General features: G+C 42.8%; 2 protein-coding genes across 3 annotated transcripts; both read left to right on the top strand.

Moving 5' to 3' along the window:
• The first annotated feature begins 48184 nt into the window (after window positions 1-48184).
• On the top strand, window positions 48185-143264 carry LOC140902194 (probable tRNA methyltransferase 9B). Of its 2 annotated transcripts, XM_073322058.1 has the most exons (5): window positions 48187-48397; window positions 94844-94981; window positions 104593-104789; window positions 108066-108239; window positions 141989-143264. In XM_073322058.1, exons 3-5 carry the CDS (start codon window positions 104636-104638, stop codon window positions 143008-143010), a joined length of 1350 nt encoding a protein of 449 aa, XP_073178159.1. In that variant the 5' UTR covers window positions 48187-48397; window positions 94844-94981; window positions 104593-104635; the 3' UTR covers window positions 143011-143264. The 2 variants fall into 2 exon arrangements, with proteins under 2 accessions (XP_073178244.1, XP_073178159.1); XM_073322143.1 differs by lacking the exon at window positions 94844-94981 and having other exon boundaries at window positions 48185-48397.
• On the top strand, window positions 112868-114937 carry LOC140910560 (uncharacterized). Its single transcript, XM_073341783.1, has 3 exons — window positions 112868-113174; window positions 113271-113655; window positions 114320-114937. Exons 1-3 carry the CDS (start codon window positions 113124-113126, stop codon window positions 114826-114828), a joined length of 945 nt encoding a protein of 314 aa, XP_073197884.1. The 5' UTR covers window positions 112868-113123; the 3' UTR covers window positions 114829-114937.
• Window positions 143265-144179: the final 915 nt, after the last annotated feature.

Below are 144179 nucleotides of genomic sequence, written 5' to 3'. Positions count from 1 at the left end.
ATTTGTGTTTCAAGAAGAGTTAAAAGCTTATGAGCAGAGCTGTTTATTTTAAAGTATACAAAGAATGATGGTATTGGTCAAGGAAGTGATTCATAATCTCTGGGCTGGGGCACATGTCATTGCTTGAAACATGAATCTCAATTATTGCTCCAGTCTCCTCCTCCTCCTCTTGCTGCTCCTGCTGCTGCTTTTTATGCCAGTTGAGTGATATGTCAGTATATTAACCTCACTAGTAAAATCTAGCCCTTGAGTGTAATGAAAATCTCTCCTTTATCTGCATATAAAGAAGATTATATTGCTACATTAGCTAACAGAGACTTCCACTGTAAGCTCTGGTTTAGGTCCTCCTGATCCTACACTGGGATACACACGGGCACACATCTCAGTGCAGGTTTGGTGCCTTACCGGGACCCTATCCACCTATATGCTGGTGCAGCACCTAACACAATAGGGCTCCTGATCCTGACTGGCACCTCTTGGCATTACCAAAACAGAAGTCAATAAAGCAATAGTAAATCATATCGAGGAGATATGCATGCTTAATCAATAACTCTTCTTAATAAGTTCCAATTGTTTAACTTATTGTCAGCATCTCAGTTTGAGGTTGGTGTTAGAATGGGGTTGCTTGGGTGGTAGGGGAGGATGTCACTGAGCTCATTGGCAAAATATATGAAAAGCAGGCTCTGGTAACATGCATAGATAAAGGCCTAAAATTTCAATCTTGTCCACTCATTTTTGGAGGTCTCCAATTTTTGGAATATACCATGGGACACCTAGGGGTTGAAGTTCCATGCATGAAGGGCAGGGAGAGAGAAGCAGAAGAAAGCGGGGGCTGGGAGAGCAATATATCACAGCAATGTGGAGTAGGGAAGAGTATTATGCAGCTGCTCTGAAGGAATTAAAGGAGGAGAGGCTGGAAATGGTAGGAATCAGATAGATGCCATGAGGCCACCACAGTCTCAACTGGGGCAGGGGGTGACTAAGAGATGGAGAAGAAGACTTCCACGGGCTAAATTCACAAGGGGGACTTAGGTGCCTAAAGGAGAAGTTAGGCACCATAGGAGTTCATAAACCCACCTAACCCTGCCACCTAACCCTAGTAGGCACCCAATTTGCCAGTGGTGAAGTCACCTAAATTTCATCCAGTGGGCATGTACAAAGCCATCTAAATGCTGATGGCACAGAGCAGCTTGGCAGCTAAATCGTGCCTAAACCCTAGCAGGATTCTCAAACTAGATGTTCCCCTGCTATGTCCCCTATGGAGCCCAATCCGGCAGGCGTGCACTGAGCTCACCTAACCCATACTACCAGAGAAGAAGATGATGATAGTGATCCCTTCATACCAAATAGCCCATAGTTAAAGCACTCACATGGGATGTGAGAAACCCATGTTCAAATCCCCACTCTGCCTGAGTAGTAGCAGGGACTTGGGTGTAAGGGTGTGGGGGGGCAGGTCTATATCCTCCTTAGCATTTCATGTGACAGGACTGACCTAGCTTAGGTGCCTAACTCCAGGTGAGGGATCATAGATATTAATCCCAACCAGAGACAAGGTTCTCCCTTCAGCCTGGAGTTAGGTGTCTAACTGCCTTTGAGGAGCAGAGCTTTGGCCACACCCCTCTACTCAGCATTTCCTACTAGGTAAATTAGGAGGTTCTCTGCTCAGTGTGCTGGCTTCAATGAATCTCTTGTTTAGGTGTCAGAGTAACAGCCGTGTTAGTCTGTATTAGCAAAAAGAAAAGGAGTACTTGTGGCACCTTAGAGACTAACCAATTTATTTGAGCATGAGCTTTCGTGAGCTACAGCTCACTTCATCGGATGCATACTGTGGAAACTGCAGAAGACATTATATATACACAGAGACCGTGAAACAATACCTCCTCCCACCCCACTCTCCTGCTGGTAATAGCTTATCTAAAGTGATCATCAAGTTGGGCCATTTCCAGCACAAATCCAGGTTTTCTCACCCTCCGCCCCCCCCCCAAACTCACTCTCCTGCTGGTAATAACCCATCCAAAGTGACCACTCTCTTCACAATGTGTATGATAATCAAGGTGGGCCATTTCCTGCATAAATCCAGGTTCTCTCACTCCCTCACCCGCCTCCAAAAACCACACACACAAACTCACTCTCCTGCTGGTAATAGCTTATCCAAAGTGACCACTCTCCCTACAATGTGCATGATAATCAAGGTGGGCCATTTCCAGCACAAATCCAGGTTTTCTCACACCCCCCCACCCCCATACACACACAAACTCACTCTCCTGCTGGTAATAGCTTATCTAAAGTGATCATCAAGTTGGGCCATTTCCAGCACAAATCCAGGTTTTCTCACCCTCCGCCCCCCCCCCCCCAAACTCACTCTCCTGCTGGTAATAACCCATCCAAAGTGACCACTCTCTTCACAATGTGTATGATAATCAAGGTGGGCCATTTCCTGCACAAATCCAGGTTCTCTCACCACCTCACCCCCCTCCAAAAACCACACACACAAACTCACTCTCCTGCTGGTAATAGCTTATCCAAAGTGACCACTCTCCCTGCAATGTGCATGATAATCAAGGTGGGCCATTTCCAGTACAAATCCAGGTTTTCTCACCCCCCACCTCCATACACACACAAACTCACTCTCCTGCTGGTAATAGCTAGGGAGAGTGGTCACTTTGGATGAGCTATTACCAGCAGGAGAGTGAGTTTGTGTGTGTATGGTGGTGGGGGGATGAGAAAACCTGGATTTGTGCTGGAAATGGCCCAACTTGATGATCACTTTAGATAAGCTATTACCAGCAGGAGAGTGGGGTGGGAGGAGGTATTGTTTCATGGTCTCTGTGTGTATATAATGTCTTCTGCAGTTTCCACGGTATGCATCCGATGAAGTGAGCTGTAGCTCATGAAAGCTCATGCTCAAATAAATTGGTTAGTCTCTAAGGTGCCACAAGTACTCCTTTTCTTTTTGTTTAGGTGCCTAACTCTCCCCATGCCTGCTATACGGTGCCTGGTGCCTACCTTGGGGCTGTGAATTCCATTAGGAAGCAGGGCCCATAAAAGTAAGGGGTTGCAATGCTCGGCGTTGTGACACCAAACTCCCCCTTGTGAATATCACCCCATGTGAGAGGGCAGGAGCAGAGGTGGAGTCTGGAGAAGAGTTGTATTAGTGGAAATAGGTGAAAGGAGTGGGAAATGTTGAGAAGGCAAGAGGAACTGGAGGTGAGGAAGGTAGGCTGGAGAGGAATCATGGCTTCTCCTGACCACTAATGAACATTGCTTCAATAATTAATTAATTAATTCAATTGAAGCCTTGAAGAAATGGGTGTTTTCCATAGAAACTGATGTATTTTCAGTGCATCAGACTGCAACGATTAATCTGGCTTCTGGTCAGACTAGTCTGTGGTTTTGCAGCCTGCTGTGGCACAATTCTTTCTGTGCTCCTGCCTTGCTCCAGGGGTGGTTGTAATCTGCTACTTGTCTGTACTCATGGCCACTACATTGGTGAGGGTGGAGCCCACACTTCACCCACCCACTTACTTGGGTGGGGAGGAGGGCAACCCTAGCAGTGACATTGTACATCCACTTATTCCTCTACTCAGAATATGGGAAGGCCACATGGAAGGTACAGTCTTACTTATACCCGTGCATAATCATGTAGCCTGGCCTATATTCTAGCCCTTAAGGATTTAGGATGAAATTTGGTCATGGTCACTGTGGGAGGAATGCTATGTTTATTCACTCACTCGCACAGGCATCTGAAGATTACTCACTGCCTTGACCAAAGAGCCTCCCTCCCCCAAAACAACACTGCAAGAGCTAACTCACATTTATAAATGACTGTATATACTTTACCGCATTCTCTACTGAACAAATCTTTCATTTTGTCGGCTAATTTCTTTTTAATGTACTGGCTGCTATTATTGCTTGATAGTGATAAAAGACCTGAAGCAATTCAGAGAATTCAAGAGGAAAAAAAATCTTTGTTGGATGGGGGAGCATATTTAATGCATGCAGAAGGTGTTAATTAAAAATCTCTTCATCTGACATTATAGCCCTCAAATCACGAGTACTTTGAGTCCTGAATGTCTCAGTTATCATCGTAGAATATATCTGCCATGGCACCCAATTTCTTTCCCCTCAGGCATAAGTATAAAATTAAAAATAGGCATTTGGAACAAGAATGCTTTGATCTAATTGAATTAGTTGCCGGATCAAATCCTAATGTACCCACAATTTGCTGATCTCATCCCTCCCTTCTGGCAAATGATACTAATGGACACTTTAACCTACTAAGAGATTAGCTATAAAGTAAGCTGCTTGATCAGTGCATGACATATCATCATACTAGTCCCAGCAAAAAGTCAAATCTGCATGTTTTGTAAATGACACAGAAAGAATCAACACCATTAAAATTTGGAAGGTATTTTTGCCTCATGTTTTTCTTTTGCTGGTTGGTGCACACTGCACTGTCTAAAGTTGCAAATCAATTAATTTGGAAATGATTTCTTTTTAATCCCTCTCCTTTGTGGCTCCAATTTCTCTTCTGTTCAGAGAATGAGAACAGTTTGCAGTGGAGAAATGCTGAACATTAAGTCTGAAATCTAATAGAGAGCAATACATATCCGGGTTACATTGAAAACAAAAATATATATGTTTTTCAAAGCAGGAAAATTGTAAAGCAAAAATTGTATATGTGTTTTTTCACCCCAAAGATTTTTACTATGAAACAGTGAATTCTGCAAATGAAAATAGGCACCAGTCATCAGTGGAAGACACATATGGAATCTGAAATAGCAAAGTAAGGGAACATTAAAAGTTTGGCATAGAAAAGATGGGTGAGTAATTTAAGACCACTCAGGAAGAAGTGTGATTTGTTCATAAAACTGTTATGAAAAAAATTGCTACAATTGTTCCTCTGGTAAATAAAAATTACCATAGCAATTCCATCTTCAAAAAGACATGCATATATTTTAGCTGAGAAAAGTTTCTCTACAATGTTTTTCTCTTACAATGCACTTCTCTATAATACTATTCTCTTTTTCAAATAAATTTTATATGCAATCCTATGAGTTTCCTGGTATTCATTTCTACACATTGCTCTTTGGACTGTCCCTTAGCCTTGACCTGAAAAGACTGCCTGGAGCAGGGGTTCTCAAACTGGGGGTCAGGACCCCTCAGGGGGTTGCGAGGTTATTACATGCGGGGTTGCGAGCTGTCAACCTCCACCCCAAGCCCCACTTTGCCTCGAGCATTTATAATGGTGTTAAATATATAAAAAAGTGTTTTTAATGTACAGGTAGGGGTTGCACTCAGACACTTGCTATGTGGAAGGGGTCACCAGTAAAAAAGTTTGAGAGCCACTGGCCTAGAGGATGAGAATATAGCTCAGCCTTCATACTTAATAATCCCTAGTCCTCTTCACTGACACAGTTAAACTGGGCCAGTTCTGACTGTGATTTGTGTGATGTGGACAATTAGTAAACAGTTATTCAACAGTCATAAAGCCATCCGATACTCATTTGTGGGCTGGATTCTAAATAGTGTCTTAGAAGCGAATGGTTTTATAGCCAATTATAAATACCCTGAATATATGTGCTTGTACATTCCATATTTTTAAGAGATAGAAGGTGGATATTCCAGATATTTACATAGAGAAGGGGAGCTGCTCAATGTTTGTGTTTAAACACAAAGTGCTAGACTGTTGAATTTAACCACAAGCCCTGAGTAAGTGATGGTGTGGACTCAGACTGTCCAAGGAGGCAACAGGAGATTGAACCTCAGTGGTTTTCAATATTTATTGACTGGGAACACACCTTAAATTTCTTTAAAATTCTAAGTCAGACCTTTCCAAATGAAAAAGTCTCTAATCTCCATCAGACTCACTTGATATGAGGTTGATGGAAAAGGAACTGAACATCATTGTTGAAAAGTGCATCTCAGACAAGCACATAGTGGCAAAGAACAATACTAACATGGTTTGTGATCAGTTCTGGGGAAGCTTTTTCTATAAGCAACAAGAACTTATCCATTAAACTTGTTCATTCAGCTTTGGACCTAGTTCTACATATACCTATGTAAATCCACTGAACCCAACGGAATTTCACCAGCATAAAACTGCTGGATGTAAGAAAGTGGAGAATTAAAGACAGTGTATCTTTAGTATATGGTCTATATTTATCTTGACTAGCTTCTTCTTGCATCTTTATCACCCATGCATATGTCAATGCGTTTCTCACCCCCTCAAACCCTATTACCTGGAATGAGGGAAAAGAGCATCCAAATGGCTCTTCAGGAGTATAGAGGTGACCAGTAATTACTGCTACTGACAGGTCTGAAATTTGGCTCTACTTCAGCAGCTACTGGGAACATATTTAGTGTACCTGCATCCATATGTTGCCTCCACAAGGTTATTTCAATCTGAAACCTTCTATCCATTCTACGCTTAGTTGATTCAGATGGCCAAAAATATCAGCAAGGTTAACCTACTTAGCACAGCAAAAATCTGTGAGAAAAAATCAACAAACATTGATTCCTTCAACTTGAAGATTATCTCAAGTTCATCTCTTACTCCATAACCTCTACAAGGATCTTTTCTCAATAAAGACATCCTGCTTCTGTTAGATAAGAGTAAGCTCTGATACCCTGCCCCATTTCTCCACATAGAAAGACAAAAGTAGGGTAAAGTATGCGTGCTGATGCAGTTTACCAATTTCCCATTTTGATCAATCTTTTTTTCCCAGTTCTTTGCACATTGTTTTGACGATAAGAGAGTCTCTGTATCAATGCCCTGAGTTACCAAAATGAGCACTGAAACAAACACAAATTTGATTGCAAATGCTCCATCTGTGCAAACAGCAATATATCACTGGTCTAAAGAAGAATTTGTTGCTTTTACACACTGGCATTTGTCTCACGGAACTGGTTTGCTCTGGTTATTCACTTCAGCAGCTCTTTCAATAAAAGAAGGAAATTCTCATCCACAAATCTTACAATCAGCTGAGTGTGGTCACTTATATCCAGTGACTCAATCAACTGAATTGCAAACCTTCTCTCTGATATTGCTTCCCTGCTACCCAGAATTCTACATCATAAACTCAGAGAAATGTAGGGCTGGAAGGGATCTAGAGAAGTCATCAAGTCAAGTCCCCTGAACAGAGGCAGGACCAAGTAAACCTAGACCACCCCTGACAGGTGTTTTTTCAAGTGTTTTTAAAAACTTCACATGATGGGGATTCCACAGCTTCCCATGAAAGCCTATTCCAGAGCTTAACTACCCATATAGTTAGAAAGTTTTTCCTAATATCTAACGTAAATCTCCCTTTCTGTGGATTAAGCCCATCACTTCTTGTCCTACATTCAGTAGACATGGAGAACAGCTGATCGTCATCCTGTCTTTAACAGCCCTTAACACATTTGGAGATTGCTACCAGGTCCCCCCTCAATCTTCTTTTCTCAAGACTAAAATGCCCAGTTTTTTTAACTGTTCCTCATAGGTCGGGTTTTCAAAACATTATAAATTTTGTTGCACTCCTCGCACAGCTGTTAATATGCCCCAGAATGATATCAGCCTTTTTTGCGCTGTATTGTTCACTCATATTCAATTTGTGATCCACTAAACCCTCAGATCCTTTTCAGTAATACTACCATCTAAGCAGTTATTCCCCATTTTGTAATTGTGCATTTGACTTTTCCTTCCTAACTGTAGTACTTTGCACTTGGCTTTATTGAATTTCATCTTGTTGATCCCAGACCAATTCTCTAATTTGTCAAGGTCATTTTGAATTCTAGTACTATCTTCCAAAGTGCATGCAACCCCTCCCAGCTTGGTGTCCCTGATGCTGGTCGACCAGGTGCCAGCTCATTCCAAAGTCCAGGTCCTCACTGAACAGTGACAAATGCATAGCTGGAAACCAGTTTGGACCTGTGGGTTAGTATAAGAATGTGTTTAGTCTTTATGGAATGTTTGTAGGATGCTGCATGTATTAATCCTACTTATAATATCTGCATCCCATTGTCATGCTGTCTAGAGTGGCTAATGACCACGAGTGCCAACTTCAGGGCAGACTGTCAAGAACCAGGGCAGAGACCCCAAACTTGTGATATGTTCTATAATTGGATTTCACCAACACAGCAACAAATGTGAACTCCTAAAGCACTATAACTGTCTTACCATGGAGTCACAGACAGTCCCGATGGGCATTCCAGTCTATCTTTCCACCCAAGCAAGGTGGGCTTAGTGGTAGAGGGTTGCTATGCACCAAAGATCATAAAATATTCAGGTTGCTTCCATCCCAAGAGACCAGGGACTTACCCCAGCTCAATTTGTACCTTAGTGCTCTCACCAAAGACAACGCTTGTAGCCCGTCCTGTAGTAAACTACCAAAAGTTTTATTAACTAGGGAAAAGAAATGAGATTATTTTTACAAGGTTAAAGCAGACAAACATATACATACAAATGAGTTACAGTATATGGTTTTAAAAAGTGATCGTTGTAGTAATCTGGCAGCTCTGAATGTCTTTTAGAGCTAACCCAGGTTGACCCTGGGGATCTCTGCTTCTGTTTCATAGCTCCAGTCCTATGAGAGTCCAAAAAGCAAAAGAGATGAAAAATTTTCTTGTGAGCCATTTTTATTTCCTTCTCCCAGAATTCAAGCTGATGGGATGTGCCCTTTTGCACATCGCCTCTTCATAGGTGTGAGGGGGCAATTAACAAAGTCTTCGTATTGTGATGTCCACAATGGCACATTTAGTTTTGATAGGGCTTCTTGTTTTGATACTAGAATAAAATGGCACTGTGTAATTTTATTTTTTTCATTTGTAATTGCCCTATTGCCTTTGAGAATAATGGCACTCTATTATTGCATGTGAGCTGCATTCATTTTGTTACATTCCCTAAATTTGTGCAGATAGTATAAGGCCTCATGCAACTTACAAAGGGACAGATTGTTCCTATTTCTTTCAATTGCATGAGTTTGAATATACTGTTCACAAATGAAGACACTTGCATTTTTCTTTTTCCTAATTAGAAAAATTACAATTAATTATGTGGTTTAAAGTATGATGTATTTTGTTAACGTACTTCTTTGATTTAATTATCAGTACCATAGGTTACTTTTTTTTCTATTCTAACGTATTCAAAAGACAAGTACATAACACACATGCACACACCCATCCTGTAACGTCTGTTTTTTATTGCGGTTGCTAATTTAGATCCAGATTGTCACAGAAATACAAGTCTACTTGAACCCTCTAAAGCACCCCCACTTTTGATAGCACCCCTACTGGGGGGCCTGATCCAAAGCCCACACACGTTTTTTCCCTTGATTTCAATGAGCATTGGATCAGGCTTCAAGTTCAGAACCTCCCTCATGTGCCTGTGCAATTCAGTACTGCACAGCTACATATGCTTGCAACCTTGACTTGCATGTGTGCATCAATTTCTATGCTTACACTGGGCACGTGCAGGAGTGCTGCAACAGTATGCTCTTTCATGGCATGATGATTAGTCATGAACTTCTTGACAGGGCCGCCTGGGAGTGGGGGGGCAAGTGAAGCAATTTGCCCCAGGCCCCACACACAGGGCAGGGGCAATTTCAGCTGCAATTCGGTGGCGGGTTTTTCAGCCCCTCTCTTCCTCATCGGCGGCACTTCGGCGGCAGTTCAATCACTCCGCTTCAGTCTTCTGCGGCAATTCAGCGGCGGGTCCTCCTGTCCTCTTCTTTCTTCGGCAGCACAACTTGGGTTTTTCTTTTTTTGTTTCTTCACCGCTTGGGATGGCAAAACTAACTTTTTCTATGGAAGGGGTCCCCAAAATTGCATTGTCTCAGGCCCCCTGAATCCTCTGGGCAGCACTGCTTCTTGAGCATGATAGATTGCAGGGCCACTCCTAGCAGGTCAGACTCTGGTACCAGATATGGGCTGGCTACAGAGCTTCTTTAGAAAGAGATATACCTGATGTGTCCTACATAAGATCCTTTAATGTACTAGTGGCTATAGCTATTACAGTGGAGTCACATCTTATACAAGGGTTAGGATCTAAAGTCAGCGCGTAAGTCAGCGCATTTGTGTATACAACCCTGTACAGTAATGAATAAATGCATAATGTATACAGTAATAATAAAGAGTAGATATGCAAAATATAATTTTACAGTACTGTATTTTTAATTACAGGGGGTTGTCGGGGCTTGATGTTGATCCAGGAGATGGAGGTGACAGAGTGCTTGGGTGACGGAGAACGAGTCATAGATGAAATGGTTGGCTCTGGTTCAGCTCGAGAAGTTGATAGCGTAGGCTCATCTGCTGCTGGTTCTTTTTCCTTGAAAAACATGGTGATCGGCAACTGTCGCTGTTGTCTCTTGAGCTGCTCAAACATTTCTTGATCCAGTCTCAAATCATCTGAAATACTATCTGTGATTTTGAGGCTTCGTTCCATAGAGGGATCTATTCAGAAATTAAATCATTCTTCATTGCCAGATGCAGCTTCACCAGTAGTCTGCACGTTTTTGAGGTTGAAGCGGTTCCTAAAACTGTTAAGCCAACCTTGGCTGGCTTTGAACTCCTTCTCATCAGAAGGCTGTCCCTCTTCGGTGGGAGGTTTAAACAGCGTGTAGAGGCTAAGAGCCTTTTCTCACAATGTGTTGCCATTGATAGGCACACATTTACAGTTCATGTCTTCCAGCCATAAGTTTAACGCCTTTTCAGTCTTCACTAAAGTCTTATCACGCACCTGGCTCGTCACCTTAGCAGTTATTGGAGCACTTGATGACATGGCTTGACGAATTTCTCTCTCTCGAATCTTATGGCATGGATGCCAGATTCGTTGCGGCCATATTTACGCCCCACGTTGGAGACTGACATACCTTCTCTCAATCAGTCCAACACAGCCAGTTTTTCCTCCAGCATTGGAATAGATCGCTGTTTTTTCAGCTGAGCACCAGATGAAGTAGTTGGCTTGCATTTAGGGGCCATGTTGTACGAAAAATATATATCTTTAAACTCTAGAATCACACTCAGCATGGCGAGATGCTCACTATGATAGGCACGCGGGAACTGAGACCAACTGAGGGAACAGCTGATTCACGTCTCCCATCTCACGCTCACGCCGGGGCATACGCTCATTGAGTGGAATGGTGGGCAGAATCTCCCACACTATTTACAGGTATCTTGTTATTTTTCTTTTCTTTTTTTTTTTTTTGCCGAGAGCATATCGTTGAATTTGAGTAAGTTAAATGCACATATGATGCGACTCACCGGTACAACCTCGGGACAGGTATGTTGCACACAGTGTCACCTAGAGGCTGAACATTATAGTACAGTTTAAGCATTCCATCACATCTCACCCTTTAAGTTTTAAATTCCTCCCATTTACAAAATGTACGTTATCATGCTATCTTTAAAGTTCAGTACAGCTCAGTCTTTTAAGTGTCTGTGAATCATATTGGTTTTCTAATTACACAACCCAAATATGTAACAACTTGGTCATCTGACTCTCCAATAGTTACAATGACTGTCTTTGGTTGGTTTGGTATCTTTGAGTCCTCTTCTTGTACTCCATCCACCATCTACAGAGTTTGGTCTGTTGATTGTTCTTTCTGAGAAACAAACTGTAGATGCCGATGTTTTCTCTCTGCTGTCGGTCTCGATCACATGTGAGCTGGAACATAAATACTTTTTCTGTATGAGAGCTGGAGTTGTCTATCCTTTTTCTCCATCCAGTTTGACACAAACAGAGTCACCAGGTTCTAAACCTGGCAGTTCTCCAACTGAATGACGTCTGTTATAAAAGTGTTTGTAAGCTCCTTTTGCCCTTTTATCCAGTTTGGCTACTGTCTTCATGTCTGGCCATTTTTGAGATAGGTTCTTTTCCAAAGTGAGAACAATAGTTCTGAGTTATCTTCTCATTTTTGGTGATGCCTGGCCACCACACTGACTGATTGGTCTGTTCACAGCATTTAGTTAGTCCTTGATCTCCATCATGGATGAGGCTTAGGATTTCTCCTCTCATTGCATTTGGAATTACTTTAATAATGAGTCCATTTGACTCACTTAATTGTCCACATACCACAAAGTAGTCTCTTATCATTTCCTTATTGTCCTTTAGATATTTGGATCAGCCAGCACTAATGTAACTTAGAACTTCTTGAAGAAGTGTCTGCCAAGGTTGCTTTTTGTAGCTGGTGTAGTCTCTTTTCTGATACTGGTCTGTAGGCATCCACACATCTCCTAACATCATCTTTGCACTCACAGTTAGTTGAGTGTGATGCTGGGCTTCACAAGAGAGTTTCCACTATTACCAGATTTTTCCCAGGAAAGTATTTAGCCATTGGATTAAATCTCATTAACATTATCAATAGATGTTGGCATCTCTGTATGAAATTTGATTCAGGTCTTTTCTGTTGATGAGCGTTTATGGTCTATCAGTGTAAAAAAATCCAGTTCACATAGATATTTGTAAAAGCTCTCCATGAGCTTGCCAGGCACTCCTTTTCAACCTGTACGTGTGTGAGAACCAAATACAACTGGCTTCCTCTCAGAGCCATACTGTTGCAATAGCACATCCCTTAGGCCATAACTGCTTGCATGCACACTGACCTTTGTGGTTTTGTTCACATCATAGTACTTGAGAATTGGAGCTGTTGAGATCATTTCTTTTATTTTTTTGAAGACAATTTCTTGATTTGGCCCCCATAGCCATGACTTGTAGGGCTTTAATGGTTCATTCAGGGTTTTTGTCACTGTAGAAAGATCTTGAAAGTATTGACCAAGGTTATTCAACATCCCCAGTATGTGTCTTCGTTCTGTTACAGTTGTTGGTACATTCAGTTCTCAAATTGCTTTTACTTTCTCAGGGCTAGGACTGATTCCATCTTTGTTTATTGTCTGTCTCATAAACTCAATTTGGTGTAGATGGAAAATGCACTTTTCCTTGTTTAGCTTCCATCTGGACTGACAGATTAAGCTTACAACTTGTTGAGGGCTTGTTATGTTCTGTCAAGGTTCCTCCCCCACTCTGAACTCTAGGGTACAGATGTGGGGACCTGCATGAAAACCTCCTAAGCTTACTTTTACCAGCTTAGGTTAAAACTTCCCCAAGGTACAAATTAATTTTATCCTTTGTCCTTGGAATATCCACTGCCACCACCAAACTCTAACTGGGTTTACTGGAAAACGTAGTTTGGACACGTCTTTCCCCCCAAAATCCTCCCAACCCTTGCACCCCACTTCCTGGGAAAGGTTTGGTAAAAATCTTCACCAATTTGCATAGGTGACCACAGACCCAAACCCTTGGATCTGAGAACAATGAAAAAGCATTCAGTTTTCTTACAAGAAGACTTTTAATAGAAATAGAAGTAAATAGAAGTAAAGGAATCACCTCTGTAAAATCAGGATGGTAGATACCTTACAGGGTAATTAGATTCAAAACATAGAGAATCCCTCTAGGCAAAACCTTAAGTTACAAAAAAGACATACAGACAGAAATAGTCATTCTATTCAGCACAGTTCTTTCCTCAGCCATTTAAAGAAATCATAATCTAACACATACCTAGCTAGATTACTTACTAAAAGTTCTAAGACTCCATTTCTGTTCTATCCCCGGCAAAAGCAGAGTACCGACAGACACAGACCCTTTGTTTCTCTCCCTCCGCCCAGCTTTTGAAAGTATCTTGTCTCCTCATTGGTCATTTTGGTCAGGTGCCAGTGAGGTTACCTTTAGCTTCTTAACCCTTTACAGGTGAGAGGATTTTTCCTCTGGCAAGGAGGGATTTTAAAGGGGTTTACCCTTCCCTTTATATTTATGACATGTTCTTTCATGGAAAACCCATAACACAAAATATTGTCCATGAACACTGGAATTCGATTTGTTTTCATTAACAGTTCTGCCATCTTTCTTTCGAAAATTTCAGGTGCACTAGTAATACCAAAAAGTAATCTTTGAAATCAAAATCTCCCAAAAGGTGTGATAAATGTCATCAGTTTAGCACTCTCTTTGGCTAAAAGAATTTGCCTGAATTTACTTGAGGCATCCAGCTCAGAGACCACTATAGCTCCTTTCACTTTGGGAAGGAAGTCATCCAGTGCTAGGATGGTTCATCATTGTCTCTTAAGGTCATTTGTACTGGATCTCCTTTCAAAAGTCCAGTATCACCATCAAGTTCTTTCACCTTTTTCACTATGACAATCATGGCTGCCACACTGAGGCTGAAAAGGTTGTTGGTCTTTGATCATTTGATCACATGCACTCTTAATGCATAGCTTTGTCTTCTATGGTGAACTGGCCCATTAAGTTCAGAACACCTCTAGGGCTAGTCAAGGCTGTGTCAGATTATTTCAGCTCTGAGAGGGGTTGAAGGTGATTGTAAGTCCCTTCTGATATAACTGTCATGTCTGCTCCTGAGTCAATTTTAAAGTCAACATTCTTTCCATGAATATTCAGTTTCACCCTCCAGGCAGGCTCTGTGCCATCCCACATGATACATCCCAGAAATGATGGCTCCCTAACTGCCTTAATGCAGCAAACAGCTGCAAAATGTCTGTATTTTGTGCATTTATTACATCTCACACTTTCGGCTGGACATACCTCTCTTGGGCTATGAATTGTTCCATATCTTGTGCATTTAGTCTGAAAGGCTTTGTAATCATCCTTGACTTTGTCTCTCCTTGTCTCAGGGGCTTTATAATATTGACATTTAGCACTCGTGCTGTGTTTGGTTTCTGTTTTTCCAGGTTTGTCACGTTTGTCTTCCTGCTTCACAAGTTCAGACTGCTTTGCTATTTGAGTAGCTGTGTCTAGATTTAAATCTGTCTTTAATTGTAGCTGTTGTCACAGATTCTTGTCTGTAAAACCAACAACTAATCTCTAATATTTTCATGTTTTACAATCCAACAATCACAGTTTTCTGCCAATGCATGTAAAGCACTGATAAAAGATTCAACAGATTGCCCTGGTTCCTGAATTCTCTGGTGAAAGTACCCCTTTCATAAACCACTTTTCTTGAGGTATAAAGTATGCATCAGACATAGTCAGAACTCTGTCGTAGTAATCTGTGTGACTGTCTTCAGCAAAAGAAAAGGATTTAAAGATATGCTCTGCCTGATTTCCCATAGAATAAATTAAAGACAATTAACTGAATGTCTCCAGTTTCCTTTATAGAGTTTAGTAGCAATGTGAAACCTTGCAAAATGCTGCTTTCCGTCTGTCCATTCTGAAGCTGAAGTTCTCTGGGACACTGCATGTTGCTGAGATCCTGCAACCTTTGTTGCTTTTTTTTCCTCTTCTGTTTGCATCCTTTGTTGCTGCTTTCCTTCTGTTTTTGTTCTCCTCTGGCCCCCATTAGGCTGCTCCTAGCAGGTCAGGCTCCTGTACCTGGACTGGCTACAGAGCTTCCTTTATAGAGAAATATGTCCTTCATAATATCCTTTAATGCACTGCTGGCTATAGCTATTACCATTTTAGGTAAGATATCTTATACAGGGCACCACCTAATGGTTGAATATAAATAAAGTTTAAGCATTCCATCACAATGACATATGGCAATAAGGAACATAGCTCATAGAATATGTGGGTCTTTACTTCCTCAGTATTCTACAAAGGTACAGTGATAAACTAAACCAAGAAACACAGGTCTGATTCTCCACTGCCCTTCACTTTGCACAGTCATTTGTACCTGTATAAAATGACCTTGTTTCTAGCCCCACAGCATCTGCTTTGCACTTGAAGACTGCTGCAAAGCAACCAGAAACCCAGCTAGCTGAGGATTCCCCGAGCATGGGTCAGCATAGTGGCTCCTATAGTGCCTAGCACAAAGGAGTCTCATGCTTGATTGAAGCATGTAGGTGCTATTGTAATACAAATAATAAATACCACCACAATACATGGTAAGAGACCAGTAAATGTTTAATCTTGGAATTAAATTTTAAACCTACTTTTTGACCCCTCAGAAACTCGTGTGAAATGGAAATGCTGAGAGGTTCTAAACTTCAGTAGGGCTGAATCTGAATCCTTCCCACACTGTCAAATGCTCTTTAGGCACAAACAAAGCTCTGCCATCCCTGTCACTCCTGGGCCACTCTTTGCATGGTCTCTGTGGTGTTAAGTCACATAAGTTTTCCCTTGCTGAGTAATGTTCAATGGAGGAATTCTTTTGGTTGGCCCCTTTTTGGTGTGTTCCTCCCACTGCCCAATGACACACTTCTGGCTTCATTCTTAACACATATCGCACATAGTTACATCTGCTTTGCTGGATAACTTTAGAGAAAAGGGGTTGTTGAACTCTGACAAATCTCAGGTTTTGTTATAAATTAATTCCATTTAATAGCTCATATTTTTCTAAGGAATTTGTTTTCAAAGGCATTTAGATTTCTGTTTGTACCTTTGATGGATTTCCAGCTTTCACATCCATATGTTAACATGGAAATAACTTTTGAGTTGAAGAGTCATAAATTGGTCTTTCAATTTTAGATTTTTGATGACTAAACGTTGTTGAAGCTGGTGAATGCAGCTACCACCTTGCCAATTCATTACATTATTTCCTTCTGGGGCATTTTATCATTAGCTTCCCCGAAAGGGGAAAGCTGGCATCCCATATGCTGTACACTATGGACAAAATTCTGTCTGCCTTGGCATAGGAGCACTAGATAACAAAAAAGGTGCATGAGGCCAGACCCAGTAAAGATCTAAGTGCTAGACTTTGGGGCCAGCTGGTTCATCCTGCAGTGCTCCATAGCCCCAAAGAGGCACTTGCAGCTAGGCGTACATCTGGCAGCAGAAACTGGGGGGCCAGGCACAATGTTGTTTTCAAAAGGAGGAGCCAGGCGTATAACAGAGCACACCTCCTTTCAGCCACTGCAGCTCAGCAACCCTGCTCCCCAGAGCACTCCAGAGAAGAACAAGTCCACTGTCCGACTCAACTGTATTTTTTGTTTTTGACTTTTTTACACTATTTACCCAAACTTACCATTTATTTGCAAAATGGAGATTAACAGCAACTAAGTGATTATTGACATTAGCAATCATTAGACAGCTGAATAGTTCCACCCATGCGCACACTTTGAAAGTCTACAAAATTAATGTCCGCACACAGACATTTAAATCTGAATTTAAATCACAGTAAAAGACAGTCTTGCCCTGAAGCAGTTTAAATAGACAAGTCTGCCAAAGGGTAAGAGAAAGGAAGAACTTATGTTGTTGTCTTGGTTTCTTCATGTCTACAAATCATTTTGCATATTTCATGCAAGGAGACTTTTTAAAAAGAACACAGAAATCAATTCTTTCCCACTTTGGAGAAAACAAGCTTGCAGCAGATTTCAGTTCATACATATTGCAAATGTCTTTCCCTGATAAACTTGATCATCAGGCAAACATAATTCCACTTCTGATTATAGTAAGTAGAAATATACTGACCACCAAGACTAAAGTTATAGAGTTATCCTTATTTTAGTTTCAGAGTGGTAGCCGTGTTAGTCTGTATCAGCAAAAAAACCGAATACTTGTGGCACCTTAGAGACTAACAAATTTATTTGGGCATAAGCTTCCATGGGCTGTCTATAAGCGAGGACTGCCCTGTCTCCCAAGATCTGTGAGAGTGAGGGATCATCCTTCAGGGTAGGTTGTAGATCCTTGATGATGCGCTGGAGAGGTTTAAGTTGGGGGCTGAAGGTGACGGCTAGTAGCGTTCTGTTACTTTCTTTTTTGGATCTGTTTTGTAGTAGGTAACTTCTGGATACTCTTCTGGCTCTGTCAATCTGTTTCTTCACTTCAGCAGGTGGATATTGTAGTTTTAAGAATGCTTGATAGAGATCTTGTAGGTGTTTGTCTCTGTCTGAGGGGTTGGAGCAAATGCTGTTGTATCTTAGAGCTTAGCTGTAGACAATGGATCGTGTGATGTGGTCTGGATGAAAGCTGGAGGCATGTAGGTAAGTATAGCAGTCAGTAGGTTTCTGGTAAAGGGTGGTGTTTATGTGGCCATCACTTATTAGCACTGTAGTGTCCAGGAAGTGGATCTCTTGTGTGGACTGGCCCAGGCTAAGGTTGATGGTGGGATGGAAATTGTTGAAATCATGGTTGATTTCAACAATTTCCATCCCATCTACAACCTATCCTGAAAGACAATCCCTCACTCTCACAGATCTTGGGAGACAGGCCAGTCCTTGCTTACATACAGCCCCCCAACCTGAAGCAAATACTCTCCAGCAACCACACACCACACAACAAAAACACTAACCCAGGAACCTATCCTTGCAACAAAGTCCGTTACCAACTGTGTCCACATATCTATTCAAGGGACATCATCATAGAACCTAATCACATCAGCCACACCATAAGAGGCTCGTTCACCTGCACATCTACCAGTGTGATATATGCCATTGTCAAGGTTCCTTCCCACTTTGAACTCTAGGGTACAAATGTGGGGACCTGCATGAAAACCTCCTAAGCTTACTTTTACCAGCTTAGGTTAAAACTTCCCCAAGGTACAAATTATTTTACCCTTTGCCCTTGGTTTTCCACTGCCACCACCAAATGTTTCTCTAGGTTCCTGAGAAAGCATTGTTTGGAAATGTCTTTCCTCCCAAAAATCCTCCCAACCCTTGCACCCTACTTCTTGGGGAAGGTTTGGTAAAAATCCTCACCAATTTGCATAGATGACCACAGACCCAAGCCCTTGGATCTTAGAACAATGAAAAAAAGCATTCAGTTCTTGAAAAGAAACATTTTAATAGAAGAAACAGTAAAAAGAAAAGGATCACCTCTGTAAGATCAGAATGGTAAATACCTTACAGGGTAATTAGATTCAAAACATAGAGAATCCCTCTAGGAAAAACCTTAGATTATAAAAAGACACACAGACAGGAATATTCATTCTATTCAGCACAACTTATTTTCTCAGCCATTTAAAGAAAGCATAACCTAATGCATATCTAGCTAGATTACTTACTAAGTTCTAAGACTCCATTCCTGTTCTGTCCCTGGCAAAAGCCTCACCCAGACAGACACAGACCCTTTGATGTTCTCCCTCTTCCCAGCTTTTGAAAGTATCTTGTCTCCTTATTAGTCATTTTGGTCAGGTGCCAGTGAGGTTACCCTAGCTTCTTAACCCTTTACAGGTAAAAGGGTTTTTTCCTCTGGCCAGGAGAGATTTAAAGGTGGTTAGCCTTCCCTTTATATTTATGACAGCCATCGTGTGCCAACAATGCCCCTCTGCCATATACATTGGCCAAACTGGACAATCTCTATGCAAAAGAATAAATGGACACAAACCAGACGTGAAGAGTTATAACATTCAAAAACCAGTCAAAGAACAAAAAGAAAAGGAGTACTTGTGGCACCTTAGAGACTAACCAATTTATTAGAGCATAAGCTTTCGTGAGCTACAGCTCACTTCATCAGATGCATATCTGAAAGCTTATGCTCTAATAAATTGGTTAGTCTCTAAGGTGCCACAAGTACTCCTTTTCTTTTTGCGAATACAGACTAACACGGCTGTTACTCTGAAACCAGTCAAAGAACACTTCAACTTCCCTGGTCACTCAATTTCAGACCTAAAAGTCACAGTTCTCCAACAAAAAAACTTCAAAAACATACTCCAATGAGAAATTGCAGAATTGGAATTAATTTGCAAACTGGACACCATTAAATTAGGCTTGAATAAAGACTGGGAGTGGATGGGTCATTACACAAAGGAAAAACTATTACCCCATGCTAATTTCCACAGCCCCTACTGTTACTCACACCTTCTTGTCAACTGTCATCTATATCTGATTATCGCTGCAAAAGGTTTTGTTTGTTTGTTTGTTTGTTTTGTTTTTGTTTTTTTCTCCTGCTGATAATAGCCCACCTTAATTGATTAGTCTTGTTAGAGTTGGTATGGCAACACCCATTTTTTCATGTTCTCTGTTTATATATTTATCTTCCTACTGTATTTTCCACTGCATGCATCCAATGAAGTGGGTTTTAGCCCACGAAAGCTTATGCCCAAATAAATTTGTTAGTCTATAAGGTGCCACAAGTACTCCTTACTTTAGTGTAATTAAGGGGAAGGTACAAGATAGATTTTTTTTTTAAACTAAGTTTTCAGTAGTGGTCTGAGTTATGATTGTATTGTCTGTTAGGCAAATCTCTTATCAGGATATTGACTTACTCTCCTAGTTTTCAGTCCAGCCAGCCCATATATCATTTGAAAATATATCTGATTAGTTTATTTCTTTAGCCAAAGAGTGAATGAACAGGAAAAAGTAAGAAAGGTTAAAATATTAGTTATTGATTTTTGGCAGGCAAAATTAATAGAGGTTTCTCCTCCTCCCTAGTTAAATCTATGCTGCAGCTAAAGCCCTTCCTTCATTTGGAAAGTGAAAGGAACACGTACAAGTCCTTAGGATTGCTTCTTTGTGTGAACCAATTAAATCAAAATTTTATTCTTCATAGGAGGTTGACTTGGTATTTGGGCTGCTGATCTAAAACATTTCATTTCATTTATTCTATCAAGGAACTCCTGGCCCAGCTAACAACACTATTTTCTTAGCTTGGGTTTCCAGAGTTTCACAGCCTAGCTTGATATGAGTAGACAAATCATGATTGCATAAGAATCCGAAATAAGATGTATATATTTTAATATGTAGCAAAAAGGAAACTCAGTTACCTAGGATCCAGTCATCTTAAAACAAGTGAAATTTCCATAACCTGAACATTTCTGATTTCCTACAAGCCTAATGTGACTACTGACATATACGGAAAGAGCCTTTAGGAAAAAGCTTCTAAAATCTTTTTCAGTTTTTTTTTTTTCTGGCCCTGGGTGCACACATAACAAAGACGGTGCAATATAACTACTCATGACTTACAACGTTAGAGTCAACTTCATTTTTCTGAGTTATAATAATGAATCACTATTAACCTTCCATGCCTACTCAGGTGAGACCCTTTTCTTTACTTACTTGATCAGTTCATGACATGGTATTGCATTCCCTTTCTTCTCCCTAATTATTGGTTTTATATACATTTTTTAAAGCAGCATCAAAACATTCATCATCTAATATCTCAAAGTCCATGCATTCCTACCTGCTTCAAAGTTTATATTAATAGTTTTTCCTCTATAAACAAGATATTACACCTTCTAGGTGGTTCCGATGTGTTTTTTTTTACCACGGTTTCTGTTATTATTCCCCATGTGGTTTTTCATTTGTATTTTATCATACATTTTCAGTAATTCAAATATTCTGGGTCCAATTCAGTGGTTCATTAATGTTGCTTTGCACTGCACTGGTGGCATAAAGTCTAGTCCATTGTGAGTTTGTATCTGGTATTTCCTTCACAGCCCTTATGAAAAGTCTTTGTTCTGGGCCCCAGTACCTCATTGCATCCTGTCTTTTTTGTGTTTAGAGTAAAAGTATTTAAAGTCACTCTTAAGGTTGTAACCAGATTCCATTACATAAAATCTATTTTTAGCCCCTCTTCCTACCCCTCCATATCTTTGACTAGCAACATCAATTTGACCTGAAAACTGCTAGCTTTATTGTAAAGACTAAGTAGATTTTTTCAGTGAAGACTGAGGAAAATTCTTCAGACTGTTTTTTGAGTGACTGGTCCTTTAATATAGTCTTGTTTCTCATGTTTCTTTGTGTCCCTCTATCTTAAAAAGTCTGCACTAGCCCCAAAGTGGCATTTATGCCATCTGTGAATTGTGGGAGCACAGCCTTCTGAACTGAGTGGGCTGGAAGGAGTCAATGGTGTAGAGCTGGCTTTGATGGTTCTATTGCAGCCATGAGTTTCCCCACACCAGGAGACTCTCTACAGCCTAATTAGAATAGCTTTAAACCAGATCTGTGTTTACAGAGCAGTGCCTTCTCAGTAGGTTTGCCAACCCTCCAGGATGGGCCTGTAGTCTCAAGGAATGAAAGATTAATCTTTCATTAAAGATTATGTCATGTGATTAAATCAGGAATTCGAACAACCAAAATTGGTAACCCTACTTCTCAGAGGCCATAATATAGCCCTATATCTTACACAAACGTTCAAATGATAATACATAGACAATGAAGAACTTTCATGGAGAGCTCCATTTATATGTAATGCAGTCTAAGTACCTTACAAGTACAGAAGCTGATCCTGCAGTCTTTATTTACCCAAAGCTTTCACAGAAGTCAGTGGGAGTTTTGCCTTTGCAAGGACTGCAGCACTGTGCCCTTGAAAAGAAAAGGAAGTCACCAAAAAGTGAGCCAAGAGTAGTCAATAATACAACATACAAAATAAGAGGAGACAAAAAGCTTGGTTCTACAGGGGAAGGAGTCTTCATTAAGACCATCACAAATGCAAAAGGGATCAGCAAAGAACTGTCAGAATTGTAACCTATTTATCTTTAATAGAAATTATACCAAATTTGAAATTGATTTTGTTATTTTTTCCTATAAGAAAGGAAAGTTACAAAAAATGTAGTAAGGTACCATCCCATTAGCTTACTGTTCTCACAAACAGTTACAACCTTTTTGTGAAGATGCTAACCAATAGCATCAGTTATGGAGAATTTGATATGACAATCCCCTCTATTTGGCAGAATTCACTCAATTTCCCATCGTCAACTTGTATATCAAATCCTAGCATTGCAGTCCTTGTGTACCCAACCCCCCCTGGCCCAGTGGGAGTTTTGGATGCATAATATCTACAAGATTGGACCCCTCACAAAATAAAAGTGTTGAAGATCAAATAAAATCATTTGCCTTAGCTTTGTGTACTCATTAATACTCAAGGCTATGTTAGAAGTAGTACAAGAACAAAAAGTGGAAAGTGGGCATACCTGAATTTATAGATGTAAAGGCCAGAATGAACCATTGTGATCATTTAGTATGACCTGTGTAATACAGGGTATAGAATTTCACCCAGTAATTCCTGCATCAAGCCCATTAATTTGTTGTTGAAGTAGAGCATATTTTACCATATCAACAATTCTAAAGACAGCAACAACAAAGTATTACAAAAACATTAGAGAATAGAGGTAGAGAAAGGAGTTTGGTAATACAGCTCCATCTTATCTGCCTTTTTCTTTGCATGCTTGGAGAAAGTTTCCAGAAGGTTAGAGTGCAGTAAGATTAGAGTGAGAATAAATGAAGAATACCTATGCAGTGTGCACATGAAAATGAATTTTTTGTGTATCCAGAGGCTATAGAAAGAGAGTAATAAATTACCTTCATGCAGCAAGCAAGGAATGCAAAGCTAAAATAAATATGAAGAAAACTAAAGGTGACAAAAAACATTTATGCACAAGACAAAATAATCTTGGTAAATGGAAAGTAATAAAAAAGCTGAAATGTACATTTACCTTGGACAGCTTTTCAGTTTAGAAACTGATGATCATGAGAAAAAAATTATAAAGAAAACCTTGGCTAGATGGAGAGCATTTGAAAGGATTAATTTGGTTCTGAAAAGCAACCAAAATATCCTTTATAAAGGAGGTTATTGAATTAATAGATATTTCGCTCTCACTAAGACATATGGAAGAGAGGGAAAGATGGAAGAAATAATGCAAAAGTTGAACATAGAATGAAAAAAGTATGTTACATATTATACAGCGGAACAGAGAGACAAACACATGGATCAGAGAAAGAGTAGATGACATCACTGGGTCAAATCCTGACGTGCTTGCTTAGTTTTTACCAGCAAAATACCACATCTTTTTAATTGAGTCATCAAGATACACAGGCCCAGATCCTCAAAGGCATTAGGCATATAAATACCTTTGAAGACTGGGTATCAGAGTTAACCATGTGATCTTGTTGCTGTTGCATTGTCTTTCCTCACCCCTTCTCCTCATTATTTATTATCTTTTTTACCACTTGTGTGATGTCTCAAACTAGAGTGTAAGCACATTGAGTCAAGGTCAGGGACCATGCCTTTCTGCTTTTCCTGTGAAGCAAGCATCTAGTATGCTTCTGGATGTTGTAATAATAATAATATAAAATTAGAAGGGATCATTCAAGTTGTACCTAACTGACCAAAGAAAGAATCTCTTAAAATAAGGAATGAAATTAAGAATGAGCAGGGAAGTCAAAGAAATGAACTGAATGAATGCTTTGGTAAAAGTAACTTGTAGATGAGATTCTACTAAAATCAACTGTGAAGTACTAACTTTATAGGGATACCATCATGAGATAGAATGACAGCAAATTAACAATGGTGATGAAACAACTATGCATGTTAATTGTATTTCAAATAATTTATTAGCTTTACCTAAAATTACCACATAATCTTTTATGATATAAGTACTGTCTAAATATATGTCACTAATATATCAATTGTCTCTGTGAGTGCAACTGCATTGTAATGAAGAATAATTATTTTTTTCTATTTTCTTAAGACTCTTAGCAATAGACATTTGAATAAATGTAAGACAGCATCATTCTAATAAACGACTGTAGGGAAAGTAAGTGTGTGGAGTGTGGAAGGGAGGCAGGGGACCAGAAGTTATTAATCAGTCACCTAATTTAACTTTTTTTAAAAAATCTTGAGAGCCTCCAGGACTATGGGTATGATTCAATCCCCATTAAATCAATGGAGTTTTGTCACTGACTTTAATGGTAGAGGGATCAAGTCTTGTTTGCCATCATAATCACTGTTATCATGACAACAATACTATAAACTACATATTATTACTTTATTTTTATTGTAGTGGCACCATGAGTCCTCAATCTATTTGTGCTAAGTTTTGAACACACACAGAACAAAAAGATGGTCCCTGCCCCAAAGAGCTTAAATTATATTCTTTAAACAGGCAAACACTTAAAATATGAGGTACACAGAAGCATATTTTCCACTGGTTTCTTTCAGCGTTTCTGTCATTTGGCTTTCCAGAATCACCCCTTCTTGCAGCGTTGGTGAGATGAAAAGCATTGGATGACAGTTTATAGCTAGAAGATCAACTGGCTATCGGAGAACATTATTCTAATTTCTTACCTGGTTCTAATGTCTTGTGTCTCTCCCCCTCCCTCCCCCACAAATCTTCTCAAGGCAAGGATTTTTTTTCTTTTTTTTTACCACTAGATGGTAGTAATAGGTAGCTGCTTGCCTCCCCCCCCCCTTTTTGTTTACTGTCTCTGAGCAGTGATTGAAACACTGATTCCATTTAGAATGTTTGCTGCATTTTATTCAATGATCAAATCATTATCCAGGTACTATAAATCTAATATTCATTGTTTGCAAAATACCCTTTACTATTCGTTACTAATGCCCTTGTCTATATTCCTACATTCTCACTCATTGTACATGTATCTGTGAGGTGTTTTAGAACAAAGACAAGGCCTGATCCTGCCACCATGACTCTTGGGAGTAAGCCTTTCTTGTCTGTGTAATCCCATTGACCATTTCCTCGTGTGAGTAAATATGGCAGATTGAGCACACAATCTGTAATGGACATTTCAGTACTGATGTGTTGTTTTGGCAATGGCAGTGGGTCCCTCCCTTGATCATCAGTCCCTCAGTCAGACACAAGGCCAGCGATCCTCACTTCTTCAAGCAGTAATTTAGAAATATGTCCTCATTCTCCCAGCATCTGAGGTCTGACTCTAGCTTGTCTTTCATATTTACCCCACCACACACACACACACACACACACACGCTTTTGTTTTCTTTTTTTTCTCATTGCAACATAGTCAACGACAATAACCCCTTTCTGATTCTTCAAGGCAAGGCTGTCAAACCCTATGCAATTTGTAGCATGAATGAGCCAAAAGAGGGTGCCCGAGGAGTAGATCAACACTCAACACCAGATAGTGAATGTGTCCGTTCTGTGGCTCCTGTTCCTCCACTTGTGGGCAGGGCCTGAAGTCACTCAGGCCCAGATCCACACAGGCAGTACGGTGCCTAAGTCTGGCGTTTAGGCACTTAAGACAGAGTTTTAGGCTCTACAGAGGTACACTGCTGCCTCACGCTAGGCACTTAGATGCTTGTCTCTCCTAAACCCCAGCGTGATCCAGGGGAAAACAGACATTTGCTCACCTATCTTGGGTGCGGGGCCCCATCTGGTAGGCAAGCTTGGAAGCTGCTTACCAGATTGGGTCCCATTTAAAATCTGACCAAAGGAGGAGCAGGAGAAAGAGGTGGCTCCCACCTTGTAACTTTTAGCCCAGTTGTTGGAGAACTCCCCTGGGGGGTGGGAGATCCAGGCTCATTTCCTTCCTCCTCCCCCACCCGCCTGAGGGGGAGAAAGAATTTGAACTGGGGTCTCCCTCCTCTCAAGAGAGTGCGCTAACTGCTGACAATGGGCTATTCTGACATGGGGCTTCTTCAGTCTCCCCTGTTGAAGGTGTTCCACTGTGGAAAAATAATTAAAGAGTGATTGGAGCAGGGGGACTGGACCTTGGGTCTCCCATGTGGGCATGTTAACCAACAGCCTACAGAGTCATTCTCTCTCTCTCTCTGGCTCAAAGAAATAATTGACAAGTACCTGTATAAATCACAATAGGAAAAAATACAATGAATTATACTATATGGTACATGTAACAAAACTCCCATTGGCTTCAACAGGGCTTCGGAGAAGACTTGTATTGCACTAGCCTGGGCAAGCAGCATGATCCTTGCACGCTCAGCTAGCACACTGATTCGGCATTGTCGGGCTGTCATTAAACCCATATTATGGCTCAGCCCTTCATGTCTCCTACACCCAAAACTGTCAGTGATTTTTAGTGGGAGTTCAGGTGTAAGGAATGCAAAAGTGGATCCAAAGTCTGCTCTGGTGTAAACTGGCACAATTCCATTGAAGCCAGCGGAGTTACTCCATCTAACACCAGGACATAAAATTTCAGTACAGTTTTAGTTTCTAAAAGTATGTATAGGGACACTTCAGGTTCAGTTTTCAGGTATGTTTCAGCTGAGCTTGATGCATATGAGGGCAAAGATGCTGTCAAACTCCCTTTCTACCTTCTGGCATTCTCTGGCCCACAACAAAGCAATTTAACCAATGGTGTAAATTAGAGCAGCTTCAGGAACCCTGAAAGAGCTTATGTCAATGACATCCCTGTAGCTCTAACTTTCACTGGCGCTAGGTGGCTCAGACTCAGAGAGCTGTAAACCATCTTCCTGACACTCCAACCTCTCCTCTGCACCTGAATGGACCTCATGTAGGTTGGAGAATCTGCCCCTAAATATTCAACCTTAAATTCTGTATTTCCTGACTTCTGATTGTTTATATGTTCAACCTTAACATTGCATTAACAACAGTTTGTCTCAATGAAGTCAAAATTTTACCTTAAATGCACTGTTACTCAAATAGAACTGTATATCATTTCAAACCCTTATCTTCTGAGCACTCTGTCTCAAGTGTAATATTGCTGCAAGAATAACAATTTCATTCCTGGCACTGCCAAGAATTTTGCTGAAAATTAGAGGAAATGAAATCATAAATTTTCAGTGGCTTCAAATGCAGGAGCAGCTGCATGATTTTTAAATTGGGCATGTTTTGCTCTGGAGATGAAGCATTAATAACACATTTTTTTAAATTGTAAAATTTTCAACATCCTCACTGACTCCCATTGGCATGTAGGTCATCAACATGTGCGGTACTGAATCCGTTTGACACAAACACCATCCCTCAGAAATGAGAGAAAATACAGACAACTTCGGCTGTCTCAACCCTAATATTACTCTTTGCTATTGATAAAGTACAACTAAAGTAGAGTTTAGTGAGCTCTTGTTCACAATTATATCTTGAAGAGGTGTTTTCATAATAATTTCTATATTATAAACTGATTATATCAGATTAAATAACATACATTGTAATAAGCATGAAGGCTCCTCCAATCCTTCGAACATATGTGCACGCCCAACTTCACTCATGAGAGTAGTACCGGTGAGTAGTACCGGTGAGTAGTACTCATGAGAGTAGTACCAAGAGGCCTGTACATGTGAATAAACTGTGCATACTATTGGGGCTTAAATTACATAGCCACATAAACTAACATCAAATATCTAATCGGGCATAATTAAAATAATGGTACATACAGAAGATCAATAATCTTTAATTAGAGAGCAAATATTTTTTAATCCTATCAGTAAAACTAATGTCAAAATCACGTCATTCCTATCCATCAGAGTATGACTGAGTACGCAGATTGTCCAAAGCTGAATTCTGATTCATTGTTTGGGGTTTCTTTATTATGTCACAGGTATACACCAGACAATAAGTATATTCCTCCATGTATTGGTGTTGAAAAGGAATTAAACCCTTGCCCCTGCTACCTCTGTGCTTTCAGTGAAGTCAATGGAGCTATGCCAATATACACCAGCTTCGGAGCTGAGCCCACGGGGTTTCAGAGCTTCAGGTGGTTAAACAGAAAATCAGAAGTGACATGCACTTTAAACAGCCTTACAGTTTTAACTGAAAAGAGGTTTTCTTTCAAATATTAGTATTTTTTGTAAACTTTACATACTTCATTACCATCTCCAAGTATATTCAGTAGATGATAATTAGCCAAGAAGTGTTCTGTGATATTTTTGTATTGATGCAAAACAAAAATAAACTTTATCAGAGAAAATTGTATGATCTTGTGTTTAAGGCATTTGCACTGGGATTCAGGAGATTTGGGCTCAGCTGCTGGCTTTACCTGAGACTTCTGGGTGACCCTGGGCAAATAAATTAAGGCCTGATCTTGCTCCCATTCAAATCAATGGAAAAGTTCATATTCACTTTAATGATGCAGCATCAAGTCCTTAATCTTGCCTTAGTTCTTCATCTGTAAAATGGGGACAACACTTACTTTCTCCCACAATGCCTGTCTTGTCTACTTAGATTTGTACAGCACTTAGCACAATGGGGCACTGATCTCAGATAAAGCAAGAGCTGGTCGTGATCATGAATCTTCCAACAGACCATTTTTTTAATAGACAATGCAGCTTCTACAAAATCAAAATTTTCTGCAGAAAAATTTAGATTTTGCCAAAATGTTTCAATTTTCCATCAGGAAATTGAAATAAAATATTTCCTTGCAGGAGAGTTTGACCCTAATCAAAATATTTTGCTTTGCTTGAACTGGCCCCAAAATGTTTAATTTCAAGACAGTTTGACTTTAACCTGTGTTTCCCTACTGTGGTGCATTGCATCATGGGAGTTGTAATTCGAGGCCCCATTCTCTCCTATGGGCTGAGCTTTCTGGCCAGACTACATATCCCATAGTGCAGTACAGTCTTTCCTCTGACTAAGCAGCGTGGTACTTCATGGGAATTACATGTTTGCAGGTGCATGTAGTCCTGTCAGGGCACCTGGCCCATGTGGGAGAACGGCAGCATCAGGCAACCTGAAGAACAACTTCATGAGGCTATGTGCCAACATAGGAAAATGCAGTTTAATGTTGTACTGACTCGAAACAAAAGGTTTGTTATCAGAATTTCCTGTGGGATGCAAATTTTGCTTTTCACTCAGTTTTAGTTGAGGCCTCTAGAGACTACTCTAATACAAATAACACTATATCGTTTTAAATGAATAAAATAAAAACACTTTTTAGCAGGCAATCATAGCCAATTTAATTGTCATTTGTTCAATAACATTAATACTTTTTCACTAACATCTTATTAAAAATAAATTCATACTAGAATACAAAAGGAAACCAAAACTCTAAGACTGAAAATGGCCAGTTCTTCTCTGCTGACTGTGTTACATTTCAGTGCCTGTTACATTTTGTCTTTGCCTGATTCATGACAGGATTTTCAATGTGAAATGTTCAGTATACTGTAGGGGTGAAGTCTGCTCTCCGTTACAGTGGTACAATCCCATTGACTTCACTGTCAAACCCTGAGCCTTGAATTCCATTCCAGTGACTGTATATATGCACACACTGAAGTCAAACATGGTTTCTATTGAAACCCTTTGGGACATAATTTCAGGAGTCAGTCACAATGCCTAAAAAAGGAATTGTAGTTGTTGTTCAATATGGTTTCCTCCAGACAATTGTCATCATTAATCAAGATTCTTGCTTTCACTGCCAGTGTGGTTGCTTCTTCTGAGTTGTTATTTCAGCAAGATAGAGGACAAAGAAAAGATCATTTTTAAAAATAAATCCCAGGAAAGGTTATTATACCATGTTGTGCTATTGCTTGGAGTGCTTTAAAATTGGCAGCCAGCTGATGTTTTGGATTCAGATTGCCGTGCTAACTCTTCAGAGGGTAGCGATTTTACAATATAGTAAGTATAGCCTGAAGACATAATAAAAGATAATGAATCAATGTGTTCTTACCAGCAACCAGGTCTTTGCCTTCACACTGATTATGAGAGGATGCATTTTCTAAAAGGCACAGACTACTTATAGCTTTGTGATTTATTGAATTGACAACTCTCTGAGATATTGAATTAATATCTACATATATGCAGCACTGTCACTCACGAGGGCAGATTTTTAAAAGCCTTTTTTTTTTATCTTTGATTTGTTGAAATTTGGGTCAGATAACTGACTGCAATACTAGAATACTACTAAAATAAAAAAAAATCAAACACTGTTTTTCACAAGCAGTGACTTTTCTTTTTTATGCCGAGGAACTTCAGAGTATGAGAGATCCTACCAGGTAATCAGGCTGGCTGTTTAAAAATCAATGGATTGATCAAATGGTGGAAAAAATAGTAAGAAGGTAATTGAAAATACCTCCTGCCACTACGGTGTCAAAGGATTCTGTTATAGCAACAGAAAGCGGTGAAAAAGCTCTACTGAAGAAAAGCTTGTCCTGATATTGAAATCCTGTCCCTGCTATTGTAGCTATGTGAGTTGCTTTTGCTTGCTCATTTCACATTATTAGCTATCACACTGAAGGCAAATTTCTAATAAATGGATAAAGCTTTTAGCATCTCATTTAGTATAAACATGAATCTGTGTATGTATAAATCACAAGATAGATCTAAGTTTGAAGAAATTTCTGAAGATGTTACAACCATTCCTATAGGTTTGGTGGTGGGATTGTACTCAGTGACAAAGTTGCTCCCAAATCAATTTACTCATTTATTCATCCCCTGCAAATATTATACAGTGCTGTTACTGATAAGGTCACACTTGCTTGCAAGGACACCTTCTCTGGGCACATTTTATAATTAAATCTGAGCCAATGGATCATCGACAAACTTTGTATCTTGCCCCTTGAGTTATTCATAATGAGTTTTATTGCAATCAAGAGGATCTGAAATGTAGAAAGATATAAACATTGAGCTTATCAATCAAAGGTGGAAAAGCTGCACTGGATTTAGCTAGGTAATTGCAAATTTTCAGTTTCTTTAACAAATTCCATACAAAAAACTACATTAAAAGAATGTTACAGATGCAAAGTTAGGAGATGATAAAGTGAAGGTCTTTTGATGAAGGGAGAAGAACCAGAAGACAGTCATGCAAAGCAAGGGAAGGCAAGATTCTGTGAGTTAGGGTACGAGTGTCAAAAGCAACAGAGAGGGCTACATAGACTGAGGTCAGTGAGCCGTGAGATTTAGCCAAGATAGGTTGTTCGAGATCTCAGTGAGAACAGTTGTAGTGGACGGAAGATGGAAGAAGTCAAACTGAAGGGGAACTCTGATGGAGCTATAAGATGAGAACTCAAAACAATGACTGTAAATGGTATGTTTGATAAGTTTAGAGAAGAAGTAAGCTGAGACAGCAGTTCAGGGCAAAGGTGGGTTTTGGAAGATGGAAGACCACAGAATTGTATTTTGAGGGTAACGGGACAGAAGATAGAGTGTTTCAGGAAAAGGGAGAGGGAAGTGGGGGGAGGGGCACAAAGGGTAGTAGATGAGTGTGCCTGTATTTGATATGGCACCCAGTCAGATGGAGGCAGAGAGCAAGAGAGAAACCTTGGCCTCAGTAGCATGGGCAAATGATGAATTTACCCTCACAATTCTCCCAGAAGGCCAGGAATTGTTATCCCGGTGTCACAGATGTGGAAATGAAGCACCAAGAGATGTAACTCACCCAAGGTCACCCTGGAAATTTGCAATTACCTAGCTAAATCCAGTGCAGCTTTTCCACCTTTGATTGATAAGCTCAATGTTTATATCTTTCTTACATTTCAGATCCTCTTGATTGCAATAAAACTCATTATGAATAACTCAATGGGCAAGATACAAAGTTTGTCGACGATCCATTGGCTCAGATTTAATTATAAAATGTGCCCAGAGAAGGTGTCCTTGCAAGCAAGCGTGACCTTATCAGTAACAGCACTGTATAATATTTGCAGGGGATGAATAAATGAGTAAATTGATTTGGGAGCAACTTTGTCACTGAGTACAATCACCCTGAATCGGGGAAAAACAAAAACAGATCTCTTGGGAACCAGAGAATGCCTTACACACAAGACCATTCATCCTCTTCTGTTGGACCCCTGCCTCGTTCACTGCACACTACAATACTTCCATGAGAATGAGAATTAATAAGACATCCGCCTTACTAAAGAGATAACATACAGTTATTAGTGTGTCAAATTGTTAACAATGATGCAGAAAAGGCAGAAGTGTTCAATAAATATTTCTGTTCTGTATTTGGAGAGCAGGGTGATGTACTTGTATCACACAATAATGAACTGTTTTCCAGTCCACTGGTAAATAAGGAGCAGAATCTAGTAGGGATAAACATTTCAAAATCAGCACACCGCGATAAATTGCACCCAAGAGTCCTAAAAGAGTTTGCTGAGATCTCTTTTGATAATAAGAGATGATAATTTTTTTAAAGATCTTGGAATTCTGGGGAAATTCCAAAAGAGTGCTGATTTTGGCTAATATTCAAGAAGGTTAAGCAGGATCACATGGGTAATTATAGGCCGGTTACCCTGACATCAATCCAGGGCAAAATAATGGTAAAATGTACATGGGATATCAATCAATAAATGTATGATGTGGCTGGAGCAGCGCCCCCTTATGGTCCTTCTGGGCAAACTGATGCGAGTTGGGGTCTCCTGAGGATGTGGGAGGAAGTCTCTATCACCGGGGTCCACTGAGGCAAAGTCCAACCACTGGCTAATTGTCTCTTCAGTCAGATCCCCTTGTAGGCAGAGCTGAGGGGCTCAGCTGCAAACATTTCTACAACCCAAAAGCACACATAACTCAGTAGAGGGTTATCCCCCAGTCTTCTGTGGGCAGGAGGGGCATTCCTGCCCTTTCCTTCAGGCTTGGTTCCCAAATAGTCTCTGCTTCAAGGTGGCTCACTCCTTGGAGTCTCGCTGTTCCTCCTCAGTGGCTGCTCTGGCTAACAGGCCTATCTCTGCACCTCCACAAGTGACACTCCCTTCAGGCAGAGAGGCAGAGTTCTGTCCTCTTTCTTGGCCAGTCTGCAGCCCTGAGGAGCTAGGCTCTCTCCTTTTATTCCCTCTCCAGGCTTAGCATTGGCTGCAGGTATAGTGGGGCGGCACTATCTGGGCCCAAGGCTCTCCTTAACTCCTTCTCAGCTAATGTGGGGCTGCTTTGCCCCATCACACATCCCCCTCCTGACCCCATTATGGCTTTCCCCCATACCCCCTGAAAAATCAGCATTCAGGTGGGCTTTTCTGGCCCTGCATTGAACTCAGAAGGAGAAGGGCCATAGGGACAGATACCACCTTACACATTAGGGGTTGGTGTCCTTCATGGCATGGAGCCAATGCAATGGGGCATAGTCAGTGACAAAGGTAAAATGATTGCCAAAAAGATAGTATCAGAGGAAGTCCATCACCCACTTCACAGTCAATACTTTTTTGATTACAGAGTGAGCCTTCTCCCTTGGGAATAATTTTCGAAACAGGTAGAGGATGGGGTGTTGTTTGTCTTCCACTACCTGGGATAAAGCAGCCCCTAATCTCACCACCGAGGCATCAATCTGTAGCAGGAATTCGCTGGTGACATCGGAGCTATACAAGACTGGTTCTCAGCAGAGGTGTGCCTTAAGGGTTTGAAAGTCCTCTTCACAAGCATTGGTCCACTAGATCTTCTTCGGGCTACTGTTTGGAAGGAGATCTGTAGGAGGGGCCACAATGGTTGAGAAGCTTGGAATAAACCTTTGGTTGTATCTGGCCAGTCCTAAGAAGCAGCATACCTATTTCTTTGAGGCTGGAATGGGACAATTCCATGGAGCAATTCTGTAGGGCTTAGATCTTATCCAGACCTTATCCCACAAAGATCACACCTTGTCCTTTCCCAGAGTGTACCTGAGCTAGGTTGTCTCATTTTTTGCTCAGCTGGCATTTAGTGGGGCTTGTCGTTAGGCCAGCTGCCTTGAAGAACTAGAGTATGGTAGTTACATGTTTTAAATGGTCTTCCCAGATTTGCCTATGGATCTATGGATTACAACATCTTCTAGGTATGCAGCAACCTACCCACTATGGGGCCAGAGGACCTGGTCCATCAGTCCCTGGGATGTGGCTGGGACCTCATGTAATCCAAATAGCTTTGTCTGAAATTGAAGAAGACCAAAAGGGGTGGCAAAGGCTGTTTTCTCCCAGGATGCAGGTGTGAGGGAGATCTGCCAATACCCCTCGGTCAGATCTAGAGTGGTAACATACTCTGCCTCACGTAGCTGGTCAAGTAATTTATCATCAGAGAGTAGAGTATGCATCAAATTTCAATATGGCATTCTTCTTTCACATGGCTTGGGTAGGTAGCAACGACTACAAATTTATATCTAGATTTGATAGCCAGCACATTGCCGCAGCAGTGAGCTCATGAATGTCCTTCAGGCCTCTGGAGAAAGAACAAAGGGGACACTCAGATATGATGTGCTCCATCATTTGTGCCTGGTGACCCCAGTCGCATACAAGTGTTTACCTCATTTTCCATTTTAAAAGGGTTTGTCCACACCTCCCATGAGATGTCCTGATGTGATTCAATCTGCATCAATCTTTCCAACATAAATCAAAACCCGGTGGTTCCTTGGCAGGGTCAATGATGAGCTCTTTGGTTTCAGTGCTTGAAACACTCCATGTGATTCTCCAATGAGCCTCAGCGTCGAAGATGGATGTAAGGGTCTTGATGCCATTCCATAGAGGGTTGCAGGATTTTAATCTTGTCTTTGTCGGGTTCTGCAGGTCATCATGCAGCAGGATACTTGTGTTTGCATTGACATCGTTAAGAAAGCAAGATGTCTGAGCAGCTATCCTAATCTGTGAAGGCTGGATGTGCAATAGGACCAGGAGCCAGTTGACTGGAGTCAATTTGAGTGACCCTGACACTACGCACACAGTGTTATTGAGTTGAGTATCAAGGAGTTTAATGTGACTGCTGTGAGACCACACAGGCACAAAATATTCAGCTGCAGAATATACCAAGGCAACTGTAGCAGTTCATAAGGTCAGTGGACTGGAGCCCTATGATGTTCTGGCCAATTTTCTAATAAGCGTGACACGAGATCTGACCTTATTGCAGGTGTTCTCGAGGTGTTGTCGAAAGGTCAAACTCCAGTCCAGTGTAATGCCAAGATACTCTGGGTCAGCCACATGGCTGAAGCTCTCACCACAGAACTGCACATCAAGTTTGGGATTAGACATTTTATTGTTCAGATGGAAAGTAGTTACCATGGTTTTTTTCAGGTTAGGCCTAAGTTTCCAGCATTGGAAATAATCACCCATTGTGCTAAAGATCTCGGGTTTGGGTGCAGCTGATGGCATAAAGGATTGTATGCAGAACAGTTAGGGCAATGTCATCTACATACATGAATTTCCTTGACTTTGTCGCTGGTATAACCACGATGTATAGATTAAAAAGTATCAGGGCCAGGACAGAGCCCTGAGGGATGCTTGAGTTAAGAGTTCTTGGTCTACTGACCTGGCCATTAAGATGTACCTTAAAGTGGCGGTCCCTGGTCATCACTGCCAAGAGGCAGATCGTTCGCCAGGAGTGAATGACGCGGGAGATCTTTAGGAGGAGGCCCTGTCTTCAGACGGTGTCGTATGCTGAGGGAAGATCAACAAGGGTGATCCCTGTCTTTGATTTATGTTATAATCCCACTGCAATGTGGCCAGTAAGTGAAGCTATTTGGTCACAGCAGTTCCTCTTTAGGTGAAATCCTGCCTGCTCTGCTGGGAGGATGTCTTCAATAATATCAGATGGTGGAGTAGCGTCTGTTCCATGAGCTTGCTGGTGGTTGAGAGGAAAGAGATGGGGCAGTAGCTGGCTGCATCCTCTGAGGATTTTCCAGGTTTCTATAGGGCAACCACTGTTGCCTGTCACCAGCTTGTTGGCACTTCTCCGGTTCTGTCATGGCAGTAAAAAGCACTGCCAGCCATTCCCATCCCTGTCTCCCCAAATTCTTGAGAAATTTTGGAGAAATGCCATCAACCCCTGCAGCTTTCTGACTTTTGGTTTCCGACAGCACAACAATCATCTCCTCAACAGAATACGGAGAGGAGAGGAGAGATTCGTCCAGGCATTTTTGAAGGTTTCTGTGGAATTCCTGCAGGACCTTCTGGTGTGTAATCTTGTCTGTCAGCATCTTGCTTTTAGAAAGATTAGAGGTGACAGCATTTGTGGTCACCTTTGCCGGGTGTCGCATTACTGCCTGGGATCCTCCAAGTTGCCACAAAAGAGCCCATGCCTTGCGGCCCAAATGGTTGAAATCAAGGCTTTGAACAGTCTCTTTCCAACTTTCCAGGCACGTCGAATTTGAGGACTCAGGAAGCACAATGGGTTTATCTGGGTCACCACTCCTTTCATATTGCCTCAGAAGGGATGCAGGTTCTTTTGTCCAACAGGGGGTGAAAGCCTTGTGGTGACCACACGGGATGTACTTCTTAGCGGTCGATTTTAAGATCTTTGTAAAACTGCTGAAATTTCTAGGTGTCGGTTCAAGCCATGAGATCCTATGTTCTTTTTCTGAATTGTAGGCGGGCCAGTCGGCCTTGTGGAAATTCCAATGCAGCTCTGGCACCAAGCACGGAAGAGGCACTTCCAGACCAATCTGGAGGATACTTGGGCAATGTTGGCTATACAGGAAGTGACTCAGGATGGTTCTTGTTGTGGCCAGTGGGATACCTGGACTGTGACGGGTCACAAAACACAGGTCAGGGTTGTGATATGTTGTCCACCTTGCAGACTGAAAAGATCTGGATGGCTTTGGATCATGGAGTAGGTGGAGGTCTTCGAGAAAGGCCCATTCTGTGATCTGTTCCCTCCTGTGTCATTTGAGCAGTATCCCCAGTCTTTGTGATGGCTGTTAAAGTTGCCTACATAAACGGCCGGATGAGGAAGGGAAGGGAAGATGGGATCAGGCCACATGATGTTAGGTGGCTTGTATATGTTTAGTGTAATGATGTCCCTGATTCTAACTATGTTGATCTCTCTTCCACCTGTCGATGATTCTTCCAAAACTTCCACATCCTCTAATCCATTTTGCATGTACACTGCTAGTCCATGTTTTGAATGGTTGACAGCAGCAATTTTGGTATAGCCATAGATTTTATGTCTGGCAGCTTTATCTTCTTCTTTCAAGTGTGTTCCTTGGAGGGCCACAATGTCAATGTGATGGTCTTTGAGGGTCCTCAAGAGGTAATCCGCTTTTCCCCTGGACATGCCTTCTACATTAAATTGATATATTCAAAGGACTGGCCCAACTATTCTTTTTTGGTCCTGAAAAGGGTGGTCTGAGGAAGTATAATCGTTATTACTTTCACTGGGAGGTTGGTAATATGACGTCCAGTGGCCAATGGATGACATTGGTATGTTAGTGAATTTGCACAAAGCACAGAGCATGAAAAACACCAACACTGAACAGAAGCACCACGTGAAGGTTGTCATATTTGCTCCCAATTTGGCATTGACCTTCCTGGAATTGATGCAAATATGAGTGGTTCCACTGGGCTTAGAGACCAGCACTATTGGGATCTTTCAATCACTAAACAATTCTGCAATTACTCCTAGCTCTAGCATTGACTGAAGTTCTTGACTCCCAATTTCTCTTATCCTCGGGGGAAAGGACTGTGGATTTTCTCTGACTCAGTGTTCTGGTTCAGTTTGGATGTGATTGTAAGTTATTCCAGGCTGCAAAGAAAACAAAGTGGAGAAGGCAGTGATCAGCTGCTGGTCCTGGGCCTTCTGTTCTATTGCTCTTGATTTTGATCATCCCTGAGGGTTTGGTATTGTGGGCCCAATTCAGGTAGGGGGCTATAAAAAGGCTTTATTGAACCTTCCATGGTTTTCAAAGATTCACATGGTAAATTTGCTGGAGTTTCTGTCTGTCTGGTTGTTGGATCTCGTAATTCACAAGCCCCCCTCATGATATCACCTCATCAGCCCTTGCCAGCAGGGTTGCAGCTTTGAGTGTGCACTTGGAAGTAATAAAAGAACCTGATCCCTGGTTTGAAACACCCAAAAGCAGGCCCCTTTACTATAGGCTGCTTCCTGGTGCTCTGGGCATGTAGAAAGTTCTCCCGGGCAAACAAGCCGAAAGCTTCAAGCTTCTCCTGAAAGTTCAGAATGTACTATACCACAGAATGTATGCATCCGATGAAGTGAGCTGTAGCTCACGAAAGCTTATGCTCAAATAAATTTGTTAGTCTCTAAGGTGCCACAAGTACTCCTTTTCTTTTTGCAAATACAGACTAACATGGCTGCTACTCTGAAAAATATACCACTCTAGTGGCTTGAGGTGACTGTCCTCCCCATATCTCCCAAATGAGTTCTAAAATTTCTCATGGCTGTCTCCCATATAATAGCTTCAATGGTGAGAAACTGTGGTACCTCTTGTATGGTGAACAGGAGGGGAGGGAGCAATTGGTCCCAGTGGCAGATATTCATAGCAATGAACCTTTGTAGCGTATTCTTTAAAGTCCCGTTGAACCTTTCCACCAGCCCATCAGAATGGGGATGGTGAATGGAAGTTTGGAGGGTCTTTATTTTCAACAGTCAACATAGTTATTTCATTGTCTGGGACACGAAGTTTGTTCCCTGTTCCATTATAATTTCCTAGGGTACCCCAAACCAGACAAGACCTTCACAAGTTCAGAAGTGACTGCTTGGCATTCATAGAGCACAGGGGTATGGCCTTAGGATACTGGATGGTCAGTTCATGTCTACTGTACTGGTAGCCTGCAGGGCACTTTTCAAGGGGGCCACTGATGTTCACTCCAGTGCATTCAAAGGGGATGCTCATCAGTAGGAGGTGACCTGGGGAGCTTTCTCTGCTGGTTGGGGTGCCATGAGCTGGCACTCTGGACACAAGGATGTTCCCATATTTTGTACCTTATAGACCATTTTTTTTGGCCTGGAGTCTAAAGTTCAAGCCAGTGTTTTCATCCTTCCAAGGTGCCCAATGAAGGGTATGGTGTGGCACCAGCCGTTTGACTGCCCTCCAGTAGGTGTCAGAGTCACAACCAGGATGTGGGCTGTTGGGCCTTATGGTTGGAGCCATGGGGGTAGCCAGGCCTGGAGGTTAGAGCTGGGCTGAGCAATAATCAAAGATCAGGACCATAGGACCTCTGGGGGCATAGTTGACAGCAGAGGATCAGCTGTGCGCTGTGCACTGCTGTAGGTCACCTCACGAAGACCAGTGATGTCTCCCACGCCAGCAAGGTTCACTGGTTTATGCAGAACTGAGGGTGGAGACTCAGGAAGGGAGCCTTATTGCTCAGGAAATCCTGAGAATCCCTCAACAGATCCCTAAAGTATTCTCAGTCATTGCTGATAATAATGAGATAAACGAGGGATGGGGCCAGGCTGACCATCCCCTCTGCCAGTTGGGTCATTTGCATTCTTACAGACAACCATTTTTTCTGTAGAATTTGCATCCTGTCTTAAAGGGACACAGTTAATTTCCACAAGCATATCACGAATAGCGTCCTGAAAAACTGGGACCTAGACTGTGGTACCCTCCGTTACCCCTTTCTCTGTCCCTGAGAAGTCAGCTGTGTGACTACCCCCTCTGGGAGGTCAGTTACACAGTTCCTTCTCTGTATCTGTGTTCCAGTCTGTGTGCCTGGGTGTAAAGTTGCTGAATCAGCCACTCTGTCCTGAGCATCCTCTCCCAAGTGACCAGTGAGGGGACATTCCTGTACTCCCCCATTCTTTCCCCAGTTTCCTTTCCTGGGTCCCCCTCCAAGACACATCTCACTTTGCTCTCTAGAGTGGGATCTCTCCATCTGTAGAGGGCTCACAGCTAACAACCTGGACAGTTTTCTCATTGACAGATCCTACACCCCCATCCCTTACTGAAATGGTGTTGCCTTCAGCTGCTGTGCAGGAGCTGGTCTCGACTACCCCCACACCTAGAAGCATACTGCTTCCCCCTGCTGCAGAGGAATTAAAAAGACTCTGTTCCATTCCTTTAGCAATTCCTGGGACTTTACCTTTTTCCTCATGTGTCCCAGCATAATATTCTTTCTTGCTGTGGGTAAACACCTTAACAGCCTGAGCTACATGGAAAAAATCATTCCCAATTAACATGTCTATGGAGTTATCATCCACCACATCCACCCACAATTCGATTTCTAAACCTTCAGTTTCTATGTGCACTTTGGCCAAAGGCACAAGAATCCTGAAACCTCCAGCTAATAAAAGATCTGCCATCTGTCCTAGCAGTTTGTCACCTTCTTGAATTATACTCTGCTTGACCACAGAAATTTGTGCACCTGTATCTTCCCACCCTAAGTATTCCTTGCCATTAATCTGGACAACCTTTATGTGCTCCATGCCTGGTTTTACAGAGGCTAATCCCACAAAACCAGTATGGTAAGTGACAGGCGCCTGAGGGGCTTCTGTGCTCAGGCCAGGGCAGCAGCATTAACATGGACTATTTGCTGCCTGCTTCCTCCCACCACAGGGCACTTGTTCCTCAGGTGATCAGTGGAATTACAGTGAGAGCACCTTTGGGGCTCTCCTGTTTTCACAGGAAATTTGGGATGGTTCATGAGTGGCTGGGAGACCATTCTTGTAACTCAGTTGGGTGTGTCCCTGTCTGTGGATGTCCATGTAAGCGCAGTGCCTATCAAAGGTTTGTAATTTGACATCAGCATCACACAGTCAGAGGCAGCCCAGATTGGTGGGTTTGGAGGACATCAGTGGTCCCACTGTCCAGGTTGCACCCCGTCACAATTGTATACACCCAGGGGACAGTGCGAAGTCTGCACTGGCAAACTTCACCTTGAAATTTCCTAATGTCTCAGTGCTTCACTTTGAAACCTTAAATTTCTTTTAATGCAGTTTTTAATGGAATTTCCTCTGAATTTTAAAAGCTGTATAGAATGATGAAAATTGGAGCCCATGTGCTCCTGTTGTTTGACAGTCAGTGATAGAACTCGCCACACAGCAGAATATGTGTAATCGCTAAAGCAAGATCTTTGCCTCATTCCATATACATATTTCTACATCACATGGAAGGAGGCAGGATTTCCACAGAGCTCAGCCTTCTTTCATACTATAACAGGGGACACTGATGTCTTGAGTGCCTCCTACTGCTGCGAGTGGTACTGCAGTCCTTTTCCTGATACTGGCGCCCCCTGTAGGTTATTGACGTCACTTGTCAGGTCTTCAGTGCCTTGGCCCTCTGGCTGGGTCATACAGTCAAAATGAATCCCTTTCAGGGTAACAAAAGTCAAAGAGAACTATCTGCCCTCACCAGGATTTTCAGCCCCAGTTCTGGGCCCTTTGAATTCAGCCCTTTGCTCTGGCTTTCAAAAGACCCTCGATCCCTTCTTGGGGTTTACACCACTTTGCTGGTGGCCTGTGGAGGAACTCAGGCCCACCCATTACTCCAGGTTCCAATCAGGCACTCTATAAACAGCAGTCATGTACTGTTCACTTCAGTTCACTGCTGCTGCTCCTCTGGGCCTCTTCCCATCTGGTCCCTTGATCATCTTGTCTTACCTCAGGGTTAAAAGTTCTCAGGTCCTCTCTCTCCCAGCATAAGCAATTGCAGCCAGAACCAAACTCTAGTTTTCCCTTGAGCTACTTTGGACAGAGAGGAGCACCCTTCCCTGACCCTCCAGGCCCAACCAGGAACTAACCTGCTAAGCCTCTGAAGCTCCTTTGGTCTGAGCCTGCTGGCCTCTGATTGGCTTCTTCTTTGAGGATGCTCTAGGCAGGCCCAGAGGACCCACCTTCACTGCTCCTTGCCTGGGATGAGGTACAGTAGGACTGCTTGGCCTCCTTTAAGGAGCCGAAAAGGCCAGGTTCACCCCATCATACATACACACCTTTACAGACTATCTTGCATAGTCCTCTACTTAGTCTGATATTGCGCTCCACCTTTTTGTGTTTACATGTTCACATCTAATAGAACACTAAAACATCTATTCAGTGGAAATTTTCACTCAACTTATATACTCATACATGTGTTGTTCCATGAAAAGCTGGAAGATGGTTATATTCATTTAACATAATCTTAAGTGCCAATGCACAAAGTATGTTATTTAAACCTTTACAAACTAGCCAAATCAAATCTGATTTTCACTAGACCAATGAAAGGCAAATCTATACTCCAGGGACAATATCCTTGCCAAAAAAATTTTCAGCATCTTCTATTGAGCTGCTAGTGCTGTTCAAATAAAGATTGGGAAAAAATCTCAGCAGCAAAACTGCTTCCTGCTCCCCCAACTCCTTCCAAGCTAGCAAATGGCTTAACACTTTTTTTGTGTGAAACCTTTAAAAAAAAAAAAATACTGATCGCTATCTGGGAACAAGGATATCAAATTTCAGCTGAAAAGGTAAAACTTTGAAAAAATTATTCATAAGCAACTGAACATTACCCTTTGTATTAGAAATACGGAGGTAACTTTAATGGTAGGTATCAGTGCATGTGCCACCTATAATCCATCATACTGATATTGTCACCAATCACAACAAAGTATCTAGATCAGGGGTCGGCAACCGTTCAGAAGTGGTGTGCCGAGTCTTCATTTATTCACTCTAATTTAAGGTTTTGTGTGCCAGTAATACATTTAAACGTTTTTAGAAGTCTTTTTAGTGTTTTATAGTCTTTCTATAAGTCTGTAATATATAACTAAACTATTGTAGTGTGTAAAGTAAATAAGGTTTTTTAAATGTTTAAGAAATTTAATTTAAAATTAAATTAAAATGCAGAGCCCCGCAGACCGGTGGCCAGGACCCGGGCAGTATAAGTGCCACTGAAAATCAGCTTGTGTGCTGAAGGCCATAGGTTGCCTCCCCCGATCTAGATTTACAGTGGCAATAGTTAGATGCAGGCATATCCTCTAATAGTAGCATCAACTACTGGTCATCTAATAATGTAATATTAATTGATTCATGGGACTAGCTGGCCATCTATTCCAATTATCTTGTTTTAAGTAAAAATAATGGGTAAGATTCTCTGCTGGCCTAAACTTGTATAACTTTATTGAAGTCAATGGAGCTAGCATGTCTTATGTCATCCGAGAATCTGGCCCTGTATTTGACATTATTATTCTCCAATCTGTGTGGTTGTTGTGATCTTCTTGAGTCCTTATACTGACAGCCAATAGGAATGACACAACCTATTTCAATCCAGTTTCTTGAGATAAAAATATGCTCATATTATACAATAAACACAAACTGTCTTTCGCAGCACAGTATATAATGCAATGTGAGAACAAAAAGAGGGTTCTATCCTGCAAAGAGCAGAATGCTTTCACCTCTCACTCTTGACAGCAGTGGGAGCTGAGGGTGCTCAGCACCACACCGGACAAGAAAGTGCTGATGCCATGATAAAGATCTATGTACAATATAAAAGTTGCTAATATGGTAAGATTTTTAGACCCTGATAGAAAGCTGAATTAAATTAATGGGAGTCCTTGAATTGATTACAATAGGCTTTGGATTGGGCCCTTATCAGATAAGCAAATTCCTGCAACGATTTGATTGACTTCATCTCTCATATATGCTCCTAAGAAATGAAATCCCCAGAACAGTAAAAATTAGGCTCAGAAAACATATCGTACTCTTTATGTTGATAATTTTTTCAAAAACTTTTGTAAGATTTACAGGCACCTTTCAAACCAGTTTTACCAGCCATGCAAGTTACATACCTCAAATTTTTTTAATTGTGCTTCAAGCTACAAATCTATTGTTAATCATCTCTCTAGTCAAGTATCCATTCCTGGTAATTAAAGTGTGGTTTTGTACAGTAGATTGAACAGTACACATCTAACAATACACTTCCACTATAAAACAAAGGGTCAAAGTTAACAATGAATGGGCAGTGTCTGTTGGGTGGGGTGATAATGAGCAATGGAGGATTATATGTTAGTGGGGAAGTGACTGGATCCCCAGTTTATTTCCAGACATTCTAATGTTTTGTTTTGAATTGAAGAATTATGTGAAAAAAATGTAACTGTGTTTGGAGCCATTCACTGCATTCCTTTGAAACATATGTTCAACCTTAACTGCTTTTATTTATGAATTTCCCAAGTTTTTGTATGAGCACCAATAGCATCTGATATAAATGGGCATAGTTCCATTGACTTTAATGGAGCTGCAACAATGTACTTTGAGGATGTGGCCTCCAAAGTTTAAGTTGGGTTGTCATATAAGGCAGGAATAGCCTCCTCTGGAAGACCTTTTGAGGCTCAGCAAAGCAGAACTCCATTCCTCCAGATTGGGTAAGTGCATAGGATGGGAGAGGAGGGAGTTATAATTGGGTGCGGGGTGAGGGAAGAGCATAGCGAAGGTGAACAGAGAGTGAGGCTTTTATTTACATTGAAAACTTTAAGCTCTTAAAGTTTTATAACTAAAAAATTTTAAGCATTTAAAATGATAAAAGACCTGACCTCTCCTGGGTCAGAGCAATAACTCTTTATATTACCCCCGACACAAGCAGCCCAGGAGCAAGGACACAAACTTGGGACCCGATCCTGGATACTTGTACTCAGGTGAGTTGCCCTTATTCATGCAGAGACCCACTGTAAAGGCTGAATTGTGATGACCCTACATAAACCAAAAATAGCAGTAAAAAGTGATGGGAGAGAAAAAGAAAGAAAGATGAGGAGAAAAAGGAAAAAGAAAGAACAAAGAGAGAGAAAAGAGAGAACAGGGAAAAAAGAGACGAGAGAAAGACAAAAGAAGAGAAATATACAGAGAATGAAGGATAGACAAGAACAAGGATAGAGAAGGGACAGCGAAGTCCACACATGTGAGGTTAGGACTACTCACCTAAGTAAGAGTTTGCAGTCTGAGCCCTTGTAAATCCCACATGATAGGACAGGTCAGCCACGCAGAATTTAGCCTCCGATTCTGCAACTGCAGGGGAATCCCCTGAATTTACACAGCTCCCCATGGAAGGAAAGGGTCTCACAAAGACACATGCATTTACAAGACTGGGCCTTACTTTGTTGTCTTTGGTACAGTAGCTTTTTTTTTTTTTTTTTTGCAACATCATCAATAAATTAAAATAAATATTGAAGAAATGCTGAAATTGAAACATATTCCTTTTCCTATTCTGGTATATTTGCTTGGTTGTTCTATAAAGAGGATTATATAAAGGATTTACTGTAGGGTTTGTATATTTTATGCAAAAAAGTATATTTCCCTAGACAGTTTGCTTTGTTTCTGCAGATGCTGAGTTTCTTCAGTTTGTTCTTGTGGGTTGGTTTTAAAGGTTTTTTGATGCAAATAGGCTGTTGCTGGAGATAGTCTTCTGGATTTTATTTACTGCTGTTAGTCAAAGATAATTCTTTCTTTCTCCACACCGGGTTCATGTGACTCAGATTCTTTAACAAATGTACAATAATAACACTTAGTTCATATGTAGCACTTTTCTTCTGTGGATCTCAAAGCACCTTACAAAGATAATGAGTCACCAGGAGAGGTGAAATGACTTGCAGGTCAGTGCAAAACTGAGAACTGAACTCAGGTCTCCTGGCTATCAGTCTAAGAGTCTACCCAATGGACCAGTCTGCTACCAGAAAGGGACCCCTGCCAGAAGAGCACAGAATAACGCAAAATAATTATTTTTGTTCAACTGGACAGAGAGATAATTCTTCCTTAAGAAGAATTCACTAGCTCTCTGATCACTGACCACATGCACAATGTCACTGTACTATATGCTACAGTTGATTTGCGAGTCCTTTTTACCCTGTGTAGCGAAAAGTTCTGTGGTATTTTGTTTTATGGTGTTCTTTTGTTTTTCTACTTCTCCTGATTTGTACTAACTGTAACAACCTACTTCCTTTATCTTTTTAATGCATTAATTAAACTAATGATCTTGTTTCCTCAACCTATTTTTAATACTCTATTAAAAATAATTACAGCAGTTCCTTGCCATTCTACATTAACCCCGAAAAGCAGGTGCCACGACAATAACTGCTATTAATACAGCCATCACCTTTATATTCACGACTATCCTTTACAGCTTTGAGGAGAATTGTCCTAATGGACCAGGAAAATGCAACTAACACTAATGGAAGTTACATATCAAAGTGGGATTATAGGCCTGATTCTCCATGGTCTTGCATCTTGTGTAGCCATTCACACACATCCAAAGTAGGTGGGAGTGCTACCAACTCAAGAGGGCCTGATTTGCTTCTCATTTCCAAGGATACAAACCAGGAATGACTCCACTCAAATCAGCAGCATTACATCTGTGGAAAAGTAAGAAGAGAATCAGTTAAAGATAAATGGCTACAAAAGACAAGAGAAATCTGTAAATCAGAGGGGCAAGCCCCCACTCACCAATCATCCTAAACTATCCCTTCGTCACTTCAGTTTTATACTGTGTCAATCTCACAAAACTGGCACATAAATACTTTTTTGTGTTAGAAGTGTTATTAGCATACTCAGAACATCTAATGACAGGTTTCAGAGTAGCAGCCGTGTTAGTCTGTATCCGCAAAAAGAAAAGGAGTATTTGTGGCACCTTAGATAAATTTGTTAGTCTCTAAGGTGCCACAAGAACATCTAATATTACATATAATAGAGATATGAGAATATCTGCATATGTTACAAGAAACTCTATGAGGGAAATGTTGCAGATTTTTTGTTGGGGGGGGGTAGGAGGGAGTAGTGTTTGTTCTTCTGCAAATCTGACCAGAGAATGGCCTGCAAAAACCATAGATCCACCAGATCTACAGGGATCTTCCAGATGCCCCTTGTGCAGAGGCCCTGGGCCTCTAAACTGTTTCTAGGTGCCCTGACTGACCCTTGGCTCACTGACAGCATGACTCCAGTGGAGTGCTGCCACCAGGAACTATCATGGGCCCCTTCCCTTACAGATGGGCTGAACACCAAAGCTATGACTCCATTAGTATTAACTTTGGTGCTGAATCCCTGCAAGGTTGTAAGCAGGATGATGCATGGAGAGTACCCATCCGCTTCCTCTCCTCTCACACAGATTCCCATCTCTGTACAAGAGTTTAGACTGGGTGTGACGTAAGCATGGGAATCAGCATTAGGTATAAGAAACATAAATGGCTGCCTCGGGCATTACATTTTTACGGTGGCTCTAGCTCAACTGCTCCTCTCCATATCCAAGACAACTTTTCATGGCCTGGCTGCCCCTTTTAAAGTACCCCGCATGCCAGCAGCAACAGCAAGCCAGAAGTTATCATGACAGTGCAGCTCTAGCTCCGCTGTCTCTGGTCAAGATAGCTCTGGGGGGCTGGTCATATTGAGTGATCTTCCACCCTAGTTGTGGTACCCTTGTCACAACCAGGACATCAGAACTGCAAGCACCAGCCTGTGTGGGACACGGGGAACAATAATATACAATTGACATTCTCCTCCCATCATCCTACACCCTAGGTGGAGATTTGTGGCGTTTTGTCTTCTCTGCTCACAGCCATTGATGGGGTGATCTTGGTGGCTGTCTGGAGGAAGGCAGATCCTGGATCTCCCACATACCTCAGCCAAAAGTTACTTGCAGTTGTGGTGCTTCTCTGAGATCCCTGGAGGTGCATAAGGACTGAGGGCAGGACAGTGCAGGGAACTATAGTGAGAAGAGGCCAGCTTCTCCCACCCCTACTCCAGTACTCCTAGTACTCCCAGAGGAGGGGAAGGGGAGCAAAGTCTGCCCCCAAATCAGAGTGAGCCAGCATGGCGCACTCAGGCCCCAGCCAGCTCCTCCCGGAGACATGTACTACACTAAGGATGGCAGAATCCGGCCTAAGGGGATCCTAAAGGTAAATCTACGGGCCCACGGCGTCAAATGCAGGCAGTCCGCTTCGGAGGCCTTCTCCGGAGCCCCTCTGCATCTGCCAAACCCTTCCCGGTCAGGAGCACGTGGAGGGACCCCCCTGCAAGGTTCCCCCGGGTAATCCCCCTCCCAAACACGAAGGCTGGGCCTGCGGCGCCGCTCCAGGGAGTCACAGGACAAAAGGCTCCAATAGGGACCCGAGCGAGCCCGTAACCTAGGAGAGCAGCATTGTTTGGGGGCGGAGGAAGGGCGCCGCGCCGGCTGAGGCTCCAGGGAGACTGGCCCTGGGAGTGAGCCCCGCGTGGCCACTGAAGCGCGCGCCGACAGCCCCCCGCCCGGGGAAGGCGCCTGGACCCGGCGCCAGTGCCTGCCCGGCGTGCGGCAGGAGGGAGTCGGGGTGAGTAGCCGCAGCGACTGGAGCAGGCCGGGCCGGGCCGGGCCGGGCCGGGCGAGCCCCGCGCGGGGAGGGGGCCGCTGGCGCTGTGCGGGGCGAGAAAAGGAGCATCACATGAGGGGAGACGCAGCGGCGTTGCCACTTGACTGGCTGCTTGTGCAACGCGTATGGCGGGAGAGGGGAGTTAGTGTCTGGTGCACAAGGTCGCGGGGGCGGGTGGGCATAGCCTGGTCCCACCTGAGGGAGGGAGGGGTGGCCTTGCCCAGCGCTGTCCCACCCCACCGCCGCTGGTGCACGGGAAGCTGCCGAGGTAGTGCCGGGCCGGCCAATTCTAGCAGCCCTTCCAGGGTCGGAGCAGGGGGTTACACCACACTGGGTGGCATGAAGTTCACCGGAACAGACCGTTGCCCGGGGGAGTTGGAGGGAGCTGGTCCTCCCCTCCGCGCTCGTAGAATAATTAAAATCGCTGCTTTCGACAATGTAAATCAGTTTCCCTCTGCTCCCGCCGCTGGGAAGCCCGCGGAGCATCTAGCCCGCGTTTGCAGAGGAAGTTCTGCAGTTGCAAACTTCAGTTTTACTCAGAAGCAGACCCATGGGCCTTGATTCTCAGTGACTCGGTTCCTGAAAGAAGGGGAAAGGTGCTTTGTAGCTGGGGTCCTCTAGACCTCTCTCTAGTGTAAATTTGCATGTGAGCTGCTTCCTCGGGCCCCTCAGGGGCACGGGAAGTGTAATAGTGCAGTGCCTTCCAGGCATGCCCTCTCTTTGCCCTTGGCCTGTCCCTGACATCCCAGCTGGGAGCAGGAACAGTACAAGAGTGCACAAGGGAGGGGCAAGGCGGTGGAGAATCAGTCCTGGGCAGTTCATCTGAGGTAAATTTCATTCTAAAGTGTAGAGTGCATTAGTGTTTCAGGTTTGCTACAAAGTATCTGAAAGCATTATTTTGCATTTCTTATCTGTCTTAAACATAGCTGTACCAATTTAAATAAAATAGTAAAAACATAATTTGCATCTGGACTAAGAAAGCATATGCTAAATTTAAGCAATAAGCTATCCCAGTAATTTGCATCCTAACATGCTATATAATCTTATTTAATATTTACTTTGCAGTATTGCATAGAAGCCAGCCAGGTCAGTAACCTATCTTGCTAGGTTTTGTAAAACAATATAGTAAACGGCAGTCCCTGTCCCAAAGAGCTTACAGTCTAAAAGACAAGATGTAACAGTGTGTGAGACAAACAAGCAGGTCAGGGTGCGATGAGAGTAACATGAGGTAACAACAACAAAATCCCACAATAGCATGTGCACAGTTCTTAGTCAGGAGCCACACACACAGTTTCCCTTTCAAATGGGGGATTCAACATTTGGTGGAGTGTGAATTGCAGGTTGGCAGGAGCAAAGCTTATGAGATTGCTGCCCACTGTGGTATCACACCTACCTCATTCCATTGGTATTTGCTTTTGTAAGTAAGTCAGTGCAGACCGGATGAAACCCCCTTACTCAAGGTGTGGAGGAAAAGGTGGGGAGAGGAAGTGGCTTGTGGGATAGCTCATGGCAACTGGAGCTGTGCTGCTAAGGAGCTGGAAAGGGCAAAGGGAGTTGTGTTCTTCTTATTATTAAGGCACGGATAGCTTGTATTTAACAGCTACGTTATTTTTAGTTAAACATTACATAACACAGCAATGAGAGGCTTCTGTAGGCTTCTGTCTGCCACAGTCTGTGCTACACCAAATGGTTCAGAACTCCACCTTCCAAAATGGAGGATGACCTTTGGTGTCTGCCACGGCACCTCATGTCTTTACACAACAATAAAGCTACTCCACACAGTGGTGGGACAGGAGCTAGTGTGTAGGCACAGTGCTTCTGTGTACGTGATCCAGGCTCTGGTAGATCTCCTGTGTAGAGCTTGGTTCTAGAGGCAGAGCATGACAAAATCTTAACCTTAATTATTACTGAAAAATTGCTTACTTTCTCATTTTACCATATACTTATAAAATAAATCAAGTGGAATATAAATATTGTACTTAGTTTTCAGGATATAGTATATAGAGCCGTATAAATAAGTCATTGTATGAAATTTTAGTTTGCACTGACTTTGCTAGTGCTTTTTATGTAGCCTGTTGTAAAACTAGGCAAATATCTAGATGAGCTGATGTACCCCGTCACATTCTATGGCTTGGGGGAGCATACTGTAAGCCCCATATTCCTCATTTTCATATAATCGTGATCTTACACATAAAGCATGCCTTGTAAGGTATAAGGGAAAAGGTTATGATCTGCTGAAAGTCATTTCTCTATCCATATATGTATATCATTAATGCATATGAAGTTATGAGAATTGTGAGGTATGGTTGCTGTAAGTTGGGGAATCAGTCAGATATTAACTCCCCAGAGGCAACAGCAAGGAAAGTAACTAATGCCTGGGCAGGGTGTGAAACAATCCATCAACAGCCATTGTCCAGCAAGGGAGCTACAATGCAATGACTCACCTTCATGAGGCCACACCAGAGGAATTGCTCAACCTTGCTGGGTGACGGAGCAATAGCCCCCAGGCATGCCTGGACTTTTGTTCTACAGGCACATGGACTGAGGGTATAAAACAGACACAGTGGACACATACTGGGCCCTTCTCCTGCCCCCACCTATGCTGCAAACAACCAAGATACTGAGAGGAAGACAAGACTCCAGCACGGGACATTGGCCCAGTTTTAAGGAGCAAACCTGTATATTAAGGACTGCAAGATCCAGTGGGGTGAGAAAAACTGCTTAGTCTAGATGTTGCCCAGCCTAATAGGGTTGAGAGTTTAGACTGCGTGCTTATATTGTATTTTATTTTATTTTGGTAACCACTCTGATTTTTGCCTTTCACTTAATATCACTTAAAACCTATCTTTGTAGTTAATAAATTAGGGTAGAATAAACAAATTTATTAACTACAAAGAGGGGGTAGAATAAACAATCTTTGTAGTTAATAAATTTGTTTGTTCTACCTGAAGCAGTACATTTGGTTTAAAGCGTGTCAGAGATTCCTCTCAGGATAACAAGCCTGGTGTATATCAATTTGTTTGTTAAATTGACAAACTCATATAAGCTTGCAGCATCCAGTGGGCATAACTGGACATTGCAAGACGGAGGTTCCTAGGGTTGTGTCTGGGACTGGAGATATTGGTTAGTGTCATTCAGTTGCACGATCCATGAAGCAGCTTACATACCAGAGACTGTGCGTGAACAGCCCAGGAGTGGGGGCTCTCACAGCAGAGCAGGGTAAGGCTGGCTCCCAGAGTCAAGGACTGGAGTGACCTAGCAGATCACTGGTCCGGATAACACCAGAGGGGAACATCACAACCCCCTGGAAGACCTCTGTGTACTCCCAGAGGTACACGTACCCCTGGTTGAGAACCACTGGAATAGTCTGTGAGATGATGATATGGCCCTTACAAATAAATCAGTACAGGTAAAAATCTGCCCTCCAAATCATGCACATAAGTCCCATGGGCTTCAGAATTTGGTCCATTGGGTACAGCTTGGTTTTATTTCTATGTCTGTGTTAGAGAAGCTTGAGGTTTCCAGTGAATTTTAATTAAACAAGATACAAGTAAATGATTATTTGAAATTGGTCTCTGCGAGTAAGCTCATATAGACATAAATATTTGTATTGAATTACATTTTTTAATATTGTGTAGCAGAAAGATGAAATCAAAGCCGAACTAAAGAGGTTAGTGAAACATGACATTTTAAATGGGGTATGGTGATGGTTACAGTTTGCCCAAAAGCTGAAGCAACTACAGTATTCAGAACATTCGGGTTGGAAGAATATTGCTATGGCAACAAATTACTTTTATATTCACCTAAAGCAAAAATAGATCTCTCTCTCCCTCTGTGGGAAGCACATTTTAAAGTGCTTGAAAGATTAAAGGTGATAGGCAGAAACAGTTGCATGAATATATTTTCATTTTTGTTCATTTGCTTTATATATATTTCTGTATGAATCTGAAATGTAGAAATAATTTAGAGCTAGAAGCATCTTATTGCCAAAATGTAGGAATTGCTTAGGTAAGTGGGGGGAAGGGGAAAGTATAATTCAGACAGAACTTCTCTTCTGACTGTGGTATAACATGTTGGGCTTTAATTTATTAAAAGAAATATTCCCAACAATCTTAAAATAGAATTTTTGTATATATTTGACAAGACTCTTCTCGCATGACCCCACACAAATTTTTTATTCTAGATCAGCTACATTGTATGTTACACTAGTGGATTTTCTGGCAAGACAGAGATTAGTTCATTTCATCTTTTATTTTTCTTTTGAAAAGGTATCTGACTTTCATTTTTCTGAAAGTGAGCAGCTAGCGGGGCTTTGTGCCTGTGTCTCAAACGGTGAGCCTATGTGCAAGGGGGCAGAGTGGCTGAACAGGAGCCGTGTGTCTCATTAGGAAATACCCAATGTGCAAGAGGCCCTCTGCTGGAGCCACAGAGTTGGCTGTGCACCTTGCTCATCCCATTGGAAGACCTGGCAGAGGGGACATTCTGGGGTGGGCCAGGGCAGACATGGGTATATTGGATACAGGAGGGGGAATAAGAGGGTGTTCTCATGCCCTGGCTATTCTGCATCCATGCAGTGTCTCAGATGCTATTGCATCAGTTACCCTGGCCCCATCAGCCCCTGAATAGTTGAGGTAGAGGTTGCCTCCCTTCAGTCCCTGTGCTCAATTTGGATCTTTGTTAGCTGGAGATTGAGGCTGCATGAGGTCTAAATTGAGGTCCAGTTTGGACAAGAGTTAGCTAATTTTGTTTCGTTGGGGAAACAACGAGAAGGAATGATAAAATACATAGCAACTCCTTTAATTGGCTGCGGGTGGCTGTTACTTGTGAATCATGTTTACAATATAGGATAGCTATTAGAACAGAGGCTACTGCTGGATGTGCAGGTAGCAGCCACATCAAGAATACTTTTTACCATCTGTACCTGTTAAAGTGAATGGGACCTTCCATTTCATGCTTAGACCAGGTCATGCATATATGTGCCTTTGTCACCTTGAGATTATACTACTGTAATGTACCTTAACAGGGCAAAAAAGTATATAAAGGTCTATTCTCTGTTCTCCTACAGACTTTTTATAGCACTCAGATGGCATGAGTGGGCTGTAAAGGCAGCTCATCATCCCATCAGAAATATGCCTAAAGGACAATGCAGAGTTCAAAAATTCTTCCACAGCCCCATCAACCTTCTAGTTGGCTTGCTAAAAAAGGAATGTTTCTTAATGACAATAGAACTCTTAGGAAGATCCAACTACTGTAAGTATGTTGAAGTTTGCTCTCAGCAGAGTTAATTGCAGGATTAGGGCCTTTGTCATGTTTATCCATACTTTGTGCCAAGCATATTCAAACAGAAGAGATGGAAAAAGAAACCCTCTAGCTCAGTAGTCTCAAGGAACACCAAAGCAACCTCATGATTGAGAGACTATGCGCAAAATTCTCCTCTCAGTTACACTAGTGCAAACTCATTGACATCAAATGAAGAGGAAAGGATTACAGAGGCCTTTTAGAGGTGCAGCCACTGGAGGGGGTGAGAGGGACTAGTCTTTTTACATCCAGTGATGACCCTCTCCAAATTGCTGCAGGACTATTGATTCTCACTCCTGGTTTCCCCTGATTTCTCCCCAACTTTTAGTGTGGTTGTACCATTGCCTTGAATGGGGTTCCACTGGTAGATCAAATGAGAATTTTGACTCTGTCACTAAGGATGGGGGTAGCATAAGCCTCTCATACTCCTCCATCCCATGGCCTTTTTCAAAGAAAGTGGGATGTAATGTAAGTTCTCTTTTTCTCTTTGTGCCTTTTCTCTCCCTAGAAAAGGTGGTAGAATAGGGGAGGCGGCCTCTGCAGCACATGTACACAGATACCTAAAAGCATAACTAGGGCCCCTCATCCCACTTCGTAAAAAATAAGTGGGTCAGAGTGAGTTATAGACTGATCTTTGTCTATTTTTAATAAATATCCAAGTAGCTTGTATTTACTAGTTTCATCCCCCCATTCCCTCCTACCTAGTTTTGAACAGTCCTCCAAATACTGCTCAGCATTGCTTTTAGATGTTTAGGATTATGGTATTTTGCATGAATATAATTCTATGGGGCTATGCTGCACTTATAGCCTCTTCTACCCTTTCTTTCAGTGTGGGACCCAAAGGAGGATGATACCAGTATGTTCTGGTAACAACTATAGCATTGGCTCCCAACAGTAATAGATTGATGGATGCCTATGCCTATGAGAATCAAATACACAGATAGTGAATTTTCCCATTTTTGTCAAATCCAACTGCTGTTATTTTATAATAGCATAAATTATTGTATATTAACTCTATGACCACATTGATAATGCACATGTGTGTGATAGATCTTCTTCTGTATTAGACTTAGATCAGTTGTACTATCAAAGAAAAAAAATCTGCAAAGGTACCATTATAGACTGTTGTTGGGGTTATTTAATAGAGTTGCTGCATAAGGGTCTCTCTCTCTTTTTTTTTTTCTGTTAAGCAGACTCGTGCAGAATATATATATATATCTCCAAATGCCTTTCTTCATTGCTCTACTAGAAACACAATGGCATCTATGACCCTGTTTAGAGGAAAAAAGCTTCTGTTTGTCTCCTGCTCTTTCTGTCAGCATTCACACAGTAAGTTCTCTAGAAATCCCTGAGGTATTCCAGTGTCAGACCACAAAGCCATTTCTGCCTTTTAGAAAAATAATTGTGTTTCAAGGAACAAAGACACTGGGGAATGTTCCTGTGAAGTAAAGACTTGTAGCAATGCAGATACAGGAACTGAAAGGTTGGTGGGGGAGGGGTAAAAGACTGAAACAGAAGCAAAGTAAAAGGAGAAAATACATATATTCTGATTTTAGTTACTCTTGTGAAAATCCAGAGTAACTCCAGGAAGTCAATTAAGTTCCCTGGGGTAGTGCAGATCAGAATATGGCCTTGCATGAAGAAAAGGTGAGCAGTGATCAAGAGAGACAGAAGAAACTCTAACCCATACCGACAGCAGAGTATTTTGGGAGGAAAAATAAATGGGGTTATGAAGTGTTCCTTCCTTCTTCCCAAAGTATTAAAAACAATTTGGATCAAATTCAGATCTGAGTAAGCAAGTACACATCCTACTGATGTAGATTATTTATTATAAACATTGCAGTAACTCGATCAGGCCCTCTGTGCTAGGGGCTGTACCAACACTTAACAAAAAGAATGGTCCATGCTACAAAGAGCTTACAATCGAAATATAAAAGAAGAGACAAACAAACAGATGGGGGGAGCACAAGGTAACAATGAAACAAAATTGGTCAGCATGATAAATACTGGTCAGACAGTACACCAGCTGCTTAATCTTTGTCAAGTTTTTGTCAGTTTCTCAGAAGAGATGTAAGAAGGGATTTGAGGAGGATAGAAGTTGTGCCTGTTTATAGCAGGGCTGATGTTCTCTCTCTGTCCTAGATTCTGTGCTGAACCCAGTTTTTACTGGGTTCTCTGAGGGGGCCACAAAGGAGTTGGTTGCAGCTCCCAGATTCTGGGGCCAGTTATATACTGACCCTAACGTAGATTAGAGCAGCTTGGGGACTGCAATAAACTTTACTGGTTGGCTATGGCCCCCAAAAGGAAGCTCTGCCAACTTGGGATTGCCAGAGCACAACACTCCAGCTACGCTCTCTTTCTCCCCACCCCTGCCATACACCATCCCTACAGCTGTAGGAGCATTTAATATTTATAAAACAACTATTTTCAGGTTGTTTTTAGTATTCACACTTACTACCCATCTAATCCCACAGCTGTAAGAAAGTATTGGTACAGTGGATAGTATCAGTTCTGCCTGATTTTCTTCTTGTTTACCTCAGTGGAGTTACGCCGGTGTAAAACTGGAGTATCGGTGAGAAGAGAATCAGGCCTAGATTGTCCAGCTCATGTAAACAACTGTGAGGGGAAAAAACAACTCTCTTTTTCTATAACAAAAAAGGTGTTTAGATTTTCATTGCTTCATCTTCCTGAAAGGTGTATTGTTGAACGCTAATCTCTAATTGGTTTAGCTCGTGGGAACCGTCGCCTCTTGAACTTCACATTCTTCATGGATTCTGTGTGACTTTTCAGAGGGGAAGGACACTTTTCATGCTTCACATGAAGAAACCAATAATATGATCTCATCAGGAGATGAAGGCGTTCGAAGTCCAGATTTCCAGTCCCATTGATGCAGAATGTTTACTTGTCAGATCTCGTTTGTTGTCAGTGTTCAAATGCATGTAATTTCTTGCAAGACAGGGTTTTGGAATGTGAGGCCCCAGCAGTAATGAAGGACATTTATATGGTGGTTGAGCAGATAGTATGCTTTTTTTTTTATAAATTGACTTAGTAAAATCAACACAATGCCGGCATTAGTATTCAGTTTAAATTTAGGCTTCTATGAACAGGCGGTCATGCAGTCAATTTCTTAAGCAAAATCTTCAGTGTTAGAGTATGCCTCTGGTATCTCAGATATTTCATAAGAAGAGCACAAGGCAATTTTCAGTATGTTGGGAATGTTCAACCTTAGACTGAGATCCCATTTATCTGTAGAGCACACTCTGAATTCCTGGTATCCTCCTACTCTTTGACTCTTATCTGTTTGTAGCAAAAGTAATTGGTGTATACTTCAACTATTCTTGTCTGACTGCTGCGCATGTAGTTTCTTTAGGTCTTGTTGAAAGCCGGATTAGGAAATACATTACTTAAGAGCAGAACTTGAAACTAACTACTATTAGGATGTCTACACTACAAACAGAGGTGACTGCCACGTATGGAGACAAACCCAAGCTAGTTAGCTCAAACATAAATAGCAGTGAAGCATTGGCAGAATGGGTGGCAGCAGGGGCTGGTCACTCAAGTGCATATCCAGGGTCCTGGGTAGGCTTGTATAGCCCATACTGTCGTGGCTTCACTTCTGTTACCATTTGAACTAGCTAGATCAAAGCTAGCTTGAGTGTCTCTCCATGTGCAGCAGTCAGACTTCTGATTGCAGTGTAAACATACCCTTTGGCTGTTATGGATTTTGGATAAAATTCTGAAGTCCTTACTCAGGTCCCATGTTGTCCACTATATCTGTGAGTGTGCAGCATATTTGCCCTGCCTTCCAGCCCTGAGGAGCTGTTCTGCAGGGTTCCAGCCATAGGTTGTCTTAACTTCTGCTTGTTTCCCCCATGGTTTTGGCGAGAGGGAATCGGGAGGAAGCCAGATGACTTGCAAGCCCTATCCGTTCCTCACCATTTGAGGAAAGGATGGGCCTGCTGAGTTATCTCGCCCCCTCCAGATTCCCTCTTCCCCAAGCCATGGGGGAAGCCAGCAGAAGTTAAGACAACCTATGGCTTATTAATATCACGTTTTCCCCCCTCCACACTGTGGAACATCTCCGTAGGTGGAAAGGCAAGAGACGCCCACATGGTTGTCTTTTGCCTCCTGAAAATCCCCCAGGATCTTTGCAAACTTCAGGGGTGTGTGTGGTTTAAGTGTTTGGAACACCTCACTACTTCTCTAGGGGGAAAACTTCCCTTTCCCACTGTGAAAAAATTTTTAGAAAACTAAATGTTAACTGGTGTGCACTTCTATTCTAAGTTCATATTGAAAATTCCCAATTAGCCTCCTTTCTGGAGACAAGGAGACATGGTAACACATTAAGGGACCCTGCTTAGGGGAAAGAAGACTCCTCAAGTTTGGATTTTGAATTTCCTCATTGTCATTCCTTTAGGACAGTGGTTCCCAAACTTGTTCCGCTGCTTGTGTGGGGTAAGCCCCTGGCAGGCCCGGCCGGTTTGTTTACCTGCTGCGTCTGCAGGTTCGGCCGATCGCGGCTTACAGTGGCCACGGTTCGCTGCTCCAGGCCAATGGGAGCCGCTGGAAGTGGCAGTCAGTATGTCCCTCAGCCCACGCCACTTCCAGCCGCTCCCATTGGCCTGGAGCAGTGAACTGCGGCCACTGGGAGCCGCGATCGGCCGAACCTGCGGTCGCGGCAGGTAAACAAACCAGCTGGGCCCGCCAGGGGCTTTCCCTGCACAAGCGGCAGAACAAGTTTGGGAACCACTGCTTTAGGAGGTGATATTCCCCTATGGAACTAATATGGGGCTTGCCCCCATAAATTTGCATATCTTGATAGATCTTTGGAGGCAAGGACCATCTGCACAGAAGCCTGGTGCCTCAGCACATCTTCCTCCAATAGAGTGGAGGAAGATGGAGTGGAGCTCTTTCATGATTTGTACTGCCAATGCCTCCCCCCGCCGGCCATCTGGTGGGTATACTAGTGAGCCTTTAGCATGGAAAAAAGTAGTTCAGAAAATCTTTGCTTGGTTACAAAACAGAATAGAGAGAAAGCAGCACAGCTGCTATAAATTGTGCCTCTGTAACCTATTAGAATTCTTTGAAAAATATCCACAAAGTAGGGCATAAAAGAACAAATGGATATAATTTTAGACTTTCAAAAGGCTTTTGATAACGTTCCTCAGAATGGGCTATTAACAAAACTTGTTAGCCATGGGGTGATAGGAGAAGTCTTATCATGGATTAAAAACAGATGGGAAATAAAGTGGAAGTAGGAATAAACTGTCCATTCTCAGCATGCAGTGAAATTAATACTGAAGTGTACCAGGGAGCAGTACTACCAACAGGAGCAGTGTTTAATACATTCATGATCTGGAAATGGCTTTGTGAAAAAGTGGACTCACCACTAGAGTGGTTGGGTGTAGCATAATGTATCTCTGACGGGCACTCCCAGCTGATGGCCTCTCTGATGGTCCGCCTCTTCCCATGACTTAGCCCTGCAGCCAACCCTTCCTAGGTAACAGCCTCTCAAAAATAAAAGTCTAATATCCTTGTATCAAGATTCCAGATCTGACTCTGAGCCCCATGGTCCTTGCATCCTTCCGACGGGGCTCTCCATCGATCCATATCCCTGTCTCAGAGCTTCACACTGCTTTCTCCTGTGGCTGGTAGGGGAACCGAGGCCTTCCCACTATACTGGGTTCCAGCCCAGGGACCCTATAACTAGTAGTCAGCGACTGTTTCATCCAACTCCTTGCTGCTGATTCCCTGGACTTCTTCCAGCTCACCCTTTCTCAGGCCTTCACCCCCCACAGCCTGTCTAGGTTCACCCTTCTTCTCAGGGCTGGGACTGTCAGCAAGTTAGGTAGACTCGCGCTAGCAGGGCTTGAGCTAGTGTATTAAAAATAGCGGTGGCACACGGTGCCTCTGGCAAAGACTGCGGCTAGCCACCAAAGCTCAGGCCCATGGGGTCAGGTGGGCCCGAGCTGCTGTGTTCATTCTGCAATTGTTAGCACAGTAGCTCAAGCCTCACTGGCATGAGTCTGTCTACCTGGGCTGGGAGCTTGACTCCCAGTGCAGTATAGACATACTATCAGGGCTGTCCCCTGGAATCCCCTAACAAACCCAGTCCAAAGGTACAAAACAAACCAACTTCTGCTCTCCTCAGGCGTGGCCCTTCATGCCTCTTAAATGCCCCTTGCTGTTCTTCCACTGAACAACTCCCAGAGCTCTCTCCCTGGAAGTCCAGATCTTGCCCTTTTATCAGGGCTTACCGCTGGAACCTGCTCCACTTCCCAGGAATGCCTCATCTCTGTCCTGGCCTCCTGCCTAACTTGTCTGTTCAGGAGAGGGTCCCAGGGCTTATTCTCTCTCCTGGGTTTCCTCCTTGACCGTCCGAGTATCTTTATTCTCTGTAAAAAGAAAAGGAGGACTTGTGGCACCTTAGAGACTAACCAATTTATTAGAGCATAAGCTTTCGTGAGCTACAGCTCACTTCATCAGATGCATATCGTGGAAACTGCAGCAGACTTTATATATACACAGAGAATATGAAACAATATTGATAAATGAAATCAATACATGAATATTGTTTCATATTCTCTGTGTATATATAAAGTCTGCTGCAGTTTCCACGATATGCATCTGATGAAGTGAGCTGTAGCTCACGAAAGCTTATGCTCTAATAAATTGGTTAGTCTCTAAGGTGCCACAAGTCCTCCTTTTCTTTTTGCGAATACAGACTAACACGGCTGTTACTCTGAAACCTGTCTTTATTCTCTGTAGTCTCAGACAGTGACTGCAGACTCTCCATGTAGCCCTCTGCTTCTTGCTTCCTGTTGATGACCATCATGCACTGTACTTTGTATCTTGTTCATGATTTAGAGTCTCACGCCCTTCCTGCTATTCTTAAACTTTTTAAAGAGTTGCAGAAGAGCTTTTCTTATTTTCCTTCTATTCTTGATGTTACAAGGAAAATTGTTACTCTGAAACCTGTCAGGTCTTAATGTAACAGCCGTGTTAGTCTGTATTCGCAAAAAGAAAAGGAGTACTTTCCACGGCATGCATCCGATGAAGTGAGCTGTAGCTCACGAAAGCTCATGCTCAAATAAATTGGTTAGTCTTTAAGGTGCCACAAGTACTCCTTTTCTTATTAAGACCTGAGTTTTCTATATAAACACCTCCTTCACTGGTACAGTCGTTATAATTCCAAATGATATGATCTATTGCGTCCTGGGTTATGCATAATTCATCTTTATGCTTGTTAATTAGAAATAAATTACTATTTAATCTGCAATGCTGTGTTAGAATTCTTAATAGAACCGCTTCGCTCTTCCTCTCAGGGCCTTGGATTACATCACCATTTTCAACAGTTGGGCATACTTATTGGAATGTTTTCCCTTCATTTCATTTGCTCACAGTTCTTGCCATTCCTTCCTTTATCTCATTTTTGATTAGGTATTTAAATTCCAGTTTGCTTAAGGGGATTCCTAAGTCAACTTGTGCATTATCAGTAGCACTTTTTGCCTGTTTGTCCGCCTAGTACAGGTATACCCACGTGCACCAGGATCCCTGCTAGTACTATGGTTATAGCCAGTTGTGTGCCTGTTTGGTTATTAGCAGTAATACTTCATTAAGAATATCATTTCTGCTGTCAGATTTACCACCATAAATTGCCCGCATCCCTGACAAGGAATCAGAGAGGGTGGCCATGGTAGCTGGCCACATATCTATAGCTCAGTTTAGTCCTAGCATAATCCCTGTTAGCTCAGTCATAATGACAGATAAAGTTATTAACCTTGCGGCTTCCTTGAGTCAAAGTGAGTGCACACAGAAGGCTGTTCCCACTCTTCTTGTTCCATGCTATCTGCATATATTTGGCAGTAGTGTCCCCATTTATCACAAATACATAGATTTGGTAAATATACAAGATATAGCAATCTTCTCCTTTTATTAATTTAATTATATAATTCCATGTCTGTCTCAGGGGATGGTTTTCCAATGATAAAATATTTTCCCATAGCTATAGATTTTGTTCTTTTTCAGTCCTTTCTTTACATTAAGATGCTTTATCCACTTCTATACAGTAACTCCTCACTTAACGTTGTAGTTATGTTCCTGAAAAATGTGACTTTAAGCGAAACGATGTTAAGCAAATCCAATTTCCCCATAAGAATTAATGTAAATGGGGGGGTCAGGTTCCAAGGAAATTTTTTTTTTTTTGCCAGACAAAAGGCATTATATACATTTTAAATAAGCAATTTAATACAGGGTATTAAACAGGCTGGCAGCCCCCCTATCAACTCCCCTACGTGCTCCCCCTAGTGCCTACTGCCCGCCAGCGGACCCCATGGATCAGCGCCTTCCCCTGCCTCCTGCCCGTGGCAATCAACTGTCTTAGGGCGTTCAGGAGGCTTTGGGGAGAAGCAAAGACACGGCGCGCCAGCTCCCCCCTCCCTCCCCTGCCTTCCGCCCACAGCAATCAGCTGGTTTGCGGTGTTCAGGAGGCAGGAGAGGGAGGGGGAGCCTGCGTGCCGCATCCTTGCTCCTGCCTCCCGAATGCTGCACACCAGCTGATTGCCGTGGGCAGAAGGCGGGGGAGCAGGGTGAAGGTGCTGATCTGCAAGGTCCGCCAGCGCGTGGGGTGGTGGGGGCGTAGGGAAACTGACGGGGGCTGCCAGCTGTGGACAAAGCAGACGGCCAAATGACGTTATAGCGGAGCATTGCACAACTTTAAATGAGCATGTTCTGTAATGGAGCAGGGACGTAAGATCAAAACAATGTTAAGCAAGAGGATGTTAAGTGGGGAGTTACTCTACTCTACTTTTGTGGGGAATTTTGATATTTTTTTTTGTCCTACCTGACTTCCACTTAATCCCCAACAATCATTATATATTATTAGGGTCATGTTGTTGTCTTTGCAATTGTCTACTACTTTGGCCCAAAAAGTTAAGTCTAGGAGTTTCATTCTAAAAATGACCGGAATTTCACTGGCTGCTATCTGTAGTGTACACACACAGGTGTAATAATGAAGGCATCGCATGCAATACGCAATGCCTGCGCTTGGATATAGTCTAGTTTTCTCAGATTCCCGATCACGGCTGACCCAAAGGCCTGGTATCTATACTCAGTAGTTGCTCTAACTAGAGCTCTGTATCACATTATACCACCATTTTCTTATCCACTCCCCAAAATGTTCCAGAGATACTTTTAGTTAATTCTACCTTTGTACCTTATCTTTAATATTTTCAGTGTGGTCCCTCTCAGTGAGCTTGTTATCAGATATCTCACTTAAGAATTTGTAATTTTTTACTATATTTATCTGTTGTTTATATAGATATAACTTTAAATCTTTTGGATTTTGTTGTGAAGATCATTCCCTTAGTTTTATCTGCAAAAAGAAAAGGAGTACTTGTGGCACCTTAGAGACTAACCAATTTATTTGAGCATAAGCTTCCGTGAGCTACAGCTCACTTCATCGGATGCATACTGTGGAAAATACAGAAGACGTTTTTATACACACAAACCATGAAAAAATGGGTGATTATCACTACAAAAGGTTTTCTCTCCCCCCACCCCACTCTCCTGCTAGTAATGGCTTATGTAAAGTGATCACTCTCCTTACAATGTATATGATAATCAAGGTGGGCCATTTCCAGCACAAATCCAGGTTATCATATACATTGTAAGGAGAGTGATCACTTTACATAAGCCATTACTAGCAGGAGAGTGGGGTGTGGGGAGAGAAAACCTTTTGTAGTGATAATCACCCATTTTTTCATGGTTTGTGTGTATAAAAACGTCTTCTGTATTTTCCACAGTATGCATCCGATGAAGTGAGCTGTAGCTCACGGAAGCTTATGCTCAGATAAATTGGTTAGTCTCCTTTTCTTTTTGCAAATACAGACTAACACGGCTGTTACTCTGAAACCTGTCATGAGTTTTATCTGTGGAGACCTTGAAGCCCTACCTGTTTCCCCATTCTGCACTCCTTTTAAGTGCATTGTTTTTATGTCACTTTCAAGGTTTCTGGTTTTGGTCCATATGGCACAGTCATCGGCAAATAATGTGATCACTAGTCCTCTATTCCTCTCCTTAGGGAGGCCATTTATCATGATGTTGAAGAGGGTTGGGCTAATTATGCTCCCCTGTGGAATTGAATTTCCAATTGAATATACCTTGGCAAAAGTAACCTTATTTAGACTTTTGCTTACTACACTACAGAGTTAGGTTGATTGTAATGCAGCTTATGTCCACCTAATTACATCAGTGTACACACTACAGCCTTGCTTCTGCCGATGTAAGTGCCCTACTACACTGACATAATAACTCCTCCACAAGAAGTGTAGGGCTTATGTCGGTGTAGCTAGGGCAGACGCAGTGTCCATGTAGATGCTGCAGGTTACTTACATCAGCTGTTGGCTGTCATTCTTGCCATCTTGGAGCTGTGAAATTGACAAGAAAGCCTAGTTTCCCCACTCCCAGCTGAGCTGCTGCCTGATTTCCCTGCTCCCAGCCAGACTGCTGCCCATGCTTCTGGCTTCCAGCCCAGGCTCCCTGGTCCCCTCAGGGAGCCCTGCTGGCCCCCAGATTCCTGGCTTCCTGCTCAGAGCCGGGCTGCTGCCAGTGCTTCCCGTTGAGCTGCTGCTGCCTGGGCTCCCCACTGGGAGCCCTGCTGCCCACTGAGCTCTTAGCTCCCCACTTCCTGCTAGGAGCATGGCAGGTGCCCGGGCTCCAGGCATGGAGCTCCCTACTGGGCGCAGCAGGGAACCGGGAACCCAGAGCCTGGGCAGCTGCCATGCTCTCGGTGGGGGGGGAGTGGGGGAAATGGGCTCTCAGTGGGGAGCTGAAAGCTCAGGGGGGTGGAGGAGCGGAGATCTGGAGCCTGGGTGACTGCTGTGCTCCCGGCAGGGGAGCAGATGGACTCTCGGTGGGGAGCCAAGAGCCAGGGGAGGAGAGGAAGCCAGGCTCCCGGTGGGGAACCAAGAGCTGGGGAGCAGCTGAGGCTTTCAGTCCCCCACACTGCCCCTTGTAAGTGGTTGGAAGCACTCCTGGTGAGGACACATACCACCAACAGAAGGAGGGTAGTGTGGACATGAACCACCACAGTAATTACTGGGGTGGCTGTAAGTCAACATAACAGGTCAACGTAAGTTTGTAGAGTAGACATGCCCTTAAGAAGCCCCTTATCTATGGGCAGCACGTGAACCACTGGTTAGGGGAGGCTAGCCCCCAACCCTGCCCCTTCCACCCAAGGCCCTGCTCCTTCTGCACCCCCTGGAACCCAGAGCCCCACCAACTGCAGCCACTGGGCCCTGCCCCAGGCTGGCTATTGCCCGCAGCCCCGGAGCACCGGGAGGGAGAGTGTGCGACAATGCCGCTGTACCCCCCCCCAGAGCACTGGGAGAGTGCACGGCGGTGCTGCTGCCTTTCCAACCCCAGGAAGGTGGGCGGCGTGGCCCCAGCCCTTGAAGTCCAGCGGCACTGCTGAAGTTGAGCCCTGGGGGCAGAGTGTGGGCAGGGCCACGCCTGGCTGTTTGGGGAGGCACAGCCTCCCCCACCCGCTGCCCATGCCCTTATCCATCTGTACGTTCTTCCTAGAATACTCATGGAAGCCAATTTATGTAGTAGTCTTTCTCTATAACCTATGTCCAGGAAGTTTACTATAGTGAATTCTTTGGTTCTCATGCTTTTTTATGCTTCTGTCTCTATCCTTACAATGTGGTTAATCTCACTCCTACCCTGTTTTGAACCCATTTTGATTACATCTAGGAACCTGTTTCTTTCTAGTGGACTTCTAATCTCCTTACCATTGTTTCCATGGTTTTATCTAAACATGCTGTGAATGCAATTGGTCTGTGTGCCTCAGGTCTTGAGTGCAACTTACCTGGTTTCCTAACAGGGATGATAATCACATGTTTCCGGTCTTTAGGTATTTCACCTTATGCTATATATTTTTAGTATCACTCTCAAGCTTCCTTCGCTTAAGTGTTTAAGCATTTCAAAGCTTATTTTGTCCTTGCTGGTGCAGTGCTTTTGCTCCTTTATAGTTTTTTGGTGATCTTTCATATTAAAGTTTTCATTTAAAATAACTGCTGCTCCTCCCACCTCTTCATGATTTCATAATTATCATTAATGAACTTATTTTTCTCTCCCTAATTTCTATCATCTGATCCTTGTCACTACTGACGTTTTGAAACATGGTGCCCAGATTTTCTGCTTTATCTTTGTTGGAGCTTGTTACTCCGAATACTGCAACTCCTAAGTTTGGTATTATGAGGTTCTTACTCTTTATGCCATTCATTTTCCTAATTTGTTTAAGTATTGGTATCTTAGCTTTCCTGCAGTAGATTCTCCAGCCTTCTCTTTTTGTCTTTTATATAATCCTTTGTGCAACTGCCTTTTTAAATATTTCATTGTCTTTGCTATTTAAGGATTTTTTTTGCAGTCTTATTTGCTTTATTCCTTTCCTTAATTACCATTTCACATTTCTTGTTCCACCATCATATATGTGTAAATATATATATGTCTTTATGATTCCCTTAGTAATAGTCCTACAGAATTCCTCAAAATCTTCATTTATACATTGCTCAGTCACATTGCCCTCACTTCTGTTTCAAATGCATTTCCAGTTTGCTTATTTTTAGATTTCAGGTGGGGATATTATCTTCATCTTCAGTATTTCCTTTCCCTTGATATGTAAGTAATGTTAGGAAGTGGTCACTACCAATTCCCTCTTCTTTGTAAATTTTCCAGCTGCATTTACTTGCTATGGTGCTAGACGCTAGTCCCAGATCCAGGCATGAGACGCTTCCATCAGCTGTATTGAACCTGGTGGGGGCTTCATCATTTAATATTACTAAATTATTCTCTTCAAAGAATTGCTCTAAACATTTTCCATTTTTATCACTTTTCTTACTTCTGAGCAATCTGTTGTGACTGTTCATATCACCACAGATAATGAATGGGCATGTGACATCTGCAATTCATTCTTTCAGGTCCATAGCCTCTAGTTTCCTGCTGTCAGACTTAAGGCCTGGCAGCTGCACCTGCTCAGTATTCCTGACACCCTAATGAGGCAGCCAGGCTGCCTGATGGACCCGCCCTGTCTGATTGGCTGAGGAAGCTAGCAGGCTGGTTCTTCAGCTCAGCAGCAGCTCAACACACTCCCACAGACTCCCTGTGTTTGTCTCTTGCCCTGCTCTTTCACAGCTCCAGTCAGCCTTGTTCCCATCCTTGCTCCTGCCCTCCTTAGCATCTGGCAATCTTGGTCTGACCCTTGACTCAGAGTCGGACTCAGGAATCCGTCTTGACCTTTGGCACTGGTATTTGGCTTTGAGCACTAGGCTTCACTGCCTACAACCCAGTCTTCTGAGACCTGCATGGGTCATAAACATTATAAAGTCACAGAGACATAGAATTGTTTTGTATCAGTATCTCAGTAGCATTATACTCAATATTTAGCTTTTTAACCTCTACTTCAGGGGTTCTCAAACTGTGGATGGGGACCCCAAAGTGGGTCATGACCCCATTTTAACGGGGTCACCAGGGCTGATGTTAGACTTGCTGGGGCCCCGGGCCAAAGCTGAAGCCAGAGCCCCACCACCTGGGGGTGAAGCCGAAGCCCAAGTTATATGTCCTCTGGCTGGGGCTGAAGCCCTTGGGCTTTGGCTTTGGTCCCCCCGCCTGGGGCAGTCGGGATTGGGCTTTGGGCCCCCCCAACCTGGGATGGCAAGCTCAGGCTTCAGTCCCCACTCCTGGGTCATGTAGTAATTTTTTTTGTTGGAAGAGCATTGTGGTTCAATGAAGTTTGAGAACTGCTATTCTAATTTAAGGTCGTTCAGGCTTTCCTTAATGCAGGTTTCAGAGTAGCAGCTGTGTTAGTCTGTATCCGCAAAAAGAACAGGAGTAATTGTGGCATCTTAGAGACTAACAAATTTATCTGAGCATAAGCTTTTGTAAGCTACAGCCCACTTCATCGGATGCATAGAATGGAACATATAGTAAGAAGATATACACACATACAGACAGGTTTCAGAATAACAGCCGTGTTACTCTGTATTTGCAAAAAGAAAAGGAGGACTTGTGGCACCTTAGAGACTAACCAATTTATTTGAGCATTAGCTTTCGTGAGCTACAGTTCACTTCATCGGATGCATACTGTGGAAAGTACAGAAGACGTACTTGCTCTCCTGCTGGTAATAGCTTATGTAAAGTGATCACTCTCCTTACAATGTGTATGATAATCAAGGTGGGCCATTTCCAGCACAAATCCAGGGTTTAACAAGAACGTCTAGGGGGGAGGGAGTGGTTAGGAAAAAACAAGGGGAAATAGGTTACCTTGCATAATGACTTAGCCACTCCCAGTCTCTATTCAAGCCTAAGTTAATTGTATCCAATTTGCAAATGAATTCCAATTCAGCAGTCTCTCGCTGGAGTCTGGATTTGAAGTTTTTCTGTTGTAATATCGCAACTTTCATGTCTGTAATCGCGTGACCAGAGAGACTGAAGTGTTCTCCGACTGGTTTATGAATGTTATAATTCTTGACATCTGATTTGTGTCCATTTATTCTTATGCTCAAATAAATTGGTTAGTCTCTAAGGTGCCACAAGTACTCCTTTTCTTTTTGCGCACACATACAGAGAACATGGAAAAAGTGGAGTAAGCGGCTAATTAATTAAGATGATCTATTATCAGCAGGAGAAAAAAACTTTTGTAGTGATGATAAAGATGGCCCATTTAGACAGTTGACAAGAAGGTATGAGGATACTTAACATGGGAAAATAGATTCAATATGTGTAATGACCCAGCCATTCCCAGTCTCTATTCAAACCCCAGTTAAAACGGTATCTCATTTGCATATTAATTAAAGCTCAGCAGTTTCTCGTTGGAGTCTGTTTTTGAAGCTTTTCTGTTGTAAAATTGCCACCTTTAAATCTATTACTGAGTGGCCAGAGAGGTTGAAGTGTTCTCCTACCGGTTTTTGAACGTTATGATTCCTGATGTCAGATTTTTGTATTTATTCTTTTGCGTAGAGACTGTCTGGTTTGGACAATGTACATGGCAGAGGGGCATTGCTGGCACATGATGGCATATATCACATTGGTAGATGTGCAGGTGAACGAGCCCCTGATGGCGTGGCTAATGTGATTAGGTCCTATGATAGTGTCACTTGAATAAATATGTGGACAGAGTTGGCATCGGGCTTTGTTGCAAGGATGGGTTCCTGGGTTAGTGTTTTTGTTGTGTGGTTGCTGGAGAGTGTTTGCTTCAGGTTAGCCCTGTTAGTCCTCTGTAAGCGAGGACTGGTCTGTCTCCCAAGATCTGTGAGAGTGAGGGATTGTCCTTCAGGATAGATTGTAGATCTTTGACAATGCACTGGAGAGATTTTAGTTGGGGGCTGCGGGTGACAGCTAGTGGCGTTCTGTTATTTTCTTTGTTGGGCCTATCCTGTAGTATGTGACTTCTGGGTACTCTTCTGGCTCTGTCAGTCTGTTTTTTCACTTCAGCAGGTGGGTATTGTAGTTTTAAGAATGCTTGATAGAGATCTTGTAGGTATTTGTCTCTGTCTGAGGGATTGGAGCAAATGTGGTTGTATCTTAGAGCTTGGCTGTAGACAATGGATCGTGTGGTGTGTCCTGGATGGAAGCTGGAGGCATGTAGGTAAGTATAGCGATCAATAGGTTTCTGATATAGGGTGGTGTTTATGTGACCATCGCTTATTAGCACTGTAGTGTCCAGGAAATGGACCGCTTGTGTGGATTGGTCTAGGCTGAGGTGATGATGGGATGGAAATTGTTGAAATCATGGTGGAATTCCTCAAGGGCTTCTTTTCCATGGGTCCAGACGATGAAAATGTCATCAGTGTAGCGCAAGTAGAGTAGGGGCATTAGGGGACGAGAGCTAAGGAAGCGTTGTTCTAAGTCAGCTATAAAAATGTTGGCATACTGTGGGCCATGGGGGTACCCATAACAGTGCCACTGATTTGAAGGTATACATTGTCTCCAAATGTGAAATAGTTATGGGTGAGGACAAAGTCACAAAGTTCAGCCACCAGGTTTGCCGTGACATTATCTGGGTACTGTTCCTGATGGCTTGTAGTCCATCTTTGTGTGGAATGTTGGTGTAGAGGCCTTCTACATCCATAGTGGCCAGGATGGTGTTTTCAGGAAGATCACTGATGGATTGTAGTTTCCTCAAGAAGTCAGTGGTGTCTCGAAGATAGCTGGGAGTGCTGGTAGCATAGGGCCTGAGGAGAGAGTCCACATAGCCAGACAATCCTGCTGTTAGGGTGCCAATGCCTGAGATGATGGGGCATCCAGGATTTCCAGGTTTATGGATCTTGGGTAGCAAATAGAATACCCCTGGTCAGGGTTCTAGGCATGTGTCTGCACAGATCTGTTCCTGTGCTTTTTCAGGGAGTTTCTTGAGCAGATGGTGTAGTTTCTTTTGGTAATCCTCAGTGGGATCAGAGGATAATGGCCTGTAGATTGTGGAGTTAGAGAGCTGCCTAGCAGCCTCTTGTTCATATTCCAACTTAGGCATGATGACGACAGCACCTCCTTTGTCAGCCTTTTTGATTATGATGTCAGAGTTGTTCCTGAGGCTGTTGATGGTGTTGTGTTCAGCACGGCTGAGGTTATGGGGCAAGTGATGCTACTTTTCCACTATTTCAGCCCGTGCACATCGACGGAAGCAATCTATGTAGAAGTCCAGTCTGTTGTTGCAATCTTCAGGAGGAGTCCATGCAGAATCTTCTTTCTGTAGTGTTGGTAGGAAGGATTCTGTGGGTTAGTATGTTGTTCACAGGTGTGTTGGAAATATTCTTTGAGTCGGAGACATTGAAAGTAGGATTGTTAGGTCACCGCAGAACTGTATCATGTTCGTGGGCCTGGAGGGACAGAAGGAGAGACCCCGAGATAGGACAGACTCTTCTGCCGGGCTAAGAGTATAGCTGGAAAGATTAACAATATTGTTGGATGGGTTAAGGGAACTACTGTTGTGGCTCCTTGTGGCATGTAGCAGTGTAGATAGTTTAGTGTCCTTTTTCTTTTGTAGAGAAGCAAAGTTTGTGTTGTAAATAGCTTGTCTAGTTTTTGTAAAATCCACACAAACTTCCTCATGGATAGAAGGTTGGTTGTGAAGATGTAGGCATCCATACTCTTTCCTGTTTCTCTGTCTTGTCCATATGTGCCACAGTTGGGATTTTATTGTCTAGTGTCTCTATTAGCCAAATCTTTTGTATGCATGTTATTATCAGGCTTTGTTTTCATATCCATAATACTTTTAATTTGTACCCATGCACCACTAGGCTATGGGCATTCCAGCTGAAAATAGTTACCTCCTGTCAAGGTTCCTCCCCCACTCTGAACTCTAGGGTACAGATGTGGGGACCTGCATGAAAAACCTCCTAAGCTTATCTTTACCAGCTTAGGTCAAAACTTCCCCAAGGTACAAAATATTACCCCCGTTATCCTTGGAATGGCCGCTACCACCACCAAACTAATACTGGTTACTGGGGAAGAGCTGGTTGGACGCGTCCTTCCCCCCAAAATACTTCCCAAAACCTTGCACCCTACTTCCTGGACAAGGTTTGGTAAAAAGCCTCACCAATTCGCCTAGGTGACTACAGACCCAGACCCTTGGATCTTAAGAACAATGAACAATCCTCCCAACACTTGCACTCCCCCTTTCCTGGGAAATGTTGGATAAAAAGCCTCACCAATTTGCATAGGTGACCACAGACCCAAACCCTTGGATCTGAGAACAATGAAAAAGCATTCAGTGTTTTACAAGAAGACTTTTAATAAAAAATAGAAGTAAATAGAAATAAAGAAATCCCCCCTGTAAAATCAGGATGGTAGATATCTTACAGGGTAATTAGATTCAAAAACATAGAGAACCCCTCTAGGCAAAACCTTAAGTTACAAAAAAGATACACAGACAGAAATAGTTATTCTATTCAGCACAATTCTTTTCTCAGCCATTTAAAGAAATCATAATCTAACACATACCTAGCTAGATTACTTACTAAAAGTTCTAAGGCTCCATTCCTGTTCTGTCCCTGGCCAAGACGACTACAGACAGACCCACAAACCCTTTGTTTCTCTCCCTCCTCCCAGCTTTTGAAAGTATCTTGTCTCCTCATTGGTCATTTTGGTCAGGTGCCAGCGAGGTTACCTTTAGCTTCTTAACCCTTTACAGGTGAGAGGAGCTTTCCCCTGGCCAGGAGGGATTTCAAAGGGGTTTACCCTTCCCTTTATATTTATGACACGCCCCCCAAATCTCAGCTAGGGTGAAACACTGGCTGGGATTTCTTCCTGGAGCTCTAGGAAAACAGAGTTAATAAGACACATGCATCTCTAAATATACTACCAAGTACATAAAGACTAACAATATTTTCCACATCTCAAGGACGATTTTAACCAGTTGATTCTGGGAAACTTTCACGGGAGAGTGCATCAGCCACTTTGTTAGAAGCTCCTGAGATGTGTTGGATGTCGAAATCAAAATCTTGGAGAGCTAAACTCCACCGAAGAAGTTTTCTGTTAGTTTCTTTGACGGTGTGAAGCCACTTTAGTGCAGCATGGTCGGTTTGCAGGTGGAAACGCCGTCCCCAAACATATGGGCGTAGCTTTTCCAGAGCGTAGACAATGGCATAACATTCTTTTTCAGTGACTGACCAGTTGCTTTCCCTCTCAGACAGTTTTTTGCTGAGAAACACTACAGGGTGGAATTCTTGATCAGGTCCTTTCTGCATTAAAACTGCTCCCACACCACGCTCGGATGCATCTGTGGTTACTAGGAACGGTTTGTCAAAGTCTGGGGCCCTTAGTACAGGGTCAGACATGAGTGTCGCTTTAAGCTTGTTAAAGGCCTTCTGACACCTTCCGGTCCACTGAACAGCATTTGGCTGTTTCTTTTTGGTTAGGTCTGTCAGTGGGGCAGCGATTTGGCTGTAGTGCGGTACAAATCGTCTGTAATAACCGGCCAAGCCTAAGAAGGATTGAACCTGTTTCTTTGACTTTGGGACAGGCCACTTTTGGATAGCATCCACTTTGGCCTGTAGGGGGCTGATAGTTCCTTGACCCACCTGGTGTCCAAGGTAAGTCACTCTGTTTAGGCCTATTTGACACTTCTTAGCCTTAACAGTTAGTCCTGCCTCCCTTATGCGCTCAAGGACTTTTTGTAGATGTTCCAGGTGGTCTGCCCAGGAATCCGAAAATATGGCCACATCGTCAAGGTAGGCGACTGCATATTCTCCTAATCCCGCTAGGAGACCATCTACAAGTCTTTGGAAAGTGGCGGGTGCATTTCGCAGCCCGAAAGGGAGTACATTAAATTCATACAGCCCGAGATGTGTGATGAAGGCTGACCTTTCCTTGGCAGATTCATCTAGCGGTACCTGCCAGTACCCCTTGGTTAAGTCCAAGGTAGAGATGAACTGGGCCCTTCCCAGTTTCTCTAATAGTTCATCTGTGCGTGGCATGGGATAGTTGTCTGGGCGAGTTACAGCATTTAGCTTACGGTAGTCCACGCAAAAACGTATTTCCCCATCTGGTTTGGGAACTAGAACCACTGGAGATGCCCATGCACTTTCAGAGGGGCGGATTACACCCATATGTAACATATCCTGGATCTCCCGTTCTATAGCAGTTTTAGCTTGAGGAGACACCCGGTAAGGGTGGACCCTAATTGGGTGAGCATTACCTGTGTCAATGGAGTGGTATGCCCGTTCAGTCAGTCCTGGGGTGGCTGAGAACGTTGGCGCGTAGCTAGTGCACAGCTCCTGGATCTGCTGTCGCTGCATACGCCCAAGGGTCATGGAGAGGTTCACCTCTTCCACACCACCAGCACATTTCCCTTCGTAGTAAACACCTTCAGGCCACTCAGCGTCGTCTCCTCCCTGGGCTGTAAACTGACAAACCTTTAATTCTCTGGAATAAAAGGGCTTTAGAGAATTAATATGGTACACCTTAGGCTTTCGGTTGGAGGTGGGGAATGCTATGAGATAATTAACAGCTCCCAGGCGCTCCTGGACCACGAATGGCCCTTCCCACGATGCTTCCATTTTATGGGCCTGGAGCGCCTTTAAGACCATGACCTGGTCTCCTACTTTGAAGGAACGCTCTCTGGCATGTTTATCATACCAGGCTTTTTGCTCTTTTTGAGCATCCTGTAAGTTTTCTCTAGCAAGGGCTAAAGAGGTTCGGAGGGTGTTTTGTAGGTTGGTTACAAAGTCCAGAATGTTAGTTCCTGGAGAAGGTGTAAATCCCTCCCATTGCTGCTTCACCAACTGCAATGGCCCCTTAACCTCACGGCCATATACAAGTTCAAATGGGGAAAACCCTAAACTGGGATGTGGTACAGCTCTGTAGGCAAAGAGCAACTGCTGCAATACTAGGTCCCAATCATTGGAGTGCTCATTTACGAATTTACGTATCATGGCCCCCAAAGTTCCATTAAACTTCTCCACCATGCCATTTGTTTGATGATGGTAAGGAGTGGCAACCAAGTGATTTACCCCATGAGCTTCCCAAAGGTTTTTCATAGTTCCTGCCAGGAAATTAGTCCCTGCATCTGTGAGGATGTCGGAGGGCCAACCTACCCTGGCAAAAATGTCTGCTAGTGCCTGGCACACACTTTTAGCCCTGGTGTTGCTTAGAGCTACTGCTTCCGGCCATCGGGTGGCAAAATCCATGAAAGTCAGTATGTACTGCTTTCCTCTGGGTGTCTTTTTCGGAAAAGGACCCAGAATATCCACAGCTACTCGCTGAAATGGAACTTCAATGATGGGGAGTGGCTGGAGAGGAGCTTTGACCTGGTCTTGGGGTTTTCCCACTCTTTGGCACACCTCACAAGACTGGACATAGGTAGAAACATCCTTGCCCATTCCCTCCCAGTGGAATGACCCCCCCAAACGGTCTTTGGTCCTGTTCACCCCAGCATGGCCACTAGGGTGATCATGGGCTAAGCTCAAGAGCTTGGCCCGGTATTTAGTTGGAACTACCAACTGTCTCTGAGGATGCCAGTCTTCCTGGTGTCCCCCAGAAAGAGTTTCCTGGTATAAAAGTCCTCTTTCTACAACAAACCTGGATCGATTAGAAGAGCTGAGAGGCGGTGGGTTGCTCCGTGCCGCCGTCCAAGCTCTCTGGAGGCTTTCATCTGCTTCCTGTTCGGTCTGGAACTGTTCCCTTGATGCTGGAGACATCAGTTCCTCATGGGATTGTGGACCTAGGCTTGGTCCCTCTGGAAGCGATATAGGGGATGGAGCTGTTTCTGTTGACTGTGAACCGCTCTCCGCTGGTGCACTATGTTGGGATTCAGGCTCCGGCTGAGCCTCTTGTGTAGGGTTATCGGCTGCTGCCAGTTCAGGTTCGGTGGGGCCCTCTGGTGTTGAGGTTGCAAGTACTGGATTCAGTGCTGACACGGGGTCTGGTGTTGGTTGTTTGGCTGGTTCCGGTTCTGGGACTGGTTCCGTCTGGGTCTCTGGGACTGGATCCACTACTGCTGTTGCAGACATTGGCCTGGGGTCCAGGTCCATCACCTCTGACTGGGTCCTGATAGAAGTTTCCGGAACAGAGCTAGGCCTCACGGCTTGTTTAGCCTGGTTGCGGGTGACCATTCCCACCCTCTTGGCCTGCTTCACATGATTGGCCAAGTCTTCCCCCAACAGCATGGGGATGGGATAATCATCATAGACTGCAAAAGTCCACATTCCTGACCAGCCCTTGTACTGGACAGGCAACTTGGCTGTAGGCAAATTGAAAGAGTTGGACTTGAAGGGTTGAATCGTCACTTGGATCTCTGGGTTGATTAAATTGGGGTCCACTAAGGAAGCATGGATAGCTGACACTTGTGCTCCGGTGTCCCTCCACGCGGTGACCTTCTTCCCGCCCACACTCACAGTTTCCCTCCGCTCCAAGGGTATCTGGGAGGTATCTGGGCCTGTGGACCTCTGGTGTGATTCCGGTGCAATGAACTGTAATCTGTTGGGGTTCTTGGGGCAGTTGGCCTTTACATGCCCCAGCTCGTTACACTTAAAACATCGTCCAGCTGACGGGTCACTGGGACGAGGAGGGTTGCTGGAGAACGGGGTGGTGGGACGATAAGGGGTCTGGAGGGTTCTTTGGGAGGTAGGTGGGGCTTTGGGCGGCCCCCGGTAATAGGGTGTGGTCTGGGGTGGTCCCTTCTGGTCTCCGCTCCAACTGCGACCAGTTTTCTTCTTCTCTGCCACCTCCACCCATCTGGCTCCAATCTCTCCTGCCTCGATTACAGTTTTGGGTTTCCCATCTAGGATGTATCTTTCTATTTCCTCAGGAACACCCTCTAAGAATTGTTCCATTTGCATTAGGAAGGGCAAATTTACTGGAGATTCAACACTTGCTCCTGATATCCAGGCATCCCAATGTTTCACAATGTGGTAGGCATGTCGGGTAAATGACATGTCTGGTTTCCACCTTAGGGCTCTGAACCTCCGACGAGACTGCTCGGGTGTTATCCCCATTCTGACTCTCGCCTTGGATTTAAACAGTTCATACTTGTTCATGTGTTCTTTAGGCATTTCAGCTGCCACCTCAGCTAAGGGTCCACTGAGCTGCGGCCTCAGCTCTACCATGTATTGGTCAGTAGAGATGCTGTACCCAAGGCAGGCCCTTTCGAAGTTTTCTAAGAAGGCCTCAGTATCATCACCTGCCTTGTAGGTGGGGAACTTTCTGGGATGGGAAGTGGTACCTGGAGAAGGATTGCTAGGGTTTGTTGGTATATTCTGCTGGGCCTTTATCCTCTCCATCTCCTCCACATGCTTCCTTGCCTCCATTTCCCTCTTGTGGGCAGCCTCCTGTACCTCCTTCTCCAGCCGCATGAGTTCTATCTGTCTTTCATGTTCCCTTTGTTTTTCCTCAGCCTGAAATTTGGCTAATTCCAGCTGTAGTCGAGCTGAGGATTTGGTCATTCTAACCTCTCTGTTTTTAACTAACTTTACACCTGAGGTTTAGAAATAAACAAACAAAACTTGGCTGTAAAATTTTGCTGTGCTGGAATAGAATACCTATTCTCTGATAGTGATTGTCAGCCTACAGAAAAAGACAATTCCCTTGTCTCTGCTCTGGGCCCAAATTAAAGCAAAAAACCTCCAACTACTTGGAAACCTGCTTACCCAGCCCAACGAAGAAAAAAAAAATTTCTTTTCAAACCTGTGCTCCTTGTAAAACAAAACAAAAAAATCAAAATCCTAAAAAAAACCCTGCCACTTTTGTCTCCAGGCAAATGGGTAGAGCACACACCCCCTATTTACTTTTAGGAAGAAAAGAAAAAAAAAAAAACCTCTGGGTTGGAAGACTGTGAATTTCCCTGCAGGAGTTAAGTACCCTGCCTCCAGGCAAATGAAACCTGCAATTCACAAGATAATCCCCTTTTGTCTCTGCTTGGCCACAAAGCAGAGAGAAACCAAGCTGCTTTCAGTTTCAAAGCTGCCTTCTGGACTTCCTAAAAATTCCTTTTTAAAATCTGTATTTCTAGTTCAAAAAAATCTCAACTGGATCTCAAAATGATTTCAGGTTAATCCCACCACTGTGCCACCATGTCAAGGTTCCTCCCCCACTCTGAACTCTAGGGTACAGATGTGGGGACCTGCATGAAAAACCTCCTAAGCTTATCTTTACCAGCTTAGGTCAAAACTTCCCCAAGGTACAAAATATTACCCCCGTTATCCTTGGAATGGCCGCTACCACCACCAAACTAATACTGGTTACTGGGGAAGAGCTGTTTGGACGCGTCCTTCCCCCCAAAATACTTCCCAAAACCTTGCACCCTACTTCCTGGACAAGGTTTGGTAAAAAGCCTCACCAATTCGCCTAGGTGACTACAGACCCAGACCCTTGGATCTTAAGAACAATGAACAATCCTCCCAACACTTGCACTCCCCCTTTCCTGGGAAATGTTGGATAAAAAGCCTCACCAATTTGCATAGGTGACCACAGACCCAAACCCTTGGATCTGAGAACAATGAAAAAGCATTCAGTGTTTTACAAGAAGACTTTTAATAAAAAATAGAAGTAAATAGAAATAAAGAAATCCCCCCTGTAAAATCAGGATGGTAGATATCTTACAGGGTAATTAGATTCAAAAACATAGAGAACCCCTCTAGGCAAAACCTTAAGTTACAAAAAAGATACACAGACAGAAATAGTTATTCTATTCAGCACAATTCTTTTCTCAGCCATTTAAAGAAATCATAATCTAACACATACCTAGCTAGATTACTTACTAAAAGTTCTAAGGCTCCATTCCTGTTCTGTCCCTGGCCAAGACGACTACAGACAGACCCACAAACCCTTTGTTTCTCTCCCTCCTCCCAGCTTTTGAAAGTATCTTGTCTCCTCATTGGTCATTTTGGTCAGGTGCCAGCGAGGTTACCTTTAGCTTCTTAACCCTTTACAGGTGAGAGGAGCTTTCCCCTGGCCAGGAGGGATTTCAAAGGGGTTTACCCTTCCCTTTATATTTATGACACCTCCATTCTTTTAACCTTCAATGTTTCCTTCACTTAAGAAAATATGAAGTCTTTTCACTGATATGTTGCTTACCTGAATGTACTTTTCAGCACCTTTTAATTATAACTTTAACTTTCTCTGTGTTTTTCCCTGTGTGAGACATCCAATTTATTACTTCAATCATAAATGCAATGAAGCTCTCTCTTTCTGTAAGTAATATGTCCTCTCCTTTTACCCCATTGTCACTCATTACTTCCATCCCATAATTTGTTGCTGGCTATTCCATTTCTCCAAATCAGGTTCTCTTTGTTTTTTCTTTTTTTCTTTTAAGTATCTCCTAGTAACTTCTTCAGCTATAATTAATGACTTGGTGGTTTTGTTACTCACTTTGTCTCAGTACATCCCCCCGCATGCGGAGCTGAATTTTCCTTCACAGTTGCAACATTGTTGTTCTGTCCCTTCCTCACAGTTTCCGTATGAATGTTCACTTCCACGCTTGCTGCGCCACATTTTTACTTTGAAATTGTTTGCTTTGGTACCTGTAACCTCTCACAGGAGAAGGAGTATATCCAGAAGAACTGATACACTAAAGTTCCTCTATCTGGTAGCATTCTTCCCTTAAATGTGAGCAGCACAGCTGTCGAGAGAGCTTGCTAGCCCCTCTTCTACTGATTAGCCTCTTGTATGCACTGTTGTTGTAACATGTAGGTCCAAGGATATCAGGGAAATAAGGTAGGAGAGGTAATATCTTTTACCTGTGGGTGAATGCTTTTCACAAAGAGATTACTCTACTCTATATCTGACCCCTGAGTCCTCATCCTCAAAGGAAACCTTCACAACTCATTCAAAAGACTAGCATTGGAGCTTAAATTCATAACTTTGCTAGACACTAAATCCAGTGTCTCTATTCACTCCATGATTTTTATGGCCTAATACCACCACCTGTAACCCACTAACAATCCCCCACCAGCTTCTTCCTACCCCCAACCCTTTCCTCCCTATGGCTGTAGGGGTGTTAATGGGCCATTTTACCATGAATGATCCCTAGAAATGTGTTTACTATGTCATACCTTGTATTTAGCTGTGACACTTCAAAACTTGGTTCCCAGACCAGTTTGTGGAAAAATACTGACATTCCATGATGGAGTCCAGAGACATTTGGTCTGGTCACCTGCCCTTGCAGTGTTATGGAAGCCATTGTTTACAAGCTGGCCAAAACGCCCATAGGAAGGTTAAGCTATTCCATTGTCTTTGCTGATGGCCCATCAGCCCTGTCTGGCTTCTTCATTGTTGTACCTGAAAGGCTGGCTGTGGGTGTTCTCCAGAGTAAGCCCATTTCTGTATGGATCCCTAATATCACTGTGAAGAATATGGGGTGCAGTGTCACAACTTTCCATTAGGGATTGTCTACACATACAGTGCTGCCATGGCACAGCTGCAGCTCTTAGGGAAGACGCTACCTATGCTGACAGGAGAGCTTCTCCACCTAGGTACTCCACCTCCCTGAAAGGAGGTAGCTAGCTTGAACCAATCTGTAAACCCTGTATATGATGGAAATGACTTCAAGCCTGGGGGTGTGGCAGGACCCCTAGTTCCAGCACCTATGTGACTGGCTCTAGACAGGGTTTGTTGTCTGCACACAGTGGTCCAGATCCTTAAATAGTGTGGTCTTATGGTGAAAACTCAGTTATTAATTGTGACTGCTAACATCTTACCAGAGGTCTGGCACAGAGTAGGCCTCCTGTAATCTATTTGGCACACTTGTTTTTTTCAGTGTGGAGAGAATCCCCTAACCAGTTTTGCCTGTCATTCCTGACACCTTAAGTACCACAGAAGCCCCAGCTATTGATTTTGGGTTTTTTTTTATTTTGTAACTTGAGGAAGCATGTAGGAGGTGCCTATGATGGATCTGTGGAGTGAGAGTAAGGGAAAAATGTGGTAACTGGAAAACTGATTGCATTATTGTTATCATAATCATCAAATTTTAACAGTTAATAAAATACATGCAGGAATGAAAAACAGTTCTAAAACATAGATAAATCAAAGTTTAAATAAAAATGTTTCAAAAGTTTTTAAAAATGGAAGCTTAAGTTTAAATATAATAAAATAAAATAGACCAGGTAAGAGTTAAATATTGCTAGCATTAATTATAAATAACACAGAGAAACTAGGATTTAATACATACATATATATGCTTTATTCAGATATGAGGAAAATAAGAACTATTTGGATTTATGCTAACTAGGATGGTTACAAATTTTATCAGTCCCACTGACTCCATATTGTGAACATTCTTCCTCCCTCATCCCAGGGGATAGCAGTGCACAATTGTCTGGGTGTATCATGAGAGTTTACCCTGAATTATCTGGATTAAGCTGGAGTCAGAGACAGACTTCCAGACAAGATGGACCTTGGTCTATTCTCATATGGCAGTTGCTTTGTTCATAGAAATAAAACTTGCCTGCAGTAGCGTTAGGAGCAGTTGACTTCATTGCAGTTTGGTGACATAATGTGATCTAAATTAATAATTTTTTGACTGTGCCTGTTAATAATATTGTAGAATATGGTATGTCAGTAGAGAATAACTTTACTCATAAGACTTTCAATTTTCCAAATGAATAATTTAGGGTTGTAATTAAATGAAAGACACCTTCCCTTGTTATAAAATAATTTCTGTGCCTTCTGAAATGTGGGTTATAGTTAAGGCTTGACTGTGTAATTTATATGCACACCATTATTCTGGACTGGATGGCATCAGAGCTATTCATCCTTATGTCATAAGCCCTATATTGGTAACAGCTAATGGAGATTCTCCTTTGGCTTAAGTGGAAAGGGTCTCTACTTTAGGAAGCGTGGAGAGAAAAGTAACTTTTGTGTCCCCTTTTTGGCTCCCAGGGACTAGTCAGGGAGTTGGCCAGACGTTGGCATAAGTTATTGTAGCCCATAGCTTCTTTAACCTATGCCTAGCGGCATAAGTCACTGAAGGACATTCTGGCAGCTGAAGACTGCTGGGGCATACAGATGCCATCTTTGCCCAAGGCATATCCTCTGTATTAGGGGCTGGAAGGTGCGTGATGATTAAGTACAGTGGCTCTATGCCCTTCAGTGGTTCCTCTGTGCTGAAGGAAATTGTCTACCAACTTAGTTGCCTTTATGGTTGTTTTGTGTAGGCAATGCAGGAGGCCCAAGATCCGCCCCACTTTTATTGTTTTATTTATTAAGTACAGTACCTTAAAGTACTTTAAACAAAAATGAGGTCCCTTCAGAAAATTCTAAGTTCTGTTAATGCAAAAATGGTGGTTTTGTTTTTGTTTTCTCTTTGTAACACTGTGTCCCACCTGGAACTTCCTGTACTGCATGCATCCGATGAAGTGAGCTGTAGCTCACGAATGCTTATGATCAAATAAATTTGTTAGTCTCTAAGGTGCCACAAGTCCTCCTTTTCTTTTTGCGGATACAGACTAACACGGCTGCTACTCTGAAACCTGAATGGACTGTGAAAGTTATACAGACTTAACCAGCTCTTATTAGGTCATGACATCAAAAATACCCATCTTTTATATCATCAAGCCATTTTCAGTTGCCATGGTTTGATCTAATAGTTATTCTAGGCAATAGCTCTGTAAAGCAGGAAATGATTGTTTTAGCAGAGGAGACATATTTCAGATACCAGGAGGTCTTAATATCTGTCTAAGCAGCAAAGGTTTTTCTTTTTGCCTGAGAACCCTGGATTTAATGGCATACTGCATGGAACTGGCTCTTTAACATCAAACAGTTCTGAAGTATGTTTCTATACAGGAAGATACAAGTCCCCTTTATACACTAGCTTGTAAATTATTTCATTGTCTGTCTTTATTCCAACGAAGAAAAAATTTAAAGGAAAAATGAGGTTTTCTTTTGCCAATGTCCTAACTTCGGCACATAATTTTACTGAATTTCTGGCTCTGTATGTGCCATATTACCCTGTTAAGGCAAGGGTATAGATTCTAGAATGTAGGAAAGATTGCACAGGCAGAAGAATATACCATTCTTAGTATTTTGGCTGTAGCCTTGTTTACATGGAATCTTTCCTTGCCCATTTGAAGAGTCTCCTTTATTTTGAGTTTTAAAACTGTTTATTCCAAAAGGCCTTCGTCATGGTCTATTGTAATATTTTCATCTATTTACCCTGTTTTATATAAAGGCATAGAAAGCCACCAGTAAACACACACTGAAGAAATAAATACATTTCCTGATAACTTCTTCTGCAATCCCATAAGTGACACTTGGTTTGATTAGTGAATGTTTTATTGGAACTCGTTCAGAGGCATTCACTTGTCTTGCAGACTTAACAATGATGCCAGATATAAATGAAAATAATAAAATGTAACATGTAATTCTTTATCCCCACATCTCAATTGAATTGCCAAACTTTTTTTACAGAAATTTACAAGAGCATACCAGGGTGGATTTGATTTAAATCAAATTGATTTAAATCAAATTGATTTAAACCATGATTTAAATCACTAGTCAGGAAGATGCGATTTAATCATGGATTTCTACATAAAAGTGCATTCTTGTTGGTTGTTATAACCTTAACACACATTCTTCAAAACTCCGAGATAGATGTAGGTTTCATTTTTAGAAGATACACACTATACATTTTTAAGTGATTTATTCTGAAAACTTTTCAGATTATTTTTACAGCTATATCAGAAAATGAATGATTGTTTGGTTATTTCATTTACCAAAGGTAATTGAAGCAGATATTTATGAAGTCATTGGGAGGTGAACTATCTCCAATTCAACAGGTTAATCATTAATATTTGGAATATTTTCTTGTTGTGCTGTATTAGGAGGAGAACATCACTAGACAGACATTTAAATTGTTTCAGTTACCTAAAACAACAATGTTATGGATTTTTTTCTTCAACAGCAAACATATAATATTATAACAAAACAAACATATGTATTTTTGAATTTTGTTAAACATACAAGTTTTTTAAAATCAAGTTTGTTTTTGTTAAAATTGTTTTTAACTAAAACGTTACATGAAATATTAAAAAAAAAATTAAATTGACAATGTCAGCCAGGTCAACATGAGAAACTTAAAGTATTGGCTTCTGCAGCTAACTCTCAGTCGTCCTCACCTTCATTTTCCTGTTTGTTCATAATCTGGAAAAGAAAAACAAGCTTTCCTGCTTTTTCAGGTCCCAAACAATTTCTCAGTTTGGAATGAATTAGTACAAAGAAAGAAAATATTCTTTCTACACTGGCAGAAGAAGTTACTGCTGTTAAAAGTGAGATTATTACTTCAACAGTCTCTGAATCCAAATGCTTAAGTGACTTTCACCAGTTCACTGGTGCGACTTTCTTTAAAACATCATCAGAAAGCATATATTTCTTGAATGGTTCACCCTTAGCTCTGAAGTTTATTATAGTTGGCATTATGGAGGGATGATTGCTAGATGTCCATGTCATAGCCAACCCCTCTTCTTCAGCAGTTAAGATTTGACCCTGGTTGTGAGTGTTCAGAATATTTGCAAGAAAATGAGCTGGAGACAGTGCTTGTCCCATTCATTTTTTTAATGCTCGTAATTTAACTCTGTCATTGCATATTTCTTTTTAAGATCTCACTCAGTTCCTTCCAAATTTCAACCGTATCAGCAATAAAACAGCAATTTCCCTGCATTTTGTTCAAGGCTACAGAAATAGGCTTCAGGGTACTCAGCATGTGTAAGACATTCCTCTTAAGCCCCATGTTGAGAACTTTGGCTGTGACAGTGCCATCTATTTTTTCATGATTTTGTTCACAAACTGTCCTCAGATTAGGCCAGTTCTTGATATAGTGCTCAAAACAGTCCACTACTGAGTTCCATCGCACGTCTTGTGGGAGAGCTAGCTTGGTTCCTCCCCCTTTTTTCAGAGCAGCTACTGCAAAGTGGGGATTGTTACGGAAGTATTTTGCAATTTCAACAATATTAGCCTTTATTTCTGGAACACTGAAGTCTTTGGCTAGGATGTGCATCAAATGAGCCCTGCAACCGTATGTTATTAGTTTGGGACTCTCTTCTTGGATACATTTGCAGCATTGTCTGTGACCAAGCTGCGTACTAGACATTCAAATTTTTTTTCCACAGTTTGTTATAGCTTTTACTGCTACTTCTTGTAAGTATTCTGCTGTGTGTGCATTTCCTGATCTATCAATTTTCTGTAAGGAAGGCATTCCCTTCTTCTGTTGTCACACAAGCACATAGAACAGGATCATTGTGGACATTGCTCCACCCTCTAGACCTTTTGCATACTGCTCAATTTCTCTTTCATACACTTTACTGAGCATTTTGCCTGCGACATCTGCTCTGTTGGGTGGACTGTATCCTGGTCTTAATGACTGAAGCATGTTAATGAAGTGTGGGTTCTCAATCCTAAAGAAAGGAGAGTTTGGTGCATAAACAAACTGGGCAGTTTTTTCATGAATTACCTCTTTTTGTAATCTGCTGGTTCTTATCACAAACTTATCTTTGGTTGTTTCACAATGATGGAGATTTCTTTTTCTTTTTTGCTACAGGTGATATACTGTGGCTATGTGACATACATGATGTGACTGAAACACGATCATTGGCAGATAACTCTGAAACTATAGAAAATGATGGTGATCCTGAAGGTGGATAGTCTTCAGAATCCTGTATGTTGAGGATGTATTCTCCTAAACAAAATAAGTCAATGCAGTTATTTAATTATTATTACCATACTGCTCATTTAGTATTACTCATTACATTCACTGATACTCAGTACTACTTTAAAGGTAAAATTGTGAAAGGAAGATCTGCCTATTTCAGCTATTTAGTTTTTGCCACAACCACATCTAAAATGATAGTACCATAGAGTAACAACTATATTTTTTGCTCAAACATGAGAATTCAAGAATAGTCCAGAAGGAAGTCAAGCAGTCCTTAAGAAAGAAGTATGAAATAAAAAAGTTTACCAACCTAAACATCCTGCATGTTCAGACATGTTCCGTTCATCATCTTCAACGCGGCTTCCTCCTGAGAAGGAACACTTTCATTCGGGAAACCAGGCCTTGCATTTCTTTGTTGCACTGTTGGCATTTTGCACAAATGCCTATCTTACCCACAGGTAGAGGAACTTCATTAAAATATTCCCAAACTGGGTCTCTTATGGCCTGCTGGCATTATAGGTTTTCCCTCCTAGTGAGAGAATGGCATGGTAGATCTCAAATTAGTGACGGCTACACTCAGAAAGACCTCAAGACTTCTGGAATATGCTACTCAAACAGGTTTCAGAGTAACAGCCGTGTTAGTCTGTATTCGCAAAAAGAAAAGGAGTACTTGTGGCACCTTAGAGACTAACCAATTTATTAGAGCATAAGCTTTCGTGAGCTACAGCTCACTTCCTCAGAGATATCTGAGGAAGTGAGCTGTAGCTCACGAAAGCTTATGCTCTAATAAATTGGTTAGTCTCTAAGGTGCCACAAGTACTCCTTTTCTTTTTGCTACTCAAACAGTTTCACTTTTGTTTCTACTGCCTGTCCCTCCCTTCTCACATTTATCTCCAGACTTCTTCTCCTTGTCCAGATCTATTCCGCCCCAACCATCTTCTATTCAAAGAACTTTTTGAAACTTTGCACTTTTAGAGAGAGGTAAGGGATTGACTGTGTATACACAAATTTGCAGAGGACAATAGAGTTGAGGTCTGTTATTTCTCACCTCTCTATTTATTTATTTTATTTTATTTTATTTAAAAACATTTTTGCTGTTAACAAGCATGTTATCTCTGGAGGCACAAATCCACAATTTGAGAACTGCAAAACTAAGCATCTCTGATGGTATCTTCTAAACTGAGCACAAGTACTCCTTTTCTTTTTGCGAATACAGACTAACACGGCTGTTACTCTGAAACCATTTGGTAGATAGAAAGATTAACCTAAATAATCTATACAGAAGCCCCTGGAACCCCATAAGATTGGGTCCCTAATCCATGAACTATTGGAACATTTACAAAACTTTTCTTAAACATTATATGAATATATCGCCTTATGCTATAGAATTAGACTTTATGATCCCTAGTCCACGATGGGATATCTTTGAGGAATAATGTGTCTTAATTAAAACTATCTTTAGGTAGGTTTTTTTTCTCAAAAAGCATTTTATCAAATACATCCGATTTTAAATAAAAAAAATGATTTTTTTTTAATTTAAATAATTGATTTTTATCCATTCTGGATGATACCATAGTTCCTGTTTATAAGGGCTATTTTGTTATATATCAATACATAATGGACCTGATTTTTCATCCCTTTGCCCTTGAGTAAAACTAGTGTAACTCCATTGATTTATGCTTGATTTATAGATTTATTTAGTCTTGTCAATGTGGGAGTACCTGCCAGGGCTTTCATTGTTTTTACACAGTTTCAAAGTTGTTGGCTTGCCTATTTCTAACAGAAATAAAAAATATTGGAAGTGAATTTGCTTTCACAATGTGACTTTGAAAATGATGCTTATTGACATTTCTGGTTTTATGTAAAATGTGTGCATGTATAAAAAGCCCTTTTCTTTAGCAATAATTTTGGGGGCAAATTGCTCTGTGGTATAAATATAGAATACATACTTTATCTAGCACCCCTACTCTACTTGCTCTACATTGATGACATCTTCATCATCCAGACCCATGGGAAGGAAGCCCTTGAGGAATTCCACTAGGATTTCAACAATTTCCACCCTACCATCTACCTCAGCCTGGACCAGTCCACACAAGAGATCCACTTCCTAGACACTACAGTGGTAATAAGCGATGGTCACGTAAACACCACTATATACCAGAAACCTACTGACTGCTATACTTACCTACATGCCTCCAGCTTTCATCCAGACCACATCACACGATCCATTGTCTACGGCCAAGCTCTAAGATACAACCGCATTTGCTCTAATCCCTCAGACAGAGACAAACACCTACAGGATCTCTATCAAGCATTCTTAAAACTACAATACCCACCTGCTGAAGTGAAGAAACAGATTGACAGAGCCAGAAGGGTACCCAAAAGTCACCTACTACAAGACAGGCCCAACAAAGAAAATAACAGAACGCCACTAGCCGTCACCTACAGCCCCCAACTAAAACCTCTCCAGCGCATCATCAAGGATCTACAACCTATCCTGAAGGACGATCCCTCACTCTCTCAGATCTTGGGAGACAGGCCAGTCCTCGCTTACAGACAGACCCCCAACCTGAAGCAAATACTCACCAGCAACCAAATACTAACCCAGGAACCTATTTTTGCAACAAAACCTGATGCCAACTCTGTCCACATATTTATTCAAGTGACACTATCATAGGACCTAACCACATCAGGAGCTCATTCACCTGCACATCTACCAATGTGATATATGCCATCATGTGCCAGCAGTGCCCCTCTGCCATATACATTGGCTAAACCGGACAGTCTCTACGCAAAAAAATAAATGGACACAAATTTGACATCAGGAATTATAAAATTTAAAAACCAGTAGGAGGACACTTCAATCTCCCTGGTCACTCAATAACAGACCTAAAAGTGGCAATTCTTCAACAAAAAAAACTTCAAAACCAGACTCCAACGTGAAACTACAGAACTGGAATTAATTTGAAAACTGGACACCATTACATTAAGCCTGAATAAAGACTGGGAGTGGTTGGGTCCTTACAAAACCTAAATCTAATTTTCCCCATACTAGTTTTCCCCCTACTGTTACTCACACCTTGTCAACTGTTTTGAAATGGACCACTCTCTCATTACCACTACAAAAGTTATTTTTCCTCCCTTAGTATCCTACTGTTAATTCAGTTGTCTCGTTAGACTGACCTTGATAAGGCAACTCCCATCTTTTCATGTATTTATACCTGCTCCTGTATTTTCCATTCCATGCATCTGATGAAGTAGGTTCTAGCCCATGAAAGCTTATGCCCAAATAAATTTTAGTCTCTAAGGTGCCACAAGTACTCCTGGTTGTTTTTGGTGATACAGACTAACACGGCTACCACTCTGAAACCTGAGCAGATTTTGGCTTCAGTGTCTTGAATGTATGCATAACACCCTTTTTAAAGAGAAATGCTCTATATCTATAGTATAAAGGCATGTGTATAATGAAATGGATTTGTGCACATTCTTCGGAGAATGGGCCAGATTCACAGATTTTTACATTACTTCTGTAATGCAAAGGTTCCATAAACCCGGTTTAACTGGCCTAGAGCAGCACACAGCAGCCAGGGGATAGTGGTTAATATTGCACAACGCTGGCAAAATCTTCCCAAGTAACCTGGCTGGGTACTTGGCTGAGGAACCTGTACGGAGGAAGAAAGTGGATTCCTTCCTCCATGCTGTGGAGTCTTTCCAAAGCCCTTCTGAGCTGAGGTTTCCATAGCTATCTACAGGACCTGAATGCCCAATTTCCATTGGGATTGTGAATCTGTATCTTTTAGGCAGCTTTGAAAATCTCAGTCCATGAACCTAGTGCTCCCATCTGTGATATGAAAGGGTTGGAACATAGTTAAGTGATGAATTCCCTCTCCCCAGGCTCCCCTCTACTCTGTCCCTTTCTTTTCTATTCCTGTCCCCATTTCTCCACAACAGCACTCTGGGAGCTGCAACATACATACTTCCTTGCTTTGGGAAGGGGTACATTCCTTTTATACAGCTGTCGCCAATCTTAGTCCTTCTCACACACCGGCATTGCAACAGCTACCCTGCATGTGGTCCCCTCCAAATCTATGGAGGGGAGAGCAGGATTTCTGCCATCCTCACAGCTTGGATATTTTGAAGACACAAGTAATTGCTTTTTATTTTAATTACTTTACATTTATTGTGACTGTTTTTATTATGTTGAATAGCACCCTGGCAAGGGCAGAGAAATGTTTTACGAAGCTGTTATGTGTTAAATAATATATGCAGATGGGACCATAGCTATAGCTGGTGTAAATTAGCTCCACTGAAGTCAATTTATGCCAGCTGAAGACTTGGCCCATAACTTTGTGGTGAATACCTAAGGCAATATCCATATGTTAGTACTTTTTAGGAGCTCGCTTATAGCTTTACAACGCCTGTAAAATAGAGGGGTGTTGTGGAAATGCTGATAGGCTTTTACAAAATACGTACAGTGCCAGATTCCTTGCTCGGTCATATTGGAATGATGCCAGAGTAACTGTTGATGTCTGAGTTACGCTGTCAGAGATGAGAATCTAGCCCACAAATGATCGACAACCCTTAAAGCCTAAATATTGGTTTTGAAGTCTTTATGGATTTCCCTTTGAGTCTCTCTCTCTCTCTCTTTGTATTGTGATTGTCTTGACCTGGCTCACTGCAGTAATTCAGGGTTTATTCATGGCGCTTCCTCATTTTTTATCTTTGTCTGAAGATAGTTCTAGAAGTTTTGTTTAGTTTCTCTCAAGGCAAAAAGAAATGCTGCTATCATTTCCTTTGTGTGGTAGAAACCAGTGGAGAAGAGCTTCCTTGTCCTGGAGATCTCTAAGGTTTTTTAAGTACTATCTTTCTAAAGCTGAAAGGGTTTGCAAAATGATGATCCTCTTTGTCTGTCTGTTTTCATCCCAACAACAAGGGCCTTCGGCCTATTCAAGTGAATATTTGCAGACCGGTTAAATTCTCGAGGCCTACAAAGCCAGAGCCTTGTGACTCAGCTGTCAGAAGTAATTTTGTAGTCAATATCCATATAGCAGCCACTTGGAATTGGCTGTGAGTGGAGGACAAGACAGTAGGCACATAGGTTGTATTATCAAAGGCAGCTGAAAGAGTGGAATCCTGCAGGCGGTATTTTTTAGCATCTCCTGTCTGGACCATTTTAGTGCTACCGTTCAAGTTCTGATGATCCTTCCTGTGTGGATGTAGGCTGCTTTGTGTCTTCTTTCACCTTCTCTGTGCTAGTCTTCCCTCAAGCTCAAGTACTGGCTGTATATTAAATCTATTGTGAAAGCAGTTCTGTACGCAAATATTTGAAGTCCTGTTCTGCTCCTGTTGATGTCACATGGAGTATGATTGGTCCCTAACTTTATCAGTTTTGGCCATGCTGTATATCTTGTCATGTCAGTAAAGGTGTTTGATATTGACTTGAATACTAATTCCTGTCTCTTTTTCTGTGTGCTGGTGTACATCAGAAGATACAAAATTTTCAAGGATAATAGGTCAGTAAGTAGATAGAGCCCAGTGTTTTTTCACAAATGTGAAGCAACATGAAATAAAACAAACAACCTATAAAATGGGGAAAAAACAAAATTCCTGTAGCTTCCTGTCCCTCAGGGCTGGGTCCAGCTTCTCACTCTGGGCATTGGGCCTGGATAGCCTGTCTGCTCCTGTGTCATGACAGGCTGGACGTGGGGCAAAATTTAAATGATGGTGGTAGGTCCTGGCACACAGGGTTGCAGCACCACTCAGTTAAATTTGGCCTATCCACTCCCCCTGTCATTATGGAGGGGCAGACAGCCCAAACCTAAGCAGTGCTGCCACACCATGGACCAGGTGGCAATACCCAGGACGGGGAGCCAGGCCCAGCCCTGCAGGACAAGAGCCACTGCTGACAGCTGAGTGCAGGGTGGGCATGCTCTGAAACCTAACCTGCCCCCTGACCCCATGGCTTTTCTACTCACCCCCGAGGCAAGACTTGACACATTTTCCCTGCAGATCTCCTGTAATAGAAAAAAATCCAACAAAATCCCCCCCCCAAATAAAATGAAAAAATTATAAAAAGAATGTCAGCATTCTATCAGTAAGTTTATTCAAATGTGCAGTGCAACTGTGTTCTCGGTTTGCTTTGGTCTTCTCATCCTGAACAAAGCTATTCAGGTTAGTCCACCTTTGATCATTTTGGCTTCAAAACTTATTTTTCACCAATTCTTCCTTTATATTCATTTCCCCCGTTTTGGCCCAGATTCCACAAACACGTACGTGCACAAGTAGTCCCATTGAAGTCTCTGAGGCTATTTCATGCCTCAAGTATTTTCACGACTGGGATCCATTTTTGTATGTTGGGGTGGATGGACATAGATTCTAGTTTGATATAACTTTTTGGTTTATTATGTACATTGTCCCAGACACTGTTGTGAGATAAGTGTTCTATAAACCAGTTGAGGACCTGATTCTGCCACCCTTAAGTTAGATCAGTGTTACTCCCAGACTGCAGTGCACGAGTCGCAAGTGGTTCTTTAATGTGTCTCCTGCAGCTTTTTACAACACATGTTGTTAAAACACTGTGCTTTAATTATTAATCAATAAAGATGCTTTTACTATGTTATTAGTGCAAGTTGATAACTTAGTTGGTTAAGTTAACTTATTTGCTCTGAGAATTGTGTGTGTGTATATGTGTATGTATATATATATTTAAACAGCATGATGGGAAATATTTAGTTTTTTATATATATAACTAAATATTTCCCCTGTCATGCTGTTTAAATATGAATTGTACTATGGTAAATTCACACTACTGTGCCTCTTTTGGGTAATGTTGATTGCAAATTTGGCTCCTGAACCTCTGATGTCTGAATATCACTGGTTTGTAACTTATTCTATAAGTAGTCCCATTATTACTGGGCATCAAGAAAGGTGGTAGAATCAGATCCTAATTAAGTAAATGAATTAAGTGAAATCCTGTCCCTATTGAAGTTAATGGGAATTTTGCCATTGACTTTAATGGGACCAGGATTTCACCTCTAAGATTTATTTTTTTCTAAGCTGCTGAACTTTCTCTTTTCAGTCCTTACATATATTAGATTTCCCATCTTTCATCTTCCAGGCATTTTCCTGTTCATCTTGTTTATATATTTCTTCATACACTTTTCTTCCCTCCCTCCCCGTTTTGTCTGTTGTCAACTAGGCATACTGATCTTTGCTGCCCCTTGGCTACCTGCTCAACTTTACTTTTAGTGTGTATGGTATAAATCAATATTCTAGCAGATAGAGAGCAGAGGTAGCAAGAGAACCTTCTGTTATGGAGCTGTTTTACAAAAGATATATTAAGATGGGCAATGGTTTCATTTTTAGACTAGCTTATGTTTTTATGACAATTTAAACATAATTTAGACGTCAGGTTATCAACTTCTATTTCATTACTGCTAATCTTAATTGCTGTTTTGTACCTGCTTTGAGTTTCCATTTACTATATGCTTTTGAAAGCTGTGTAATCAAATAAAGCATGTAGTGACGTGTTTATTTAAAACATTTTATTTCAGAAGCAAACAAATGAGCTGTTGCATTACAAAAGTAGCAACTGTCACAAATAAAATACAGCACTTGGTTTGACTAAAGTTGTGCAAACCCTTTTATTATAGAGATGCCCTTTTTAAACTGGTTGTAGGTTTAGTGAGGAAGGTCCATTTCCTTTCTGCCCACCTGCTCACAGGGAAAATATCAGGCAAGGAGCCCCTGTCATCCACCCATGGCTAGAGTAAGAATCAGGGGGGTAGCTAGGGAGTGGGCAGCTTATTTGACCTTACTCCTACATGCTCCAGTAAGTATGATCTCAGTGCAGCCTTCACTATGGAGTTGCTGCTGCTGTCTCCAGAATAACAGCTGTGATCAAACAGAGATCAGAAAACACAGATGAGATTGGGGATGATCCAATAGCATTATAAATCTCTTGTATCCAAAAGACACAGCTAGATTTGTTAGAGGTGCCATATCATCACACATATGGGGTGGATTAACAAGAACATTAAACGGTATTTGTTTGTAGTAGTAGAACAAGAACAAAGCTGTATCAACAAAGGAAGGCCCTGATCCTGCATGTGGAGTTGTTGAAGTCTGCTGCATGGGTGTGGGAGAGGAAGCTGCTTACCTGGGCAGCTGGCAATGTTTTCTCCTCTTGTTCGCTGCCATCTGCCTTCAGGAAGCAGCTTTAGTTACTTCTGCATGAATTAGGGGCAACTTTTTTTTCTTTCCTTACAGCTGCTCTGAACCCAAGTGAGAGGGCCACAATCCAACGGTAATCAGTCTGGCCGTAGCCCTCTGATAAATAAAGGGGGGTAGCTCCCTTTGGTGGACACCCAGCCAGCCAGTTAGCTGTAAAATCCCTCTTGGTAGCTGTTTTCTACTTGCTTTACGTGTAAAGGGTTAAAAAGTCCCCCAGGTTTTAAAAATAATAATAATAATGGGCATCTGACTAAAAGAGCCAATGCGTGGGTTAGAACTTTTTAAAATTGGGAAACAAACTTTCCTTTTGTCTGTTGTTCTCTCTGGGCTGCAGGGGCATGGAGCAGCAATGCTATAAGCAGGAATGCTGTGTAAGGTTTGAACCAGGTATGAAAAATTGTCTTTCATACCTAGAAGGAATCATTTGGATAGGGAATGTTTAGATAAACGCGATCAGGTTTATTTCTTTATTTTGGCTTGTGGATCTCCTCTGTGCTAAGGTGAAAGGGCTGAGAGTATCCCACAGGGAGGAATTCCCAAGTGCTCCATCTGGGTCAAAGGGGGTTTTATGCATTTGGGTGCTGACAGCGTTCACCAAGCCAAGATTAGAGAAAAGCTGTAGCCTTGGGAGTTTAATATAAGCCTGGAGTCGTAAGTATTAATATTTTAGAATCCTTGCGGGCCCCCACCTTCTGTACTCGAAGTGGCAGAGTGGGGATTCAGCCTTGACAGGCCCCTACCTATGTGTCGCCCACTCTGTCATCATTTCCCTTTTATGTGTCTGCTTGTAATATTGAGGTGTTGCACAGACATTTCCACAGGGGTAGACTGTTGTCGACACTGGCAATGCCTCATTGTGAACTAGGTGCCTGATCCTGTTTGGGTCTACTACTCCTCTGCTCCTGTTGCACTCAGTTAGATGTGATGGAAGGCAGCACCTTTCAGGATCATGTCCCAGCCAATGTTCCCTCTAATTTTTATGTCCATGTGCGGAATGAGTTTTGTTGTGTGCACCAATATGGAGGTGATGTGGTGGAGCTGGGGCCAACGGGTTTGGACAGTCTGTGGGAGGGGACTCTGGGTGGGGCAGAGGGTTGGGGTGCGGTGGGGGTGTGGGCTCTGGGGTGGGGCCGGGGATGAGGGGATTGGGATGCGGGAGGGGGCTCAGGGTTGGAGCAGGAAGTTGGGGGGTGAGGGCTCCAGCTGGGGGTGAGGGCTCTGTGGTGCAGGCTGTCCTGGGGCAGCAGGGAGAGAGAGGAGTTCCCACAGCCCTCTCTTGCTGCAGCAGCTCGCGGTTGGGGGAGAGGCTCTTCTCCTGAGACGCAGCAGCTCCAGTAGGGCTAGGCCAGGCTGTGGGAGGGGTACCTCTCCCCAGCCATGGCAGCTTCGCCTGGGCTGGGCCAGGATGGGGGGCGGGTGCCTCTCCCTTCCTGTGCGGCCCTTGATAGCCTGCTGCGTGGCCGTGCAGCTTAGAAGGAACTTAGGTCCCAGCTAGGTTTGCATAACCTCTCAAAACACACATCCATGTCACATATGGCAGGGCAGGATATGGTATCAACACAACTATCTTGGAACCCATCTATTGTCCACCAAGGCAGCTGTGTTCATCAGGAAGGATGAAGCAATTAAGGCCTGGACTGAAACTTTCATGAGCCAGAGGAAGAGCATTTTCAGCTAAAGATCCTCATCTGTGGGACCTTCTGCTGGATGACATCCAAATGAGCCTAATCCCTTACTGATTTCAGGTCCCATTGCAAAAAAGCCTTCCTACAATACCAGCGCCTGTGGGGAGGGCGGAAGAAGAAAAGAAAAACATGCCAAATCTAAGCAGCTAAACCAGAAATGGAAAGTATAAGGATTTATGTAGTACACATTACTGTTTTGTAAGTATGACCTACATTCTTTGATCCTAGATATATACATTTACATTTAGCTGTATTAAAATGCAAATTGTTTGCTTGTGCCTAATTTACCAAGCAATCCAGATCACTCTGTATCAGAGACTTGGCCTCCTCATTATTTACCACTCCCACAGTTTTTGTGTAATCTACAAACTTTATCAGTGATGATTTTGTTTTCTTCCAGGTCATTGATAAAAAATGTTAAATAGCATAGGGCCAAGAATTGAGCCTTGCGGGACCCCACTGGAAACACACCCGCTTGATGATGAGTCCCTGTTTACAGCTACTATTTGAGACCTATTAGTTAGCCATCTTTTAATCCATTGAATGTGTGTCATGTTAATTTTATATTGTTGTAGTGATGGCGTGGGCACTTTCACCCCCTTGCACAAGTCACAGAACAAACTGGTTTGTAATCCTTGATTTATCTGAATGATTGCTATGAGGAGTGTTGGGTCCACATTTCTATCTGAAAATGTCATGTATTGAAGAACCCTCGGAAATGCAGATTGCATTAGTCATCTCACTAAACAGAGAGCTCAGAATATGAAAAATTCACCATGTTTAGTTTCTTGATAATCTGGTCAGCCTACTTTTGTACATAGGTTTTTGTTTTGTTTTTTAAATACAGGGTTCTATACTAACAACTATTTCAAAGGATTTTTGTATGTCTCAGACAATTCAAAGGATGCCAATCATGTCACATACTATTTTACTAAATTGACTCACTGTGTTTGCATCTATGCAAAGAGAGACAAGGTGGGCTATTAATATCTCTTATTGGACCAACACAGCTACAACAATACTGCAATCTATAAAAAGATTCAGTCTTCAGTGATCAGAGGCTCAGCTTATATTTTCTTCCCTCTAAAGATTTTTTCCCCCCACAAAACACTGAAAATGTAAATGTGGGTTCTCTGGTTATTGAAATTTCTTATAAACTTTAATCTTTCAGGTATACTTCAGCTATGCAAAATGCAGATTCTGAGTGTAAATATTGGTGTGGTTAATGGAAATTGCATGCATAAATGCTTAAGTATGAAGCTGAAAACGACTTCCTTTCTTTGTTCCTAGCAGCACAATCCCCTTTCAATGCTTCAGGCTTGATGGGAAAGGGGTGGGCGGGGGGAGGGTGTTGGAGGGTTTGGCCATAATGCAGCATGTAAAGAGAGATTTTTTTAAAAAAGAACTGTGGAAGAAAAAGTGCAAAATTCTTATGAAATACAGTTTATTATTTTTAGTTTTTCATTTGTATAAACATGCCCATTTTATAATAGTACAAAGTAGCACTATAGCATTCAATCCAAGATAATCCAATTACTGTTTCACTCTGACATGTCTCACTGTTGTATAGGATAAAAATAAAAGAATCTCAAGCTTGATCATTCTATGGCTTTGTATACACATTTGATCATGTAAATAAATTGTAGGAGTGTATGGAGGTGCCCCCTATTTTCCTGTCCATCTCTTTAATGTGTTGCTATATAAGGTTCTGTACCATCAAAAGAGATTATGAAATTACTTCTTAAAGCTAAAACTATTAATGAAAACACTTATTGCAAACAAATTTGTCAGTGTCTCAAATAGCTGGAACTTGACTTTCTAAAAAGCGGTGTACCACTGTGCAGAGTTTAATTTAGGCACTTGGGGTTTTGCATGACAAAGAATTTGATTTTGTAATTTCACAGAAATGCTGCAGGTCAGGCTCACAGCTTGTTCTGATGGAAGTGCATTTTGGGGGGCTTATTTAGTTGGATGATGGTGCCACCAAGCCTCTGCAGTAGTTGCCTTGTTTAAAATTTATATGCCATTTGGCATGCTGCTATCCGGCAATGTCAGAGTCTGCTATAATCTGGGTATTCATTTTTATGTCCATTTACTTGGTATTAATACTCATACTTTCTTAGCTGTCCTACAGATTCAAAATGTGGTATTGTACTGACTATTTGGCACTTTGGCATGTTTCTACCCTGCACTCTGCATGGATTTACTGAAGAGGGATTTGCAGAATGGTTTGAAAGACTATATTATATTTTCTCTGCCTACTGGGGGTTGGTTTGTTTTTTGTTCACATTTGTTATGATCTATATGTCCAGAATAGCATCAGCTTTCTCGGAAACACTAAGATTTGTTGCAGTGTCTCAAAGTGAAGTTGAATTATACAAGTCCCTCTGCTGGTTAGGTTTCTGGATCAGGCAGGCAAGGGTTATATAGGCTTGTTAATTACCAATGGCGGCTGCCATTGTGTGTTTTATAAAAATTCTCTTTCGATGACAAATGAATTGGGCAGGCCATCCAATTTTTGTCATAATTGTAGTTAAATAAAATTAGGGTTTCTGTTTTAAGTTTTAACCATTAAACGCCCATAAAACCCCCCTGATGATGATAATGATAATAAAATTGGTGATCATAAAATTAACATAGGCGGGGGTGAGGGGGGGGGGGGACACCAGAAATGGTTACTTGTACCTAAGGACTTGTGCAGTAATGAGGACTACGGGGTTTGATTTCTAAAGTACATGAATGCATTGCACATAAATTGGACTATACATATCCTGCACTATTGGCTCCCTAGTACACTTTAATATAATGCTGTTTGAAACAGTACAATGTTAAAATGCACTACAGAACATTACAAAGAGATTATTCCTTACAATATATACAAAGAGAGAGTCCCCAAATCTCCCAATTTTTGGACATCTACATAAAACTCAAAAATTGCAAAAAATGAAATTAATAAACCCCCCAAAACAGAAGCCCACATATATCAACAGAGGTGACAAACCACATACAGACCTCAGAAATCTTTCAGGGTAGAATAGAATCATAGAATATCAGGGTTGGAAGGGATCTCAGGAGGTCATCTTGTCCAATCCCCTGCTCAAAGCAGGACCAATCCCCAATTTTTGCCCCAGATCCCTAAATGGCCCCCTCAAGGATTGAACTCACAACCCTGGGTTTAGCAGGCCAATGCTCAAACCACTGAGCTATTCCTCCCCCCGCTCTGAATATATGAATCATATTTGGAAAGAAACTGTTCCTGCACTGGGACCACTAGGGAGAGAGATGTGTGTTAATACCCATCCTCAAAGAGGCTGAGTTTGGGGGGCCCTGCTGACCCAAGAAGTGAACAACCAAGCTTGGTACCAGATTTTGAGGATCTGCCACCAGCCCAGCCCTCTTTCTGTTGGAAGGAGAGGCAAAACCTGACCCTGTTTGCTTAGTGCCAGCCACATGATGCCCCTCTTTTTTTTTTTTAACCACAGTCATCTTTGTACAAGCATATTTTTACACTTATATTATCATTTTTAAGACAAGAACATTGCTGGTACAGGTACAAGATAAGGAGAAAAATTAAACAGTCCTAAAAATGCTCAAGGTAATAATACCTATTTAATGGAGAGCAAAAAAGATTGTCACCTTCTCTCACAAAGTAGTAAAATAGCTATGTCAGAGATGTTGGGCTGGTTTTTTAAGTGCATTAGGCCAGCTTTGCACCATTCTGCTGGTACAAAGCTACCCTAAAAACAAATTTACCTGCTGTTGGAAATTTCCCCTGTGTAGCTGACTAGCAGCTGCTCTTATGCCACCTCTCTAGTCAGCACACGGGGGAAGGCGTCTCTGTGTCCTGTTGCCAGAGTGGTTTGTTGAGACCTTAGGCAGCCAGGTCTCGTAAGATTCTGCAGGCTGTTCCAAACTTCTCTTGGAGGAGGGGTGGACCAGTGCAGAGTAGCCCTCGGGTGGGAGGTAAAGTGTAATGGTGGCTTCAGGGATAGTCAATTATTTTTTGCCAAGGTCCATATTTCTTGGTGAAGGTATAGTCAAGTCCAGACTCCAGAGAAAATAATAATTATTATAAAATAATAATAAGTAAATAAAAACATTTCAGGGTCCATTGAAAAGCATCTGGCGGTCTGGATTTGGCCCACAGTCCGCCTGTTGACTACCTCTCTTTAGGCTACCTTTGCACCTCCCCATTCTGATTTGTACTAAGTGCTCTTGAGCTGAAGGTCAAGATCTTGCCCAAGATTTGCACCATCCTTGACAACATTCACTCCTGGAACTATCTCCGTAACCACAAGCATTCAAATAGTGATAAGAATTTCAATTAACTAATAATTTTATAATCTGGAGGGGACAGAGAGACCTCACAGGTAGCTCTGAGGCAAATAAGAATTGGCATTTTATAAAATTTGGAAAATCATTACATTTGGAAAATCATTACATTTGGAAAATCTCTGTCAGTGGAAGATGTTTCTCTAAAAGAGGCCCTGTATCAGAAGGAAGCCCCCTTACATTAACAATCCCAGCCTTTACAGCCCACATTAAGTCATAGTTTAGCTAGTCAAATTGACGTCATTGACCTCTACCCAAAGTGGAGAATTATTTCTTGATTAAGATCAAAAAGAAAAAATCCTACCATTTTATTTAAAAATAATTTCAAGAAATCTTTCAGAAAAATAGAAATTGCAGCACACACAGGAACAAATTGTGCTCTAGATCCAGAAGTCCAACTACAACCTCCCCACACTGGGATGGGGCAGGACTGCATTATAGCTGAGTGGATTGGTGAGCTGGTGAATTGGCGTTTCTGTCCTAGTTCCCCAAACAAAGTGAGGTAACTCAGGCTTTTGGGGGCTTTCATCTCATGAGGACAGTCGTACGTTTCATAAAACATACATAAGTAAGAAATAATCACATATGAAGACAGCCGCTTATAATTAATCTTAAATTGTTTGATAAGCACCAATTTAATCTCATTTTCAATAATCTTTTGCTAAATTTGGCACAATTTTATGAGACAAATGATCAAGGTGAACTGGTGCTGTGTGCCTCTTAATTTTACTTTTCACCCAGTCCTTCAGAGGAGCATATTTTATTTTGTATAAGGTAATGGTTTGTGTACTAAATAAAGTATTTACATTCTCAAAAGCCCTGCTTATGAACAGCATACAGTCCAAATATAATTGATATTACATAATATATACACCACAGAAGCTGCCTCTTGCTTAGTGACTGCTTAGTTCCTACTAGTTCTCCCCACGTACAGGAACTTTATTCCCAGAATGCCTTTCTGGATTAGGCCTTTACATTTGGCAGAGACAAGCAGCCACAGTCCTAAAGTGGCTATTCTCTAATTAGATGCTGCTTCTTTCTTTCTTCCAGCTGGTAAGTACTCATAATTCCTATTACATTTTCCTCTAATTTTCCTTTTCTTATTCCAGAGGAGAGGGCATCTTTACACGGAATACTTGTTAAATTATTTTGAAATTTCTTGCTTTTTTTTTTTAACATCTAAAGTAAAACTTTGTTTCTCACTTTTACCTGTCACGTACCTATTTTTTTTTTGTATTATTGCATAATTGTTTGTTTTAATGTGTCTCAAATAGGGAACAAGTCTTAGGACGTTCATCGTTTGAAAGTAAGGTGTGCTTAGCAGGTGCAAACTTGAAAACTTAAACTCCTGCTTTTAAACATAAAATAAACAATACCTTTCCATCACTCCCTTTGGTTGGTATCAGTCTACAAGTTATTTCCTCCTGTGTAATAAACCGATAGCAAACCTTTGAAATGATGTTGCAGGTTCTTCAAGGAACAGTTTCCCTTTTTATTTCTCTCTCAATACATTTGACAGTACATCATCTTCCCCTTGAAATTACCCCCAGCAGAGCATTTCAACTATTTCATTCTGCATTTTTCTGAAGGCATTTTTTTTTTCTACAAGCTTCTATAGCAGTTTGGTTATTATGAAGAGTAATAATAGTAATTAAAAAGCCCTTCTCGTCCAAAGCTCCTTACATACACTAATGCATGTGATTTAATTTTAGGCCCATGAATAGTCCCATTGAATTCACATTCAGCAAGATTACTCTCACATGCAGAATTAAGTACCTATATACATGCTTACAGGATGGTGATTTTAAGCCTCTGTAACAGCCAAAGAGGAACATATTGCTGTGTAAGAAAGACTAAAGAAAGACAACTAATGGTCATTACTATTTCTCTGTTTCTTTGTATATGCATTTCTAAGGTAGTCATCATTGCATTATCTAGACACCATCACTTACATTAAAAAGAACAATAATGGTCTTCCACAATGGGAAACCACTTCTCCACCCCGCTCCTATGCTTTAAGACATTTTCTTGGGAACATAAAAATAGCCATACTGGGTCACACCAATAGTCCATCTTGCCCAGTATCCTGTCTTCCAGCAGTGGCCAATGCTAGATGTTTAAGAGGGTATCAATAGAACAGGGCAATTACTGAGTGATCCATCCCAGTATCTGGCAATCGGAGGCATAGGGACAACTAGAGCATATGTTGCATCCCTGACCATCTTGGCTAATAGCCATTAATGGACCTGTCCTCCATGAAATCATCTAGTTCTTTTTTTGAACCAGATTACACTTTTTGTCCTTCACAACATCCCCTGGCAACGAGCTCCACCGGTTGTGCGTTGTGAAGAAGTATTTCCTTTTGTTTGTTTTAAACCTGCTGCCTGTTAATTTCATTGGGTGACTTCTTGTGTTATGTGAAGGGGTAAATAAGATTTCCCTATTCACTTTTTCCACCACACCTTTCATGATTATATAGACCTCTATCGCATCCCCCTTTTTAGTTGTCTCTTTTTTTTTAAAAGATGAACAGCCCTAGTCCTTTCAGTTTCTCCTCATATGAAACTGTTCCATATCCTTAATCATTTTTGTTGCCCTTCTCTGTAACTTTCCCAACTCTAATATATCTTTTTTTGAGATGGGGTGACCAGAACTGCATGCAGTAGTCAAGGTGTGGGGTGCCATGGCTTTATATAATGGCATTATGTTATTTACTCTTATTATCTATCCCTTTCCTAATGGTTCCTAACATTGTTAGCTTTTTTGACTGCCACTGCACAATGAGCAGCTATTTTCGGAGAACTATCCACAATAACTCCAAGATCTCTTTCTTGAGTGATATCAGCTAATTTAGACCTCATCCTTTTGTATATGTGGTTGGGATTATGTTTTCCAGTGTGCATTACTTTGCATTTATCAACATTGAATTTCATCTGCCATTTTGTTGCCCATTCACCCAGTTTTGTGAGATCCCTTTGTAACTCTTTGCAATCTGCTTTGGACTTCACTATCTTAAGTAATTTTCTATCATCTGCAAACTTTGCCACCTCACTGTTTATCCCTTTTTCCAGATCACTTATGAATATGTTGAACAGTATGTTACCCACTTAATTTAGGGCACCCCGCCTATACCCTACCGAGAGCTCAAGGCGTGACCTGGTCAATTTATTGCACCCTGCCTATACTCTATGGGTCTGTGGAAACTTTTCCTTGGAAAGAGCCTTACACAGTTGTGCTCTAAACCTCTATTTGTTATCAACACACACACACACACACAAACAAACAAACAAATAAATAAATATATATATATATATATATATATATATATATATATATATATATATATATACACACCAAGCAAATACCTTATCCTCACCACTCCCTATATACAGACAAATTTCATCTGATGACCAGTCAGGATCCACTCATCTGGGGGTTCCCGGCGATGCCTCTACACATCCCGGTCACGTAGAGAGGTCAGAGTTCCAGTAGCTTGATGTTGCACTGTTGTCCGGAAATGGTTCCCAAAGAGCATTGTTTTTCATTTACATTATATGTGTAAAACTATCACATTATCCCACACTCCTAAATAAAAATTTTAACCAATTACATACTGGCACCTATGTGTCCTTCTTTCTGCCCAAGTTTTTTTTACATTTTATCTTTCATGCCCAGATTATAACAAATTATTAGTTGTGACCTTCTCAGTTTATGCAGATGGTCAACATAAAAACACTGGTTAGAGCTTATTTTACCATTTATTGAGTCTCTCTCTCTCGTCCCTAATTTCCTAGTGCCTGGGTGTCTCTACTTTATAACCTTGGTGGTTTTAACACTCGTTAGGGACATTCCTCTGATATGGGCGGGGTGCTTTATCAGCATCAGAACAATTTTTTTTTTTTTAATTTTACTGTGTACCCCTGGTTGAGAACCACTGTTCTAGGTCAAGGCATAGTAATCCAATCTAAAGGTGACAAAAGGATGGATTGCTGTGGCTCAGAAGTGCAGAGTGTACTAGAATTGGCTGTGGGTGTCTCCTCTGGTGGTTGTAATGACTTCCATCAGCACGCAGGGATTGTAGTTCAGCAATGATGTTATTAAAGGATTTTCTTAATGGCGATGGCCCTGATTTTGCCACTGTTTCTGACCTTGAAATTATGCTGGATCGTCCTGTTAAAGTATTGTTTACACCATGGGATACTTCTGGGGGAATTCTGCACCACTGTGCACACACATTTCATGTGCCATGCATATTTTAAATATTTTTTGCAGAAAATAGCTTCTGCTGAAAAGTTGCTGAAGTTCCACGTTTTGCTCACCAGAGGGCGCTGTGGCACTGAACAGAGCAGCAGCTCCTGCTAAGCCCCAGCTATGATAGGGAAAAGGAAGAGCTTGCCTTCTTCACAGTGCCTGTCGGGCCAGGTCAGAAGATGGAGTCTATGGAGAGAGAGACAGCGTGAGGCTGCTGGGGGGTTAGACAGGGGCTCATAAGGGCTAGTGGGGGAGAACAGACTGGGGTAGTTGCTGAATGGGAGTAGATATGCAGGGCCACATGGGTGGGGTGCGTGTGTGGAGAGCTACAGGGGGTAAGAGAATGGCTGAGTGGGGGCCCAGAGACACACGGTGACAGGGGCAGATGTGCCTGACCGAATGGGAGAGGCTAGGGGTCAGCCAGGGTCTGCATGGGGACGCTCCCTAACAATCCTTCCCCACCCCCGCAAAAAACCTGTTCCATGCTTTTCCCACACATACCCAACAACCCTTCAAGTTCATGCTCCTTCCCAGCAATTACTTCCCTCTCCCTCAGCTCCTCTGTTATCCCTGACTACCCCAATCCTTTGCACCACTTCTGGGGGGTGCGGGAAATACGGTTCTGTACTGTAGTTTAAGTGAATTATTACTCAGTTCTGTATTAATATATGCCTAGTAAAGAAATCTGTTTGTCAAAAAAAAATTCCTGAAACTTTTTTGTTGTCTGTATTGTTACATACATACTTGCTGACAGATATTTTGAAATAAATTACTAAAATAATTGAAACTGGTGTGATTATATTGTGTTATTTTGACAAATAAAATATGTTGAATTTTGAAGAAATTTGAAATATTTGTTTACAGATTTTTTAAAAAATTTTTGGTGCAGAATTCTCCCAGGAAAAATGTGAAAAATGTGTTGCTGAATTGGACGCAAAATTAGCAAGTCTTAGTCATGAGGACAGGTCTTGAGTGTGAAACACTTATTTATATCATACAATGTTGTATAACGTCAGAAAGCAACACAGATTAAACAATGCTTTTTGCCTTAAAAATCCCAGTTTTTTCTCTTTGTTTATGATGATAACTCATCCCAAGTTGTAAATGGAGATTCAAAACTAACTGCATAATACTACTAAAATTTTATGGTTGTATTTTAGAAAACGAGACCACACAGGTTTCTGAGATGACTTTGTTTGTTTGTTTTTCCCTTTCCGCTTCTTTAGGACTGTTGCACTGGGTTCAATGAGTTAGTGTAGCCTTTTTGTGATGGAGAAGGAGGCAAGCCAGTTGGAGAAGGACCACGTCCATAGAGTGTATGAGAAAATTGCTCCTCACTTCCATGATGCACGCTACAAGGCTTGGCCAAAGGTACAACAGTTCCTTTCAGATCAGGAACCAGGCAGCCTGATTGCTGATATTGGTAAGTTGAGTCCCTGAGTATGACAACTGTTTTAAAAAAAAACTATTATTATTTTTTTAGTGTTGATAGTGATCAAAGCCAGGCATGCCTCTTCTCTGTATTAAGCAGTACTTTTTGGCATGGTCAGAGTCACCTTGCCTTAGGCTGCAGGGTTTGAAATGAGTGCTCATCTGCAAATGAGTGTGTTTTGGAGCTGGCAGGTACACTTTTAATCATCATAGCCTGGCTGCCTATCAAATTTGCCTCCTGCTGCCTGCTCTCCCTCTTTCTTCTGTAATGGACCTGCTTCCAGAGCCATCCATACATATGTACAAGCCATGTGGCTGTGCAACTTTTCCCATTACCTACTTGTGAAGGAGTGTACCAGGCCTTTGTGTCCCCTCGCTGGAGGGCCCACGGTTCTACCATACTCTGCCCCAAGAAAGGAGTAGTGAAGATGGGTCCTTCAGGCCTGCCTAGAGAGGCTGCACAGAAGCAGCCAATCTCAGCCCAGCAGTCTCAGCTAAAAGGAACTACAAGGCCTTAGCAGGTCAATAGGACCAGAAGAGCAAGGAAGGATGCTTCTTCCTGGTCACAGGAGCTTGAGAGAACCAGAGGATGGTTTGTGGTAGCATTTGCATTTGGTGAGAAGGAAGAAGATCTGAGAAATTCAGCCCTTAGGTAAGAGTGAAGAAAAAGGGGCTACGTGGGAAAAGGGCCAGGCTAGCAGCAGTGAACTGGAGGCAACTGCTGTTGATAGTGTCTCTGGGTTGGGACCTGGAATAGTGCGTGGGCCCTGATTCTCCCACTGGTGAAGTGGTCTAAGACTCTAGAAGGGGACAAGGCTTAGAATCCCAAAGGCAGGGCAGGATTTAAAGGGCCCAGAGATGGGGCTGAAGACCCTGCTGAAGGCAGGCAGTGTGTTGAACTCTTTGCTATCCCAAAAGGGGCTCATCCATTTGACTGTGTAAGTTGGCCAGAGAGCTTAGCCTCTGAAGACCTACAAAGAAAGGCTGACACCCTACTGAAGGCACCAGAGGCCGGAAAGGCCTGCAGTATCACACCCAGCCATAAAGGAGGCACTTGGGAGGTGAATGTCCTGTCACCACTATTAAAGGAAAGTATGAAAGGACTAAATAGCTGAATAATGTTGCAAATAATTTTCCCTTTTTTATTTTAAGATGTTAGTGGATATGAAAAGTTTAATATATAGTATAAATAACTCTGGAATTTGAAATTTTCAATTTTTCTAAAGTTAAAGCATGGACCGTGCCAGGGCAATTTTCCCTATACTGCCGTGCCAATGTGCTTCCATGCCTGCAGGGACAACAGGTGCTGGCCAGCTGGTATTTTTCCACAGTCCTCCTTCATTCTTTAAGAAGTAACATTATCTACAAGGATGCTAACAGTGATATGGACACCTCCCCATTAGAAACTGAACTAAGACCATGGAAGGATTTCACGTTGACCACCAAACAGGAGTCTGATATGGCCAGCTCATGACCTGTGCTGGATTCAAACTAAAAATAAATAGCTTCTCTACTCCTTTTTCAGTTTGCTAAAATCATCTCTCCAGACCCTTTCTTTTTTTCCTTTCAATTCTTAGGGTGTTAATGAAAGTGAAATATCAATAACAATGGCTTGGGCCAAACATGTAATGTCTGATGTTACACAGACTTCTCTACATTGCTCTGTGTGCGTACACTGGGCTTTCTGCTTTACGTGTCTCTGTTATTTCTGAGTGTTCTCATGAATGACTGAGCTAATTTCATAGTGGGTTTTAGTGTATTGTGAACTGTGAAAACATAAGGGATACCGTTCCTCTGGGGCCAGAGACCTGTGACTGGCTGGCTGATTAGCCCCACCTGCTGCACCTGAGAAAGAGTTGGAATTTAATTAACTCACTCTTGGAAAAAGAGGGCAGAAGGAAATGGAGAAGAGGATTGCAACAACCTCCAGAAAGCTGAGGGACCAAGGGCTATGCCCTCAGTAGACTGCTATGGGAGCTATTACACAGAAGAATTGCTCCAGGAACCACATGGACAGAAGGGCGATACAGTAGGGTCTTTTTATTTTGCTAAGCCTCCGAGGTAAGAGCCGGGAAATGTTGGTTACTGGTGTGCGGGACAAACTTGGGGAAAAGGACTACTTGGTCTCCACAGACTTTGAAGGAAGAGTCTGCAACGTTTTTTGATTTGTTTAAAAACACTTAAAATAAATCAACTAACCCTGCTGGAAACTGCTTCTTTGGATTAATTGAGAGAGCTCAGACAGAATTAATCCAGGGAGTGAGCTGACTCAGCAAGAGCAAAGCCTGGTCTGGTCGGAGGAGGGCACTATAAAATAGGCCTCATCCTTTTACATGAACAAATACATAGCATTATGAACCATCAAATTGAATTTTGTCTGTGAAATAAAGAGGATTTGAACTGAGGTCTCCAGAAGTGAAAGGCTATTATATTAACCCAAGGCACTTCACTCCCTTTTCTTAATTTGATCTGTGATTTCAATGACAGTCATTCAAGCAAGAGGTGAGAAGTCACATTTGGTAACTTCTTAGATTTTTTCAAACTATCAGACTTAATAGTATAAGGATTCAGATACCTGAGCCCCAGATGAAAATGTTAGCAGTAAAATAGTTTAAGTTGAAAGTTTTGTTATATTATTTCAACACAGAATTATTGTAGTGTGGGAAGGCTGTACATCTCTACATCAGAAGCATACAGTTATGAAGAAGAAACTGCAGGGAGATATCAGACAAAGAAAGTTCCAGTTGTCATGGCAACAGCAATTAGCAGCAGATAACAAGGAAACAATGGGTTTAACAGCTTGGTCTGATAGTGATTTAATTATTTAGCCTTCTAATTTGTCTGTTTGAATACACAGGAATAATTCAAGGCTGTGCTGCTGCCATATGATGCTTTAATACAGTATTTTTGGTCTTTTACAAGCAGAAGTGTAATAGCGTCATAACATAAATGTTATTGATTCTGTATGCCACGAGAAAGCCAAGATAAATGCTCTTTAGCAAACCCATCTCATCACTTAACGTCACACAGCAAAGAGCCCACTGTTTGACAGATAGGAACAGTCTGTGCTCATTGTGCTAAAATGATCACAAGCCACAATAAATTCCACTATAATGTCATCTTGGTTTTTTTTTTTTTTAAATGGGCAGAGAATTTCAAATTATTGAGGTCAGACACTGGCACATTTCATTGCTCATGTCAGGAGAATATTCTCTTGCTTATAGAAACTGAAAGACACTCTTTTCTCCTCTTTATTTTACTACTTCAGGCTGTGGAAATGGCAAATACCTTCATATCAATTCTCAAACCTATAAGCTGGGCTGTGATTACTGCTTCCCTTTGGTGGAGTCAGCACGAAATGATGGCCATGAAGTAATGGTGTGTCATAGTCTGTGCCTGCCATATCGGAATGAGTGTTTTGATGCAGTCTTATCCATTGCTGGTAAGTTTTGTACATTGGCAATTTCTGTTGGCCAAAATTTCAAAGGATAATCCTGTTTGGAGCTTTTAGGCTGGCTTCACAGTCTCTGCCAAGTATTTTGGCAGAGGGCAACACAAGACTTTGGTGCATATTTCCTTGGTCCACCCATCTAGTTACACCACTGGAAACCACTCCTCAGTTTGCCAATGCAAAAAGGGGGCTTGCAGTGCTGTTAGTAATTTGCTAGGGTAGGTTTCAGAGTAGCAGCTGTGTTAGTCTGTATCCACAAAAAGAACAGGAGTACTCGTGGCACCTTAGAGACTAACAAATATATTTGAGCATAAGCTTTCGTGGGCTACAGCCCACTTCATCAGGTCCTATTTGGGCTTTTCCCAGTGGTACAAATATGAAATGCTGACCACCTGCCCACAGGAAAATATGATGAAAAGCCACTCAGGAGCCAGCAAAGGAGTCTCTGGTTGTCATAAATATAAAGGGAAGGGTAAACACCTTTAAATCCCTCCTGGCCAGAGGAAAAACCCTTTCACCTGTAAAGGGTTAAGAAGTTAAGACAACCTCGCTGGCACCTGACCAAAATGACCAATGAGGAGACAAGATACTGGAGGGGAAGGAAACAAAGGGTTCTCTCTGTCTGTGTGTTGCTTTTGCTGGGACCAGAGCAGGAATGCAGGTCAGAACTCCTGTAAAAAGTCAGTAAGCAATCTAGTTAGATATGCATTAGATTCTGTTTTGTTTAAATGGCTGATAAAATAAGCTGTGCTGAATGGAATGTGTATTCCTCTTTTTGTGTCTTTTTGTAACTTAAGGTTTAGCCTAGAGGGATTCTCTATGTTTTGAATCTGATTACCCTGTAAGGTATTTACCATCCTGATTTTACAGAGGTGATTCTTTTAATTTTCTTTAATTAAAATTCTTCTTTTAAGAACCTGATTGCTTTTTCATTGTTCTTAAGATCCAAGGGTTTGGGTCTGTGTTCTCATACGCAAATTGGTGAGGATTGTTATCAAGCCTTCCCCAGGAAAGGGGGTGTAGGGCTTGGGGGGATTTTCGGGGACAAGACGTTCCCAAGTGGGCTCTTTCCCTGTTATATTTGTTAGACGCTTGGTGGTGGCAGCAATAAAGTCCAGGGACAAAAGGCAAAATAGTTTGTACCTTGGGGAAGTTTTAACCTAAGCTGGTAAAAATAAGCTTAGGGGGTTTTTCATGCAGGTCCCCACATCTGTACCCTAGAGTTCAGAATGGGGAAGGAACCTTGACACTGGTAAAACAGGTTTATGTGGGCCCTGAGTTGCAGGGCCAGCATTCATTCAGCCACAGTAGTGAGAGGTGCTGCCAATTTACTAGCAAATGAAGGATTGAGACCCAAAACTTACCATTTTTTCCTGTTGTTGAACTCTTAAGATGCTTGCAGGGCTTGGTAGGGAGGCAGGGGCAGAGTTATCTTGCTTTTTAGTTTGTCAGAGGTGGAACCCTTATCTTTTGGACATGTGGAAACCCCATATTTGTACATTCAGATCAGGTAATTACAAGCTGCATGTTTCTATATGCAGGAAGGTGCACATGATAAGGGAACCCACTGGAAAGATGGCACTGATGGCTTTGTACGTTTATCCAGGGTTTTGGGTGAAGTTGTGGTAACGTTAATTTCTCAGTCGAATTTGTAAATTGCATGAAATAGCTAGCTGTTCAATACTTGACAAATATCAGTCACTACAATATATTGTGAAATTTTAAAATAATCACCAGTCTTCCATCTTTTCATAACCTGCTGTAGTCACCTGCATCACCACCAACTCCTGTCTCCTCTCTGCTCTTAAGGCTTCTTTTATTTTGTTCCTCTACCCTTTTCAGCTCTCCGTAATGGGAGAGGACGTCTGTCCTTTCTCCTGTAACTGAGACATCAAGTAAGAGTGAGGCGGCAGAAACTTCTATATCCTTCACTACTTCTCCTTAGAAGCTATGGGGCTCTCCTATCTTTGGGGCAATCTTCAGGAAATTACTTAACCAACTGTCCACAAGTCAAATAATCATAGTAAAAACAGGGTTGATTAAAAATAGAGAAATAGTGGAACTAAAACAAAAGTTATTGTTTGCTTAGCAGAGGAAGATTTACTTTTCCTATAAATTAAACAAGATGAGACACACTTAGTTTCATTAAAGCACAATTAAATGTGAATATCTTACATCTCTTTAAATCAATCACTGATTAGGCTGACAGCTTCCACTCCCTGTCTCAGAAAGTCTTTCTTTCAGCCTCTTGGGACTCTGGTTTTCAAATCCCAGATCCATGTCAAGTTCTTCGAAGTTCAGAGGAGCTTCCAGAGTTCATTATCATACTAGATACAGTGTTCTGTTCTGTGTAGGTATTCATGCTCATCACTCAAGTATCTGAGCACCTTCCACTAGTTTATTAAGCAACATGACGACACATTGTAACATGTTTGTTCTCTCATCCTTTCCTCAGTTAGAGAAGTGTGTGTTGCTTGTGTGTGCAGTGGGGTGTTTTTCTTTGGAAATTTTTGTGTGTGTGCATGTGTAATGTTAACACACGCACATTACGTTATGTTTGTTAGAGAATGCAAGGTCACCAACATGTGGCTTGCACTTAGAGCAGAAGGTGGTGAGGTTTGTAATGTTCCTTAGTTCCCATGGAAGTTTATTCCACAGTCTAGGGCCAATCCCCGAGACAGCTTTGTCTTCTGTACAGAGTTTTTCTCAAAGCTCAAGTTCTTGGAGTAATAGGATTATGTGAGAATCTCAGCTTATGGTTGTAACTTTTTTTTTTTAAAAAAAAGAAGCTTCTAGCCCACATGGTTGCTGAGAAAAGCTTAAAAACGTGCACTTTAAAGGATCAAAAACCAAAAGGCAAATAAAAAGAACTCCAGTCTTCTTATTTCAATCTCATGATTTATAACCCAATCTCATGGGTTTTGGACCTGACTCATTTTTATTTATTTATTATGAGCAGTGGGTTTTGGCAATACTGCAGATAGCCCTCCCCCCCCATCTCTGAGTCCTATTTGTCACCACATAATCTTCTGAAGATAGATACACACCAGAGGTGATGGTAACCATTTGCATTCCCTATCTTCCAGGAGATTGTTGAGCGACGGGAATAAGGTCCTTCAGCAATGCTAAGGCCAGGACTAGACTAGAAACTTTTGCCAGCATGGCAATGTTGATTAGAAGTAACTAATTTTTTGCCACATTTCTATGCCAATAGAAGCCCTAATGTAGATGCAGATACACTAGCATAAAAGTGCGTTTGCCACTATAGCTTATTTTGCTCAGGGAACTGGTATAACCTACACCAGCAAAAGCGCTTTTTGATTAGTACAAGCTGCATCTATATTCAGAGGGTTTTGCAGTAAAGCTACACTAGCAAGACTTATAAGCATAAAGTAGATCTAAATAGATTCCTTTAAAATGCTTAACTCCTAACAGGCAAATCTTCCACAGTTCTTTGCCTGCATTTGGAAAGGTATCTTGTACATTTTCCCCATTTACTCATAATATAATTTTATTCTAGTTTAAAAATCTTCACTGACAGAAACCAGCCCCTTGATCACAGTCACACATACTGGTGGGTTTTTTTATGATTGTATGCATCACAGTGCCAACCCTGTCCCATTGAAATCACATGGAGGTTTGCCATTGACTTCAACGACAGTAGGATTGGCGCTCATGTATCTCCCCTTCTGTTAAGGAATTATTAATACTGTCTAAATCCACTTGGCATATCTATAGCTGTTTCAAAATGGCTTTATCTCTATCCTAGTGAGATCATGCTCTTTATGAACATAAGAATGGCCACACGGGGCCATTGTGACATTCCCCAGGGTACAATCTGGACTGCTGAATAGCTGTTCCTATCAGTTCTCCAGTCTGGGGTGCCTTTTACACTGCCTCACTGTTAAAGCAACCGCTCCTGGCCTTGCTCGCTCACACACACACACAGAGCTTCTAACATGCAAACTACTCCCAACTATACTGCAAGGGTGCTTCAGGTAGCCATTCCTGAATTATATTGGAGAATGACACCAGCAAATTCTTAGTCCCAGACTTGTCCCCAGAAATATGCGTCTTGTACTGCCCAGCTGTTTCCTTCTGTGCAGTACAAGCTCATAGAAAGTATGTCATCTCAGTAATTGAAAATGCTATGCACAAACCATGTGATCTTAAATCTTCTTAGCATATGTGCAACGTGCCTTATCCATCACCGAATTTGGTCCACTGGTTGGATCATTAGTTTCCCTGGCTTGGGCTGGGTACTGATGGGGAGTTCGACTTGAACGCTGATCCATGCCCCCCATTGGGAAACTTAATTTCAGATAACAAACACTTTAATCCAAACACACGCTGGTGTAGATAAAACAATAAAACAAGTTTAACTACAGAAATATAGATTTTAAGTGATTACAAGTAATGAGGCATAAAAGTCAGAATTGGTTACAAAGAAATAAAAGGTAAAATGCAAACTAATACCTAACTTACCAAGCTTAGCCCTGGTCTACACTAGGAGTTGAGGTCGAATTTAGCAGCGTTAAATCGATTTAACCCTGCACCCGTCCACACGACAAAGCCCTTTTTTTCTACTTAAAGGGCTCTTAAAATCTATTTCTTTACTCCACCCCCCGACAAGGGGATTAGTGCTGAAATTGGCCTTGCCGGGTTGAATTTGGGGTAGTGTGGACGCAATTCGACGGTATTGGCCTCCATGAGCTATCCCAGAGTGCTCCATTGTGACTGCTCTGGACAGCACTCTCAACTCAGATGCACCTGCCAAGTAGAGAGGAAAAGGCCTGCATACTTTTGAATCTCATTTCGTGTTTGGTCAGCATGGCAAGCTGCAGGTGAGTGCAGAGCTCATCAGCAGAGGTGACCATGATGGAGTCCCAGAATCGCAAAAGAGCTCCAGCATGGACCGAATGGGAGGTACGGAATCTGATTGCTATATGGGGAGAGGAATCCGTGCTATCAGAACTCCGTTCCAGTTTTTGAAATGCCAAAACATTTGTCAAAATCTCCCAGGGCGTGAAGGACAGAGGCCATAACAGGGACCCGAAGCAGTGCCGTTTGAAACTTAAGGAGCTGAGGCAAGCCTACCAGAAAACCAGAGAGACAAACGGCCCCACCGGGTCAGAGCCCCAACTATGCCACTTCTGTGATGAGCTGCATGCCATTTTAGGGGGTTCAGCCACCACTACCCCAACCATGTGCTTTGACTCCATCAGTGGAGAGGAAGGCAACACGGAAGCAGGTTTTGGGGACGAGGAAGATCGCTCACAGCAAGCAAACAGAGAAACTGGTTTTCCTGACAGCCAGGAACTGTTTCTCACCCTGGACCTGGAGCCAGTATCCCCCGAACCCACCCAAGGCTGCCTCCCGGATCCGCCAGGCAGAGAAGGGACCTCTGGTGAGTGTACCTTTTTAAAATAGTATACGTGGTTTAAAAGCAAGTGTGTTTAATGATTGATTTGCCCTGGCATTCGCTGCCAGTACAGCTACTGGAAAAGTCTGTTAACGTGTCTGGGGATGGAGCGGAAATCCTCCAGGGACATCTCCATAAAGCTCTCTTGGATGTACTCCCAAAGCCTTTGCAAAAGGTTTCTGGGGAGGGCAGCCTTATTCCGTCCACCATGGCAGAACACTTTACCACGCCAGGCCAGTAGCAGGTAGTCGGGAATCATTGCAGAACAAAGCATTGCAGTATATGTTTGTTTGTGTTCAAACAACATCCGTTCTTTATCTCTCTGTGTTATCCTCAGGAGAGCGATATCATTCATGGTCACCTGGTTGAAATAGGGTGCTTTTCTTAAGGGGACATTCAGAGGTGCCTATTCCTGCTGGGCTGTTTGCCTGTAGCTGAACAAAAATGTTCCCTGCTGTTAGCCACGGGGAGGTGGGAGGGATGAGGGGCTCGCCACACGGTGGGGGGAGGCAAAATGCAACCTTGTAATGAAAGCACATGTGCTATGTATGTAATGTTTACAGCAAAGTTTACCGTGAAAGAGTGTACCCATTGTTCTAGAAAATGTGTCTTTTTAAATACCACTGTCCCTTTTATTTTTCTCCACCAGCTGCATGTGTTTCAAGGATCACAGGATCTTCTTCTTCCCAGAGCCTAGCGAAGATTAGAAGGCGAAAAAAACACACTCGCGATGAAATGTTCTCTGAGCTCATGCTGTCCTCCCACACTGACAGAGCACAGGCGAATGCATGGAGGCAGACGATGTCAGAGTGCAGAAAAGCACAAAATGAACGCGAGGAGAGGTGGCAGGCTGAAGAGAGTGAGTTGCGGCCTGAAGCTGAAAGGTGGCGGCAGCATGATGAGAGGAGGCAGGATTCAATGCTGATGCTGCTGGAGGATCCAACTAATATGCTCCAGCGTATGGTTGAGCTGCCGGAAAGGCAGCTGGAGCACAGACTGCCATCCCAGCCCCTGAGTAACCAACTGCCCTCCTCCCCAAGTTCCATAGCCTCCTCACCCAGACGCCCAAGAACGCGGTGGAGGGGCCTCTGGCCACCCAGCCACTCCACCCCAGAGGATTGCCCAAGCAATAGAAGGCTGGCATTCAATAAGTTTTAAACTTTCAAAGTGCTGTGTGGCCTTGTCCTTCCCTCCTCCACCACCCCTCCCGAGCTACCTTGACAGTTATCCCCCTATTTGTGTGATGAATTAATAAAGAATGCATGAATGTGAAGCAACAATGACTTTATTGCCTCTGCAAGCGGTGATCGAAGGGAGGAGGGGAGGGTGGTTAGCTTACAGGGAAGTAGAGTGAACCAAGGAAGTGTGGGGGGGTTAATCAAGGAGAAACAAACAGAACTTTCACACCGTAGTCATGAAACTGGTTTTCAAAGCTTCTCTGATGCGCACCACACCCTCCTGTGCTCTTCTAACCGCCCTGGTGTCTGGCTGCGCGTAACCAGCAGCCAGGCGATTTGCCTCAACCTCCCACCCCGCCATAAAATTCTCCCCCTTGCTCTCACAGATATTGTGGAGCACACAGCAAGCAGTAATAACAGTGGGAATATTGGTTTCGCTGAGGTCTAAGCGAGTCAGTAAACTGCGCCAGCGCGCCTTTAAACGTCCAAATGCACAGTCTACCACCATTCCTCACTTGCTCAGCCTGTAGTTGAACAGCTCCTGACTACTGTCCAGGCTGCCTGTGTATGTCTTCATGAACCATGGCATTGAGGGGTAGGCTGGGACCCCAAGGATAACTATAGGCATTTCAACATCCCCAACGGTTATTTTCTGGTCTGGGAATAAGGTCCCTTCCTGCAGCTTTTGAAACAGACCAGAGTTCCTGAAGATGTGAGTGTCATGTACCTTTCCCGGCCATCCCATGTTGATGTTGGTGAAACGTCCCTTGTGATCCACCAATGCTTGCAGCACTATGGAAAAGTACCCCTTGAGGTTTATGTACTCGCCGGCTTGGTGCTCCGGTGCCAAGATAGGGATATGGGTTCTGTCTGTGGCCCCACCACAGTTAGGGAATCCCATTGTAGCAAAGCCATCCATTATGACGTGCACATTTCTCAGGGATCACTACCCTTGATATCAGTAGATCTTTGATTGCGTTGGCTAGTTGCATCACAGCAGCCCCCACAGTAGATTTGCCCACTCCAAATTGATTCCCGACTGACCGGTAGCTGTCTGGCGTTGCAAGCTTCCACAGGGCTATTGCCAGTCGCTTCTCAACTGTGAGGGCTGCTCTCATCTTGGTATTCTGGCGCTTCAGGGCAGGGGAAAGCAAGTCACAAAGTTCCATGAAAGTGCCCTTACGCATGTGAAAGTTTCGCAGCCACTGGGAATCGTCCCAGACCCACAACAGTATGCGGTCCCACCAGTCTATGCTTGTTTCCCGGGCCCATAATCGGCATTCCACAGCATGAACCCCCCCCATTAGCGCCATGATGCCCACATTGCCAGGGCCCGTTCTTTGAGAGAAGTCTGTGTCCATGTCCTCATCACTCTGGTCACCGCGCTGCCTACTCGCCCGGTTTCACTTTGCCAGGTTCCGGTGCTGCATATACTGCTGGATAATGCTTGTAGTGTTTAATGTGCTCCTAATTGCCAAAGTGATCTGAGCGGGCTCCATGTTTGCCATGGTATGGCGTCCACACAGAAAAAAGGCGCGGAATGATTGTCTGCCGTTGCTCTGACGGAGGGAGGGGCAACTGACGACATGGCTTACAGAGTTGGCTTACAGGGAATTAAAATCAACAAAGGGGGTGGCTTTACATCAAGGAGAAACAAAAACAACTGTCACATAGAATGGCCCCCTCAAGGATTGAACTCAAAACCCTGGGTTTAGCAGGCCAACGCTCAACCCACTGAGCGATCCCTCCCCCTGGTATTCGAGGCAGGACTGAATCTCCATTAAACTTTTCAAGGTGCCCCTGACAGACCTCACCGAAACAATTGTTGGCCGTTGATTTCATGGAGGGAGGGGGGAGCAAATGAATACAAAACAAATCTGGTCTATTTCTTGTTTTGATCCACTCCATCTATCTTTTACATCTTTGGCTGGCAGCAGACAGTGCAGTAGGACTGCTCGCCATCCTCATCTCCTGCCTGCTCGCCAGGAGACGGTGCAATACAACTGCTGGAAGGACTAAAGAGAATGACCTGGTCAAGTCACTCCTATTTCAGTCCCTGTGCCCATGTCTGCCCAGGCACTCCTCACCGACCTTATCAAGGCAGCCAAGAGCACCTAGGACATGATGATGATGGTTATCAGGCCTGTTGCACCGTCTTCTGCCACAAGGCAATGAACTGCTGCTGTGTAGCAATGCAGTACCGCATCTGCCAGCACCCAGGAGACGTACGGTGACAGTGAGCTGAGAGGGCTCCATGCTTGCCGTGGTATGGCGTCTGCACAGGTAACCCAGGGAAAAAAGGCGCAAAACGATTGTTTGCCATTGCTTTCATGGAGGGAGGGAGGGCCTGACAACATGTACCAAGAACCGCCCGTGACAATGTTTTTGCCCCATTAGGCTTTGGGATCTCAACCCAGAATTCCAATACGTGGCAGAGACTGCGGGAACTGTGGATAGCTACCCACAGTGCAATGCTCCAGAAGTCCACACTAGCCTTGGTACTGTGGAAGCACTCCACTGAGTTAATGCACTTAGAGCATTTTGTGTGGGGACACACACAATTGACTATATAAAAATGATTTCTAAAAAACTGACTTCTATAAATTCGACCTAATTTCGTAGTGTAGACGTACCCTAAGTGAATTCAAAGCAAAGATTTCTCTCACCGCATGCTTATAGCCATTTGACTGGATCTTTTTGGCCAGTATCCCTCCCCCAGTTCAATGATGCTCCTTAGAGATGGGGGGAGAGAAGTAATTTGTGTCCTCTCTTCTCCCTTATAACATTTCTGGTCTTTGAGAATCCTCTTCAGCTGGGGTTCAGGCGACAGCAAGTCTGTTTGCCAGTAAATTTCTCACTCACACCCTTCTTGCAGCCATTCTTTGGCAGGTTAACCAGGTGATAATCCTTTTTATTATGCTCACACCTGGCAGAGGCGTCATTTTGCTTATTGTCTCTGAGGAACTATTTTGTGCCTGCTTTTCTGAAATTGGAGCATGTCTCAGTAAAGTCATACAGTAGAGTTTTATAATTTTACGTACAACGTTGTCACACATATTTTACCAGGACAATAATGTTTAGCACATTGAGTTTTCAAATGATACCTCACAAGGCATGCTTTGTACAAAATCCATTATAGTCTTGTAAAAGTGGTGAACCTAGAGGTACAGTCTGTCACAGCCGTCTAGCCTAGTATCTTTTCTTCTGACGGTGGCCAATGCCAGGGGCTTCAGAGGGAGTGAACAGAACAGGCAATCGTCAAGTGATCCATCACATTGTCCACTCCCAGTTTCTGGCAGTCAGAGGCTAGGGGTTGAATCCGTGACCATCTTGGCTATTAGCCAGTGATGGATCTGCCCTCCATGAACGTATCAAATTCTTTTTTGAAGAGTTATACTTTTGGCCTTTAAGGCATCCCCTGACAATGAGTTCCACAGGTTGACTGTGCGTTGTGTGAAGAAATACTTCCTTACGTTAGTTTTAAACCTGTTGCCTATTAATTTCATTGGGTGACCCCTGGTTCTTGTCTTATGTGAAGCAGTAAATAACACTTCCTCATTCGCTTTCTCCGCACCATTCATGATTGTATAAACCTCTGTCATATTCCCCCTCAGTTGTCTGATTTCCAAGCTGAAAAGTCCCAATTTTTTTACTCTCTCCTCGTAGGGGAGCTGTTTCGTACCCCTAATCATTTTTGTTGCCCTTCTCTGTAGCTCTTCCAATTCTAATATATATATTTAGATGGGGTGACCAGAATAGCACACAGTATTCAAGATGTGGGTATGCAATGGATTTATATATGGATGAAACCTTGTTTAACTCTCCTATGTATTGAGTTCCTGGACTACTTGAGGTGGGGGCAGTGTTGAGACCAAGCTTTTTCTTTTAATTAAGATATGCCATTTATTTCCTTTGTATGTAAAGGCAAAGCCATCATGTGCTGCTTCTTTCTCTCTCTCTCTCTCAGCCAGATACTCTGATAATTTGGAAATAAATAGAAATTACTTCACTATTTGATCAGTTCCCTTGTCCCACTAGGAGGAAAGAAACTGCTGGAATGAATAGCAAAGGGCTTCCCTTAAAGTTAATGCCATTCTATGAAAGCTAACTTCAGTTTAATCTGTCATATTTTTGGCAGTACAGCAAACTAAACAGAAGGCCAGATCCTGAACTGGTGTAAATGTGCCTAGCCTCACTGAAATCAATGGAGCTATGCCAATTTGCACCAGTTGAAGACTTGGCCCAGTGTTGCTAGGAAGACTCTTCTGCCCACACTGCTTTTTTCGTTGGAGAAAGCTTTAAGAATGTTAGCAAATGGGGAAAGATCTGAACGTGTGAAATGAGAGTAATTAGCCTCTCTGTGACAGTGAAATCAGAAGAGTATCGGTTGTGACTCATCGGGCATATTATCACGCAAGCCATGACACTTCTTCTCTGCATGGAAGAGATTGTTAGAAAAGGGATCGCTTTTATAAAGGGAAAAATTCTCCTGTCAGAGCCGCATTGCAAATACCTGTTGCCTAGAAAACTCTTGTGAAATGTGTTAGTTGTCAATACTACAATATAGAAATCTGCTGAGACGTTCTGCATTAATGGAATCCCATTCTGACATTTTATCACAATGAGGAATTTTTAAAAGCACTCCACTGAAGTTGAAAGGCCTAAAATTAGCTCCACTAGCTGTGGGTGGACATCATATTCTATCCTTTGCTCTAGCTGCCTCTTTCTCTTTCATCACCCTGCCTCTTCACAACCAGGAAGAAGGCATGCAAGGTCTAAACAAAATGCAGCATGCCACTGCTTGTGCTTGTGCTTGTGCTCATACAGAGACCTGCTGCCCTGTTGGGTGGTTGTAAGGGCATCCAAGAGAGAGATTTCGGTTGTCATTGTTGCAGCCCAGCTTGCAATGGCAGTTTAAAAAAATGCAAAATGGTTTAAATTACTGTGTGTATTCTAATACAAGTTAACTGTTATTTCTTTCAGGAGTCCTTTTAACACCTTCAGTGTTCCCTGTGGCTTTCATGGGGATTCTTGCCTGAAGGGCAAGATTCTGATCTCACTTACGTTGGTGTAAATCCATAATTAACTCCAGTGATTAATGCCAGATTTAAACCCATATAACTAAGGCTCTATCAAATTCACAGTCCATTTTGGTCAATTTTGTGATCATAGGATTTAAAAATCAGAAATTTCATGAGTTCAGCTATTTAAATCTGAAATGTCACGGTGTTGGAATTGGAGGGGTCCTGACCCAAAAAGGAGTGGTGGGGGGGTCACAAGGTTATTGTAGGGGGGGTTGCGGTACTGCTACCCTTACTTCTGCGCTGCTGCTGGCGGCGGCACTGCCTTTAAAGCTGGGCAGCTGGAGAGTGGCGGCTGCTGGCCAGGATCCCAGCTCTGAAGGCAGAGCTGCCGCCAACAGCAGTGCAGAAATAAGGGTGGCATGGAATGGTATCGCCACCCTTACTTCTGTGCTGCTGCCTGCCGAGCTGGGACCTCAGTCAGCAGCTGCCATTCTCTGGCCACCCAGCTCTGAAGGCAGCAGCGCAAAAGTAAGGGTGTCATGGTCTGGTGTTGCCACACTTACTTCTGCACTGCTGCTGGTGGGGCACTGCCTTCAGAGCTGGGTGCCCAGCCAACAGCCGCCGCTCTCCAGCTGCTGAGCTCCAAAGGCGGCACAGAAATAAGGGTGGCAATACCAAGACCCCCCGCTAAAATAACCTTGTGACATCCCCACCCCCAAAAAAACCTCCCTTTTGGGACAGGACTCCCAGTTTGAGAAATGCTGGTCTCTCCCTTGAAATCTGTATACTATAGGGTAAAACCACACCAAAGGCCAGATTTCATGGGGGGAGGCCAGATTTCACAGTCCATGACCCATTTTTCATGGCTGTGAATTTGGTAAGGTCTTATGTCTAACAGCAAGTACAGCATTATACAGAAACCAATGACAAACCCACAGTATAAAGTGGTGTAGGTGACCCTAAAAACAGCCTTTACAATTTTTTTTTCTTTTTTTATTTCACCATACACTCATGCCTCTCTGCAAACAATTTCAAAAGCTCTACCAAACCAGAGTGGCAGCGTGGTAAACATTGCACAGTTATAAATGATGGTGCGAGGCAGAGGAGAATAAGGTCCCCTCTCTATTCAGAGACCATTCTATTAAATAATTTCTCTTTTATTATTTTTATTATTTATTGTTAATAGCAGTGATGATGCTTAACTTTTATATGCCCCAATCCTGCACATGCTTAACTTTTATCCATGTGAGTAGTCCCAATTGAAGGCAGTGATTCATCTGAAGTCAATGGGAATACTTTACTCAGATGGACGCTCCCACTTCCTGACTCTTGTTTTTAAGAGTTCATCTGTTCCTGCTGCATTTTCTCCTCCTGAAGTCATAATCCTCCCGTTGAAAATTATAATTATTGCCACAGCAACTAATTTTTATATTGCAAACAGGGGATTAAGGTTTTAGGTGAGTAAGAGATAGCAGGAGAAAATGAACTCCTAAACCACAATATCGTATTTTTATACAAATGTATATTACATTGTGCTCCATCCTCCAGTTTCCAATGTGATATGCTAACATGATGTTCCTAAGTGCAGGAGTTTTAATGGAAGCTCACAGTCTGACTAACGAACCCCTCTGCATAGTCCTCTGCAGCCAACATCTGGGAGTGCTTCTATGAAAGGAAGTAAACCAAGAATCCTATTACTTATTATGGTAAACCCAAAGGACCCAGTCAGGACTGGGGTCCCATTGGGATAGGCATTAAATAAACACAGACACAGGTACGGTCCTTGCCCCACAGATCTTGCAGCCTAATTGGAAGATGGTAGTTGCAGTTTTTGGTGGGACTGGCAGGACATCCCTGCAGTCTGTTGCTGAGGAGTGCTGTCCTTATCAGCTCACACCACTGCCTATCAGTGGAATTCTTGCTAACTGTTATGGGCTAACTGTTCTTTTCTCACTTACACTGGTACACCAGGAGTAACTCCATTGAACTTCTGTGTTCTAGTGTCCCTGGCACTGACAGATCTTTGAAAAGAGGCAAGTTGTAATGGATTTATGAAGTAAATTATAAGTTTACTTCTAGTGGATGTTACACAGGTAGCTCTGCCTGGTGCATCCCAGAAAGCTCGACCATGCTATTAACTAGAGTTGCTGCCTCCTCCTTCCTCTAGGAACTTACATCAATGGGGAACAACTCTATCTCTAAGCTTCCCTATTCTGTTACAAGTTAGAGCATTGTAAAACAGGTGTGAGCCCAGAATCAGGTCTTGTGTTTTTCCATGTTTCCATTGGACTGTCAGTGGCCTGTTAAGCTTTTTTCAATTTAATTATTCATTTTAGATTGTCATTGGTCATTGGTGGTCTTATTACTGCTGTCATGTTGACAATCTATCTTTGTTTCAAATCTTAGCCACATGCACTTAACAATCTGTTACCTGGTTACTAGGGCTTGGCCATCTGTTCCATGTCATTAAGCTAAGTGACAGCTTGTCACTGACTGAGCAACTTGTAAATATGACTGTTGTCCTCCAGTCGCTCACTGCACAGAACAACACAGCTATTGCTTTAGAATAAGGAAACCGTTTTCAGGTTTAAACAACCTTCACAAGATTTCTTCTCAAGTTCATATTGTCAGGCTAGAAGTTCTAAGGAAGCCAAAGCACAGAATTTTCATGGCATAACTCCATAAAATCACTGCCCTGCTGGATAGGGCACTAAAACAGCTCTAGTCTTTACTTGGGCAAAACTCCCATTGACATCAATAGGAGCTTTATCTGAGAAAATGTGGTGACTTTGGAGTAGGTTATGCTAACTGTAAGAAGAGGCAGAGGCAAACCAGGACAAGGGATCATTTTAAATTTTTAGAACTTTATAAGGGGAAACCCCAAAATTGTACCAGGGGCATAAATAATATAGAACATTACCAAAGACTTACTACTTAATATGGTTAGATATTTGGCTCTGTGTGTGTGTGTGTTTTCTCCCTGTGTGCTGTCCCAGCTCTGCGCAGACAGTTGGCACAGCAGACCTCAAGCGAACCGCCCAATGTCCACAAGATCTGTTAAGGTACGAAGGCACCCAGCCAGGTTTATTGTTGACGAGGCATGGGAATAGCACCTGGCAGACTCTACAGGGATACTAAGACATGTATACCCATGACAACGGATGCAACTCAGTCAGTGGCAGGACTTACCACTGCTCGCTAGGCTGGCCAAGGATACTCCCTCTGAGATACATCTTTATACCCTGATAAAAGCAAGTTGCGTACTGTCCTCCTGACTTATCATTTAGGAGGGGTCAATGTGTTTCTGTTATCCTTGGGGAATGTTTTTGTACCGTCCTTGATATCGGGATGTTCTGGTACCACTTGATACCGGAATGTGTTTGCATGACAACTCGTGTACTTAGCACTTCTTAGGAATGTGTATTTCTGCAATATCAGCCCTGTTCTTGCCAGATTCTGGAGCAGGTCCTGCCACAGGCCTCTGATACAAGGGTTTATGTCTCAGGCTCTCTTTCTACTACACTTATAATAATAAACAACTGTAGGTTACCAACACATTAACTGTTGTGAGCTTGTACATGCTGTGCAGTTAGTACCAAATGCATTATTATTAATGAGAGATCACTGCAGAGAAGAATCAGCTTTTCCTCTCCTTGGCTGTATGTCCAACTGTCCTGTTCTTTTGCTTCTCTTGGACTTGAAGTGCTCCTTAGATTCAGTGTTCTGTGGCTGTACCTCTTTTCATTGCGTTCATCCACAAATGGGGTTTCTTCACGCCTTGGGCCCTCGCTTCTCCATTTAGGCACCTTTGAACTGATTTCCATCAATAGATGTTCAAACAGTCATTCTCTCTGTTCATATACTTGAGATCCTTTGTGGATGGACTTCTTGTTTTACTGCTTCCAGGATCTGTTTTCATCTAACAGAACTTTGTGATCAGTTCTCTTTGTCAGCAATTCTATTTCCTTTCAGTTATTTTCCCTTAATACTATTTCTGGTACAGCTGTAGATTTTATTTCCCTTTACTTCCCTTCTCTAACAGTGTCTGCTAACACACCCAGGTATATTTTTGTTTCTGCTTCTTCTGTCCTGAAACCTTTCCTATTTTCCTTCTTTCCTCCTTCTCACTTCCTAGTCCCCTACTTTTATTCTCCTGTTGTTGTTTTTATTTTATCACCTCCCCTCCTACCCAGGATCCAGTTCATCCACCAGCTCACATCTCAATTCTTATTCTTCCCTAGCAGTTTTTTTGTCCAGTTGCCCACCTCTGGTGGGTTCCAAGCCCCCACCCCAGCTCGGGCTGCCCTTTCATTGGCTGTTTCTCACCCCAGGACAGTGTTCTGTGCTGCTGCATTGCAGGTGCTGGTGCCAGGGTGAGGGTTACTATAAAATGAATGCAGGGTTGCACCCTGCATGGAGAGTGTCGTGAATAATGTTATAGCTGTTTCCTTCCTCACCTTATGCTCCATTTAAAATCCCAGCCCCCTCCTTGGGCCTATCAGTGAGCAACTCAGATTGCTCTCCAGTAACCCCCTCATCCAGCTGACAGAGCAACACTGAAAGGGAGCCACAGCTGCCTGTGTTAAGTACTTACGCTGAACAATCTGTCCCACCTTGTATTTAGCAGCGATGCTCTGAGTACATTTCCCAGACTTGAGGAAGAGCTCCGTGTAAGCTTGTCTCTCTCACCAACAGAAGTTGGTACAATACAAGAAATTTACTTCACCCGCCTTGTCTCTCTAATAGACTGTCTCAGTGAGTGTCATTCCAGGCTCACACTTAGCAATAAGCTCTCCTTGTTACAGAAAAGCAATTTAATATGAAGAAAGAACCAAAGGAAGGGAAGTGAATGTTTGTAATAGATTTACCATTTGAATCATGAGGTTGCCTCAGTGGGACCAGTCCTGCAGACCTGACTGAGGCAAAATTTCAATTGATCTCAGTGTAAATTTAGGATGACTAAAGATTATGGGATCAAACCAGTGTAAATTCTTTGAGAATAGAATTAAGTAGAGAGAGAGATAAGAGGCTCAAAAAGGATTCCCCCCCCCACCCCAGCTTTTTTTAAACCCAACTCGCTGATATTTTACAGTGGTTACCCCTACCTCCCTGTGACCAGGGAGTCTTTTGGTGATGCTGACTTCACCCCTTTATAATTGCGCTTAACTTTAAACACAAAGTAATCCCTCTGTAGCCATTGTAGCCTGATTCTTAAAGTTAGGCACATGAGTGAGTACCTTGCTGAATCAGGGCCTTAATAAACTGACAGTTTATAATTATAATTGTTTATATTAAGATTGCATCCACATGTGTTAAGTGCTGTCCCCAAATATAGGAAAAACCTAAGATGGCAGGAATTTCACCATCTAAGAAATTTGTAAATGGGTATGTTGTGGGGAAAGAAGTAATTATTTCTTATTTGGAAAATAAGAATAATTTTAAAAATAATTTAAAAATAATTATTTGGAAAATAATTTAATTTTAGCTAGTAAATTCTCTGCAGTAAGTCATAGGGAAAAATAATAATAAACTAAAATGCCCGACATTCTTTTAATACTATTGTAAGGAGGAAAATGAAATTGTATTTTACTTGGAATCCTACATTCTGTATCTATTCCGAGTGTTCCTATTACTGGAACTGTCAAAAATAAAGTATATATACAGTCTATAAAAAAGGCTCTGAGATAGTGATTCTCTGATCCTTGAATATTTTCAAATGCCTCCTAAAGGGATTTAACTTTAGTATAAAAATTTGACAAAGTAATTTCTGAATACACCATTTTCCTTGCAGTTTAACAGGGTTTAAATTGAATCAGTGACCTAAAATGCTCATTTTGAAAAGTACCGCTTAAAAAAAAAAAAAAAAAGTTGTGGATGCTTTCAGTTTTGTTCTTTGAAGACAGCTGAATGGCATAGACAATGTAAGATACACTTTTGCCTTTTCTAAATAATCCCTTTTAGTAGGATTAGTCACAGTATTAAATTAACAGAAGAAGCAATTAATTATATTTTTATGAAGTGAAGAAGAGGAGAATCTTTGAAATCCTGTCCCCCCCACCAGCATTTCATCTCAGAATTACATTATGCATTTTTCAGATGTGAGAAATCTTTTAGACTTCAATTTAAATGAAAGTGCTGGGATGAACAGCACCCAGTACAAAATTAATTTGGAAAGACTTTTAGATCTGCTGGGGAGAGTTGACACCTGGCTGAAATTAAAAGGAATGTGTAATTTAGAACAACTGTTAGTCTACAAAGAAAGGTGCAAATAGTTTTGTTAATGCAGACCCCTGTCAATTAAGTTTCTGTTTGGCCATAGATATGTTACAGTATACCCTACTTCAATGGGACTCCTCATCCATGCAGGTGTCCACACAAGTGCAACTGTTCACAAGAACAGGACCTAAGTCAGGACAGAATACTTTGATCCCAAGATGAGCATAACCAGAAAGTTAGGAAACTTTAGCTCACCCAAATCAAGTAGTTACAGCCTGGATCCACAAAGGTACTTAGGTGCCTAAGTCCCAGTTCCACAGTAATCCATAAAACTCCTGCTCAGCTGCTGTCTAACCCTGTAGGTGCCTAAACTCACTTAGTGCCTAAAGCTTTTGCAGTAAAAATTCCATCAGTGCCTATGTTCCTGCCTCTGAGCATGTGCATGATGCCTCCCTCTAGGCAGCCAGAGACCCATCTCCCGCCTAAGCACCAGAATGATATGTGAACCAGGGGAGGACGGGTGCTCCTCTATCTATCTTGCTTGATTTGGTATGTTGCTCATCGGCTGCCTCTCTCTCCACAGAATAGTGGGGCAAGGGAGGATCTCCCTTATAACCTTTAGCCCAGTGGTTAGGGTGTTCACTGGGGATATGGGAGACCCCTACTTCAGACCCACCACCCCACCCCCAAATGAGAAGGGATTTGAGGAGAGAGCTGCTACCTCTCAGGTGAATGACCTCACCCCTGGACAATGGGATATTCTGATATTCGGGCTCCCTCAATCTCTCCTATTGAAGTTGTTCCACATTAATTAAATAATTGATGGAATAAATAAATATGAATTTTGCCAGAGAAAGAGGGAGACTCTTTCTATGGTCTGATGGTTAAAGCACTCGCTTGAGAGATAGGAGATCCCTCTTCAAATCCCTTCTCCTCAGGCAAAGGGAGGACTTGAACCCATGCTTGTCCACTTTTCTGCTGAGTTCCCTAACCACTGGGCTAAAGGTTATAAGGGAGAACAGCCTTCCCTAGCTGTTGTGTATGGAGTTAGGCAGCTTCTGAGCCTGCCACCCTGACTCAGGCACCTATCTCGGGAAAAAGAGTGGTTCTCTCATTGGCTCCTGAGGCGGTTCCTGGTCTACTGTGCTGGCTTTTGTGGATCACATTTCAAGGCACCTACCTCTCCCAATTCATTATACAGGGAGTCTAGGTGCCTAACTAAGGCTTTGTGGATTGCAGTGTTATTCCTGTGGTTTTTCTAGGTGCCTCAGAGTTAGATGTTGCAGCGCTGAGCACTGCAATGCCTAAGTCCCTTTTTGGCTCCAGGCCTTTGTATCTAGATTTCTCCTTCACATTGACTTGTTTGGGGGAATTGTAAAATTCAGTGTGTTCCTACTAGTTCCCATCATGTACTACATGGTGTAGGTTCCTAGCTTTAACCTTTCATACACCGCGACCACACAATGCTATCTTTTTTTCCTAAGGTGCCTGTCACAATGGTATCTAAGCACTGAATAAGTTACAGAGGGCATTGAGTGCCGCAATAGACAAAGAACAAGGTTTTCAAAAGGGACTTGTGATTGATTTTTGGGTACCTTAAAGGGGCTTCGTGTTCCAGAAAGTTCTGAACACATAACCTCTAAAAATCAAGTCCCTTTAAGATGTCTTAAAGTTCAGGAGCCAGAAGTCACTCGTCACTTCTGAAAATCATGGCCAGAATTCTCAAAGCTTCCTCTGTTCCTGGTGTACGAGCTTTTTGTTTTGTTTTTTTGTTTCCTCTTCATCCCTTTTTCTTTGTTTCCTTCTCTCCATTCTTCCCAGTTGTGGGTTAATCCTGCTTGAAGAAGAGGCTATCAGTGGGTGAAGATTAAAGCTCCTGTTGAAACCGAACCGTGTACGCCATAATGAGAACATGCTTTCTCCCAATGCATTTAGACTGTATATAGTAACTAACCCATTGCTATACAGAAAGTTTGGGGCAGCTCCTTACCTGGTGAAATCAGCATAGCTCTATTGACTGTAATAAAGCTGCACCGGCTGAGAGTCCGGACCTCAGTGTTTGTCATTCTAATGCAAACCAGGGCCACTCAGAGCCAGCCAGAGACATCAGCCAGTAAGAGCAGAAGCAAGCAAAGCAGGGACTGGATGGAGGGGGTAAAATGGGGGCTAACTGGACCACCTCTACCCCCAGCACCCAGAACTGTGCAGGCTTGAAAGACTTCCCCTGCCCCGCACTCTGAGGGAAGTCCAGCCAGTAGGAGCAGAATCAGCTAAAGCAGAGACCTTTGGACACTTAGAGAGCTTTCCACAGTTTTGACTGAACTTTCTCTGCTCTGTGCTGTTTGGCTGCTTGCTCCAAACCTCCAAGTCTCTTCACTTCAGATTCACTCTACTACCCCTCTTCCTTTCTTCTCCCCTGCTGTGCCCTCTTCCCCCTCCCTTTTATTTCCATTTAGCATAAACGCCCTCCACACACAAAATTGTGGAACTGACATGACATTTGGTGCCATCACATTGTTCACTCAGCTTGTGTGTTCCACCCCTTCTACCACCACATGTCTGTCTTGTTTATTGATATTGTAAGCTCTTTGGGGTAGGGACTGTGTACTATTCTGTATTTGTACAGTGCCTAGCACAATGAGGCACCACTCTTGGGGTTGGCCCCTAGACACTGCTATCATAAACATATTAAATAATAAATAAACTCATAACTCCATGGTGGGAGCAGAGGTAGAGGCCTTAAACAACTGAGGTACAGAATTTCCTTTAATTATTACCAGTATAGAGGCTATAACACTGTCATAAATATAAAGGGAAGGGTAAACCCCTTTGAAATCCCTCCTGGCCAGGGGAAAGCTCCTCTCACCTGTAAAGGGTTAAGAAGCTAAAGGTAACCTCGCTGGCACCTGACCAAAATGACCAATGAGGAGACAAGGTACTTTCAAAAGCTGGGAGGAGGGAGAGAAACAAAGGGTCTGTGGGTCTGTCTATATTCTGTCTTTGCCGGGGATAGACCAGGAATGGAGTCTTAGAACTTTTAGTAAGTAATCTAGCTAGGTACGTGTTAGATTATGATTTCTTTAAATGCCTGAGAAAAGAATTGTGCTGAATAGAATAACTATTTCTGTCTGGGTATCTTTTTTGTAACTTAAGGTTTTGCCTAGAGGAGTTCTCTATGTTTTGAATCTAATTACCCTGAAAGGTATCTATCATCCTGATTTTACAGGGAGGATTTCTTTATTTCTATTTACTTCTATTTTTATTAAAAGTCTTCTTGTAAGAAAACTGCATGCTTTTTCATTGTTCTCAGATCCAAGGGTTTGGGTCTGTGGTCACCTATGCAAATTGGTGAGGCTTTTTATCCAACATTTCCCAGGAAAGGGGGGGTGCAAGTGTTGGGAGGATTGTTCATTGCTCTTAAGATCCAAGGGTCTGGGTCTGTAGTCACCTAGGCAAATTGGTGAGGCTTTTTACCAAACCTTGTCCAGGAAGTGGGGTGCAAGGTTTTGGGAAGTATTTTGGGGAGAAAGACGCGTCCAAACAGCTCTTCCCCAGTAACCAGTATTAGTTTGGTGGTGGTAGCGGCCAATCCAAGGACAAAGGGTGTAATATTTTGTACCTTGGGGAAGTTTTGACCTAAGCTGGTAAAGATAAGCTTAAGAGGTTTTTCATGCAGGTCCCCACATCTGTACCCTAGAGTTCAGAGTGGGGGAGGAACCTTGACAAACACACAGGTGTGTAGTTCTAATTTTTTCCTGTAAAGGAGCATCATATACATACGTACTAGTCAATTCCTTATCATTGATACAATTTAGTAATGGAGATCATGGCAGTCATGGATTCTGTGACTTTACCAGACCTCCGTGACTTCTTCGGCTTCAGCTGTCAGCGCCTGCTGACACCGGGGCCAGAACCAGGGCTGACACCGGGGCCAGAACCAGGGCTGTGCACTGTACCCTCCCTCTCCCTCCGGCACAGCTGCTCCTGTGGCTGCAGTCGGCACCGGAGCCTGGACTGTGTGCCCCGTCCCACAGCTTTGGGGCTGTGCCTCCTCCCCTTGTGGCTGGAGTTGGGGCTGTGCCCCCACCCCATGGCAGTGGGGCTTGGGTTGTCAGTCTCCCCTATGGGGCTCCAGCTATCATCCCCTCCCCCCACCAGTTCTGCTGCCCGGTTACAGGCACAGGTCACAGGCTCTCATGAATTTTTGTTTACTGCTTGTGACCTGGCCATGATTTTAACTAAAAGTAACCGTGACAAAATCTTAACCTTCCTTATCACACTTGTGAGATGTTCATCCATCATTGATGTGCAGCAGCTTCTGAGATGAATCAGAGCAGCAAAGCTAAACAAGTTTAGAACAGAAATTGAATAATACCTTCTGCAGATCAGCCAAAAGGGGGAATTTAATTTATAATTACCCATGCTTAAATTTAACAGTGGCACTTGGAACAAAACTCCTACCTAGGAGAGAGACACTGAATCGCTAACCCTCAAGATAGTGGCTAATTTTAGAATGTAAAACACCTTCAGGACTACCCATTTACTTAAGAAATTCAGGGGGTTACCACAGCATGGTGGAGGTGGAGTAGGGCAAAGGACCAGTGAGTGGGTGGTGGAGGAGTAAAAACCACTGATTCATAGAGTCCAGGGTTGGAGGGGACCATTGTGATCATCTAGTCTGATCTCATGTATAGCACAGGCAATAGACCTTCCCCAAAATAATTTCTTTTGAACTAGAGTATATCTTTTAAAAAAAAAATCCAATCTTGATTTAAAATTTGTCAGTGATGAAGAATCCACCTAACATCTCCTCCACCAGTAATCAGGCCCTGCTTTACCCGGCTGCCCCATCTCTTGCCAGGAGCCAGCAGCAGTCCAGTGACAGCAGAATAAGCTATGATGGGGAGAAGCTGGCACAAACATAAAAACATAAGAATTGCCAGATTAGATTAGACCAGACCACTGATTCACCTTGTCCAGCATCCTGCTCATGAGTGATCAGCATCAAGTGCTTCATGGAAAGGTGCAAGGAACCCTACAGTAGGTAGTTATAGAATAAGGAAATTTGATTAGAAATTTTTGTCCTAACCCACAGTGACTAGAGGTTGGCTTATGCCCTGACACATGAGATCAGTTCCAAAACTCTTTGCTTTTGTTTTTTTAGCAGTTTTTGTAACACTGGATGCAACTTTGTACAGCTCTGTGCAAGCTCTGAAGGTGCAAGCAGAGGCAGGTGAGTGGTGACAGGCTAGTTCACTGAGAGGGAGGGCTCTTTTCTAGTGGTCATGGGGAAAGAGGCTACACTGAGCAGCTGAGAGGGAGTGGAAGAAACAGGGAGAAGGGACTGCTGCATGCAGGGATACAGAGGAGGAGAGAGACAACAGTATAGCTAACTCACTCCCCTCCCTCACCATAGCACCCTAAGGATGAGCGTGTGTTTTAATGGTCGATGACCACAATTGTTTGGGAACTTGAATATAGCTTTCTGAAAGAGAGCACCTCTAGAATTACAGCACGCTTAAGCACCATGCTGGGATTCTAGTTCAGTACTGGCTGTAAAGTGCCACCTACTAATGTGCGAGCACCACTTTTTGCAGCACCTAGATTTTGCCTTGACAGTCTCCCATCCCAGAACAGGCTAGGCCCACCCTAAGTAGGTTGTGAGGTCCAACACACAATCAATGGCTGTAGGTAATTTAGGCCCTGCACTGTGTTTTCCTCTACTAGACAGTACACAAAAGTTAACCAGTAACCTCTGTTCTTCTTTGAGTGCTTGTTCATGTCAATTCCACGGGCACGGTAGCAGGAAGATTTTTTCCATAGCAGCATTCATCGGGTCGGCCTGGGCGCCCCCTGGAGTCATGACTCCATGGTGCTCAATATAGGGCCCTGCCGAACCTCCACTCCCTCAGTTCCTTCTTGCCACCAGTGACGGTTAGCTGGAACGTCCCATAGCCCTTGCTTAAGCTATTGCCTCTATCTTCGTCATTTGTATATAGTTGGTCGTTAGTTTAGAGTTAGTTGGGGGTCTCACCCCCGCTTCTGAATCCCCAGAGCCATGGTATGCTGTGGTCCCCTGTGAGGTCTGCACTAAGTGCATGCCAAAGAGCAACCCTCATGCCTCTTGTTTAAGGTGCCTAGGAGAAGGTCACTAAAAGGACTGTTGTAAAATCTGCTGTGAGCTGCATTCCAGAATTCTTAAAGAAAGGGAACAGCGACTTAAAGTGCTACTTATGGAGGCAGCTCTCTGCCCCTAGTTGGATCTGGGGTCAGGGGACCCCGCTCCCAGCATGTCCTCATGGATGTGGAGCGCCCCAGCACCATCATCCTGGGAACTGGTGCTGCAAAAGGACTCTTCCCGAGATGCTCAGCACTGGAATGGCTCCTCCCGCAACCACTCAGCAGGTAGGCACCGGTCTCACTCACCGGTGGCTTAGAAGAAAAAGAAGCCGGAGAGGGTTCGTTCTCCCTGAGCTGAATCCAAGGAGCCGATGACTGTGAGATCCCAGTCGGGCCACAGCACTAGATCCCCGGGCAGGGCCATGTCGACTCCTGTTGACTCGAGGCCCGCCATGCTCGCCGGACCCTAGTGGCCAGCAACTGCCACTCCCCTCAACTCTGGAGGCTTTTGCAGCGGCTCAGGACTTGCTGACTCCTTGCTCAGGACTCCTCCCCCTAGGATGGAGGACACACCAGCACCTTCGGCACCACCCCACCCCACAGGTGCAATCAAGAGGGAAGCCGGCAATGATGTCCCAGTGCTCTCCTTTTCCACAGCACCCTCCGACACCAGCTCCTCCAGAGAGAACCCAGTCGGTTCCCAAGCTCCCAATGATTGGTGCCCTGAAGTACGGCTCCTCTGTGGTCTTCCTTTTTGGAGACCTCAGAGTCAGAGTCTGACTTCTACTCCTACCACTCCAATAGGAGCAGGAGCCAGGAAGTCCAGGTCCGCAGTGCAAGAGACGGGCTTACCCAGCATCGTGGCTGCCGCAATGGCAGAATCCATCATAGTAGCCCTTCTGGACTCCCTGGGCCTTCCACCAGAGCCAGACTTTGGTAGTTTGGCCACCTTTATTCCGCCTTCAGCCGAATGACCAGCCACTGAGCCGCCACCACCTACGTCAATGGCTTCAGCACTGAGGTCAGCTTCAGCACCGTTAGTGGCATGGGCACTGACGTTGGCTTCAGCACCATCGTGGCACCGACTGAGGTTCCAATACTGATTTTGACACTGAGTTCGGAGCCGACAGCCCCAACACCGAGGGGCATGGCACCGTCAGTGTCGGCACCTGCTTGGGACCCCCGAGAGTCATGGGACCCCTTGGGTGCGGACAGCAGGGAGCAGCCACCTTTCATGGGGGCCGCCTCCTCGTCGCCGGACAAGGCGCTGGCAGGCACTGCCATAGCCCTGGCGCTTGAAGACAACAGGGTGTTACAGCATCTGCTGCACCAAGTTTCCCAGGGTCTGGACATCAAGGCAGAGGAGGTAGTCGAGGATTCTGATCCCAAGGTGGATATCCTCACGCCCTCTGGACTTTCTCGTATTGCCCTGCTGCTCATAAAAACCATCGTTGACACAAGCAAGACCCTGGTCTGAAACAGGCCATTTGAAGGTGCAGTTGAGGATGGCGCATCAGAGCGAGATCTGGATCCACCCCGCCTTACCTTTTTGTCCCGACTATCCCCTTTCTACCCTGCATGGTCCCATATTACTTCAGACCACTGGGTGCTCCACACAATAGAGAGGGGAAACTCCATCCAATTCTGTGCTCTCCTGCCCTTCCACCCTCTTTTCTCAACTCTTTTCAGGGACCCCTCTCATGAGCAGGGGCGGTGGAAGAGGATCCTCAGGAGCAGAAGGGAAAGGGCTTCTATTCCCAGTATTTCCTAATACCGAAAGCCAAGGGCGGACTCAGGCTCAGGCTCATCCTAGACCTGCAAGAACTCAACACGTTTGTGAAGAAATTCAAGTTCTGCATGGTCTCCCTGGCCTCCGTCATCCCTTCATTGGATCCAGGAGACTGGTATGCCACCCTCGACTTGAAGGATGCATATTTTCACATAGCAGTAACTCCGTCCCACAGAAAATACCTCAGGTTTGTGGTGAACAGTACCCACTACCAGTTCACAGTCCTCCCATTCGGCCTGTCAGCAGCATCTTGAGTGTTCACCAAGTGCATGGCAGTCGTGGCCACGTTCCTGCGCAGGCGACACGTACAGGTGTTCCCGTACCTTGACAACTGGCTGATCAAGTGCCGATCCAGGACTCAAGTGGAGATGCAAGTCGCCTTCATAAGAGCATCTTTCCACAAGTTGGGCCTTCTGCTGAATGAGATCACTGAATGAGAGTTGGGCCTTCTGCTGAAATCAACACTGTCCCCAGTTCAGAGGATAGAGTTTGTGGGGGAGGTACTGGACTCAACACAGACCATGGCATTTCTTTGGGAAGCAAGATTTTGAGCCCTTGGCAACATCATTCGAGGTCTCAGGCAGTTCCCCACTACCACAGCAAGGAATTGCGTGAAACTTTTAGGACACATGGCTGCTTGTACCTACGTAGTACAACATGCCAGACTCAGACTTCAACCTCTTCAATCGTGGCTAGTGTCAGTGTATCGGCCAGTCCGGGACAGCTTGGACAGGATCGTAACCCTGTCTCGCCCGGTACTTGACTCCCTCCTGTGATGGCTCGACCCACAGGTAGTAGGTGCAGGGGTCCCCTTCACCAGCCCTCAGCCGTCGCTCTCACTAGTGATGGATGGGTCAGCCTTGGGCTGGGAAGCACGTTTGGGAGACCTTAGGATACAAGGCCTCTGGTCTCAGGCAAAACTCGCTCTCCAAATCAATGTCAGAGAGATGAGAGTGGTATGCCTGGCATGCCAGACTTTGACAGGGAGATGTGTATCACTTATGACAGACAACACCACAGCGATGTTTTATATCAACAAACGGGGTGGGGGGAGGGTGCACATGCCTCTCCCCTGTGCCAGGAAGCCCTCATGCTGTGGGACTTCTACGTAGAGCATTCAATACACCTGCAAGCATCGTACCTCCCCAGAGTACAGAACAAGTTGATGGACTATCTCAGCAGGTCGTTCTGCGGCCACGAGTGGTCCCTTCACCCGGATGTTGTGAACTCAGGGGCTTTCCCCAGATTAGACCTGTTAGCCACGCGACGCAACAGGAAGTGCCAGCAGTTTTGCTCTTTCCTGAATCTCAGCCCGGGTTCCATCACGGACGCGTTCCTCCTCCCATGGGGAAGCCATCTCTTATATGCGTTTCTGCCTCTCCCTTTCATTCAAGGTGTGGAGGGAGCAAGCTTCGGTGATGTTGATAGCTCCAGCCTGGTCCCGCCAGCACTGGTACATATCACTCCTGGAAATGTCCATGGAAGCTCCAGTCACCCTGCCGCTCTTCCTGAACTTATTAACTCAGGATCACAGCCATCTCCAACACCTGAACCTCGAGTCACTGCACTTCACAGCATGGAAGCTCCATGGCTGAATCTGACGAAGCTTTCTTGCTTGGATCAGGTTAGACAAGTCCTCCTTGGCAGCAGGAAGCCCTCCATGAGGGCTACCTACCTTGCCAAGTAGAAGAGATTTTCAATCTGGTCAGCGCAGCACCGTTCGTCCCCAACGCTCACCTCTGTGCCACTAATACTGGACTGTCTTCTCCATCTCAAGCAGCAGGGACTGTCCATGTCGTCAATAAGGGATCACTTGGCCGCCATCTCTGCCTTCCACTCAGACGCAGAGGGCCACTTAGTCTTTGCTAACCCTGTGGTTAGCTATTTCCTTAAAGGTCTCGACAGGCTATATCCGCATGTCCGACAGCCTGTCCCGGTTTGGGACCTCAATCTGGTCCTTTCCAGACTCATGGAACCGCCCTTTGAACCTTTGGCGACGAGCTCCCTACTCTGTCTCTCATACAAGGTGGCGTTTCTGGTAGCGATAACCTCAGCCAGGAGGGTGTTTGAGCTCAAGACCCTAACATCAGAGCCCCTTTATACTGTGTTCTCTAAGGACAAGGTTCGGCTCAGGCCTCACCCAACTTCCCTCCCCCAGAAGGTTGTCTGCCAGTTTCACATCAACCAGGACATCTTCCTCCCTGTATTCTATCCTAAGCCACACTCCAGCGGCAGGGAGCAGAGGCTTTGCTCTTTAGATGTCCACAGAGCGCTAGCCTTCTACATCGAGAGAACGAAGCCATTCTGGAAGTCTGTCCAGTTATTTGTGGCAGTGGTGGACAGAATGAAAGGTCTGCCTGTCTCTTCTCAACAGATTTTGTCATGGATCATGTCCCGTATCCGAGAGTGCGACAACCTGGCTGGGTTGCCTGCTCCTCCGATCACCGCACACTCCACCAGGGCACAGGCCTCTTCAACAGCATTCCTGGTGCAGGTTCCCACCCAGGAAATCTGCAGAGTGGCGACATGGTCTTCCATCTACCCTTTCACCACGCACTATGTGATCGCCCAGCAAACCCAAGACGATGTGGCCTTTGGACAAGCAGTGCTCCAATCAGTGGATGACTCCAAGCCTGCCTCCTGAATTTGGGCTTGAGAGTCGCCTGATTGGAATTAACATGAACAAGCACTTGAAGAAAAAACGGTTACTCGCCTTCTCGTAACTGTTGTTTTTTGAGATGTGTTGTTCATGTCCATTCCAATACCCACCCTCCTACCCCTCTGTCGGAGTAGCTGACAAGAAGGAACTGAGGGGGTGGAGGGTCAGCAGGGCTCTATATTGAGTGCCATGGAGGTGCAACTTCAGGGGGCACCGAGGCCGACCCTGCGGCTGCTGCTAGGGGAAAAATCTTCTGGCTACCGTGCATGTGTGCGCACATGCTCCTGATTGGAATGGACATGATCTCACCCTCTGTGGAGAAAGAAGTGGTTAGGGACTATTTAGAAAAGCTGGACGTGCACAAGTCCATGGGGCTGGATGCGTTGCATCCGAGAGTGCTAAAGGAGTTGGCGGCTGTGATTGCAGAGCCATTGGCCATTATCTTTGAAAACTCATGGCGATCGGGGGAAGTCCCGGACTGACTGGAAAAAGGCTAAAGTAGTGCCCATCTTTAAAAAAGGGAAGAAGGAGGATCCTGGGAACTACAGGCCAGTCAGCCTCACCTCAGTCCCCGGAAAAATCCTGAAGCACTTACGGGAGAGGAAAGTGATCAGAAACAGCCAGCATGGATTCACCAAGGGAAGGTCATGCCTGACTAATCTAATCGCCTTCTATGATGAGATTACTGGTACTGTGGATGAAGGGAAAGCAGTGGATGTATTGTTTCTTGACTAGCAAAGCTTTTGACATGGTCTCCCACAGTATTCTTGTCAGCAAGTTAAGGAAGTATGGGCTGGATGAATGCACTATAAGGTGGATAGAAAGCTGGCTAGATTGTCGGGCTCAACGGGTAGTGATCAATGGCTCCATGTCTAGATGGCAGCAGGTATCAAGTGGAGTGCCCAAGGGTCGGTCCTGGGGCCAGTTTTGTTCAGTATCTTCATAAATGATCTGGAGGATGGTGTGGATTGCACTCTCAGCAAGTTTGCGGATGATACTAAATTAGGAGGAGTGGTAGATACGGTGGCAGGTAGGGATAGGATACAGAGGGCCCTAGACAAATTGGAGGATTGGGCCAAAAGAAATCTGATGAGGTTCAACAAGGATAAGTGCAGGGTCCTGCACTTAGGACGGAAGAATCCAATGCACCACTACAGACTAGGGACCGAATGGCTAGGCAGCAGTTCTGCGGAAAACGACCTAGGGGTGACAGTGGACGAGAAGCTGGATATGAGTCAGCAGTGTGCCCTTGTTGCCAAGAAGGCCAATGGCATTTTGGGATGTATAAGTAGCGGCATAGCCAGCAGATCGAGGGACGTGATCGTTCCCCTCTATTCGACATTGGTGAAGCCTCATCTGGAGTACTGTGTCCAGTTTTGGGCCCCACACTACAAGAAGGATGTGGATAAATTGGAGAGAGTCCAGCGAAGGGCAACAAAAATGATTAGGGGTCTGAAACACATGACTTATGAGGAGAGGCTGAGGGAACTGGGATTGTTTAGTCTGCGGAAGAGAAGAATGAGGGGGGATTTGATAGCTGCTTTCAACTACCTGAGAGGTGGTTCCAAAGAGGATGGTTCTAGACTATTCTCAGTGGTAGAAGATGACAGGACAAGGAGTAATAGTCTCAAGTTGCATTGGGGGAGGTTTAGGTTGGATATTAGGAAAAACTTTTTCACTAGGAGGGTGGAGAAACTCTGGAATGCGTTACCTAGGGAAGTGGTAGAATCTCCTTCCTTAGAAGTTTTTAAGGTCAGGCTTGACAAAGCGCTGGCTGGGATGATTTAATTGGGGATTGGTCCTGCTTTGAGCAGGGGGTTGGACTAGATGACCTCCTGAGGTCCCTTGCAACCCTGATATTCTATGAACCGTTTTCCCCCCTATATTGCGGGTGGTATCTGCACCAAGAAGGAAATGGGGTTTGATCTGCAAAGCCTTACTCATGTTGAAGTCAGTGGTTCTGTGACAGAATGTGCAGGACAGAACTTTTATTTCATATATGGCAACACTCATTCTGTCTCTTTCACTTCCCCTAAACCTTCATTATTCTTATGGTTGAGGACAAAACTGGTAATTTCAGCCAATGGGATTTTTTTTTTTAATTTTAAAACAAAACAAATAAACACCACTTTTCATTTAAAGTATTGGTCACTGTCCTATTAAGACATAAATATATTTCAAGGTCATGGCAACAGGGCCAGATTCTGGCCTTTTGTTAAGGCTCTTTTGTGGTGTTCTGGTACCTTAAAACAACCTTAAAGGTAGCTTGACTAACTAACTCAGGAGTTCCCTGGAAGCATAGAGCTAACATATCAATTCCTATGCCCCCTGGCTCTTGTGTAGGGAGTGCTGCTGGAGAAAGTGGGGGAGGGTGATTGGACCACTGCTGCGCTCTGCTGATCCATGATTGTCTGACTGGCCCTTTGGGGGTTGGTGCTCCTAGTGTAACTTAAGCAGTCCTGAGGCTTTAAGAGAATGAAGAATCAGGCTCAATGCTGTTTAATTTGGTGCTAGTGGAGGGTGAAATCAGGTTCAAAATGAATATTTATATATCCTTGCCAACAAAGTTAAGAAAGCAAGTAGGTCTGTCTTTGAAACAAGACCTTATTGTAAATTAACTAATATTTAGTTATATGTAGCTTCCCTCTATAAAGATTTGAATATTAAAGAAAAAGTGAAATATTTTTTCCCATAAGGAGCCTGCTTTGAGTGGCTGGGAGTGTTCTAATTGTGGTCCCTGACAAGTGTACCTTTGGTTAAAAAGAAAAATGCATAAGTCTCATGAGGATCTGAGATTTAAGTGCAACTTGATGTTATCGTAGGAGAACACTTTCTCTTTGCTTCCTCAGGTTATGCCTTTTTGAATGTAATGAATGCGTCACTCAGGGAATTTGAAACTTACTCCTCATTTCCACACACATTCATTGTACCAACACTAAACTTTTTCTAAGCATATGAAGGTTTTAATAATAAACTGTAACCCTTTAAATGCTACTGGAAGCCTTTTTAATTAAAATGACCATAATGTTTCAATGTCAGACTCTCAGCTATTGCTGTAGAATTTGAGCATTTTTGGAATGGATTTCTGTTCTTCGAGAACCAGTGAAACATACAGGCAGAGTAGCTGAATAACTAGATGTTGAAAGAGCCTATTTCTTTAAAGATTAGCTTTTGATCTTCGCATTGCTGCAGAGAAGGTGAATTCATCATTCTTTCAGGCAGTGTTTCCCTATTTTAGCTTGATTCCATGCTGTTATTCTTTTCATTGTAGAAGTGTCTCTTTTTTTCTTTTCTCTGAGGGAAAGCAGATCTGACTGGACATTCCTCACCCTGACAGATAAGGATGTGCTGAACATCTAGCTATGCTGCCAGCATTTGTGCACATCCATTTCTGTAAGGGGGGAGACAGTGTTCCCCAGTGAGATGTATAATTTGCATATGGGGGCAGGTACTTCAGCACTATAACCCAAAGTTACTTTATCACCGAAGCTTGAGGTGATAGTGCATAAAAACACAGGCAGTAATTTATGTGGGCATTTTCACTAAATAAAATTTAGGGAACAGGTTGGATAAAAATAACAAGTAATACACATGAGCAAAACCATTTCCATACCCAGATCTCATGAAGATGTGTAGTCATAGCTTGTGTTCAGCATCTTCCCCATCACAAATGTTCACAACCTCAATGTTCTGTTTGACTTCTCTCTCTCTCATCTTCCTATATCCAGACTTGCATCAAATTTGGTTGCTCTATCTTGAACAACTTCTTTAATATTAGTCCTTTTCTCTCTGCCACTACTGCTAAAATCCTTGACTGCTCCTTAGTTATACCTTGCCTTCAACGTAAATATGGAATTCATACCCCTATTACCAATCGGCCAAATCCTGAAGTCCCTACTCTATACCAGAATCTGATATCTGTTATTGTCTAGCATGGAATTTTTCCAATATAATTAAGATCAGAATCTGGCCCTCAGTGTTCACTCAGGCAAAATGCTGTGCCAGATCCTGAGCCCTACGCAGGTGGTATTTGGGCACATTTTTTACTGATGTCAGTCAAATCCTGAACTCAGTTCTGACTCAAGCAAAGCTTTTGTGGGTAAAGTCTTTGGGGGATTTGCCCGAGTTTGACTTCAGAATTTGGCCCATCCAATGACAACTATTTATTGCAACATTCTGTAAATAACTATCCACCCAGACACAGCATAAAGGGGAGACTTGTAGACATAGGAACATTTCTACTGTGCATGCTCATTATGCAATCTTCAAATAGTTACGTCTTTATTTAATCAGAACTAATTTGTTTTCACACTTGGCTTCAGTGAGGACTATGGCCATGTTAAGTTTCAAACTTCAGCCATTTTTTTCAGTAGTGTTGTCTAAAAGAGTGAGATGATGATTTTTTGTGATAGGAAAATGTATTTATTTTTCATTTTCTCATAACTTTAATGTGGCCTAAAGGGTTTTGGATCAAGCATGGAGAATTTCAGCTGTGAAGGTGAATGGTTCAGAAAGTTATGAACATAAAAACAAGACCATATCATAGTAAAATAATAATAATATAGCACTTCTTATCAGTAGATCTCAAAACACTTTACCAATGAGGTAATAAAAATCGTTATGCTACTGAAACTACCAAGTTCTCACTATCCTTTAACTATTGATAATAGCATATATATTTTACTAAATAAAAATAGGACTGTAATTATTCAACAAATTATCTTTAACACTGTGAACTAGCAAGACTAGATGACTGGTAACTGGCTATGGACCCTTTCACTGCTATATCAATGGTTTAAATTCACCCAGAACTAGTAGTGACAGATTATCTTTATTGTATTAGTTGTTCAGTGGCTGTTCAATTACTTAAGCAAAATGAATAGGTGATTTCAGTCCAGTTTTTATTTAACAGGTGTCCACAATAATTGGCATCCTTGTTTCACTCTTATTGGAGTAAATTTATATAGAATGGGTAGACCCTTATTCCTTTAAAAGCACTCTCTTCAGACCACAGTTGAGCCATGCTAACAGGGTAAAAAATAGGGAAGCTACCAGTTTTTTCCTTATTTCATGGGTAAGTGGAACCGCAGTTGCTGTCAATCTGGAACTTGTCACTAGCACCAATACATGCATTTTAATTTCATTGTATTTATAAAATAAATCTGCTCTGAGTTCCTTTCACATATGGAAAGGCTGTAGCATTGTGTAGTACAGTAGAAGACCGATGATCCTTTCCTGGGGTTCAAACCAATGTGTCAGAACCAGTATTTTTCCGTGTTCTATTCATTAGTGACTTGATGGATATTTATTCACTTTATATGTTCTGTTCCAGTGATCCACCATTTTTCAACAAAGGAGCGGCGTGTGCGAGCAATAAAGGAGATGGCTCGCACCTTGAGAGTAGGTGGCCAGATGATGATATACGTGTGGGCAATGGAGCAAAAACGGCGAAAATTTGAAAAGCAGGATGTCTTTGTTCCTTGGAATCCTTCACCACCTTCCTGGACCTTGAGTAACACTTGTTCGCGTGGAATACAGAAATCAATTAATCAAAAGGACAAAAGGCTGGCTTTGGACCAACACTCCGCTAAGTTAGCTGGCACTTTGAAAGCAAGAAGCTCATCTTTTGTGAGGGAGAAGGAAACCATGCAAAACTTATTTGAAAAATCCTTGAGATGGTCTCTCTTTTCAGGATCACTTGATTCAGTATTAGACTTGAGTAATCAGTGGCACCAAAGAGAGCTTAGCACATTTTCCAATTGCAATATTCAGCTGGATGAATCAAACAGGGGAAAGCTTTTTGAACAAATCAGGCAAGGTGGCTTCATGAAGCATATTTCCAACTTGTCTTTGCGTTGTAGGCAGAATTCCGAAGATAAGGCTTCTGAAGTAGCTGTAGAACCAGGGTCACCTATGATATTTCACCCAGTGCCTTTCAAAAGTTGTTGTTCAGAATTAGGCCAGGACACTAAGCAGCCCCCAATGTCTCCAGCTATAATTCATGACTGCAGCAGAGTGTGTTTACCTGATCTGCTTTCCCATCAAAAAGATATCAAACAGCAACTTAAAATAGATTATCACCCAAAACAATCAAGTTTCCACAAACTCCAAAACAGAAGCAAAACAGACAGCTCTCTGCAGGATACAGACAATGATTGTTCCATGGCCACACGGAACAAACAGCTGCAAAGGAGTCCAAATGGGGCTTGTCTTAGGTACTACCATGTTTTTAAAGAAGGGGAGTTGGTTGAACTGATTGAACATCATGTTCCTGAGCTACATGTTATTCATTCATACTTTGACCATGCAAATTGGTGTGTGATTGCAGAAAAGATTCATGTGTGGAAGATCTAGGGGAAGATTTTCAAAGGCACAGATGCCTGACTACATTTGAAAGTCAATGGGAGTTCGGTGCTTGGTGTCTTTGAAATCGTCCCCCAAGCTTTTTATCCCCATCTTGTGCTTTGACTCTCTCTGTGACTTTTGTTTCTTTTGTTTTGTACTTGACTGTCACTTTATCATTTTATAGAAACATTTCCTTCTATAATGGTAATTTCAGCTTGGATACATTTTAAGATACATTGGATATGATTACAGGTTGGATACATTTTTCCAGGGCTTTTTAATAGTAGCTGTCAGTTTTGCTTTTTGTTGTTTTAGAATAGTTAAAATGCATTTATAAGTTTTCCCTGTTGGGATGTTTTTATATGAATATTAAAGATGTTTGTTATTCATTTATAATAATTTATTATCTTTAATGTCTTTTTATAATTAAAACGTATTATGTGTTGGGGCTTGGAGTAATATAAGGCTGATGGTACTTTGAGAAGGATTAATTATTTTATTACAGTCTGCCTATCATTCTATATGATACCTCAAGTCACAGTTGAGAGACAGTCCTCCTAAAAGAAGTACCAGGTATATATAACCCAAGTACCAGAGACAGTAGCTGGGGACACCCAGTCGGATAAGTTTAGACAGCTCATCTGTTGCCCCCTAACGGTCACAGGTAAGAATACAATGGACCTACTCAAGTATATATCACAACATAACCTCCCACCACCACCACCCAATAAATCTTAAATCTGTGTATTTCTCTGAGTTTGACATGTATGTTCAAAACAAAAATCTTCTTCTTCTCTGTCACAAAATCTGGGAGAAGAATCAAGGGAATTCTTAATAAGCCATTTAAATTGCTAAAATGGATGATGATGATACAGAAAAATGCTTGGATGACAACAGGTGAATGCAAGGAAATAGTATTTATCAACACTAGCATGCAGTCGTTATGCTTTTAAGACTTTTTTCATCTATAGACAAAGTTTTCTACAGGGGAGGTAAGTTTCATTATTCCCGTTTTACAGATAGGGAAACTTGCTCAAAGCCACATAGCAAGTCAGTGGCAAAAATCATCAGTTATTGCTGTCCCTAATGGTCACTGCTTTAGGTGGTTTGTGTTCTTCCTCCAAAGGTTTTCACTAGTTTCTTTTCTTTAGGTTCTGGAATCACGAAACTAAAAAGTA

Source organism: Lepidochelys kempii, chromosome 1, assembly GCF_965140265.1.
Source record: "Lepidochelys kempii isolate rLepKem1 chromosome 1, rLepKem1.hap2, whole genome shotgun sequence".
Lineage (NCBI taxonomy): Eukaryota > Metazoa > Chordata > Testudines > Cheloniidae > Lepidochelys > Lepidochelys kempii.
This window is presented reverse-complemented; position numbering and strand designations above follow the sequence as displayed.

Excerpts from the sequence above, each read along its gene's own strand:
- LOC140910560 (XM_073341783.1), top strand. The coding sequence starts at position 113,124 with ATGATGGAGTCCCAGAATCGCAAAAGAGCTCCAGCATGGACCGAATGG. Across the intron at positions 113,175-113,270 it reads CAGCATGGACCGAATGGGAG|GGCGTGAAGGACAGAGGCCA; the intron begins GTACGGAATCTG and ends AAAATCTCCCAG. Across the intron at positions 113,656-114,319 it reads AGGCAGAGAAGGGACCTCTG|CTGCATGTGTTTCAAGGATC; the intron begins GTGAGTGTACCT and ends TTTCTCCACCAG.
- LOC140902194 (XM_073322143.1), top strand. The coding sequence starts at position 104,636 with ATGGAGAAGGAGGCAAGCCAGTTGGAGAAGGACCACGTCCATAGAGTG. Across the intron at positions 104,790-108,065 it reads CAGCCTGATTGCTGATATTG|GCTGTGGAAATGGCAAATAC; the intron begins GTAAGTTGAGTC and ends TTACTACTTCAG. Across the intron at positions 108,240-141,988 it reads TGCAGTCTTATCCATTGCTG|TGATCCACCATTTTTCAACA; the intron begins GTAAGTTTTGTA and ends GTTCTGTTCCAG.